The sequence below is a fragment of the Lepidochelys olivacea genome (genome assembly GCF_965140295.1).
Source record: "Lepidochelys olivacea isolate rLepOli2 genome assembly, chromosome: 9".
Classification (NCBI taxonomy): domain Eukaryota; kingdom Metazoa; phylum Chordata; order Testudines; family Cheloniidae; genus Lepidochelys; species Lepidochelys olivacea.
The window spans coordinates 82,304,965-82,449,143 of record NC_140419.1 but is presented as its reverse complement, the minus strand read 5'-3'; the positions used below and the strand labels follow the sequence as shown (position 1 = coordinate 82,449,143).

At 44.5% G+C, this 144,179-nt stretch overlaps 1 protein-coding gene and 1 long non-coding RNA gene across 2 annotated transcripts; one reads left to right on the top strand and one right to left on the bottom strand.

Annotated features, from left to right (window-relative positions):
- Positions 1-23,485: 23,485 nt before the first annotated feature.
- On the bottom strand, positions 23,486-110,014 carry SLC16A2 (solute carrier family 16 member 2). Its single transcript, XM_084639068.1, has 6 exons — positions 109,359-110,014; positions 43,460-43,604; positions 32,749-33,211; positions 31,183-31,326; positions 27,898-28,126; positions 23,486-26,414 (listed from the first exon to the last, which is right to left on the bottom strand). The coding sequence occupies exons 1-6, from the start codon at positions 109,843-109,845 to the stop codon at positions 26,194-26,196; spliced, it is 1,689 nt and encodes a 562-aa protein (XP_084495194.1). The 5' UTR covers positions 109,846-110,014; the 3' UTR covers positions 23,486-26,193.
- LOC311526533 lies at positions 86,242-99,660 on the top strand. Its single transcript, XR_014713042.1, has 3 exons — positions 86,242-86,330; positions 95,984-96,085; positions 98,791-99,660. It is a non-coding gene; the product is annotated as an uncharacterized lncRNA (long non-coding RNA).
- Positions 110,015-144,179: the final 34,165 nt, after the last annotated feature.

Below are 144,179 nucleotides of genomic sequence, written 5' to 3'. Positions count from 1 at the left end.
GATAGGCTGTTGGCTGGGAAGCCCTGTATTAAACTGAGAATGTAACAATTTTCCTTTTTGTACAGTGCTTTACATTGTTTATATTGGACTTTAGTACAAAATGGTACTCTAAAAGGTCATAAAACAGTTTGATCATATTTGATAGCTAACATTTAGGAAGAGTTTGTTTCCTATGTAAGATGTCATAATGCAAATTTAAATAGACTCAATAAAATGCATGAAGTGATAATTTTGTTCTTGATCATCGCTCCTTGGGGACTGGGGGGTGGTGTTCATTCTGTAGTGGGAATGAAATTGGGACTACCAGGGTTAATAGCTCATGATAAATGTGATGGGAATCCCTTTTTTTTTTTTTCAGGTTTTAGAGTAGCAGCTGTGTTAGTCTGTTATTTGAAGTGGGAGAGCAGGAAAGGAATAGGAACAACCTATGGCTTTTTGTCAAAAGAATTTGTCTGCTTCTTTGTATACTAAACTGAAGGGATAAATCTCATCACATACAAGAGTTCACTAAATCAGTTGCATAGAATACAAGGACATAGTTTTAATTCATCTTCCAAAATAGTAGCTGTGATTTATGGGTGCTATTCAGTAACTGAAATCAATGACCTGGCCTCAACGGTGAAAGTCAATCTAGAAACATGCAGAGGGCCATAGAAACACCGTCAAGATTGCATAAATTCATCTATGGCCAGAGGCTTCCTTTTAAAATTAATCTCTGACCTGTGTGCGGTGCTCCACATGAATGAGAAGGAAACTAAATACCTTTCGGAGGATGTGGAAAACTATATGCTTCTCCATGCATGCTCTATGAGTAGGAAGCAAAGACCAATCCTGGACACGTGGGATGATGTCTGAAACAAAGGGTGGGAGGGTCTAATTGTATTTATTAAGACAGCATTCAACAAGATGTAACAAAAAATGGAAGGCAGGAGTAGGAGAATAGTGATGGGATTGCGTGGGATAATATAAAGGCTTACATAGACATAGTTATAAGAGCCATGTCTGTGCTTTGTGCAATTTCTCTAACTTTGTGCAGATATTTATTGATAAAAGTGGTGTCTTGCATCAGAAACTAACAGTATTGAGTTCGGTTTGGACTGAAAGTGGCACCCTTAAGTGTACTGCAACGCAAAATAGTAGTGTCCTCTGTGTGAAGATGCTTTCAATGCCCTTCAAGGATGATTTATCTGTTTAATTAGGGGCATAATCTAATCTTTCTGAAGGCAAAGGCTTGTGAATTGGGAAGTCTTGAGTTCTAATTCTGGCTCTGATACAGACTTTGTAGTCTTGGGCAAGTCACTTTGCTTTTCTCCCTCTGTGTCCCTGTTTCACAGATGGGGATCATAATCTCCACCTCCTTTTATTTCTAGATGACTGGTTCAAGTGTGCCTCCGGTAGGTACTGATATTCATTATATGAAGTGAGTTGGTCTCTGTTGGGAAGTGGCAACAGCCACATTATTAAAAACCACCACCATAATTAGCATCGTTTGTTCTTGTTGGAATTCTTATATAAAATGGCCATTGAAACTGATCTCTCATGGCCCTGCCCACTCAGTGTTGATGTGATTGCAAGGAGAAGCTTGCGTTACTCCTGCTGTCTGTACTGTATAGTACCTACTCTGTAGAGGGCAGACTTCATTTTCTAAGGTGCCTTTTTACCAGTGCCAATTTCTTAAAGAAAAATATTCTCTATATTCTAACTTCTGTCTGTTTTAGGGTTTTATACTAGCACCCTTCACTATAGGATCCAAGCATTTTCCATGTAAAATCAATAGCAATAGTGATATCCTGGAATCTTTGGCTCTCCTCACTTTTGGGGGTAAAAACTCTGCTTAGCCTATTTATTATTTGGCTTGTTGGTTGTTTGGTTTGTTAAAAGTTCTTTGTTTTTATTATTGGACGGGTGTGCTTTGGTAGGATGGAATAGTCAGTGTTGTGCAAACTGACTACCACTGACTTCCACCACTGACTTGTATGGTGGAAGGACTTGCAGTGTTTCCTAAAGGATAGTTTAGTTTTGGATCTGTCTAATCTCTGGAATTTTATTTCTAGTCAGATCTCCTTGCCCGAGGGTGCTTTATCCACAACTCTTATATGCTTCATCCTGAGTTTTGTGATTTGTATTGTCCCAGAGGGACACAACTGTTTCAGTGGTTCATAGATTGAAATTTGATCTTTAATATTGTTGGGCCTTGATCTATTAAGTTGTGTGATTTTAGTCTAGTCCATTGAGCTCCTTGTCAATCTTTTTCTATAGCGGGACCTCCCTCCCATCTAGCTGCTACCACAACCCTCAGGCTAGGGTGGATGTGACCTCCCCACTTTGAGAAATCCTGATCTATTCCTTATGAATCCCCTTCTGTCTCAAAAACTCCCTCAAAAAACCTTACCCACCTCACTTATTTTCCAGTTCCTTCATTGCATCAAATTTTGAGCTCTGTTTCTCTAGCCTTCAAACCCTTATATAATTTAGCTCCTCCCTGTCTGTTCAGGCCCATGACCTTCAACTTTGCATTGTCCTTCTAGAATCACCTTCAGGCTTGCTTCCACGTAGTCCTGCATACCTTGCAGTCTATTACTGCAGTGAAGAAATCAACATAAATATCTAGAGACAACTAACTGTCTCCCTGCTCCTCTGTACCAGATATGATCAGGATCAGATCAGAAAGGGTGCAACTCTCTTGCTACTCCTCTCTTGTGGCTCGAGCCACAGTTCAGTGTCTATCTCTACCATGAACTCAAGCATCTTTGCAAAAGTGGCATGAAAACGTACCTCCCGGGTATGTATGTTGGTTATCTTATTGTCAGTGGAGCTGGGAGAGCTGCAATCTTGCAAGCAGAAGTTGTGAATGCCGAGAAGGTGCTGTTGTGGCTCCGTGACTTGCTTTCACATGGGTATAGAACATAAGGAAGGAAGTTGCTCATAGGTTTGATAGGTGCTTTAAGTGGAGAACACTTGTGTGAACTGGGAAGATGATTTAGGTTCTTGAGGCTGTTAGCCCCTGCAGCAGGACTGTAGCTTAATCCAAAATGAAGGTCTGTGAGCAATGTTTTCCTGTAACTTCACTGATGCAGGGCTCTGTTGAAGTGCTCATCTTCTAAAAGGGGTTTCAACTTGCCATGAAGGACTGTGAAAGACATTCCATCATGCCCTCTGTACGTCAGGGAGCAGTGGACTCTCTATGCAGTCAGTGGCCTTATGCATCAGGCTCACAGTGCAGATAGATGAGAACAAAAACTCTTCTAATAGCAAAATGACTTTTGCACTTATGCATTAGGAGCAGAACAAGACTTCCTTGTGGGATGGGGATAGGCACAGGGGAAAGTATGAATGCTATTTTTCTCTGCCTGTCTCCCCTTGCAAATCATGTAAAATGCCTTTGACAAGTCCACAAGCACATAGAAAGGTCATAGGAGGAAAATATTTAATATACTTTTGGCTTTTAATGCCATTTATTATTTGGAAACAGACACTCTGTCACTAGCAAGCTCTCACTCAACTAGTTTACAAGGACTCTGGACCGCAGGTAGGAACCTCTAAACTCAGGGTGGACTTGCCATGGGGTAGGTGGGCACTCAGTATAGCAGAGCAGTCCTTGGAAAAAGGACAGACATGGCTTTTAATTACAACAGCTTCCTACCACTTTGCTTTCCAATCTATCTTGAGGGAGAATCCATACTTTACCACCTCCAGGAGAAGACACTAAACGTACCATCACGCACAATCATACATAGGGGGTTAGATAAGTTACCCGAGCAGCTCTCTTCCATCTAACTTATAGGAATCTAATTTAGAAGCAAAACTGCTACCTTCCATACATGAAATTCTAGAGTGAAAACACTTCAGACTCCTACAAGACTTAAAGCGGAGGAAGCATTGTTTCAAGGTTAATGGCATTCCAACATTAAAAACATTGTTGCATTAAATATGTGCAATATTGACACCTTTGGCATGCAAAAAATCATGAGTCATGCTGTAGAAAAACCATGAGACTTGCTTAAAAATCATAAAATTGGGGCATTTTTGTTTTGTTTCTTTTAGGTGCAGTTGGATTATGGTTTCAAACTTTTCTCAAGAGCCAGGAGGACTAGGAACTTAGCTTTGATGATTTTTAAAAGGTTTGAATGTCTCACATAAGCACATGCATCAAGGAGCTGGGGTTTAAGAAAAATATCAAATACGAGATTCATGATAAGATTTTAAGAGTTGGCAACGCAGTAGTGTGTGAAGCAATTTTACAATGATATTGAAGTAATAATTGTTAATCGTATAACAAGCGTTATTGCAAATGTCAGCCATTAGGGGGATGTCTTGTGCAACTGTAAAAGAGAGGTCACCATAGTTTATTACCGATGTTGAAAACCCACCGATTTTGACATGAAGATTTTTGCTTCACTACCTTAGGACAAGTTTTCAGAAACTCTTTTTCAGGGCAGCATTTTCAGATCTCAAATAGCCAAACTTGGATCCTTCTAATGTCCCATAGCAGCATAAGCACTTTATAAATGCTTACCTGAATTTTAAAAATGATTCCAGATTGTCAAATATGAACTAAATGGAGCAAAGAGGCTATAGTGTGGAACCTTTAAACAAGCAAGCGTTTCCAGCACAAACATCCTGCTTTTAGTTAGTTTAATGAGTAGATGCATGGTCTTTGTGTTGTTTGGCAATCTGCACCCAAATATTTTGGCTTCGGTAGTGTGCTACATGAAATGTTGAAAAGAAAAAAGTGCTCTTGTTTGAGTTGATATTTGGACCCCAGAGCAGGATTAATTCTTGTGGTTTATTGTCTGCTTATGGAAGCCTTCTGTTTCTCATTCTGTCCTTAAAGCAACAAAATCTGGACCTTAACAAAACCAACACCATCTCAGATGCAGAGTTCTGGATAGACAGCAAGATGCACTGTAGTATTCACGTGAAAAAATTCATATTTGATCTGTCTACAAACCAAAACATCTCCTATGAGACTGAGTGGCATTCTCAGAGGCACCTAACCCAGTTGTGTCAAAGTCCTGTTGAAACTCAAGCAATTGAAGGTGTACAAGTTTCTACCTCCTGACCCCAAGCAAGGATGTAAGCCAAGACCCTCTTAGTGCCAATGGGAGATCTGAGTGTTTTAGGAACACTGTAGTGACTCTGTACTCCTGCTACTGAAAATAATTGCCACCTAACAAAGCTGGATGAATGGCAACACAATGGCAAATGAAATTGTGTTGACAAATGTAAGGGAATGAATGTCCATTGGAATAATTTGACCTTTTTGTGTAGATGTGGTTGGGTTTTAAATAAACTTGGTCTGTATGGCTGACAGCTCCCTGGTGATCTCTGCTCAATTTGCAATGCCAGTGGAAGATATAAACAAAACACTAAGCATGGAATAGAAAATACTACTGAAAATATATTAAGAGTTGATTGTACCCCCTCAACTGACATGTTTCGTTTAGGTGTGTTCACCCCACCTTCCTAAAAATAGAGCAAAAAGAGAAAGGGGGCTGGAGATAAATGATGAAAATAAAAGGAGGCATACGGCAACTTCCATGGGAACAGCGAGGCTGAAAAGAGTAGGACTGTTTATTTTAAGGAGGAGATGAATAAGAAGGGAGATGAGAATAAAGGTGTGCCCAATAGTGCAGAATGCAGCTGCGGTAAACATCAGTTTCCACACTCATAACCCAAGAGCAAGGGAACAGCCAATGCAATGAAAAGTTAGAACATTTAAAACTGGTCAACATACTTAACTCTTTTATATAGCACTTTACAAAAGAGGTCAGTATCATTATCTGCATTTTTCAGATGGGGAAGGGTCAGAGAAGTGACTTGCTCAATCTCGCCCAATAGGCCCACGGAAGGGCAGGGAATAGACTGAGTCTCCTGAGCTGCAACCTAGTGCTCCATTTTGGCCACACGGAAATACTTTTTGACATAAACCACAATTAGTCTATGTTGCAGAGGCCAAGAGTTTAACATGGCTCCAGCAAGAATTGGGCATTTACATGGAGAATGACAGGAGCTACAGTTACAATAGTAAAGATTATGAGTAACAAGAGTTTTAGAAGGGACGGAAATCCTTGTGTTTCAGGGTTCTATAACAGCCTTTTGCAAAGTTTTTGTTCTGTCTTCTGAAGCAGCTGCTCCTGGATTAGAAGGCTGACTGGTTTAATCCAGAATGGCTATTCCGATTTGACCTAAAGGACAAGAATCTGTTCCAAGCACAGTGGGTGGCGAGAAGAGATAAAAGTAGAGGACAGGAGCAAAGACGGGAGATGACGTAGAGGGCATAAATCCTAAGGTAAGGATGCACATTTTGTGTCTGAAGCATTTGGCAATGGCCGCTGTAAAAAACAAGATACTGGACTAGATGGACCAAGGGTCTTAGATGACATGGCAGTTCCTTTGTAGGATGATGAGCAGTGTAGAGGGGGAGAGGTACTTCCTTGAGGCTTTGACTGGGATATAGTGAGAGTTTGAGGGAAAGCAGAATAACACCTATTTCAATCTTTTAAACTATATTTATTTGACTGAAACCCTTACACAAGAACCACATGCAGCCAGAATGCTGACAGCAATGAAGATATGCTAAGCTTTGCAATTTTTTGAGAGCTTGCAGGGGAAGTGTGCCAGGTCCAGAGGCAAATTGACTCTCAGGCACAACAGACTCCACAGTGGTTGGAAGCAAGGTTGGGATTCTGCAGGGCTGGTGATGTCTGTGACAGCTGAGAAGAGACAGCCCATAGCAACATGTCTAGCCAAGGTGGTGATAAAGCCAAGGCACTAAACTAAGAAACCTCTGTTCACTCCAGAACAATGAATTAAGATAGTATATGCTGCTATGGCAACCTTTGCTACTCCTGCAGCAGCTAATCTTTACGTAGGGATTTGTTTATATCAGCTTAGTGGCTAGGAGAGCTGGCACATCTGATGCTCCCATGTGGATGATGTAAAAGAAGCATGTTAGAACAGCATTTTAAGCTTACAGTGACTAAATGAATGGTGAGTATGAATGTGATGGCAGAGAATACCCTTTGTATCGGGAGGAGGGGAAGATTATGAGGCAAAAATGAGTGTGTCACTACGAATGTGGGCGCAAACAGGACTGTGACTGATTAGATGGACTCAATGTTGTCTTTTGAATGAAAAGCTAATGTCCTGAGGCCTAATTCACTACAAAACACACAAATGTAAATTAAAACTAACTAGATCCAAAATCAATCAAAATTTCAGCACTCTCCAAACTAAAAATTTTGAGGGAGCCCTCTCCCCCTCAACAAACTTCTCCTATCACCCCTACTTTTCAGACAGGTTCTTTATACTATCCTCGCCCCCAGTCTGGGCTCTTCCTCAAAGCTTCCTGTCCCATGTGAAATGCTTGTCTTCTTCCCAAAGACTCCTGAATGATCAGCCTTCCCAACTCTCACTGCATTGCCCAGGGTCACTCTCCATGACCGAGTTCTTGATTTTCTTGCTAAGAGAGGCAGTCTAGCCAGAATGGTCGTTGTTCTCTGGAGCAGTCTGAGGCTGGTCCTCAACTTTCTTTTCTCTGACTGAGTGGGGCCAGCATCTGTCCAAAGTGTGCATCTATTCCTCTTGTCTGTGCCTCATTGTCTGCACCAATGCTAGGTGACCAACCAACCCATCACCTGTTTGAAGCAGCATCTTTGAAGTCAAAACACATCCTACTTGCCTCTGACCATGAAGGCAGCAGCTGAGACCCTGTTATCCTGCTATCGCTGCATTTTCAGTGGACTTCTTTGAACTCCAGGGGCCTAATCCTTCACTGCATTGCACATGTGTTGTCATTTTTAACCTGTGCAAAGTGGTGGAGAGTTGTTTTAAAAGTACATCAGAAAGGCAACCCCCTACCCCAAAGAGCCAACAATCAAGGTATAAGCTGAGAGCCAACACCTGGATACAATAAATCAGTGTGGGGCAGGGAGCACAAGGTAACATTGAGATTACTATGATGGCTACAGTGGATAGCAGTGCACAGCTTTCTGTTCTAATGCAAGGTGTAGTTTGTTGACTTTGCCTGCATTAAAGCAACAGAATGCAGCAGACAAATATAAATAAAAACCTCCTGTTGTTTCCCCTTGAGGCAAGATGGGCTAAAGCGAGCATCTGATGTATCAAATGCTAGCCACATCACTTAACTCATATCTGGAAGGGATTTGGATGCTATTGTAACTCTCCTTCCAAGCAAGGCACCATCAGACCGGATCAGTGTATAGTAGGATGACCAGACAGCAAGTGTGAAAAATCGGGGTGGGGGGGTAATAGGACCCTATATAAGATAAGGCCCCAAATATTGGGACTGTCCCTATAAAATTGGGACAGCTGGTCACCCTAGTGTATAGATGGCAGACCTCAAAGAGCCTGGCATTGCAGGGGTGTGTGTTGGGGAGCAAATAGGTGGCGCAGTAGATACCCCAGCACATGGCAGGGGGAGGCTGGTGGAGGTCCATCCTTTAGATGAGACATCAAAGGACATTAAAACTGTATGATGCTATGTCTGCAAGAGCTCACTATGCTCACCAAAGGGTGAGAGTCAAGTTCGGTGGGTAATAATTAGTCACCAGTTGTATTTCACTTGCAGGCTGCAGCTGGTATGAACGTGCAAAGAAGTACTGTGGTCTGTAGCTGGCATGACTGTGTCGAGTTGTAATATACTCAGGGGGCCTTGCCCGTGCCAGTGCTGTGCCCATCTGCTTATACTCCAGCGAGCTGGTACTTTGGGGAGAAGGGTTCTTACACAATCCAGCTCAATCCCCTCGTGACTCTCAAGACCCGAAGCAGAGTGGCAGTACAGAAGGACACCGATGCTGAAGGAATTCCTTGCCTTCTGGGCTAGCCAATCACCGGCCCTGATGGCATCCGCTTAGTCCTTGCTTCGAGGTGGGCCATAATACATCTTTCACTTTCAGGAGAGCATTTAACAGTACAAGGCATTTTTTGGGTTAACCAACTCACTGTACAAGCGGCTTTTTGGAAGCTGTGTGCCTCTATGTAGAGGTGTGCATCATGGGAAGGAAAAGAGAGGTTAAACGTGGAGCCTGGTCCTTGACTGAGTCCCATTAAAGGGTGTCTTTCTTTAAATATTTAATGTTACATATGGGTTTACTGAAAGCTAAAATACCAGGGCAACTTTGCAGAGAGCTTTAATGTGTTCAGTGCCACTTAAAAGGTTTGTTAGCACACATGTTCTTTGCATTAGCAGGAGCAGTTCTGAAAAGGATGCATATAACAAGGAGGGATGGACTCCTGGCTTCAATATCTGCATGTTTTACCTGCAAATAACCTCCCTGGGGTGTGGAGTAATGACAGCCATGCCTCTATTCATGGGGGGGGGGGAGGAGAGCCAAGGCATGGACTGGTTGGGTCACAGGCCAAGATGACATGCTGCCAAACACAGGCTTTTGTGGACATGCAGCTTACCAGTATAGACCTTCCACTCAATCGCCCTCCTCCCCAGGAAATCTGTTTTTCCCCTTACTCCCCAGAATGCACCTCTCCAACACATTGTATTTTGTATAAAAATGGCCTGTATTTTTGCCTGTGTCCACATTTTAGACAAACTAGGATGCTTTTAGCTTCTCATGGGGATGATTGGGAGCATGTAACACTGAGAGGGAGGAAGGCTACCTCCTGAAGGTCAGAAAGTGTGGGAATAAAGTGAGAACTGCCAAAGCCAACCAGCGTTGGACCTTGCAAAGGGAATTAAAACCACTAGTAAAAGATTCTATTGCCATATAAATAAGAAAACAAGGAAAGAAGTGGGACTGCTAACCAATGAGGATGGGGTGGAGATTAAAGATAAACGAGGCATGGCTCAACATCTAAACAAATACTTCGCCTCAGTGTTTAATGAGGCTAATGAAGAGTAAGGAGTTATGTAAATTAAGCACCAATATGGCCACAAGAGCAAATGGATATAAACTGGCCATCAACCAGTTTAGGCTTGAAATTAGGTCAATGTTTCTAATAATTAGAGGAGTGAAGTTGTGGAACAGCCTTCCCAGAGGAGCAGTGGAAGGCAAAAAACCATAACTGGTTTCAAGACTGAGCTTGATAAGTTTATGGGGGCAATGGTATGATGAGACTGCCTACAATGGCAGGTAGCCAATCTGCAACTGCTAACAGCAAAAATCTCTAAAGGCCAGTGATGGAGCTGTAGATGGGGAAGGGCTCTGTGTTACTACAGATTTTTTATTTCCCAAGGGGTCTGGCTGGTGGGTCTTGCCCACATGCTCAGGATCTAATTGATTGCTATAATTGTGGTCAGGCAGGAATTTTCCTCCAGGTCAGATTGCAGAGATGCTGGGTCTTTTTCGCCTTCCTCTGCAGCATGGAGCTTGCATCTCTTTTGGGTTTAAACTAGTGTAAATGGTGGATTCTCTGTAATTTGAAGTCTTTAAACCATGATTTGAGGACTTCAGTAATGCAGCCAGACGTTAGGGGGTCTATTACAGGAGTGGGTGGGTGCGGTTCTGTGGCCTGTAATGTGCAGATGATCAGACGAGATGATCATGCGGGTCCCTGCTCACCTTAAAATCTATGAGTCAAACACCTGGAGCTAGTCCAATCTTAGCAATAGCCCAAAGTCAGTGATTTAAGTGCACCCTTTGCTCCCCTTCCAAGAACAGTGCATGAAGAACCATGAGTTTACCAGGAAGGGATTATCTAGCTCCAACTACCATGAAATTCCTGAACAAATGCTATCATGCACTGTGGTTCTGGCTTCCTCATACCAACCAGATGCACTGGGAATATGCTGAAAGTGAGTCATTTGTGTACAATAATACAAGTGTTCACTGTTACTAAATGTGTCATCGCCCTGTGCCTGTACAATGCCTGTACAATGCCTATTGGCCAATATGCCTTGAGGGCAGAATAAGCTCCTGACTGGCCAAAACAAATGATACTCAGTGACATGCCTAAATGAATAATGTGCAGCACAGTCATAATCTGGAAGACAGCAATGGGCTTTTTGGCTAGCTTGACCTACCTGGCAATTTACTAGGTAAGGTTGAATTCTGGCCTTTCCTCAAAGATGAAAATGTTTTTTGGCTCATGAATAAGGATATGATTTAGGTACACTTAGGGATTCTGTGACTTTATCAGACCTCCATGACTTCTTTGGCCTCAGTTGTCAGCGGCTGTAGCTGGGGTTGGGGCTGTGTGCCCCCCGCCCGGCTAGGACCAGGACAGGTTGGGGATGTGCCCCGTCCCTCATTACAGTGGGGCTCGAGCTGTCAGTCCCACCATGGTGGGGCTCCAGCTGTCAGTCCTGACCCTACGTGAGTTAAAGTCACAGGTCAGAGGCAATAAACAAAAATTAACCAGACTCTGTGACCTGTCTGTAACTTTTACTAAAAGTAACCATGACAAAACTCTTTACCTTACTCATGAGAAAACCCTGTTGTAGTTTAGGGGCAGGGGAGACACAAGACTGTACCCAGTTCCATGCATTACAAAACCAACCCCCATAGCAGGTACTAACTGGCCTCCTTATTGGTGACCTCAGCCAAGAGGCTCGAAGTGGGACCACCTTTCCCCTCAGCCATAGAGGTGGCCTGGCCAGGTCAGAGCACAGCTTGTCACTGGAAAGCAGCACGGCTGCTGCCCCTGCGGCTAGAGCCCTGGACTTTCCAGCATATCGAGCAGGGGAGATTAGAACCACCAGCTCGAAGTCCCCGGTCGAGGTGTTGGCCTATGAACTGGCTCTTGGCAGTTCTCTTTAGCATCTTATACTGTGATAACCGAAGCCCTAACGGTGCATGAGGGCCTTGGCACTACTTTTGTGTGCTGCTAGGCCATTACGGGTTGTGGGCCCTCCTTCTCTACACCCACCACCTTTACACACTAGGGCCTTGGGCTTTCTCTGGCTTTGGTAGTAGCAGCAAACTTGCCTGTTGCCAGCGCCATTGTCCAGCAGTTGCGCGCGCTCTCTCATGAACGCAGTTCTGCATTGTCCTAAGTGGAAGCACAGGCCACTGGCTGGGGGGCTCAGCCCTGATGTGGATGGGCTGTTAGCTCAGCCTGCTGCGTCCCCTGGCACTGAAGCAGCTGCACAACAGCAGCAGCAAAAAGCAGAGTCCTGTCCTGTGGGACAAGCGCCTCTAAGGCACCTGGACCAAGCAGGCCCATTGGTTCAGCAAAGGCTGCCAATCATTAAAGCATCACAAATAAAAGCAACGGGGCATTATACAAAGATTCTGTTCAGGCATTAAATAACCCATAATTCAAAGGCCATACTGCTAAGGACCCCAAACTGTGGTGCGCGCCCCAGCGGGGTGGGGCGGGGGCACAGCGAGGCCTAGGCCAGCCCCCACGGGGTGGAGTAGGGGGAGGGGTAGAGAGTGCCACCCAGCCCTGTTTTGCTCTCAGCTCTACCCTATTTGGGATTAGCCGACCTGCAGCCATAGGTTCACCGTGGCCCATCCCCCTTGTCAAGGAGCCCAGCCGACCCGTGTCGTTCACCTGGCGATACCTTAGAGACCAGGGTCTTGTCTGAGCGCCCAGCGATGGAGGCTGGCCCCCCTGGGACAACGCCCTGAGCCCCTGCACTGGGGTGCAAGTAGGGTGACCAGACGTCCCACTATTATTGGGACAGTCCCGATTTTAGGGGCCTTGTCCCGCGTCCTGACCTTACATCGGTCGGGACACGCTTTCTCCAGCTATTGGGACTGTCTGGTGGAGAAGGACCGCCGGCGCTGCTCTCCGTGTCTTCCTGGGGCAGCTCCCGGCGCCTGCCCGCCCGCCGGCCAGCAGGAGCCTGCAGTGCAGCCCTAGGCACAGAGGTGGCGAGGCGGTCTCTGCCGCATGCTGCGGGGGTGGGGCTTGCAGGTGCTGGCAGCGGGCAGAGAGCCGCGCCCCGACCCAAGGAGCCAGAGGGACCTGCCTGCCGGATACCACCCCAGGTAAGCACCACCAGGACTCCCCACCTCGCCCCGTGGCAGGGCCCCTCGGGCTCCGTGGCTCCGGCAGCTCCCACTGGCGCTTTTCCCGGCCAATGAGAGCCACGGAGCTCGCGCTTGTGGCGGGCGCAGCATGTGGTGGGTCTGGAGACTCCGCTCGCCACTCTCACCCTAGGAGCCAGAGACTTCCCAGCAGGGCTGATGCGTGCGGCCAGGGAAGGGGGCAGGGTGTGATGGTGAGTGGCTGGGAGGTTGTGGGGGTGCTGGGCAGTAGGGGAGGTTTGTGTGTTTGTGGGGGGTGCTGGGAAGTGGGGGAGATCTGTGTGTGTCAGGGGATGGGGGGGTCTGTATGGGGCATTGTGCAGTTGTGGTGGTGGGGCTGTGGGGAAGGGCACTGGGAGGGAGGAAGGGGAAATGGGTGTGTATTGGGAAACTAGCAAGTGGGGAGTTGTGTGTGGGGTGCTGGGCAGCTGTGGTGGGGCTGTGGGCTGGGGTGTGTGCACAGCTCTGTGCATTTGTGGTGGAAGGGTTGTAGGGGGACTCCGGACAGGAGAGCTGTGTGGCGCAGCACGGGCCCACCCCCAACAGGAAGGGGCATGTTGGTAGCACAGGGCCAGGTGGACCAGTGTGCCTCTGGCTCTGGTCAGGGCTGTGCACCTGTGTCTGTTTCTCTTCCCCCCCCCGCCCCCCAACCGCTCGCCCAATGTGTCCTGATATTTCACTCTTGCGATCTGGTCACCCTAGCTCTACTCCAGCCTTGTCCCCAGCTGCAGCCCTGGCTCCTGGTCCCTGTCTGCAGCGCCATTCTTGGCCCCACCCCGCCAGCTGCAGCCCCAGGCCCCCCCAGCCCCTTACCCTTGCCTCACTCCTCCTTGGAGCCACGGACCCGCTCCCGACCCCTGGGGAGGAATGCGGGAAGGCATGACCCTGAAAAGTTTGGGGATCAGTGCCATACAGACTAAATGGTGGCACAAACTCAAAATGCTTAATTAATACGATCTGCATTGTGCAGGGACTGTGATCCAGGTTATGTTCAGAGCTGAGCTGAAAGGATTGTAAACTAAATCACTGGCACTATGCCCTGCGGCTAACACCTCTCCAGGTGCTAGCTTTGATGATCGAAATCATTACACTTCCACAGAATTCTCACCTGGCCTTTATTTCTTCAGTGCCCTATGCCTGCTCACTGCTGGGCATTAACGGGGCAAACTGTTGCCTAATGGTGAGATGTGTAATCCCTTCAAGGGGTATGAGCAGCCATTTCTCTATGTATATATCTGTAAAAGAGGACCCAGTAGATCAATGGATGTATGGGGATACCAAAAAAAAAGTCACCAAAGCAACTCTGTAGATGTATGCAGGGGGATAAATTTTCAGGACAAGATAGAAGTTACATCCACAAAAATGCGTGTGCACATACTGCACCCAGAAAAAAAACCGTCATAGTTGTCTCCTCCAGAGCTGTTAACTGTGTGCAAAAAACAGGGAGTAAAACATACAAGTGCCCAACTTGTGGCTAACTCTTCTTTCCCTGCAGCCTCGTGATAGCCAAAATAAGAGGACTGTGCTTATTAAATGAAATGACAGTGCATTCACAGTGTTTCCATTCATAAAAATTGAAAACAAAATGAACCAGTTAGGGCATCTTGTTTCCCCCCCAGAACCTGCCCAACATAAAGTCCTAGGTAAAGACTAGTTTTGATTGTCTTATCTATGAGATTCCCTTTGAAACGACATTTACCACTCCCTCCTCCTGCAACTTCTTTTGATCTATGGATATGCAAAAACTAATTCCACATTAGTGGGTTTTCCTGGGAGCAAGATTAAAAAATGACCGGTCTGATCTCTCTGCTGAAGATTTCTGTTAGTACCAGCTCTCACCTGCTGCCAATTAAAACACAAGACAGCAGAATAATTGCCATGTTACTATATTTCTTTTCAAGATTAACTTCGGGCATCATACAAATTTAATGTTCTGCTGTTGCTCTAACAGTCCACTACAGCTTCTCCTAGGTTTAATCACCCAATCTCTAGGAACAATTCTATAATCTGGTTTGTGGCAAGAGGTAATTCAGACACACTCTCTGACCCCACCCAACACAATGATGCTTGCCCTTGGGAGGCATTACCATATGTCAAGTTAATGCCAACAGGAAAGAAAAAAAGCACTACCCCACATATAGCGAGATGGGACACGTTGACTACGTGGTGTTCTTAAATGACAGGAATGGCTTTTGGACATAGGCCGCTTGTATTACCTTAATTCTTCAACCCACTCCAGAAACACAGTAGGTATGTTGTTACAGCATTTCCACGCAGCTCTAACTGGTAATAAGAAAAAGAGGACTAGTGGCACTCTAGAGACTAACTAATTTATTTGAGCATAAGCTTTCGTGAGCTACAGCTCACTTCATCCGGTGAGCTGTAGCTCACGAAAGCTCATGCTCAAATAAATTGGTTTTTCTCCAAGGTGCCACTAGTCCTCCTTTTCTTTTTGCGAATACAGACTAACACGGCTGTTACTCTGAAACCTAACTGGTAATATCTTTCTTACTTATAATTTTGGCTTCTACAAGGATTCCTCCCCCACTCTGGTCAGACTTGCTCTACTCTGGGTCATTCTGTTGACAAATGTTTAGTTGTCACAAAATTAAAGTTGTGGAAAGAGGAAACGCTAGTGTGGACACAATATTATGTACATTGCTCTATTACCTTGGCCTGGTGTCTCCACCACATTGGAATTTTCCACAGGGGTCATGCAAGCAGACTTGCAGTTGTGCCAGCAGGGGGAGCTGGAGGTATGGCATAGGTAGAGTTGGGGGAGGGAATTCTCATATCTTACCCACCTGATCATCAGTAGAAGTGACAGGGTACATAGAAGTAATGGCCAGAATAGTGGCTCCTACTCAGCTTGACTTTTGCAACCATTCTCGCTCCTCTTCCCACTGTCTCTCACTAAAAGGTTCTCTCTCCATTTTTCATCAATGATTTAGCAGGTAAATCATGAAGCAGAATTTTTAGCCATTAGTGCAGGATGCCTGGAGCCTGTCAGCTCTGCCATGGACTTGGTGTGTCGCATAGTTATGGGCCTACGTTTTTAAAAGAATCCATTCATAGTAGGCATCTGAGTATATATGTGCTCAAGTTGAGTATTCAGGAATGTTAGCTCTGACAGTGAGGGGACCCTTTTCAACATGTACACTTCAATCTCTCTGCAGCTGAATTATTTACTAAACAGGGCTATTGCAAGGCTTAAATCAGCAAATGCTTTGTAAAGGGTTTGGAGAACCTGCAACAAAAATCACTCAGCCTGTGCAAAAGGGAGTGGAAGCAGCCCACACCTTCCCTGGATAGGGAGCTTTCAGGGTACGGCAATCGGTATGCTGAGAGAGGTAGTGTAGGAGCAAAGCTTCAGTTCTGTGCTCTACGGCAGTGCTAATCAAAGTGGTGGTCCACGGACTGAGACATTGGCTGCCGGTCTGTGTGCACACTGGAAAAAGAATTTGCCGGTCCCCCACATCAGATAGCTTGAGAAGCACTGCTCTACAGGACTGGACGGATACAGATCAAGGAAATAATATGTGCCATCAAGGAAACACTGGCAACTGACAGAGGAAAACAGATCACAATTGTTGGATGCTTTAGCCAGAAATTCAGAAAGGCCAGTAGCCAGAACCCATGAATTGCTGTTCCCCCAACCCCCACCCTCTTTTTGGTGTGGGTGGTTGAGTCAGTATTTGACAGCTGCAGTGTGAAATCTGCCAAAAGCAGAACCCAGTAACTGGCTAGGTTAAAAACAACCTCCAAAAACATGCTGTTAATGAGTCTGCCCCTCCAGAAAACTTCTACAGAATTTAATACAGATGAAACCACTGTGGAGTTCCATAGACATTCTAAAAGCCTAGAAAATTTAATGGGGGATTGAAAAGTTTCCCGCAGGATTTTTTTTTAAATTACCTCTGCAAAGTGTCTTGGGTTGTTTCAGTTTATATGAAAGAGTCTAGAAAATAAATGCTGTCTTATATTGTTATCTCTGAAGTTCCTTATCTTTGAAAATTCCACAACTGAACGTAGGCGTGTTTTGATATCAGTTTATCTGTCTCAGGGAGAGAAGCTCACTTGATTCAGAGTTTACATACTGGATCTATGGAAAGGCAGAAAAAGGCTGTGCGCGCAAATCAGGAGGGAAAGGGAAATACAGCAAAGAGAAAAAAAGCAAAAGCCCAGTCCGTTTTTTCTCTTTTAATTCTATACTTCCTTAAAACATTAACAAACATTTACAAAAATGTGTTTTTTTTATATCAACAATCAGAAGTTCTCATCTGAAAAGGACAGTTGTATTTTAAACACATCCAAATACTTCACTTCCAAGTACAAAACTTTAGGGAATATAAAACATTTATCTGGAGGAGACATCAAACTCTGGCCTTTAGCTTTTATAAATTAGATTTCTTTATCTGAATCTTATGATCTCATAAGGGCCTGATTCTGTCAAGTACGAATCACCCACTATATGGCTCTGATTCAACAAAGCACTTAAGTACTTGCTTTATGTTAAGCACATGGTTAAAATACAGCTCCATTCAGCAGAAGTTCTTAGCACTAATTCAGGAACACATCTATACTGGACAGAATTGACTTCAATGTTAAGTTAAGAACATACATAAGAACTCTGCTAAATAGGGATGGACTTAAGTACTTTGCCAAATTGGGGTCTAAGTGCTGAAATGCCCTCTGCTTCCATTGACCTGAAGCAATTTCAATGGGTGCTGAGGGTGCTCAGCACCTGGCAGGCTGCACCCTTCAGGTGATGAGCTGGATCTCCAAGCAGAGGACAAATGGGAGGATTTGTAAAGCCTACCTAGGAAAAATAAGCATTTTATCCACTCTCTTTCTGCTGGGGACTGCTGGTCATCACCCTCAAAGCAATGAATCTCAGCCTCCAAAATGCCTTACAGGGATGCTGAAGGGGTCATCTTCCACCACCTCATTGGGGCTTGAAAGACATCCTGTGCACATAACCCAAATCCTCCTTTAAACAAACAGACACCCCTACAGAGAGGGCACAGGGGACCATTTGTTATAGGATTATGAAGATCTTCACAATGGGTTCAGAAACTCAGCTTTAAAAATTACCAGTCCCATCTGTTACCCAACAGCATACATTCAAACCTCAGCCTCTGGTGTTCACGCACAGAGTTGCTTTTAGGTGGCTGGATTTCAAGAGGGGAAAATGGATTGCCCAACATCTCCCAAGCAAAGTCCCTCCTCCAGCTTTGATGAATTCCATTACATGAAATTCCTGGGTCTGGTGAAATAGGATATGCTGGGAAAGTACAGGGAAATTTGATTTGATGTGCTCAAGAGGCAACAAAACAACAAACCCAAATGCATTTAAACTCTAGAAAGACCATTCTGGAAAGCACAAAGCCATTTCAGGATCAAAAGTTCATGCACAGATTGAGGGAAGGCTGGAAATCCTACCAAAAAGGACAGTTTGAAGTCTGTCTGTGATCAATGAAAAGCAGAGTATGTCAAATCCAAGCAGAAATCTGACTCGAGTAAACAATCAACCTGCACTTCTATTATAAAAACAACCCCTCTCCCCCCAAAAAACTGTATACAAAGTTTCATTCCTTACTAAACAGAATGGCTAATTCTAGAGACTAACAATACGCTTAATGCTTTACATTTACGATTGTCTTGGCAGTTGGAATTGAAAGTAGCTAAGAGAATGAACTTTGGAAAGTACATTATAAAATGAAAAAAATCTTTAGATATAGAAAACATAATTCAAAGGCAAATTTTTCGCATACTACAACCATGTTTTTTTTTTTGTTTGATATGCACCTCTTGCATTTGACAAGGACTAGAGTGCATACACTGAACATGCTCTCTGTTCATTAGGTCCTGCATTTGCAATCAGTAATGCAGATGTTTTGTCGACAGATGTGTACCCTTGAAGGGAAAAGCACTTTGAATCGGAAAACTGTGTGTGTAAGAGGTAAATGGAGCTGGCAGGCTACTATTAGGTTACTGAACGGTAAACAAACAGCACAGAGTTTAGTTTTTAAAACATTTATTTCAGAAATGATTCAGTTTCATAAGCCTGACTAGAAGCCTGCAAAATCTGCAACACAACAGGACAGAGTGTGGTTAGCGTCCCTGGTATTCCAGCTGTTTGGAGACTAAGAGTACATGATGGCAACGGTAAAGAGATTTCAACATTATTTACAACAATGAGATGGTCATGTGGGATCATTCTGCTAAAGTAAGTGCAGAGGCGATCTCAATGTCACTAGAACAAAAGTCACCGGGGCCACTGTTTTGCGACTCATGATGCCATTTGCACAAATGCCACACAGTGAAAACAGCAGCATCGGACACCAACTTGGCACAGATGTGACCCCACAAGATGCAACACACTGGAGAATGACACCTGCTGTCTGAAATGCACTAATGCCATCAGGAAGTCATGCCAGTGATGATGATTAATGGGAGGCAAATCTAGGAATTCAATAAATATGGAACTATGTTCTGCTCTCAAAGATGAGCTGGGATGTCCATGTATGAAGTAACTTCCGAGCCAGAATGCAAACCATGTTATAGGCTCTGGCTGACGAGAGTGGAACCTTCGGATACTCAAATCATTTCACCACTGCATAAAAACGTCACTATAGAGGGAGGTTTGCACTGTTACGCACTGGAACAATTTGGGATTGCCATTTTTCTCCTTTATGAATGAAGTTTCCCTGTAAGCAAGTTCTGAGAGGGTTGCCCTGGAAATAATGTGTGAAACTGCCTCATATGGTTTAATTGTTATGAACCAGTTCTGTCTGATCTGTTGGCTTAGGGACTCAATAAGCAATTTTACCAAATCAATGGATCAAAAACAAGGAACTATGTAAAAAAATTAAAAAAGGAACCAAGCAGGCATTAGTGCCACAGTTTAACTTTAGAATGTTGGTATTACCCAGACTTGTCAGCCAGATGAGTGTTTAAGGATGACTTGTATAGTGCATATTTCTAAATCCTCCAGCAGGTTAAAGGACAGCTGGAAATTAGAAGGGTTTTCCCTAAAATTACAGAATTTGACATTTCTGAAAGCTTGTTTTTCTCTAGGGAGATATATTGGCCATCAGCTCTAGTGAATGAATGCTGAGGGGATGGGGCAAAAGACATGAGGCACTGCTTTGTTTGGGGAATGTCCTCAGCTCTTTTAAGCTCATTCATATTTTCCATTTCCAGTTAGATGAGGAAAGGTTATTCTGCCCCACTGAAAACTAGTGCAGCGTAGAATCAAGCAATGCAATACAAATAATTAGTTTGTTAATAACTCTGCCGAAATTAGCATTATGGTTTCGCCCAAGAGAAATTATAAACCAGAATTGAAGTTCCGATCTCCTAGTTCAGAGGTTTTGGCTCAGCACATGGTTATTCTGAGGGACTTTTGGCAACGCCCATTCTGACCAAGTCAGGCATAATGCAGAGCAGCAACAACCCAGGCAGCTTGACAGGTTTGTATAAGCTACTGATGCCCAAATCAGACAGCCCTCCACACAACTATGTGCTAGGTGCTCACCTAGATAGACAGATCAGGTCCTTTTCTGCTCTGTTATTATGATGCAACCCCAGTGACTCACTTTTACATTGGTAACACAACAATAGTAATTGAGAGCAGAATTTGACTCCTTCATTGAGTCTGTGTTCATGCCACCTCTGAAATACGGATGGGTCTAAAAACTTCTTGAAGAAATGGGCCATCACTGGTTAGTGACATTCTAGCCCACCAGTGTGTATTGAAGATGAAATTCATCCCAGCACAGAAGGCTTCTGAAAGACTCCATATGCTCTGAAGCTCTTATATGGGATGTAAATGGCCTGAAGGGTTTTTTCACAGCTCCTGTAATGGGTAGATTTCACGGACAGGCAGTTTTAAGAATGTAGATTATTGAATTTTATTTCTTAATATGTATTTAGGGTAAACAAAGCTGAACATAAAACCTCAATGTCATTGATGCTGAAACGGTTTCTTTTATATAGAAAGTCTCAATCTTATTTTTAGAATTGATGTATCTCGAATAATTAATTTTGAATGATGGAATGCAGCAAATATCCAGACCACCGACAAATGGTAACCCCTCAGTTTCCCCACTTTCATATAAACTTAAACAGATTTTTAAAAGAAAACATGATCCTTTGATCCCTGCTAGCATGTTCCATCTTCTCCCAGAGTGGCAGGAGTTAAATCTCATATACCAAGTTTTAGCAGCAACCACTGAGCATCTTGCAGGTAAGGGTTTAGAATGGAAACTCCAATATATCCTTAACTGGTGTGTCCATACAACATTTCCTATTCTGATATACTGTAATACAGGATTATGCATTTGTCTTCAGCTCTCTGTATCCACTGCTAACTCTACTGTGACACACAGTTCAGCCTACCCCTCCCTGCTTGATTTTCCCATGGTCTTATCGCTGAAAGAGAAGATAATTTCATTAACTGCAGCCTGTGCACTATCACTTAATACTCCAAGGTCAATACTGCTTAGGTGCTAGAGGGGCTTCAACTAGCAAACTCCTCACCCCAAACAAAACAGAACAGGAAACAGACATTTCAAGCTGTCATGGCGATGGCCTCTGCTGTCACACCGACATGACATGATTCCTAGACTTGATTTGATTCAGAAAGATGATAATTTAATAAAAGTATCTACTGATGAGAAAAAAAAAAAACCAAACAGGGCTGCCACACTTTGCAGAGCAACGGGCAGGCAAGGATCAAGTCTTCGCTGTCAGCTGGAGTACGACTTCACCCTGAACGAGAGGATCTAGTGATGCTGCACTCCAGGGGATGATCCTATAGTTTTTACTCTGGCAAGTTTGACTTCAAACAGGAATTCTGTCCTAGTAGGAATTTCAGAACCTAGTCCTTAGCAGGAACCATAAGCATATTAGCTCCCCAGACAATGCACTGGGAAGAGTAGCCCATGCATCTCACTTCATTTTGGCTACACTGGAGAAGCTGCTTGCAGTCATAGTTTGGCTTTGCAACAGTGGACTCCAATGGGCACAAAGCAAGGGCAGGGAATTTCTGGGAATTTAGTGCAATTGCTACAAGGTTAACAACACTCAGACGTTCAGCCTCATCTCTACTGCATACCAATAGTGTGCAATAATTTATAGAGGCTTCCTGACATTCCTTATTACTTACATAAGCAATTTACTGAACTATAAGCGAGGAGCTTATTTTACAGTTAAAGGCAAAATTCTCTTCCTGCATCTATCTGGCTTAAGACTGCTCCAATGTTTGGCTTTCCTTACTCTCATCTGTTTTTGTTCAGAGCACCAAATATCAGAGTCTAACTTCAATGTATGGATCATGAGAGAGGAGAATTTTGCCCTAATTCTTCAAATAAACATCTCTCCTGTAGAAGAATGTGGTCCCTTAATTGTTGATTAAGGGTACGCCTACAATCAGAAAAGCAGTTGAGGTTAGACTACTGTTTGCTAGCCCCCACCCTTTCCTCCCAAATCTAGATAAACTAAGTTTGTTTATCTTTACTATGGCACTCCCCATGTACCCTGCAGAGAATGCTAGCTTTGATACAGAAAGCTAAAATGATGATACAGAAAGCTAAAATCTTCTTAAATAAGTGGATCATAATTTCATGGTGCTGTTACATTCTAGCCCATAAGAATCCACGTGCTTTGAGAGTTTTCAGAAAGGAGATTATTGCTCAATGGGAGATCTTCACAGGTAAGGAGAGTATTGGGGCATGCAACGCTGAGACAATTCTGGACTTATCTGTAATTGGTCTCCTAGGAGTTAGAAAAGTATTACTATTTAGAATTAATCTGTAGACAACACAGAGTGCCCTGTTGTTTGATAGGAACCCTGACATGCATCTGTTTACTGTTTCAGAGCACTGCTTGTGCTATCACAAGTCACTTATACCCTCTTTTTTACATTAACCCCCCTTCTACCTCTCCATAGCAAAGCCTCAAAATTGAGAATAAGCTAAAAAACCCTCGGCTAACGCAGACATCACACACGCGCGCACCCCCCCTCCATAACACCCCCCCACAGGGCATACACACACACACACACACCCCCGCCCCGCAGGACATGAAGGGCTTGAAATGCAAAGTCATCTTCGCCTCTTCTCCTAAACACAGAGATTTATGGTCAGACTGTGATGCTCTTATTCTGCCAATGGTCCCCTTGACTCCAGCGTAATAAAGAAATCCCCAGTGTGAAATCCCACTTAAGTCGATAGACTATTAGTAGAACAAAGGCATCACAGCCTGGCCCATATCAAGGCACTGATATGAAGTACAAGCCTGTTCAACAAGCATCTATCCAGGTGACGCAATCTCCCCAGGCTCTGATATGTGCCCAGTCTTGCTGGGTCGCCTGCTTCCTGGCATAGATGCCACAAAATAAGAAACCGGTTTAGCAAATTTGCTTCATATGTTAGACTGCGCCCATTGAATAACAGTAAATAAGGTCACAGAAAAGCATGCATATCCTTTGAGGACAGGGGAAAAAAAGACACATCTTGTTTGGGTTAAGTTATAAGTGCTACAAAATACCATTTAGTTCTCCAGATATTACAGGGCCTGAAATTTACAAAAGATCAGAACACAAGACCTTAGCTTATACAGGCAATGCTGGTAAAAGCAAAAGGGGCATATTGAGCCCTCAATCCATATGCCAAACTCCCACCAATGCAAACGTCAACAGGACTTGTAGGCATGGACTGGGGATAAGTCTATGGCTCAGTGTTTTGTCTTTAAGCTTACAGACTTCTTCACTCACAATGAGAACAAAGAAAGGCTACCATAGTACGTCCATCTGTTAATTTTTGCTCTAACATTTTTAATGGTAGCAATTTTTTTTTTTAAAGTTCATGGCTTGTAAAAAAATGTTTGTAGATGTATGATCACTTCACACGTAGAACACAATTTCTCCATTTTTGGCCAACAATATCCCCACCCCCCCCACTGACTTATCTACAATACAGAAACCTAGAAAAACCATCTGTGACTCAGATTTCCTATGATATTCAGGGCTCCCACTGGAGGTAGATCCGCAGGGAACCTCATTTCTCTTGGTTAACAAGCAGCTTACTAGTTTCATAACCGTGGAGTTAGGGAAGCTCCCTTTCTCTTCAGCCCTATATTGTATTTGCCACCCCTGCCCTGGTGATAACTAGCTTCTGTGCAGTGCTGAGTTTTGCCTTCATTCCATGCTGTGAATTTGCTTCTGCTGAATTTATTTTTATTGCGCGTTCTCTCCACGATCAAGATGTACTGAAGTCTTTGATTCTATGAACTAGATGCAGTGCAACCCCAGAGTTAGCAAGTTCTACAGAACTGGCTTTCTCTCTGCTAGCTCATAGGAGGGCAGAGAGCACCAAGGCCTTACGGGCGATTTTGATTTGCAACGATCCCGCTGGATAGCTGACACTACTCTTCCTACATCAAGCACAGAGCCGTTCACAGCACACAAATGCACAGTCAGAGATTAAAAGCCACATATTGCATCAGTGGCACTAAGAGAAAACACTCCTCTCTCACAATGCAAATCACTTAGAAGGACACCCAGCCAGCTCATCTATCAGCCTCTGCACAATCCCCGCCCCTCCCAAACTGACCTCTCACTCTGGCCCACTGCAGGGCTCCTGCATGGGCACAGAGTTGAATACTGCAGCAGACCAATTTTTGTTTTTAAAAAATGTTTGGTCTTTTCCCACAGCTCCTGTAACACTGACATGTTGATTATTGTTGAGTAACACAGAACAGACACATGTGAGTTCATCTGCACGGCTGTGCATTACCCCTCTGCTCACACAGCACACGTTTTGACAGCCCTGCAGGTACGTTAGGGGATTCAGAATTCTGAGTGAAAACTAACCCACACACTGCAACGTAGTTACAAAAATAATACTAAATGAGGAGTTAACCAACTGGAATGGCTCAGGCCAATGCTGTCTTGTGTCAACATGAGGACTCAGCTCCAAATAACTGTTCCTCTTGGAGGATTCAATGCTAGTAATTTCGTTGCCTTGCAAATTTAGTATTTTAATGATTACAGCATCCTAAGTTAGCCACTGTTAATTCCCCTTGCAATGGATGGCTTGGAAGCCTACTAATTTAGTTACTGGTCAAGAAAACGGAGACGAATGACTGAGCCACTGGGAAATGGTACAGATTCCTGGCTTTCAGAGCAGTAAATTTGAATGGATGGAACTAGCCATCCATAGTAGCTGCACAAAGCCAATCATGCTTTTTTTACTTCCTTTTCTTCCCTTCTGTTTTGTCAGCACCCTCTCTTTTTCGTGCAGTGACCCAAAGCCCTAAATCTTTGGTGGGGACCAGTAACACACTGTGAGTCACAGCAAGTGGTCATAAGCATTCTTCCACTGTAATGCAGCATACTCCAAGAACAGATGGAAAGACAGGAGTGTTGAGACCAGTGAAACTCACAACTGAAGTAGCCAATGTGTTAACTTACCTTCACTGTCTACAGCCAATTAGGATAAGATTAGATAGTAAGCGGCTGTTCCCTTCTTGGTGTACATTAATATGGGACATCAAGGAGCGAATGGCAGGAATTTGAGTCTGCTGACAGACCATACTACCGAGGTTCACTGATGGTCCATAAAAGCATGCTGACAGCTTCAAAGATAGATTCTTTGAAGGACAGGGAGAGACAGAGCACTCTCATAAAAGATACAAAGATTACCCCCACTGGAATTCTTTTGCCTTCACATGGGATCAAAAAACAGTCAGAATTTGTTAACTGCAGATTGAACTGAGGTGGCATGGAATGGAATCCCACTCCAAGTCATCATCTAAGCAGCACTGACACTGCTGTGTGATGGGATAGATCTGAAACTAAAATCAAAAGGGTTAACAAGCTCCACGTGCAGCCTGTTTTAAAGGCGTTTAACTGTAAACCATTGCTGTGACAAACAGAAAATTGGGGGCGTGGAGGGGAAATGGAGTTAGAGCTCTAGTGAGAATTCTCTTTAGAAAAGTGCTGGTGAAAGACACAACTTTCAAATCAAAACATCCTGAAAAATGGCTCCGCTAGCTAATGCTTGAACGAGGAGAACTCTTTTCTTTATGTATTTGGTGCCGCTCATCTGCAATCTGGGAATGTCCTGCTCCTTTTAGGAAAGGGCCTGTGCTCAGTCAAGCGAGAAGATGCTGGTGGTGATAACGCGTGTGTGTGTGTGTCTGGGTGTGGATGGCTGCATGAGGAAAGGCTTTATCCGTGTGCCTCAGTAGCAGGACAGCCTGGAAGAAGCTCACCGTTCATGACAGTCTCTGAAACCAACATCTTGTCTTTGCCAGAATCCATCTGCTGCTTCTTGAGCATTCTTTGATGGATCAGAGGAACAACAGACAGGACCAAGCCCCCAATAATTGGGGGAACTCCAGCTAAGTAAAAGGCTAAGTAGTAATTCCCAAAATAATCATGGAGGTATCCTGAAAAACAGAAGGACAATGGTTGTTGCTTCCGTCTGATGGCTAATCTAAGCTTCCTAAATCAAAAGAGGAGACAACTTAGTCTCTCTCCAACTCCATCATAAATTAGACTTGGAGGGATTTGATATTTAAAGCATGGAATAATATTGAAGTTTAGTTCCACAGAGTGGAATCTTCTGGTATTTAAAAAATTGTATCAGAACGGCATTTTCACACTTAGAAATTTAAGAATCAGATTCTCAAATGCTAATTGTTATTTAAATCAGAGCTGAAAGTAGAATCTCAGATTCACCACAAAAATAAAATCAAGGTATTTAATAATCAGACATTTCAGATAAATTTCTTAAATATTTGATTGCCAAACAAATATGACAAGTAAAGAGGGTAAGGACAATCTATAAGTGCAATTGGTTCGTTCTTAATTTCCTTCCTTTGTAATATTTGGTTTGCTGATGCATATTTTAGTTAATTTTTTGGTTGGGGAAGAAATGAACAGCTACTGACATGTACCAATTATAAATGAATCCCTCCAAACCCAATCATGACTCTGCACTTCTACTAGTTCAGTGAGTTCAGAGATGGCCAGGCTTCTGAGATTGATGCATTTACTGCCATCATAATTCTAGGGCTGTTGTAAACTCACTAGGAAGGGGCTGCTGGGAATTTTCCTACATAGGAATTGTATAAATGAAAGACACCTTATCCTGTGTTTGATAACCCACTTCTGATGAATAGTGCTATAAAGCTTATAATTCTGCAACAGCCAGAGTTTCTTGCTGAAAACAGCTGGTTATCAGTTTATGCCCAGTTATCTATGGATTGACAACCTTAATTAATTTTTTAGCTTAGCTAGTGCAACTGCAGATGCTCTTCTTGTTCAAGGGCCTGTCCTGCAGAGGGTTTACACACACATTCAATTTAAAAAACTTTGAGACAACTCCCATGCTTAAATATGTATCCGGTCTTTCTAGGATCAGGGCCTAAGCATATAATCTTTAGATTTGACTCAATTTAGGGCCTTATCCTTTGCCGATCAGGCAAAACTCCAATCCTAAATTTCATATGAGAGCAGAGCATAAGTGGCACCTACATAACTTTAAGTCCAGATCTCTGCCAGGTTACTGGAATATTCACTAACTCTGGGCAATTTTGGTATTAATTGTGCTAAAAAAATCTGTTGATTAAATTGCCTTGAAAATGAATCATCCTCTGCTCATTTTTTCAATTACTCAGCTGCCAGAAGGGAAAACTGCTGGCAATTAAATAACAGAAAAAAGGGCTAACTGTAGACGTATTTCAGCCAACGTCAAAGTGGATACAGGATCAAATAAACGTAAGGAACTGCATCACATAATATGAGAACAGGTGAAGGTCACAATCCTACTCCTCTAACAACACATCATCCCTCCAATAATTTAATGCAAAAAAATCAAGACAGAATTCTAACTAAATATTGGGGCCCTATGTTCTGATGGTTACTGACCTGCTATTGGTGGGCCAGCTGTCATTGGAATGGCCATAAGTCCCAGGAGATAGCCAATGGCTTGAGAAGCTTGCATGGGTCCAACCAGTTCAAAGGCTATGGGGGCCATGATGGTTATAAAGAATCCATCACAAAGTCCCAGAAAGAGGCAGACGACAATGACCCCCTCAAATGCTTGGCACTGAGGGATCATCATGCACATGAGGCCCAGAAGCATGAAAGAGGCAACCTGAAGAGGCAAAGTATAGACATCACTAAGGTAACTGTGACAGAAGACAAAATCATGACTTCCTAATACAAATCCAAGGGCAGCAGGGGCATTAGAGACAGATTATTATTCCCCATAGTCCCAGTCTGTAGTTTTCTTCTGGTGACTTGAGAGCATTTCATTTTAAGAGAAGAGAGCTTTCTGGAGAAGTTATGCAAATAATTTAGGAACCCACTGCCAGCTCCCTAGCCTTCTGGCTACAAGTGTCTGGACCGACCTTGCCAAGTACGACATCCATTAAGCAACCAGTCTCTTTTCCAGACCCCACATACTCTCCAGAATGGCCACACCTTGTTCACTGCCCCCAATATTTGCTTCCAACTGAACTGCTTAATTGCCTGGCACTCTCCTAACCTTGACACGTTGCTTCCGGGCATCCCACCTGCCCTCTGCCTTGGAACACTCACTACTTATCCAACAGAGCCAGATTTCCAAAGGCATTTAGGCACTTAAAAATGCAGGAAGGCACCTCACAGCATTTGCAAAAGCACCTGAGCAGATTCAGCACCTAACTTCATTGAAATCTATGTAAGTTGCCTGACTCACTTAGGCTCTTTTGAAAATGCCAGTAGGAGTCTGCCCCTAAGTAAAAAGTGCTCCATGCTGTAAGGGTTAGCCCAGCCATTCTAAACAGCAGCAATGCAAAACTCTGCTTATCAAGCTCTGACTTTGCCTCCCCTATGCCACATGCTTGAGGTAACATGGCCCAGAACCCTAAAGAGAACACTTAACTACAGAGAATGAAGAGTTTGTAGAAATAACGAAGAGGAAAAACTTGCAGGGGAAGAAAAGCCCAGCATATTAGCAAACCTATTAAGTGTTTCACATCACGCAATACAAAGGCCCTCATTAAGGTGATTTTAAAAGGGTGCAATTACTGCCCATTGTATTTGGTTACCTTTTTACAGCCTGTAGGATCTTTGCCAGAGCTGCAAGAATAAATATTTAGATCTCCTGGTTCTTGGAACTGCATGCAAGCCTCTAGTCTTGGTAAAGCTATCTAGTTTGAAAGATAACACTAGTATTTCCTTTCCTGCCTAAACTATAGAAAGAAAAGGCAGGAATGCTACTCAGATTTTCTTTCTCCAGAAGCTACAACCCTAATAGAAATGAGGCAACACACCTATACAAGGGCAATAAAGACCGTAAGTGTTTTAGCCCCACATTGCAGATCTACCTGACATTACACGTGAGGCTAGATTCACAAAGGAGTGTATGCAGTTTTACGCTCAGCATCGACCTGCCTAACTTTCAGGTGCCTAGAAAATCACTCAGATTCACAAAGCCTGAGTTAGGCTCCTAGGAATGGGATTCTCAAAAGCCAGTCAGCTAGGTGGCTCTCCACCTAAGCGAGCCAATGAGAGGTGCCAAGGCAAAGGATGGGTCTTAAACCCCGCCCCCCTCAGGGAGTTAGTTCCGAAATTCAGACTACAGGGAGGCACCTCCCTCTACTTGGGATTCTCAGCTGCAAACCATTTTTTTTTTTGGCCTACTCTGTTTTTGCAAGAAACTGCACCCGGGGGGGGTGGGGGGGTGTTAGGGTACTCACCTGAGAGATGGAAGATCCCTGTTTGAAGTCCTTCCTCCGTTTACACAGAGGGGTGACTTGAACCAGGATTTCCCATGTCCCAGGTGAGTACTTTAACCACTGGGCACAGAAGTTAAGAGGGAGGTCCCTCTCCTCTTCCCCCATCTTTCCAGCTGTTTTGTGCAAACTTGCCTATATGGGCCCGATCTGGTAGGTGGGCTCTGCAGGTGAAGTAGGTGGAGGAATGCCTATCTCCCCCCAGTCTTGCATTGCTCTGGGACTTAGGGCTGCAACACGCATATATAGAGGCAGAAATATAAGCGCTCAGGGCACTTTTACTGCAAAATTTGAGATGCCAAGCAAGTTTAGGTGCCTACAGGGTTCAGCAGCACCTGAGCGGGGGTTTTGTGATTCCCATTTGGGCCTGTTTCTGGGATTTAGGCACCTAACTCCTTTTGTGACTCTAGCCCATGCTGCTTAGAAGGGCTCAATTCTGTCCTAGTATAAGTGGGAGCAATTCCTTTGAAGCAAGGGAAGTTGCTCCTCTTATAGCAGGACTGAATTTGACACTGAAAGAGAGACGAGAATATAGTTCTGTAGAAGACCTCTCGTACTCTAGTTATCCCAAAGGAACAGGTACCATGAAGGCAAACGTAGCAACAGCTCACAGTCAGTCACGGGGCTTGCCTACACGGTGTGGTAATGCACTCTATGGGGTGTGATTTCTAAAGCACATGAATGTGTTGTGCACTAATTGGATCTATGGAGACCCTGCTGACAGTACCACTTTAAAGAGCAGGAAGGACCTTGAGTGAGCACCAGCAGGGGCTACACAGACCAATTAGTGCTCAACACGTTAGTGTGCTTTAGAAATCACACCCCCTAGTGCACATTGCCACATGGCGTAGACAAGCTCTTTGCGATCAGAACCAGGGTTTTTTTTTGTTTTTGTTTTTTTTTTTTAATTATGATAAGGAATACAGAGCAGGACACCAGTGTTACCCCCTACTGTCAACCCAATGGTGCCCTGGGATCCTCTGTTTTTCCTTGGAGAGCCACTACACCCAAAACCTTGAGAAGGACCTTCTAAGAAGCCTTGAGAAGGGCTATCTGATGGATCAGCCACTTGATTTCAACGGTCTGCTCACAAAATCCAGAGAGGAAGGCAGTGTGTCTAGTGGTCAGGGAAAGATGCTAGGAGTCAGGACTCCCTGAGTTCTAGTCCTAGCTCTGTCAGAGAGGTGCTGCAAGATCCTGGGTAAATCACTTAACTTCTCTATGCCTCAACTGACCCTTCTGTAAAATGGATTTAATAATATTTCTCTACCTCTCGAGGGGTTGGGAGGGTTAATTGTTTGTAAATCACTCCGAGATCCCCGGATGAAAGGTGCTAAGTGCAGAGTACTGATATTTGTATGGACAAATCATCCCATGGTAGTAAAACAATCATTCTTAGCATGCACTTTTGTGAGGATTAGGCATAGCATACCTGCAAGAAAATCTTTTTCAGTCCAGGAATACAGTCACCAATCCGGCCAGAAACCAAGCGCCCAAGCCCTGACGTGGCTCCAAGGCAAACCAAGAGAATCCATTCTTTTTTGTTTTCCTTAAACTCCTCCTCCACATACTTTATCTAGGGGGCAGGGAGGAAAATAAGGACATTAATCCTCAACAAACCTATTAATTGCACACACCAAAAACGGACTTGCTGGGACTGTCAAACATTAAAACAGGAATCTCTAAGAGGAAGGTCTATTTCTGTGTACTAATTATAACCATGTATAGAATTCCCCTCAAGGGATTAATTGGTATTAGAGAATGGCTGCATAATGCTAGATCCACTGTAGGGCACCAAACATAATGGCAGCCCTTACGTAACAGGCTACCAGCATCGCCCACCTTATCAGCGATGTCCAGTAACTGCACAGACCTATTTCCCTCACGGCTTCTTATGGCTTCAATTCCACAAAGGTAACAGCACGGCCCTAAGTTATGTATTACGTGGTGGCTCTTACATTTCCTAGGTGGTTCTCTGCTTGAGCCAAATGGGTCAGTTTGGTAACCTATTCTCATAAACTGCAGCAAGTGCTCTAACCTCAGCACTCAAGGGCTTAAAGTCCCTCAGCCTCACGCCTCCAAAGTCCACTTCAGTGGCATGCGGTAATTGTCCTACCTGCCATGACTTACTACACAGATGAAGTCCATGGGGAGGCTCAGCCAATCAGAATGCTCTATTAGTGAAACACTCCAAAGCTAGCTCCTGCCTCTCACTATTTCTGTTCAAAGAGAAGCTTCTGCATCGCACTCCACCCTCTTATCGTCAAGACTATCCGCAGCTCCATCCATTCCTGTTTTCCTCTCATCCTGTGTCCTCCTTCACCTCTCACTTCCCTGCTCTCTTTGCTCCTCAGTTGTCAGCGTGGCCCATCCCTCTCATGTTTTTCAAAAATCATCCCACTTCACATGTGCCAAGCGTCCTCCCACTCCTCCGCAAAACCCATTTCTTACCTGAAGCCTCCCTGTCCTGACCTTCTCACCCATAATGCCTCCCCATAGCTCCCTCCATTTTGAGCCTCTATTGGACTTCCCTGTGGTGGAGTGGAAGCTCTTTGGAGCAAGGGCCATGTACTGTCAGAGGCTTTGTGAAGCACTACATGCAATTACAGCACTTTAATCAATGGGACTTTTTAGCTGGAAACATGCTTGGGTGTGATTGTTCATAGCTCAGGGGGCTATCGAGCCACCTGTCTGAGCTGTGGAAAGGTCCTTCAGCATGGCACCCACCACCTTAGAATCTCTAGGAAGGAGCAATATTCTTAGTCTCTCCCCTCATCCCCTTGCATCTCCCACACATTGTGGTGATGCTCCCTCCTGCTGAGTACTGGAGATGAGGCTCCTACTGGAGCCTATCAACAGCACTCAGAGCACAGCCAAGATGTGGGGTGGGGCAAGGGCCTACACTTGAGGAGGAGACCTGCTAGAAAAAGATAGAGATACAAATAATTCTCCCCTCCCACACATGCGGTCACCTCTATCACCCCTAGAATGTTCTCACCAGATGCACGTAAGGTACAAAGTATCCCAGGACAGCTGTCGCAATCCCAAAAGCCCAAATTCGGTACGTCTGTCTCCGGAAAACCCTCATGTTGAAATACTTCCGCATCTGAGACCCGCACTGCTGTTTCATGTTCCGGCTGGCCAGTTTATCTTGTCTATCATGGTAAGAGTCACAAGATGGTGGCAAGATGGGCCGGAAAGTCAGAGACAAGAGAATCTGGATGAACATAAAGGCGCTGAGGACTTGGAAAGTGTGAGCTAGCCCGATGGTGCTCCCGATTGTTTTCAAAAAGAAGGGAAGGGACATTGAGAAGAGGCAGCTCCCTCCAGCCACGACGCCGTTTGCCAAGCCTAGACGGCGTTTGAAGTAGTGGCCGAGGATGACCAGGGAGGGCTGGAAAGCAAAGGAACTGCCGCATCCAAAGAGGATTCCATAGGTGAAATAGCGGACTTCAAGGGACCTATTGGTAAAAAAAAACCAAAAAACACCTTGGTTAAAATTGCAAAGAGTAACAGATATTACTGTGTATTATTTATCTTCCAGTAGAGCCTAGAGTCTCTAGTCAAGATCAGGTCCTATTTTGTCCTGGGCACTGTACAGATACATAGGAACAGACAGTTGCTGCCCTGAAGAGTTCATAATCTAGACAGACAAAGCAAGGTTTATCCCCATTTTACAGATGGCCCATTACATCTCATGGGAGATGAAGTCTGGCTTTGGAGGAGAATGGTCCCATGTACCAACTGAACTACAAGTCTCATAAAAACAATGAGGAGTCTGGTGGCATCTTAAGGACTAACAGATTTATTTGGGCATAAGCTTTTGTGGGTAAAAAACTCACTTCTTCAGAATCAACATGATACTTGATACAACCCTCTGATATTTGGTGCAACTCCCATGAGGCACCGTGGCAGCATATCTGAATTGGAATATTGTAATTTCCAGACATCTGTGTTTTTTAAAAAAACAAATAATTTTCCATGGAAAGAAGAAACTTTTTGCAAAAAATTTCATTGAGACAAAGATTCGGTTTTCCATAAAAAGACCCAGTTCCAGCTGAAAATTTTCAACCAGCTCCAATTTAAAAACAGGAGGCCCTGACCTCTAATGGTTAAAGAGCCTCTGGCACTTGCTTCAAGAACAGAACATGAGCATTGCTGCCCAAATTCCAGTTCTGCACTCTAAAATCCTCTGGTAATTTCAACTGGATATTGTTTTCTTCAATTCTGCCCTGAAGTTTTATTGTGAGCTATTACGCAGCTGCTGTAACCCACTCCAGAGGTGGCTGCAGGTTAGTAGGGAGTGAAATGATTGCCCTACAGACCATGTGTCAAGTCCTTGGGGATCCCTTAGGATGAAAGTTTATTAAATTTTTAAAAACTCCAATTGCTAGTAATAAAGCAGGTGAGGAGATTCCAGCTCAGAAGAAACAGAGCAACAGGAAGTCAGAAAATATTTACAAGTATATCATTAATTCTATTACAAGTCTGTCTCCTCATCTAGTGCAGCAGACCGTGATTGCTACACTAACTTACTCAAAGACAAACCACCGTTCACGAAAGCCAAATTTCAAGCTCCTCCAAAGCCAAACCACATCAGAGAAACCTCAGAAGTAGGGTGCACTGATGAGTAATAATTTCATAGCCATTCCCTTACCCTTCACACAACTGCTTCAGGGACAAAGCTCTGACAAAACACACAAATGCCGCTGCAGTCTGGGATTGAGCCATTTAAAGTGGAATACAGACATTAGAAGGACATCTGGTTTCCCTACCACTCTCATAATCCAAAATTATCCACTGCTGGCAGTCTTAGCTGAGATAAAATGGTTTCTAGCTCTGGAGCAAGTTTCATGTTTGGAAGGAGTGGAGATGTTAAAACCACAGATCCTGTCTGCCCTGCAAAGGTGTTAAAATATCCTCTAGAATGATTTGTCGGAACAGGGGCTTGCCTCTGGATCCTTGTCCAGGACTTTTCTTTCCAACTCCTTGCTGTGAGCTGGCTGCTGTCCTCCTCAGACGGGCTGCATTTTAGAAGTGGGGTATATTTCACCAGCTTAGTATTTACAATAATTTCTCTCTCTAGTGGCTGCCCCAGACTTACAACTCCCAACTGAAAGAGCTCTCCTTTAGCCCATGTGGTAGAGGCCTGGGATTTTGGTACCAAAGACTGTGTTTCTATTCCTACAGAGAAGTGTCTGGCTCTGCAGGTAGTTCTTGGCAGGTACAGACAGTCTGTGCTTCTGGGGTCCTTTGGGATGGAAGGCACTCAAGGCAAAATGACATTACAAGGAGAATCCGCTCAATGACAACATGTGACACTTGCATTCACCCTGTATCAGAAACCTGCCTAACTGCTCAACAAGAAAACATTTTAGAAGGAAAAGCAGCAGCCTCAGAAAGCAAGAGAGAAGAAGATTTCTTGACAAAAAAATTGGAAGCACTAAAGAAAATGCTCTGGAGTTACCATAGCAACAGTAAAACAACAACAACAACAACAACAAAAAACCCACCAAAAAGCCATCCTCTGAAATAAAAACTGTCAACCATGATTTAATCCCTCACTGGATTATCAATATTTATGATGAAAGGAAACAGTAACAGCACAGGGCAAAAATTCCATTTCTAAAACACACTATTGGAGAAACCATTTGACATGAAAGACTTTGCTGCAGACATCGCATGATTATTTCACCATGCACATACTGGGCAGCGGAGGGAGAGGATGAGAAGGGAGAGATTGGTGACCCTGGTGGGAATAAAGTGCTCCCACGCTAACCCACCCCGGTCTGATTCAAAGGTTGATCTCTCATTCCCTGGGCTCACAGCAATGCAGTGGTATTGCATAGGCTGCTCAACTGTGGGGAAAGAGCTGGTCACCTGGCCCAGCAGCAGAGATCCTGCTGGCTGAGATAGGAGCAATGTTGATAACCCACCCTCTGTTCAGAGGAGATCACTGAAATGTAGAGGCCTAAGGGGAAGAGAAGGGGTACAAGCTGGGTAGAAAAAGAGTGTCTCTCTCTCTCTAGGGAAATCTGTCCCTTCCAGAACACCTCCAAACCAAACAGCCCACAGAAGGGCAGAAATTAAGGAGAGAAGGGCTCTGGATGAGGCCTGATCTATGGAAGGGGAAAGCCCACTGAAATATTAAATGTTTCTGATTCTATTGTTTCCTGCCTTTGCTTAACAAAATCCAGCTAAGATTGAATAAAAAGAAGATTAAACACAGCCGATGTTTATCTCGTCTTGAGAGCCCATTAGAGCCGCAGCAGCCTCCCGCTAATTAATAGTGTAACAATGCTGGTTGAAAGACATAATTGAAAGTCTCCACTACTATTACTGCCACGATGTATGCCAGCTACTGGGATGGAACAGGGAAGAAAACCCTGACAATTAAAGCAACCTCCCAAAGCTTTTCTTTGAAATCACGGTTTATTTAACAGTTTTCATGTAGAACTCCCAAGTATGTGGCCCCAGACAGAAATAGACTCAAACTGCAAAATTAGGGACTAGGATTTCAAACACTTTAAAATTCAGGGATGTTTGGATCTGGCATTTTAGATTAGCCCAGGTAGGGGCACAAGAAAAATTTGGATCCAGATGCTGAACCACCACCCATGTTCATAGGTGTTCAGAATTGGCATGCTAGTTCAGGCCCATCCCTAATGTTGAAACTCTTATCCCAGCACTGATTTTTCATTAGAGGGAACCAGGAAATGCAGAGGCCCATGGAAATGGGGGAGGGGGGGGAGGGAACACGATGTTCCCTAAATGTTAATAAGTTCTGGCTTGAGGGATGAACCAAGGTTTGAGTCAATTCCTTTTTGATCCTATCCCTCTGCCTGTCCCTCTTTACCATCTGATTGTGAGGACTGTCCTCCCTCCTTCCCTCTTGTACAGCCGGAGAAACAGATCACAGAATTAAAACTCATCCCAGTAACATTTCGGCTTGCTCAGCAAGGAGGTGTGATAGCAAGTGACTGGTACATTCATTCCCTAGGGCTGCTAAGGGGAAGAGGAGTGGGTCTCTTTCCATGCAGAAAACTAAGATCTGCAAAAAGGGGAGGTTTGGGTCTGATTTATGAAATCAGCTCAATCCTGATTCTCCTCTCTGCTTTGAGTACCAAAACAAAGTGAAAACCACCCTAGTATTGCACAGTTTTATGCATTACAGAGTTTTTAAACACCTTCCTCTGAACTAACATAGGACACTGCCCACAGTCAAAGACATTGCCATAGTGATGGAAGCCCCCTGCCGCCCCCATTATTTGGGGCATTTAAAACCAGCCTGAATGAAGCACTATAGGGAACAATTCTGCATTGAAAGGCAGATGGTCTAGCAGCTCTTCACTGCTTCCAGTTTCTGTGATTCTACAGCAGACTGACCATTGGTCTGTTTCAGTGTAGTAACTGCAGTATGTGCCTATAATCTACAACATGTGTCACCTGAAACTGTACGGTGTGGCTATATTAAAAAATCCCTTGTTAGGGGAGAGTGGAAGCTGGTAGTTCCAAATTTCAGAACTGGACTTTACAATCCTGATGGAGCACATGGAAACTGCTAAACTGCACCACTCTTCCCCTGACTTCTGTTCGACATTGCCTAAGGCAGTCCAATAAAAAGGGCCCCCTCCCTGCGACACAGCTATAGAAGGCTTTAATTTTATCCTTACAAGATATCTGAAGGAATTTAAACCACCAGTGAGAAAGCAGGAAATATGCATTTCACCTTTGAAGTGCTCCTAATGGAAAGAACCTTTTTGTTTTTCTTTTAAAACCCCCCAACTAAAAGCAGCCTCCTCTGAAGAGTTGCTTTGCTTTGTACGAACATTTTATCGGCGAAGGGAAAAAAGTCAAACTTTTGTAGAAGTACTTGGGAGGAAAAGAGATGATGGGGTAAAATGCTGTATCTCTCTGAAGCTATCCACAACTGCACTTCAGTTCTATTTATTCCACTGCCATGAATTTATATACAGCATTCCCCATAGGATTTATCAGGCTCTTGTAATGTGTGTGTGTGTACACGTACGTATACATACGCACACCAGAATATAAATAAATAAATAAAACACACACACAATGTTTCCAGTAGACTGGTCTTTCGGTGTTTTCCATATCAAGAGGCAGCAGCTCATCCTTTTAGAGCAGGCAGATCCAAGTTCTAGCCTTAGTGTCACAAGGTAGTTTTGGGTAGCAAAGGTGCTTATGCTCCCAGAGAGAATTTCTGGGTAGGTCTACACTGGCGGAGTTACATTGCTGCTCAGAGAGCGCTGAAGGGAAACCGCTGTTGTGTGTTCACACTGTCAGCTGCCTGCGCAATAGTGTGTTCACATTTGCAGCACTTGCATTCAGAGCGGTGCACTCTGGGCAGCTATCCCACAGAGCATTTCTTCCTCTTCTGCCGCTAAGAGTTGTGGGAAGGCAGAGGGGGTCGCAGGACATCCTGGGTCCTGTCCCAATGCCCCGTGGTGCATTGCTTCGCATCCCAGTAATCCCCTTCCATCCGCATTTGGCGCCATCTTTCAATGGTTTGTGTACTGCGTGCTTGTCCTCTTTGGTCTGCAGGAATAGATCCTGCACTGCTGACCAATATGCTGCATGTCATGTCATGAGTGGTAGTGGAATTATTTCTTAAACTACAAAGACAAGAGGAGTTTGACATTGATATTGCTACATGTAGTCGGTGCAACACGAGATTGCTTGTGGCATTCATGGAGGTGCTGACTACAGTGGCATGCCGCTTTTGGGCTTGGGAAACGTACTTAGTGGTGGGATCACACTGTCATGTACGTCTGGGATGACAAGTCGTGGCTGCAGAACTTTTGGATGAGGAAAACCACATTTATGGGACTGTGTGATGAGCTTGCCCCAGCCCTGCAGTGCAAGGACACGAGAACGAGAGCTGCTCTGTCACTGGAGAAGCACATGGCGATTGCACTGTGGAAGCTGGTTAGCATCGGTTGCTAACCAGTTCAGAGTGGGAAAGTGGACCATTGGACTCGTGTTGACAGAAGCATACAGGGCCATTAAATCGCATGCTGCTCCGAAAGACTGTGACTCTGGGAAAGGTGTGTGACATTGTGGATGGCTTTGCACAGTTGGGCTTCCCTAACTGTGGAGGGGTGATAGATGGCATGCACATTCCAATTCTGGCACCAGACCACCTAGCCACTGAGTAAATTAATCGGAAGGGGTATTTCTCAATGATTCTCCAAGAGCTTGTGGATCACTGTAGGCGTTTCACGGACATTAACTCCAGAAAGGTGCACGACGCACTCATCTTTCGGAACACTGGCCTGTTCAGGAAGCTGGAAGCAGGAACTTCCTTCCCGGACCAGAAGATCACTGTAGGGGAAGTCAAAATGCCCATTGTGATCCTGGGAGACCCTGCCTACCCCTGAAAGCCATGGCTTATGAAGCCGTACACCGGGCACCTTGACAGCAGCAAAGAGCGGTTCAACAACAGACTGAGCAGGTGCAGAATGACTGTTGACTGTGCTTCTGGCCATTTAGAGGCCTGCTGGCGCTGCCTATATGGGAGGCTGGACTTGGCCAATGACAATATTCCTATGCTTATAGCCTATATAGCTTATATGTGCTGTACGCTCCATAATGTTTGTGAAGGAAAGGGTGAAAGCTTCACGTAGGGCTGGACTGCTGAGGCTCAGTGCCTGGAGGCTGAATTTGAACAGCCAGAGACCAGGGCTATTAGAGGGTCGCAACATGGGGCCATACTGATTAGGGATGCCTTGAGGCAGCAATTTGAAGCTGAAAACCACTAACTGTTGCTATGCTCGGGAGTGAGGTGCTTGTAATGCTAGGAGGTGACTGTGATTGGTGCAGACAAGGCACTGTGAAGGTTTAAGAAAATTGCCTGTTGCTTTGCAGGGTTCTGTTTGCTTTCAGTTAATGGAATAAAGATTGTTTTCAAACCAAAACCATTATTTTATTAAAAAACAACCACCACAGGAGAGACACAAACAGAAAAAACACATCAGCACTGTGGGGGAAGAGAAGGTCCTAGGAGGAGGTGGGATCCCAGGATGGTTAAAGATTTGTGTATGTCCAGGGATCATACGCAATCTTGTCCTCTGGAGTACAGTGAAATGGGTACTGTTCTTCAGCAAGGCTAAACTGCAGAGGGACGGGTGCTGAGTGCAGTGGGTGCTGGGAGTCCCCAGGGCTGGACTGCGACGGGGCAGGAGTGGAATGCAGGGGGTACAGACTGGAGCCAGGAGGTTGATAAGTGTGTTGGCGGTGTCTGGGGGGCGCATGGGAAAGAGTTTTGCAACAGCAGCTGCAGGGGAGGGCTGATGCAGAACTGCTCGGTTTGCAGTGCTAGTAGCACCTGGAGTGTGTCCGTTTGGCAATCCATAATGTTTAAGAGCCGCTCTGTGGCTTCGTTCTGGCGCGCCGTGTTCTCCTTTCGGTCCCTCTTCTCGCTGTCCCGCCACTCCTTCAATTCTTGTTTTTAAGCTGCAGAGTCATCATGTTTTTCGTGGCCGCTTTCTAACTCTGTGCAGCCATTCAGCCGGCGATAACAAAGAGGGAGCTGGGCTCCCTAGGTCATATCTCTGAAGCCAAAATGCAACATTTTACAGAAGCAGTATTGTTTGCAACACAGACCACTGATTCAGTGATTTAAAACACAGCCGCTATTCACATACCTGTCAAAGGGGAAACCAGTATTCTAGGACCGTACTGTACACTGGGCACATGGCTCTTGGGGAGAGCCAGCACTTTACGGGGGGGGCCTTATAATCATTCCTGTTCCCACATTTTCCACAGGCTGTGTTCGTTATGGAAGATCTCTCGTTGTGGAGGGTGAGCAGGGAATCAAGGGAAGGTCTTCTCCAAGACTGCGACTTCCGACCTGGCCCTTATGTGGCTCGCCTGCATGCAACAATGGTCCCCCCCAGTGACGGCAAAGTATTGTGGGAAAGATACCCTTGATGGGGTAAGAAACAAGGCAGCTCTGCCAAAGAACGTGCAGCAGCGGATTGCCCAGTATTTCCATGAGAGTTTCGTGGAGATCTCCAAGGCAGATTGCCATGAAGTGAGGGAGTCAATCAACACCCTGTTCTGCCGCTGAGACTAGGCATGTGGTGGTACACGCATCATACAGACACAAGCCTGCTTTCTGCAACCCTCCTGCCCCCAACAATTCCCAAAATCAAAGCTTCAGCAATTCCTAAAATCAAAGCCACTTACCAGGGGCCTCCTCTTTTGTTTGCGCTTTGCCAAGCTCCAACCGCTGTGACGGGCTAGCCTCCTCCAGGGTAGGGAAGAGCTCCTGGCTGCATGCCTCTCTGACCTCCAAGTCGTTATCTGCCTCTGGGTCCCCCTCCACATCCTCGTCCAAGATTTCCTCCTCCTGGGTTGGTCCACTCTTGACTGGCATGTGAGCCACTGAAGTATCCACAGGGGCCTTCACAGTGGAGATGGGGTTGCCACCGAGTATTGTGTCCAGCTCTTGGTAGAGCTGGCAGCTTGTGGGCGCAGCACCGGACGGGTGGTTTGCTTCCCGTGCCTTGTGGTGGGTGTTCCGCAGCTCCTTCACTTTGACGCTGCACTGCAGTGTGTCCCGGTCATGGCCCCTTTCTGTCATGCATCATGAAATCTGTCCGTAGGTGGTATCATTCCTACGGCTGGAGCGCAGCTGGGACTGGACAGCCTCCTCTCCCCAAATGCCGATGAGGTCCAGCAGCTCAGCACTGCTCCAAGCGGGGGATCGCCTGGTGCGTGGAGCAGGCCTGGCCACCTGGAAAGATGCGCTGAGACCACTGCACCCATCACCGAGCAAACAGGAAGGGGACTTTCAAAATTCCCAAAAAATTTAAGGGGTGGGGCTCATGATTGGTCACCTGGGGGCAGAGCAGTAGAGTTCAAACCGATGACCAGAGAGGCAAGAACAGGCATTGTGGGACCCTTCCCAGAGGCCAGTTGCAGCGCTATAATTGACGAAGGGGTCTACACTGGCTCCGCGGTGCTGTAGCCCCAGCGCAGAAAGCTGTGTGCCTCTTGTCGAGGTGTTGGGTTTTTTTATAGCACTGAAACCGTGCAGTTTCTGCACACTAAGTGGCTTGGCAGTGTGTACACCTCCAGAGTTACACCGCAGAAAGCTGCTTTACTGCACAGAAACTTGCCAGTGTAGACAAGGCCTCTATTATTCAGTGATTAACAGGCTCTATGACACACTATGAAGCAGTTCCGATTCCACACAGTAAAACGTACATGCACATAACAGGAGCATGCTAGTAGAAAACCAAGTTATGGGCAGGATTTGGGGAATATCAACAAATGGGTAAAATTCAGGCCCAAATTCCTCCATGCACTGATCTAGGACCAAACAGCCACTGAACTTTTGGCAACATGTGCTGCCTGGACTCCACTGTCTGGTGCTGTTTAGGAAGCCAGCAGTGTATGCCTCCACTTGTACATTCAATGCCGGAACTGCACATGGCCCCCTGATGTACTTAGATTGCGTGACATAATTTCCCATTGAGATCTCTCTCCTCTTATTAAAATGTCTGTTTCAAGGGTCTCCTTGGGGAGACCACTGGGGTCCTTTCCCATGCCAAAACAGAAAGGAGATTGAAGAGTTGGGCACAAAAGCAGCTGCTCTGAGCCTCAACTATCTTCATTGCCCCCTCCTGTCAAGGGTTCCCTCTAAGGGAGTGGTGAAGTGGAATGCTGCAGACAAGTCACCTCCTTTCACATCAGTATGGTTTTAAACAGTTACAGGGAGTGTTTTAATTAAAACTGAAAACAAACCCATGCGAAAATTGTTAATATATAATCAATCACCCTCTCACACACAAACAAACTGAAAATCTGTGATGCTGAAGCAGTATAATGTACCATCAAAGCTTGTTAACATTTTTATGTTAATGAAATCAAGCCCTAACAGAAATCCACAGAAGTTTACAAGCACTGAAAAAATGAATAATACTGTGTTTTTTAAAGCAGCATGTTGCAGACACAAAGACATTCCAATGGACTAATATGTTCTGCTTCAGAACACATTTACATTCCTGATTTTCCTTCTACTGCATATAGCCAAAACCCCAGGCAAATTCAGTTTGTGAGTCCATTGTGACTGGTGATAAAAAGACAGGCTTCAGTCTCTGGACATCTCCATTTTTTTATGCTCCAGTGGAAGCCAGTCACTTTCAGCCATACTTGGGGTCAGGTTTGATTTTAAACATTAATTCACTTTTAGTATCCAAGGTCAATTTTTTTAAAATACGATTTTGAATCTGACAGTGCCCCCCTTTAAACTGATTGTGACAGTACCTCAGGTTCTAGCACCATGCGTGGAGGTGCAAAGCTGTTCTGCTGACATTCTGCAAGTCAGACCAGAAGGTCTCACATTCCAATTCAGGAGCATAAAAGGCTGAGAACCTGTGATAGAGGAGAGACGTAGGAGCAGACCTGCAGGGAGAAATCCTGGGCACAGCCAAGTTCCAAAGACATTCAGGCTAAGGTTTGTGTCTCATTAAGACAAAGAAAGAAAAACTTCAGGAAGGGGGATTAAATTTGGACAGTAACTCCCTGTGTGCAGGCAGGCTGTGGCAAGCACAGGGAGAGCACCCTCTTCCACTACACCTGATCCTTGCCAAAAGGCAGCAATAAACTAGCACCGGATTTGTCAACAACAAAAGCTTGCCAGAAAGTTACATGCCACCTAAAGCAAGTTTCAGCCTTACTTCGTAAAAGAGCTGGAAAGGAGTCCAATAAAAGCAATGGCTGCCCCCGAGGCTGCTGTCGTCCTGCAGCCAATCCGGTCGGTGAAGATACTCACAATAGGCGAGCAGAAGAAAATCATCCCCATGGCCAGAGCTCCAACCAGCGCTAGGAAGAGAAACAAAGGGAGGTGAAGATCAGCAACTGCTTTGGAAATAATATGCCAATGAAAGAGAGACCAATGCAGATGGCAGTGGAGGGGGATTTTGTTGATAGTCTCAGTAGAGTGGCCTATCTCCATTGCACAGCCAGCCAATCCTTGCACTACTCTTTCAAGAGACATGGTCTCTTTTGGCCATAGCTGAGGCATGCTAGCCTGGCATGTACAGAGCTTTGCACTGTCATTGACCTCATTGTACCTGTTGTGTGGATAGAACAAGTAGGTGTTTGTGAGAGGGAGGTGTGCCTAGGTTTACGCTGTATCCACCTCTGCTGGGTTTATGTATTCTAGTAAGGCAACCCAGATTCCTCTCCATTTATCTAGCCTGTCTTATAGTCACTATACTGATGTCTCCACTGCTATGATTTCTGTCCGTAAAATATTCTGGACTGGTAAGAAAAACCACGTAGACCCAGGAGAGAACATCAGATCTTCCTAGTCTCTGACACTTACAGGCTTGGTATCCTGAGGTACTAAGCACCCTCAACTCCTAGGAACCTTCTTGAAGGCAGAGGGCTTTCAGCCCTATATTTTAGCTACAGTTACTATCCATCAATACTCATTTTCCTAAAGGGCCAGAGATTTCTAAACTTCCCTCCTGGACATAAGGGTTTTCTGAAGTCACTGCAGATGGCTTTTAATTGCAATGTTCTTTCCTACTCCAGCAACAATATGTACCCTACATAGAACAACTAAGAGATATTAATTACAGCAAACATCAATTTTCTAAACAACATAAGCTAGTAAATAATTAATGATACTCAAATGACACATCAACCAGATACAAAAAAACAGAAAAATGGCAAAACTTAAGAGAAAAAGGTCTGAGCCCCACCAAGAGATGTTGGCTTGGTCCAAGAGTAATAAACAGACCACACATACATATGGTCTGGGGCTGTGCTCACTGACAAATCTTTTGCCAGTGTTTTCTTCCAAGGAATGCACCTTGTTTTAGACAAGGCGATGTACAGTACCTGCACAAAGCCATATAAGATGTGTGAACAAGACTATTATCACAAAACAAATCCAACACCCCTGATTTCATTGGAAAGACTTTAGTCAGGGGTATGATCCAAAGCCCACTGGCATCAATGGGCATTTTTCCAGTGACTTCAGTACACTTTGGACCAGGACCATGATGACCTAGGATTTAACACTGCCTCACATGCCCTGTTGGAAGGCCTTTTATTTTCCATCTTTCTTTACACAAATCTGGAGGAAATTACAATTTTTTTTAAAAATAGGTTTTGCTGCTGAAAAAGATTTTGGGCCTGTCAGGTTTGATGTCTTTAAAGGTCTCTTTAAACCCATCCTTTCTTTAAAAGAGGAGATATAGAAAGGCTACCTATTAAAAAAAACCTCCATCCATAAATGGTGAGGAGAACCAAACAAGAAATGCACTGCAGAATACATTAACCCTTGTATGAGGAGGTCTCCTGTCTGGAGCACAGAGTTCTTTCTGAGGATAGAAGGAAGAGAATATAGAAACTGCCACTCTGGCACAGATCAGTGGCCACTGGAAAATGCAGGATGATGTAGCGGGAGATGCAAGTCCCCTCCATAATGCACATAACTGTATAATATTTGCACTCCTTGGTCGGGAGAGGGGAGTTTCTTTTGGACCTCAGCTGATGACTAGCTTATGCATAAGGATTGAAAACCGTTGGTATTTTATTCTAGGTAGTGTAAACGCAGATGGCTGCTCTTATTTATAGAATTACCTATCAAAAGAAGTATTATGGGATACAAAATTAGTCAGAAATCAGGTTGATATTATATGCCTTATTCCATAAAACAACAACAAGGCTGTGAAATAAAGCACTCAAAAGAGCAAATTAGTTTTAATTTAGGACACCTTATGGCTGTGAATTATGATAGTCTTTATTTACATAATCACATGCCACTCTTTCTGCAGCACCTCTGCCTCCTTCAATGTTCAGGTCAGATGGTGTGCAATGAGCTAAACAGCTGTTCAAAACAGACATAAGAAATTACATTTTTAATTGCTGACCGTGTGGTCTCCTTTCCAGTAGTCTCTGCACCGACCCCTGCCTCATTCATTGGCCAACCTGTATAATGAATGAGGCAGGGGTCCTGCCAAAAAAGAGAGACAATACAATGTGCAATTATGTAATTAGAGACAACAGGCCAGATCTTCAGCTGGTATAAATTGGTGTAGCTCAATTTCCTTCAATGTACTGACACCAGTTGACACCAGCTAAGGAGATCTAGTAGCTGCACAAAGGGGCAAACTTAAGGTTGTGCGCACAACACTGCCATTTTCGGACTTCTGAGTGCTTAACTTTGTATTGTTAATATTTTTAAATGGAATTTCTTAAGTGTTTTTAAGAGAAAATAAAGAATTTCCACAATGCTGAACTGTAGTATTTGATCAACAGCCGTAGAATGATCTTTCCTGAGTACCACAGAAACTCAGTAAGTGCACAGTTTTGAGTACCTTCCATATATCCATATCTGAATGTAGGGTAGTGTCCATAATCATGATAGCATGCAGCAATATAGGTCTTAAAACTACTGAAAGATCTCTCTTATAAATCACCGTGGTTTGCACTGGTGGAAATAAGCTTCTTTATGGCAGCTTCCAGAGTCATGTACTTCTGGGCACCAGACTCCACAGTGCAACTTTTAAGACTGTGACACTAAACAAGAAACTTCCCCTACACAAGTGGTCCCAGTTACACTCCAAGCCAAACTTCAGCAAGTATTCAGCAGGTAAGGATTTGCTTGCACGTGCAGTGAGGGCTCTGCAAATCTTTTCATCCCGGCATACAACTGAACCCAAAGAAGTACAATACAACTGGTCCTTCTATAGCTGAGAGAGCTTCCGAAAATAACCAGGTCCCTACAAAAAGAAAGTTAAAGATAGCGCCGCCCCTCCCAGCCCCCCCTCCCCCCAACAATCCTCTTCCTCTTTCCTAAAAAGCTCGACACAAAGAGGCACTCTCGGGACCTGAGAACAGCTGGCCTTTTCAAATGATAAGTTTTTAACAACCATTTTATTCAAAAAAGTGTTCTGACAATAAATTGAGATAGAGGAAAAATCCTTTAAGGAAAGAATAACTGAGGCACAGCAGGAGTTCTCTAGGACTCACTTCAGCCTGAAAATACTCCCATCTGGCACTGGAACAAAACAAAATTAAAGAGAGAGAGAGAGAGAGAGAGAGAGAAGGAGAGATCTCCCTCTATAGCCAATACTCTTGGCTATAAACAAGGTGCACAGTGTAACGAATGTACTTCTAATAGGATTAGACGGCATCATTCCAAAGAGCTATCCAAAACAACCATGAAAAGGGTGGGAGGGCCAGAGGGGAAGAGCCAGAATGAAAAAGACTCATTAAATTGGAGAATATATTTCAGGAAATGTTCCCTCTATTTAAGCCAAGCCAGTAAAACATTTGACAGCCCCATCATGTTTGAAGTTTGCTGAGAGATGTGGTTATTATGGGAAATTAATCTGAGAAACATGGAAATGCAAGCAGAAAACCAGGTATTACATTTAAATAGGCCAGATTCTGATCTCAATTACTCCAGATTTATACATGCGTAACTGGTATAAAAATCCTGCTAAAAATTCAGACTCACGTGGCCAGCTCAAAACAAACCTCAACCAGGAGAATCAGCAGCTTCAGCTTTGAACTTCTAAAAATTGTAACTTGTGAAGGGAGGCATTGTTTAACTAAAATTTATACTAGATTTGTAACAAAAAATTCCCCTACTCTATTACTCCACCTTAGAGAAACTGCTTACCATATGCAGTGGAAAAAAATAGTGTTCTGACATAACAGTGAGATAAAATAGGTAATAATAATAATTAACACGTCCAGGGTGCTTTTTGTTTTCGAAGTGCTTTACAAATATTAACTAGGTAATGCTTACGACGTCCCTGTGAAGCAGGGAAGTGTTGTTGCTATCTCAGTTCCACAGACATGGAATGTGAGGGAGAGACTGGTTAAGTGCCTTGTCCAAGATCATAAAGACACCGCTGGGAGTAGAACACGAGAAGTTGCTGGCTCCCAATCCTGAGGCCTATTTAATGCTGGTTTGTGTTTAACACCAAATGAGGATAGGGACAAGTGGATGAATAGTTAACTCTTGTATTTTACAAAAAGAAAAGGAGTACCTGTGGCACCTTAGAGACTAACAAATTTATTTGAGCATAAGCTTTTGTGAGCTACAGCTCACTTAGCTTATGCTCAAATAAATTTGTTAGTCTCTAAGGTGCCACAAGTACTCCTTTTCTTTTTGCGAATACAGACTAACATGGCTGCTACTCTGAAACCAGTCTTATATTTTAGAGTCACAGGACTGGTATGCACAGGAGCGGAGAAGTAGAGCTGAGCCCTTCATTGTGATAGGCAACAACTGAATTGAAGATGGCTATTGGGTCCAACAACTGAGGCGGTTTTGCCTTATTAATTTCAGCAAGAGGTCAGAGGATAGTCACAGTAAAAGGTCAAAGATGATGAAAAAAATTAGTTAAAAAAAAAGTGTCCAGCACATTGTTTAGTAACACAACTGTTAGAATGTCACTAAACCAGCTCTTGTGCTGTGTTTATATCTGTCCATTATCATTACTGTACGGGCTAAAGCAGAACTGACTGTTGTAAATCTATCTTAAACTCTCCACAATGGAATTAAGCTTCTCACGGAGTCTTAGCTGTTCTGGTCCTCTGGGTCATCACAGCCTAGAAATGCTGATCTCTGTGGGACCCATGTAGCACCATTAACAGGAAATTCATCCTGCACTTCAGTGGGCACTAGACTGGGATCTATTAGTCCGCTGCATGGGCCAGGATTTCACTTGGCAGCTCTCAAGAATCTTAGTGAATTTAGAACTTGATCCAGACCCCCGCCGCCCCCCCCCCAAGTCAATAGGAGTCTTGCTTTTGACTTCAGTGGGTTTTGGATTAGGCCTCTAGTTCCTACTCCACCCCCAAAATCCATCAGGTAATATATGTAAAATAAACACAATCCTCAGGACCCTAATGGAATCTTATCAACATAGCATGTTCCAGTGGAGCACAAAGTATGTTGTACAAAAATTGGACAAAACCCAATTTAAAGCTAGATTGGAATTTATTTAAGTATTGTGCAAAATCTGGACAGGAATTGGGTTAAGACTGGATCAGTCTCAAGGCCTTTCAGGCTCAAACATTTACTGGAATAAATGGTAAATGGTTTATTTTGGAGTCAGCCTTTGGAGAGAAGAAAGGCCTGACTGGTGGGCATTCAGAATCTTCCAAGTCCAACAGAGACCCTGTGCGATTCTGAAAACAAGACTAATATTACCAAAGTGTGCTCATGAAGGCAGTGGAGAGAACAATGCTCTACTGACAGGCAGAACCTTGTAAGCTGTCGTGTCCTTGCAAAGCCCCATGTGTGACACGGGACACGCTTTATGAGAATACAAAGGTAATTTCAATATATTAAGACGTTTTCATTTGTGTCCCTTGGCCTTTCAGATGCAATGGAATAGATACAAACGGAGTGTTCATTGCACGTGGATGCAAGTTCATTAAACAAAGTATCCTGATGGTTTCTAGTCTGATCCCCAACACTGATTGAGAACGAGGCCTAGCATGTGTTTTCCTGATGAAGATTTTCGGTCAAAATCTGCCTCTTCCCCAGACAAAAAGATGCCTTTGCAACCAATACAAAAATTCTCACACAAAAAAATTAAGCCAATCAAATGATCTTTTGGGGACCAACTCACATTTTTAACATGTGGGCTTGGCAACACTGCAGCTGGTAGAGTCAGCAACCAACATATTGTCACGTTCTAATTGCTGGCTATGTGTTGATGCCTCTGGTATCAAATTACATGCAAAGCAAATTGCGGCTGTACGTTCTTACTCAACAGCCACAATAGTTTCCACTGGAGGATAATAAACCAGCAGCCATGTGGGGGGTGACTTTCATTAAAAAAGAGTACCAAAGTCTGAATTCTTTGAAAAGTTACCTTGCTAAAGATGCCTGCTGCTTTGTCCAGGTTAATGATTGGCAAAAATCACCTACAGGGGGAAAGCGAACAGCAGCAAGAGAATGTGGATAGCTGGTTGGGGCTGCCCATGAGGGCAAATCACAGCACAAAACTTTCTCCACAGCAGGTGGGATGGTCTTAGATTGATGCTCAGGGTGTTTGGTGGGTGAATCACAGCGCGCCCAGATGAGATCTCTCCCAAATATGGAGCTGGAGAAGGAACACGTGGGGATATCCTCCAACAATCCGGAAAGAGGGCAGCATAATACAGAACACTGCAATGGAAACAGTCCCACCAGTGGCCCTCTTGCATGTCAAACCACAGAATGGCAATGCAGCAGCCAACAGGGCATCAACAGCTTCCAAAAAGCTCCTCCCCACGTCGACGCTAATAGGAATGAAGTGGGAAATGGACCCAGTGCAGGGTGCAAACAACAGAGCATCATCATCAGAGCCCAGGGGAACGCAGAAAATCTGCAGTGAGCAATTGAATGGGGTGCACGGCAGCAGGCAAGGTACAGGACAAGCAGTGCACATGAAAGCTTCCCCCCCACCCCACATGCCAACATGACTCAATCCTGACCTGAGGTAAACACCCCTCAACGTGAGAGGTGAACTCAGTCTCCAGGGTCCAACCATTCCTGGGACTGATGATCAAGAAGGTGGTTTCCAACAGGATCTGAATGTTTGTGTTTGAAATGTTTGCTAACAGGAATCACAAAATCCATTCTTCTCCAGGAGACAGGGAGCTAACGGTCAAGAGAAATCTGCTACAGCAAAAGGCAAAGCTTGCTCCGCAGGTTAAATCTGCAGGGGATTTCTAAATCACATGATAGGGAGGGCACGTAGTTTCTTCTCCATTTCTTTCTAACTATCTATTCCAAAAGGGAAAACCACTTTTTAAAAAGGTGCACATCCCCCCATTTTCTGACTTAATTGAATCAGGCTTTCAATAATGTAACAGCTCTTGCTTCCAGGAATGGAACTGCAACAGGCACAGGCAAGACTAGTAAGTTGCACAATAGAAAATTAGTCTTAAATGATTTTTCCAGGACAGGAAACAAAGGAAAAATATTGTAGTCATTTACAGACAAGGATCCAAATTCCCTCTGGTATTGAGCTCATTGTTCGCAAAGCTTTCAGAAAAACATCATTAATACTAACCATGGGGTACACTAAATCTAGTCTTTTTATTCATTATAAATGAATCTCCAGAGAAACAAAGGGAAGAGACCTCCTTTTCTGACCATAGCATGGGAGACTGCTCAAGAATTGGTAGGTGACTTCAGCTTGAAAGCTTGTCCTAAGCTTGAAAAGCTTGTCCCAAGCTTGAAAGCTTGTCCTAAAATTTCCCACTTTTACCTCCATCAGTGCAGAACCACCATGGGTAGACAGGGTGGGAAGGCTAGCGTTCAGAAGATGCTGGCAGCTGTCAATGTTTTAGGTGCTGTGTCATGTAGACCTGCTCTCTGCAGAGTAAGAGGAGGACACGGTGCTGAAGGCCAACAATCACTTGGAATTATGCCTACACTGGTGCTCTCATCATTGCTGCTCCTGATGTAATCAAACTGGTGACAGCAACAGCAACAAATATCAGGGAAAAGAAACTCTTGTAGACTCAGGTTTCAATATATGAGTTTATCTGTACTTTAATTTATAAAGGAAAGCTGGCAGTTTAAGGCACTGGTAATGAGATCTGACAGACCTTTTCACCTGTAGCCAGCCCCAAGAAGTCATAACCCAAAGTAGCAGCACTCTGCTGGCTGCTTGGTGGCCTCTATGAAATGAAATAGAGCCGCGGTTCTCAACCTATTTACCATTGTGGGCCACATATGCAGCACTGTGTGTGTTATGCGGGCTGCATCCACATGATATACATACTACTTGAATTGCCCTGAGGATGTCACATGTGCTGCAGCTGTGTGCTGATTGGGCCGCAAGCAGCCTGTGGGTTGTGAACCACTGAACTGGAGGAACTCAGTCCAGTTTCTAGCAGACATCGTCAAACCCAACCCCACCCTTTGGCACTAACTGGCCATATGGGTTGGCAGTCTCATTAGGTGGGTGAAGGACCAAATGGGCAATGAAGAGTGAACTCTCAGTCCTAGAGGCCTCCCTCCTGCCCCTGCTGCCTATGCAGTACATGGTATGTGGCTTCCATCTCTAGAGCTGTCAATCTGGTTCTAGCACTAGAAATCACTAAAACCATTCACCAGGGCTCCAAACACAGCCCTAATCAGAAGCTGCAGTTTGAAACAGCAGCACCGTGTCTTGACTAGAGTGGGCTTTTCCTTTCAGGACATTCTCAATGCAGAGATGGACCTGACGTACAAAGCCTGGGTCCGAAAGGATCCTGAAAGCTTAGACTAATCTCTTTGCACCCCATGGTAACAAGGCCCAGCATGTATGAGATAACAAGACAAAGACTATCATAATGCCACTATGTAACTCCCTGTTACACCCACACCTTGAATATTGCATGCAGTTCTGATTGCCCCACCTTAACAGTGATATATTAAACTGGAAAAAATACCAAGAAGGGCAACAAAAATGATTAAGGGCATGGAATAGCTTCGGTACGAGGCGAGATTAAAAAGACTGGGAACGTTCATCTAAGAAAAGAGACAACTATAGGGGGATGTGATAGAGGTCTATAAAATCCTGAATCCTGTCGAGAAAGTGAATACGGAAGTATTATTCAGCCCTTCACATAACACATGAACCCGGGGGTCACTCACTGAAATTAATAGCCAGCAGGGTTAAAACAAATATAAGGAAGTACTTCATCACACAATGGACAGTCAACCTGCGGAACTCATTGCCAGAGAATGTTGTGAAGACCAGAAACATAACTGGGTTTGAAAAGAATCAGATAAGTTCATGGTGGATAGGTCCATCAATGGCTATTAGCCAAGATGGTCAGAGATGCAACCCTATGCTCTGAGTGTCCCTCAATCTCCAACTGCCAGAAGCTGGGACTGGACGGCAGGGAACCAATCATTTGATAACTGCCTGTTCTGCTCATTCCCTCTGAAGCATCTGGCACTAGCCACTGTCGAAAGACAGGATACTGGGCTAGATGGACCACTGACCCAGTATTGCTGTTCTTGTGTGTTTTCTATTTGGACCTGATGTGCAAAGCTTGGGTCTGCATTCAAACTTCTTCCAAGTTCAGGAGTGCATCCATTTTTTAACTCAGTGTGACTAACTACATCTGTTTCTCTCCTCATAGTGGGTGGGGGCGAGGGGAGGGGAGGAGAGAGAGAGAGAGAGAGACAGACACACACACTGAGACTCTGCTGGAGAATTACCAGAATCCTTGCTGGTACCTTAATGCTACCACTGTATGGTAGCTCGCGGCCTTGCTGGAACAGATGGATACAATCAAATCTGAAGGACCAGTAGGAAAAGGGAGGAAATGAAGGACTGCTGGTATTCTACACCTGAAAGCCTTACCTATGGCACAAATTGCAAGTGCAATAAAGAAACAAACTTGGACAATATGGTCAGGGGAAAAAATGTGCAAGCTACAAAAACTCAAGATGATGTTATACTGGCCATGTGCACATGACCACTGAACCAGTGATCAGCACTGCAACTACACATATATCTGGCAAACAATGAGGATGGCTACACGATTTCCTGGGTGCAATGCCCATCTGGTCATCCTATGCTATCATAGGAGACTGCATTGTATCATCACCTCCCAGCTAGTAATGATGGTCATCTACTGAGCTCAACACCTGTGTGCCCATCACACATTTTTATTCAGTTGACCTCTGCATTTCAGCAGTGGGCGTTGTGATACTTCTGCAGCTGTTAAAATCCCCTTCTTTGTACAACAGTGGATCATCCCCTCCCTTGTTGCATATTGAAGGGCTTCTGTATTTACTGGGCATGGGTGGTGGAACAGCTGTATACCATTTGCAATTCTAATTTCTAATGCATTTCCCCCGCTTCCTACCAAATATTCCCTGTGCACTTTTAAGGGTTAAAGGTGGATAAATAGGCCTCCCATACTTGGGCCCTTTTAAAATTACTTCTCCATGGAAGTCAAGAAGGCGGCACACACAGAGACTATTTTAATCCTGGATCAGCAAACACAGTGTGACACAACAAGCGGCACCATTATAACTAGAGTCTGAATGTATCCCCTCAATAGAGGGTCTCACCTATCTAAAGTGGCCCCATTACTAGAGTATCTAAGCACAGTCTTTAATGTATTCATCCTCATGTGAGGTAGGGCAGTGCTATTATCTGAGGCACAGAGAAACCAAGTGACCTGCCCCAAGTTACACAGTGCGGGCAAGTCTACACTATGGCAGGGATCCACACTCTGAGATCGATCCACCGGTGGTTGACTTAGCGGGTCTTGTAAAGACCTGCCAAATCGACGGCAGATCGCTCTCCAGTCGACCTCTGTACTCTACCCACGACGAGAAGAGTAAGGTAAGTCGATGGGAGATTTTCTCCCGTCGACCCCCCGTGGTAATTCAACCTAAGGTACGTCCACTCCAGCTATGTTATTTATGTATCTGGAGTTGCGTAGCGTGGGTTGACTTACCGCAGTAGGGTAGACATAGCCAAAGTCTGTAGCAGAGCTTGGAACTGAACTTCAGTCTCTGAAGTCCCAGCCTAGAACCCCAACCATAAGCCCATCCCTCCTCTCCTACTTGCGTATTCCTGTCCCATCCCAGTGTTCTGGGAGGAAAGAGCAGCCTTCATCAACGCCAGCTCAGCAGCTACACATATGGCTGAAAAGTGGATCTTTAAAAGAACCCATTGCATTTCTAATCACATTCCAGCCAAACTTGCTTAGCTTTCAAAACTGATGTTTTTGCCTGGCTCTCCCATGACCCTCCCCCACAGCTCTGCTTGAATACCATTAAAAACTGTATCTCCCAGCAATTGCACAGTGCACATGATGAAGTCTAACCACTAGTTCGTTCCTGCACTTACCTAAGCCATGTACTTTTCCTCCGGAGATATTAGCCAGCTCTTATGCTGGTGTTTAAACACAGAGAACTCTAAGGAAGAAAGATGGAACTACAACAACTTATTAATTATATTGTTATAGAGATCAGGGCACAAAGTGGGCCTGGGATCTCATATAACTTGGAACTTCTGGACTGGAGAATGAGGCATCAAAATTCACCAACCATAAAATACCTTTGTTTAGCTAACAACTGTCAAACTAAACATAAGAACATGAGAATGGCCCTACTGGATCAGACCAAAGGTCCATCTAGCCCAGTATTCTGTCTTCCGACAGTGGCCAGTGCCAGGTGCCCCAGAGGGAATGAACAGAACAGGTAATCACCAAGTGATCCATCCTTTGTCTCCCGTTCCCAGCTTCTGGCAAACAGAGGCTAGGGACATCATTCCTTCCCAACCTGGCTAATAGCCATTGATGGACCTATCCTCCATGAATTTATCTAGTTCTTTTTTGAACCCTGTTATGGTCTTGACTTTCACAACACCCTCTGGCAAGGAGTTCCACAGGTTGACTGTGCGTTGTGTGAAGAAATACTTCCTTTTGTTTGTTTTAAACCTGCTGCCTATTAATTTCATTTGGTGGTCCCTAGTTCTTGTGTTATGAGAAGTAGTAAACAACACTTCCTTATTTACTTTCTCTACACCAGTCATGATTTTATAGACCTCAAATCACATCTCCCCTTAGCCGTCTCTTCTGCAAGCTGAAAAGTCCCAGTCTTATTAATCTCTCCTCAGATGGAAGCCATTCCATACCCCTAATAATTTTTGTTGCCCTTTTCTGAACTTTGCCAATTCCAATATATCTTTTTTTGAGATGGGGCGACCACATCTGCACACAGTATTCAAGATGTGGGTGTACCATGGATTTATATACAGGCAACATGATATTTTCTGTCCTATTATCTATCCCTTTCTTAATTATTCCCTGCATTCCGTTCACTTTTTTGACTGCTGCTGCACATTGAGTGGATGATTTCAGAGAACTATCCAGTGACTCCAAAATCTCTTTCTTGAGTGGTAACAGCTAATTTAGATGCCATCATTTTATATGCATAGTTGGGATTATGCTTTCATCATCAGCATTAGACTTTAATAGTTATTTCATCTTGTTCCCCTTTAAAAAAATAGCAAGGTTATTGCAATCGCACAGTGCACATGATGAAGTCTGTGCTGTGATGTTCTTCAGCACATCATCTGCCTTCCCAGGAAGCAAAACATGAAGAGCATTCAGGGCTCAATGCAAAGTCTGCTGCAGTGGGAGCTGATCCAGGCTCTTTAGGGGGAGCATTCATATTGGTAAGGGAAGCCCAAAGTCCCACCCTGGGGGAAGTTCCCATCGTTATTTAATGCCCAAAGGGGATGTTAATTTGCTTAGCTCTCAACTGAAGCTAGAGACCTGGCTTCCCCAAGCATAGTAAGCAGAGAAGGTCCCATTGCATGGTCTTCCTCGAAGAGAGGCATACTGATACTCTCGGACATGAGAAGGGGATGGCAAACCCGCAAGAGGCGACACACAGTCCATCTGGTTCTGACAACGTGCCACAGGTGGCTGCTTAAAGGCAGCCACTGATTCATTGCTTAGTGTGTGTCACTGGACAAAGAGGAAGGCACAGTCTCTGTCTCCAAGGGAAACTGACAAGATAAATAATCCTATTTAACAAACAGAAATGCCCTTGCATGTGTCATTGGTAATACCTGCCATTTAAAACTGAGACATTGGAATGAACATTTACTCTGTGTTCTTGCTGCTGGCCGATTACTTTTTACACAGCACTCCACTTGGCCAGTGAAAATGATCTGGTCAGCTTCACTTTTTGATTCCCATGTACAATACTGTCGTGTTTGGAGTTCAGCAGACAGGCATGCACACAGAGCTTATAAACACCCCACATTTTGGGTCTAAGTAATTCATCAACATCTCTTTTATTCATTAGATCTAATCCACTCATGTCCCATAAAAAAGATACCAGCCCACCATATGCTGGGGCATCTCAGCATGTCACTGTCACACACTGATGAGGCCTCATAAGTACAGGAAGGAAACTGTTTCAACATAGTTTCAACAACAGCAAAGTTCAGGTGCCCTGAAATCATGACTCCCCTACCTTAAAACCAGAGGTCTCAATGAAAAAATATGGATCAAAATTGGGGTGACCAGTTTTCAGAAACTCCTGGAAGCCATTGATAGTGCCTCTAAGCACTACGGTAGTACAGACAATTAATATTACGGCCAGTTTACTAATCATGGATTCGACTGGATTTTTTCTTGCAGCTTTGACTCAAATCTACAAACATCCATGTTAGTTTGTAGCTTGTTAGTTTGTTCCTTAGCAAAAAACAAACAAACAAACAAACCCACCCTGCTGAAAGTCAGCATGAGACCAAGAAGGACTAAAGAACTATTTTCAACCTCCCATTCTTGGAGGAATTACAGCAGATTAAGGAAGAATGTGAAAGCCATAGAAGGGGTGTTACCGCACTAAAGACTTTAGCCATCACCACCACTACATGGTCCTATGACAAATAAGAATTATTAAACTGCTTCCCAGAAACTGAAATATCAAGTGTGCATCACATATCCTCCAAGTACAGGATTGTTTGTCTATATTTAACTGCTGCAAAAGCCTATGGATTTGGAACCGAGAAGCCTATATTAGTTTCAGTTATATTTCTAGAAATCAAATTGCCTCCTCCCTTGATCTCTGCCACCCCAAGGATTCAGGAAATAATTAGAGTTAACCCAAAATCAACCCTACAGATGTGAAAATCCCTGCACTTCCAGGCATTTGAACAGCCCAGATCTGGAATTTGAGGTGAAGCCCAGCTACCAAAGAGATTAAAATAAGGGGGCGCTCCCTCCTTTTTCTTGGCTTGGACAAGCAATGTTCCCTCTCGACTCCCTCTTTCCTTGGCTCTAGTACGAGCTCCCCCTCCTGTTTCAGCCTACGTTAACCACTAAGTAAGGGATATCAGTGTATGTGAGAAATAAGCCCCAATATTAGCAAGGCTGTGGTCTCTTTAACTAGAGATGTAGACAACTCAGCTGTTTCATTTGGCCAGAGGCTGGTGCAGAGGTCTTTTCACATGAGGTTCACACACACTGAATTTTTCTCTGAGTTTTAGGTTTGACCAAAGCCCCAAAGAGAAATTCAGCCCAAACCACAGTTCATATGGTTTTCACCCAAAACTATAAATCATCCCAAATTAGTTCAAAATACTGTTCAGGCTCAAGCCTGAGCTGAATTATGGCTTTGTGGGGAAACCCGAGGTATTGTAATCTTGCACCAAGCTAGGTTTGGTAGCTTTGGGTGATGGGATTCTCTCTGAGCTTTAGTAGACTCAAAAAGACCCTGAAGACATGCAGAGACTGAATCCCCCTGAAATTGACCAAAATCAGTGAAGAGCAACATGATTCGTCTACAGAGCAAAGCCTCCTTGTTCACATGTTATTTCCCACTGTTCCCAAAATTCCTTTTCAAAATATACCCCCAGAGACAATAAAGTACAAGAACCACTGCCCAAGTCAAGAACAGTGACAGGAATATTGTCTTTTGCAAGACACCGAGTGAAGAGTTATATACTATGTATTATAATATGGGGAATTTCTGATGTCCCTGCTAACCTGAGATCCCAAAGAGCTTTACCAGCCTTTCTGTACCTGTGTGAAGCAGATGGGGACCAGAGACACACAAGTTTGGGCAGCGGAGTTTCTCTCATGTCAGTGGCAGAACCAGGAACAGAACTCGACAGTCCAGGTTCCTGGTCCTGTGCTTTAATCACATGCTCTTTACCACTATTTCCTTTTTCCATTATATCTGATCACCCAGTCAGTAGACATCTCCAGTCTAAGCAGACTGCTCCCCCAAGGAGATTCACTCACTCAGTTACTTCCTCTCTCTGCACTTTGGCATCATCATCATTCACTTGCACAGTGATGGACTGACAATATCAGGAGCACTGAACTGAACTGAAACACTGCAGAATGAATCAAGCAAGAGAATGAGGCAGATGAAAAGGGAGGAACTTCTGAAGCCAGATTTTCCAAGAGCAGCCCCTAAATTCTCCATTGCAATTTTATGGGCCCAAGTTTCTGTGAACATGAAAAATTCTCCACCGTTATAGGATGGTGTTGAAAACTGAAAAAATATTTATTGCTGTCAGTTATCGGAGCCCCTAGGTCCGTCATCTACTCTGGCTCTGCCTTGTATACTGTAACATTTTGGGGGCAGGACAGGACCTGATCTCATTTGTGTCCTGAGTGGTGCTAAGCACATTTCTACAGCACAGTAAAACATAACTGCCCTATTTCACAAATCATCAGTGTTCTCACCAACTCCAGTTCTCAAAGTCATCAGCAGGGTTTCATGTTTTCCCCAAAATGTTTCCAACCTCTTCCTTTTGGAAACACACATTTCCAGTAGGAATGCCCCAAGGATGGAATGGAGCCAACGATGAACAATGAATTAGAATGACTGCTTCCACTGTGGAAGAATGATTTTTGTAGCAACTGCGATCAAAGTACCCAGATTCACCAGGGTCCTAGTAACATAGCCTCTCTGAAGGTCTGTCTGTGGAATGGAGCTGGCATCCAACACCAGGAGAACTAGATGAGAAGAGTTTAAAGAAGAAGCTAAAGAGCAGCACATGCTCCTAGACAGATACAACCCATGTGTGTTGTGACTGCAAAACCCACCTGCTTAAAAAGGTTTGACCCCACCTGACAAGCTCATTCTAGAATCCTACGGGGGCAGCTGTGCATACTGGCAGGGTGAGAGTCAGACACTGACTCATCACACAGCAGGACTGCCAAATCTAGCATATCCAACCATGGTACCTGTAGGCATGGAGCCTTGTGGCTGATGCCAACCTGTCCTGCAGGAAGGGAATGGTATTTTACAGGAATTCAATGGAATGTGCCTTGAGAGCAGGCAGGGTCCTGGAGTTCAGCTAGAATTTTAGGATATGTGGACAGCAAAAAAAGGCCAGCAACAGTGAGTCTCAGAGCCTGGGTCAGCTGATTCAGTCTGAAGGGGCTTGTGCTATGGGGCTAAAAAGAGCCGTGTAGACATTCAGGCTCCTGCTGGAGCCCAGGGTCTGAAATGTGGCGAGGGGGGAGGGCCTCAGAGGCCAGGGTTCAGCCCAAGCCCGAACAGCTACACTGTTATTTTTAGCCCCATACCGCAGGCCCAAGTCAGCTGACCCACACTCGGAGACTCGCTGCCGTGGGGTCTTTCTGCTGTGCAGACGTCCCCTTTGAAGCTTTAGGATTGTACCTGTCTCCCTCAGGGGCCAGTGTGCTTGCTCAGCAGCAGCATGTGCCCTTTGGAGTAGCTGCCCCCACTGACAAAGTCAGACAGGACTTAGAGCCAACCATGCCTCAGTAATAATTAACTCTGCTGTCTGACCCTATCCTTACACAACTGTCTAAGGCAGCAATAACCCCTGGTGATGGCAGACTGCTTATGTAAAGGTACAGCCTTTAAAAAGTGATGACCTGCACAGACTTCATCGCCCTTTGACTAAGCACGGGGATAACAGGTTAACTGTAATCTAAAAGCTCTGTATAAACTTTGTTCAGCTGGACATGGTTTAGCTTGGCACTTATGTCTGAGTATTGCCATTCACCCTCCTCTCCATGGGAGTCCTCCATCTCCCAATTTGAGCTCGGAGATGCTCCTATGGTTGCTTTTTGTTTGCATGCCAAATGGATGGCAGGATTGCCCTTCTTTGCTGCAATTAATTGTTCCCGGGCAACTCCATGGGTTAATGCATTACACTCTAGTTAATCCCAGTGTTACATTCTAGGTTCACCACCAGCCTTGGAGAACGACCCCTCCCCCGCCCCCCACTGCTACCGAAGAGGCAAGAGGGGGCAGTGTTGAGCTACATGAGTACCCTCTCTGCAGCAGCTGAATCCGCTGTCTCTCAGCAGTCCCAGCCCAGGCTAGCCTATATAGATCGAGCACTAGCCGTGGAAACTGAATAGCAAAGCCATCAGCTGGCTTGAAAAGATCGAGTTCTGACTGCATGTGAGCAAGGACAGCTGTGAGACAAACAAGCAGGAAGCACTGAACAACTGGGGAATTCTGGAACAAGTTCCACTATTTTACTGCTCCTTCCTTAGCACCATTTAGCTCTTAAAAAAGCAGGTGTTATTGAGCAACGAAATAGCAAGACCCCTCAGATTGCCTCTTCAATACAGGGAGGAGAGGTGACCCGGAAAAACAGGAATGATGCTGCGTAGAAACAACAGGGCAACACCCGATCTGTCTTCAGTCCTGGCCACATCTTTTAACTGTTCTCCAGCATCTGATATTTTGTTGTTTCTTTAAACAAAAGTAAACAGCCATGTCCAAAGTGCAATTGTGTAGAACTGATTGCCCACATATTCCTGTCTACCTACATTGTTTAGCAATTTCAAGCTGGATGTACTATCCTATCCCTCTTCAGTAGTTGTCCTGAAGTGTGGTGTAGTGTTGCTGTGCACTGTTTAAGCGGTTAGCGTTCCTCCCCAAAGGTGGCTGCATTTCAATGAAATGACGCTGCAAAGCTTAGTTAAGGTTTGCAAGACATTTTGAAATCCTCAGATGAAATATGCTAATAAAATAAATAAATAAATAATACTGCTTAATTCCCCCCTTCCATAACCCACTTACTAAGAAAGTACCATTGGGCCCCAGAAGCTATTGCAGTGGGGCAGAGCTACATATTTGCAAAAACAAAGGGAAGATGGTAGGAAGGGCAGGACAGGGATAGTGGGACAAGAGACAGAGAGATAGAAAGAGCGAGGTGGAGGGGGAATTAATCTTTAAAAAGCAGCTTGATATCTTTATTGGTTTTGGAACTGAATCTCCCAGCCTTGGTGGTTTCTGGCTGACCCCACCTAGAACACATGACAAACCCTGCAAGAAGACAGTCTGGTGTAGTAGTTAAAGCCTAGGACCAGGCCATAATCTCAGCTCAGCCACTGATTCACAGTGTGAACTTGGATAAGACCTTTAACCTCCCAATGGCTCAGTTTTCCCATCTGTAAAATGGGACAAAATTATAGCTACTCCCGTTGTGAAGCACTTTGATACCTTCAGATGTAAAGCACAGGGAATAATCCTTCCTAGTGATTTTTACATTGTGCCTTTCCTCCCATTCTAGGACCTGCATTTACACACAGTAGATGTAAACCCGGAAAACAGCAGAACTTACTTTCCCCCTTCCATTTACTGAATGAGGGCTCACCTCAATCAGCCACTTCGCATTTCTCTGGATGCATAATAATCTCTTTTCCTTTGTGACAGTCTGCCAGAAAAGCAAAGTCATGGCTTCCTTCCAGAAGCACGTCAGGGAAAATCAAAGATGTGTTTCTCAGGCCAATGAGAAAAATGGAGCCTTGTTACTTCTAGGTCAATGGTTCAAATCCAGTGCAGGTCAGTAGTGACACTACAGATGTCTGGTGGCCAATGTGAAATGAACCAACAGCCTCTGCGTAATTCTTAACAGACAACTGTCCCCATCACAGAATCCAGCAGCACAACAGACACTTGGCCTTAGCTGGTGGTGCTAACTAGGCCAGATAGAGGCCAGAGTGCAAACTGATACACTTTTCCAAATTGGAAGAGACAGGAGAGTTCACTCCCTGCCAAACTATTGCTATTAAGAGAGAGAACAGACCCTTCATCTAGGTCCCACATTCTTTTGCACCACAGCTATTGTAGCTCTCGTCAACTCAAATTAATCTAAGAGGGACACAAAACCCAAACAACCTGCCTCTCTATCGCACAGTGGAATGCATGCTGAACAGGATAGGGAAAGGTGGCTCTTCTGGTCTAGGGCACTGAAGAGCGAGCCCTTGGTTTTCATTAAACTCTCCTCACACTCATAAATTATGCCTGTCATATGCCAACAATAAATTTTGAGGTGGGAGAGGGAGAGAAAAACCCTTCTCCCACAGGGAGGGGAGAAAAATCAGACAGAACAGAAGAAAGGAATCACATCTAGGTCAGAGTCTTCTGAAGACAATTCTTCCAAGGCTCAGATACTGGCCAATCCTCCCTTTCACAGAGACATATAATGGGACCCTTGGAAGGTGAAAGCCTTCCTTCAGATCATGGCCTTATCTAATCTAGGAAGGTTTTGCTGGTATTGCTACACCAGCAAATCCCCTTAGGAAAGCAGAGTCACATAGGTATAAAAGTGCTTATGCTGGTATAGATTATTCTGGTTCCCCTGACTGACAAGTGCTATACTGGAATAAGCACAGTTAATTATAGATCATTACTTCTACAACAAGGTGTTTATCAACATAGCTCTTTCAATTAAAAACAAATCACCTCTCCTAACCGACACAGCTATGCCAGTGAAATGTTTAAGTGTAGACTAGGAACATGTAGTTCCCCTAGTTGATTGTCAACCTGGCAGCTTGCTGGCCCAGACCAGACCCATATATTTTTATTGTGTTTCCAAAGTCATGAATGCAGCAATGCCCTGAGAAGATCTTCTCCTAGTTTCTAACCAGGGCTCTGGAGTAGCTAAAGCAGAGATCCCCCCTAATAATCCATTGAAAAATTTTCCACGAGATCCATAATGCAATGGGACAGGAGTTTTAGTTAGAGGTCAGTACCGAGTGGATGGGTGTGAAACCAGAATTAAAGTGACCTGGACCATAAATGCCTTGAATAGGACTGGTCAGAAAATGAGATATTTGCTTTCAGTCTGCATCAGAATGAGAACTAGGCCTCTGGAAGTTTTTTGCATAAAAACAGTCACTCCCGAATAGCCAATAGCTCAGGGTTTAGGGTGTTCACTTGGCATGTGGGAGACCCTGGTTCAAGTCTCTTTTCAGCCTGATTCAGAAACAAGGGCTTGAACCTGGATCTTCCAAATCCCAGGTGAAGAGGGGCTATTGGCTATTCTGGACTGGATCTCTTATTTGGATGAGGAATTCCATCCTGGTCCCGAGAAACCTTCCTGTCAAACTAATCATTATTGGGGAAAGTTTGGGTTTCAACAAATCAACATTTTCTGTTAAAAATGTTTAGTCAAAAAATTCCTGACCAGCTCTAGCTTGAGGCCACTGAGAATGGACAATCACAAAGAGAAAACAGGATTATCAAACTCTGCAGGGCAGACTCCGGATTGATGCACAAACACTCCTTGTTTCAAGAGTTGCCTATTTCAGAGGAATAGGACCATGCAGGATGTGTCTTGGTAACTGGTAATTACACACTAGCCTTTTCAAGTTAATATAGCCTCATGCATGCTGATCGTCCACCCTAGTCTTGAACAAAAGCTCTTTGGAAACTTGGCATCCACGGCAACCCCAACTGCATCCAAGTGCATCCACTCTCCTAACATCAGCCAACCCGTCACCAAACATGTGCAATGATGCATCAAGCAGACCAACCATTCTGATGGTGGTAGAACAAAGAGTGCACTGGTTCATCTCAAGAGAGGTCAGGACAACAACAACAAAAAAAAAATGCAGAATTTTCCTCTCTTAATGTAACTCAGGTTTATTTCAAATCATTCCAGGGATTATTTCTCTCTCTTTCGAATAACTAATATTTTAAGAAATATTAAAAAAAAAAAGTTACCCAAAACAGAACGAATAAACTAATACGAATACTACAGTAATGTGCTACTGAAGTATTTGGCTAAGGAGACAAATGCTGTGTGACGAGGGTAAAAAATGTCACACTTCTGTAATAATCTACCTGGTCTGGCTTTTCAAAAAAATTATTATAGCATGCAATCCAAAACAATGGGATTCTCAACTTTTCTATTTTCCTCTCACTAGAGCACTCTTCTCAGCAGCACTGAAGGCAAGAAAAAGAAATAGAGGGATATGTTTATTTTGTGCTCATCTCCAATACATGCACTGTTGAAAAAAGCACTTCAAAAAGCCTCTGATGAATGACGTGCAGGTAGGAGGTGCCTCACTGGCTTCAGGAGAAGCTGCCTTCCAGCTCGTCTAACAGAGCAGCAACCTGTAGACCCAGCCCCGGTAATGTGCACATTAGGATGCCGATAAAGTGGGGTCGTTTTTGTGCTCATGAGTTAGATCTGCTCTAGTAGCTAGCTCCTAATAGCAACTTGACCCTTCCCAAAATGAGAAAACCAAGGAATTAATGTATAATGTTGAGATGGCTTAAAAATAAACCACCTTCCATCTCCAAATTGTATTATTGTTGGGTAGAGAGTAAAAGAAGAACAGGTCTCTTAGGTCTATTAAGCATACTGGCCAAATACTGCATGACCTAACTTGACATTCCATCACCAACAAGTTGCGATTCCTCTCCAAGGGGAGGAGCACGTGGAAGGATCAGGTATAGGAAGAGGAGAGAAACCATTAATGGAAACAGCAAAAGAGATCCTGTGCCAACCCATACTTGCATACAGAAGAGCTGCAGCTCTGGACAGTTGGACTGCACAGAGAGAAATGCCTCTCCTCCATCTCAAGAGGCTCTCTTAAGGCAGTTAAGTCAGAGCCTAAGAAAACAGCAAGTGTCCATAGGACAGTAGGAAGAGATTAGAGACGTGATTTCAATGGAAAGCACAATTAAAACAAAATATCACTCCTTCCTGCCACCATTGAAACAAGCCCTTCCCTGCACCCTCCCATGACTGCTTCTTTCTTACACAATGTGAAGGTCTCTGAATTTCTGTGGTAACCAACCCCTTTACTGGCATTCAGCATTTCCTGGAACTGCCAGGAGGATGTATCAATATTCCACTGACAAACTTGGAGAGTGTGGGGTGAGAAGGGTTGTTCAGAGGCAGTTCTTTCTAGGACATGGTGCAGCCAAACTGATGGAGCTGCATGGGGAAGCTGGAATTGTCTGTACTGCGTGGATTCTGTAGAAGGAGATGCGGAGACTGTCAATCTAAATTCGGTTTGACAACAGTGCAGCTTCACTGGCCCTGAAACAAGAAAAGCCCTTATGCATTTTTTTCCTTAATGATGTCAAACAGATTTTGTTCGGGAGTTGATCTGCCTGCTTAGATACACACCCCATGACAAGCACTTCATCAGCATAATTTTGACCAATCAGTTTTGCACTTCGAGAACGGTCTGGGAAGCTAAAGAGTCCAGCAGATTCGTAGCAGTTTCCAGCAGTTCTCTGAAGCTGAACAGGTACACTGGTGTATGACTGAGTGGGCAAAGAAACCAAAATCTAACTTTTTCCATGCAGAGTAAGCAGATCACTAAGCAAGAGTCTGTACCTGGTTGCAAAGGGCATAGCATCAAGCAGTGGGAAGGGGACATCAGTACTGCAGAAGACAGATGGGGGACAACATTAGCAGGCTAGCTGGCAAACAACGTTCTTCTGCACTGCCAGAAAACACTTTACCCTCCTGGTGTCCTGTAGCTCTGCAAGAAGGGAACATTTTTTTAAAGTTACTTGTACTTCAAGCCTCAAATAGTAAATGTGAGCTTCACTAATCCTCTCCAAACCTAATTTTCTCTCTTTCCTAGAGGACCAGCAGATTAGCTCCTGTTGCTGAACTATTAATATTCACCTAGCTAACAACCCAGTATCTGCCAGGCTGGAGCCCAGATTGCTCAGCTGAGCAAATGTGCCAGAGCATCACTCGCTTGGGGAGGAGGAGGAGCTGGGAGACTCTCTAGATCCAGTTGAAAACATCTGTATTCTTCCAGCGACAGAGAAGCTTTTGTTTCTGAGATGGGAGGAAGAGGACAGAAGCATCTCTGTTGCAAATTATTGTATTTATTATACTCATCATCATCCTTTCACTGTTCCCTTGTTCTCACCAGCTCCTGCCCATTTGTTTGTTGTATCCACTTATTATCTTGTGCAAAGACCGTAAAATCCTTGGGGCAGAAAATGTCTTTACTTTTATCATGCATGTATAGCACCCAGCTCAACAGTCTTGATCCCCAATAAGGGCCTGTATGCTGCCACATACAGAAAAACAACATTTAGTGCTTATTTCTCTGTTATAAGGCAGTGAGTCTAGTGGTTACAGCTTGGGACTGTTATAGGGCAGCTAGATTACTACCATCAATACCACTGACTGCCCTTGGCTAAGTCACTTAACTTCTGTTTCTCAACACCCTTTCTTCAAAATGGGCACAGAATTACTTCCCCTTTGCAAGGTGCTCTGGGATCCTTGGATTAAAAGCTATATAAATGTTAGTGTGTATATGCACCATGACCACCTACTACAGGGAACTAGGACTGTCACTGTATGACATACACCCTATGCTGTTAACTGCTTAAAAAAAAATCCTCCTTTGGCTCAAATAACCTCTCCTTCTGGATCCAGTGGATCTAAATTCCACCACTGCTGTCACTATGGCCGTGGTGTGACCTATGGAAAATTGTTCCAAGATTATTTCTCTCTGTAACTCTGATAGTAGCTCCCCTGAAACCATCTGGGTCTACAGAAAATACCTTTAAGGATTTATGAATTCTGTCTCAGCTGAACTGACATGCTTTGCCCTTGTCAGCGGGGGCTGCCCCCAAAACAACATCCGTTCTCCATCCAAACATCCGCCCCTCCGAATGGTCACATTTGAATCGAAAATATCATTTCCTGTTTTGGAGCTCTGGGTCACCGGCTCCCAGGAGATTAGGGCCACGTATTGTTCTGAGCAGGACCTTAGTGCTTCCTTCGTTCGATAGAACATTAAGTACCAAAAGTTCTGTGACATACCACCAAATGCTGGAGATGCTGGGTGTACTACGACATAGTGCTGGAAAGGATCATTAGAGGAATCCAGGGTAATAACCCCGAGCACTAAGAAGCAATAGGAGACCGACTGCTTGTGCCAGATAAGAACCAACAGGAAACTCTCCATTAAACTGAACAGCAAGACAGGACTGGGAGCCCCAGCAGTAAGACTACTGGGGTGGACAGGTGGGGGAGGGGTATTTCTGGCAGTTAGACTGAAGTAGTATCTGCTGAAGACGTAAAAGGCGGCGAGGTGGAGGCAGACAGTATGGTGAAGCAGGGACAGCCCAACAGCGGCCGAAGTTGGAAAAACCTACTGAAAGCAAAGCTAAGGTACACAACAGCTTGAGGATTCTCCTTCTAACGACCGTTCCCTTTGATTGAAAAACAAAAATGAAGCAACAGGACATATTTATAAATAATGATCTCCACAGCAGTCACTGCTGGGCACTTTAGGCATTTCTGTCTTTCTCCATCCCCTCACTTTCGCTCTTTTTTTTTTTTTTTTTTTTTAAAAGACAGGAGTTAAATTACCTTTGACATACTTAACACTTCTAGCACCTTTTGCCTGAAGATCTTAAAAAGTGTGTTACAAACATTAAATTAAGCCTTGCAACAGTCTTGTCAATTAGGAAATTGTTATTACCACCCTCATTTTACAGATGGGAAACTGAGGTACTGAGGGATTGAATGGCGGAATTAGGTACAGAATAGAAGAATGGCCATATAGGGTCAGACCAATAGTCCATCTAGCTCAGTATCCTGGCTGCTGACAGTTGCCAGTGGCAGACGCTTCAGAGGGAATGAACAGAACAGGGCATTTAACAAGTGATCCATCCTGTCGTCTAAGTCCCAGGTTCTGGCAGTCAGAGGTCCAGCGCTAAGGGGTTAGACACACAGTGGTCTCGGTTTCCTTCCCTCCCCTCCTAATAAACTCTGAAGCAGATACAACTCCTCCCCCCAACATAACTTAATTAAAAGATTTTGATGGAAATTATTTGCTTAAGACTAATGAGCCCCCAATTCTCAAGATACAATCCATTACATAGAAAATATAATGAAAGGAAAAATCTACATAGCAATAGCAAAAAGAAAAGGAGTACTTGTGGCACCTTAGAGACTAACCAATTTATTTGAGCATAAGCTTTCGTGAGCTACAGCTCACTTCATCGGATGCATCCTTTTCTTTTTGCGAATACAGACTAACACGGCTGTTACTCTGAAACATAGCAATAGCAGCTGCCTTAGCCTGCTTTCAAAGGAGACCTTTCTCAAACTTTGCCAGTTATCTTTAAAGTTCCTTTGCCTCTGAGCAAACAAGACAGCTTCACAAACAAGACAGCCATCCATTAACTTGCACGCATCCATACGTTGAGTGCAGGCTCTTGGCTCTGTCTGCAACACCAGCAGCGCATGAATTGCGGCTGGCTGAGGAATGCTCCCTAGGCCTGGGCAAAGGCTTTTGAGTTCACTTGGAGAGGAGGCTGCTCTGTCTTCGTGCAAGAACTAGGTTCATGGAGCCTTAGGCTTGAAAAGGAAGAGATTCAAACAAGGTGTGTCTACACTGGAGCTAGAAGGTGTAATTTCCAGTTTGAGTAGACATCTGCTAAATCTGATTGAGCTAGGGCACTAAAATAGAAGGGGGAGGAGCTAGCCACCCAAGCACATACCTAACATTTGGGAAGGGATTATCTTTAGAACAGCTATCCCCTCCCACTGCTTGCACTGCTATGACAACACTTCTATTTTTAGCACAGTAGCTTGATCAGAGCTAGCATGGGTGTACTGGAAATTACACCTTCCAAATGCAGTGTAGACAAACCCTTGGAGATGAATCTGGTTGCAACTGTAGGGAAGCCTGGGGGGCTGATGGGCTTGTGTTGATTCCCTGGAACAGGAAGTGGTATTCTACCTCAGCTCTGCTACAATGATACAACTGAACTCTGATCATAGGCAACCAAAACCATTTTAGAAAGGGGGGCAGATAAGGGGGAAAGGTTTTTAAAATGCTCCAAGTTGCTACAGTCAACACATAATGGTGACCAAACTCTGGGAATTCAAGCTGCACAAGTCCACTCAAAGTCTGACATCTGTTGGCATTAAGAAGTGGAGCATACACCAAACAAATCTGATTGCTGCTGTATGTATGGAGCAATATATAATCAAATATTTAAAGAGACCTGGTTTTTATTCTTGGCTCTGTTCATTGGCCTGCTGGGTAACCTTGGATAAATCACTTCACCTCCATGCATCTATAAATTAGAGATAATGATATTCCTTTGTAAAGCACATTGAGATTTACTAATGAAAATCATTATACAAGACCTAGGTGTTATTCATAAAGTTTGTATCCAGAGGGAAAAACACAGGGATATCAAAATAATCCTTTGATTTTTAATCTCCTGTTGTTCCATTAGTTAAGATGCAGATCTTAAAACAGGTTCTCAAACTTCATTGCACCACGACCCCCTTCTGACAATAAAAATTACTACACAACCCCAGGATAGCGGACTGAAGGTCTGAGCCCACCTGAGCCCCACTGACCCGGTAGGGGGACAGTGTACAAAGCTGAAACCCCCTGCCTGGGGGCCATAACATGAGTCCCAACATGCAGGGCTGAAACCTTCAGGCTTTGGCTTTGGCCCTGGGCCCCACCAAGTCTAAGCCAGCCCTGGTGACCCCATTAAAATGGGGTTGCGACCCACTTTGGGGTCCTGACCCACAGTTTGAGAACCACTGTCTTAGAACGTGGTTCCTGGGAAAGTGACCCATTCTGTTAAGCAAAGCCCAGTAACTAAAGAATATACTGAAACTAAAGAAGATATTTCCTGAAACAAGAAAACAGGTTATGCCCCTTTGATGCCATGTGTTCATGACAGAAGAACTGTAAATGAATTAGAATGGGGAAGCTGAATTCTGAAGTAATTGACCTTATTCCTCTGTGTGTTAGAAACCACCCACCTTTCATTTTAAAACCTGATACAAGATGAGAAATTTCATTTGAGAGGATTCTGTTTTTCTAGCCTGATGAAATCTAAAGTTTAATTTTTCAGCAGTGGATCCTGCATTTTGGCTGGTGGTTAAAGCATCACTGAAGGCTTTATGGCACACTCTGTCATCAGACATCTAAGTTGCTGCAGATGGACCTTGGATGCTGGTCATCCATAGAACAATTGAAAATGGTTGATTATTTCCACTGACAGCCATCTATAAAACCATTGATTTAGCTGGGCCCTGTATGTATCATCAATGTAACAGAACATTTCCACAGTATGTAGTTTATAGCATATTCTTTCTACATAATGACCTCTAGAGTTGTTCTGGGAGATTATAGTGACAATGCATGAGAGGAATAAAATGGACATGGTACTGGATCAGAAGAAAGTTCTCCATGCCTTTCCAATAAAATCAAATATATCAAAATCAAGGTTCTTGGCCGACACCTACAATGCCCAAGGATTGCAGCCTCCGGAGTAAATGTAGGGCTCACACAAAGTTACTTTCTCAGACCCATGCAATATCTAAACCCAGTGAGGTGAGTTAAGGGCAGATTGAAAGTCATTACACTCTGAAGTGTTTTGTTTTGTGTCAAATGTTAATGTGCTTCCCCCGAAGAAACTTATTTGCCTCCCACTGTACAAAACAGCTTTTTTTTCTTCTTCTTCTTCTTCTTCCCAAATTGCAAGGAGTAAAACACCAAGAAGAAAGTTTTCTTTAGGCCAATAAAGACCAGACATTCTGTCTGGGTAACTGGAGGGCCCAATAAACATATTGCATTGTTGTACCAGAGGTAAAAAATAAAAGCTAACAACTAATTGAAATAAAAATACCAGATATGCTCTTTGGTTTGCAGGCTCCCCTCAACTTCCTCATGTGGAAGGGAACCTGTGTCCCTGCATCTAGGCTGCAAGGGAAGGAGAGAGGCAATGCCACTTCAGCTGAATGCTTCCACTTTTCCCCAGCAAAGCCATAGAAACCTCTCTGCATGGTTCCATCTCCACAGATGAGGTGAGGCCAGGGCAGGTGGCCCAGTCAAGCTCAACTACATTTGTCTCCCATCCCTCAACCTGGATGCAGAGGAAGCTAGTCTAAATTGCAATGGAGTCTACAATGACTTTTTCCACTTTCTTTTCTGGGACACAGAAAAACCTCTGGGGAGTGAGTGGTGAATGAGTAGCTGTGGTAGGGGGAGTTCCTGGCAGCATAGCTCCTGCAAAACCAGCAGGGTCATTTGAAGTCAGTGCAGAGGCAGGAGGTCTCCACATAGATGAGGCTCATCTCCAGAGATTAAGGGGGTTTATTCAACCATTGGCTTGTGTGCGCGCATGCGTGCCAACTCCCTCATCCTTCTGGAAGAAGCAAGGAACAACTATGGCAACAATCCATGCAGCAGAGCATTTTGGTTGCTAAGAAGCCGAAGTGTCTTTCGAATAATTTCCTTGTGTTAGACCTAGCCCCTTGCTTCGGTAGAACGTACCTAGGATGACCAGCCAAACACAAAATGACTTTTTAGCGTGCATTTTGGGTGGGGTTAAGACCGGCAATAGATATAGAACTGGGGAAGAGGACAGAGGGAGACACTACTGCTGGCTGAAGCTGAAGTCATGGCCTGGCTGATTAGCTGGAGTTCTGAACATGGAATTATTGCTGTTGCATTTCCTATTGCTCTTGCTATCTATGCTCAAGTTCAGACATACTTGTGAATAAAAAGAAAGACTAGAGACACAGTCTTATGGGACTCCCAGGAAGGACTCAATCCACTCTGGAATTCCAACTTCTCCTTTGGTAGTTCAGAAGCTCGCATAGTGTCAGCAGAACTCTGAATTAGCATAAGCAACGTGGAGTGATTGATTCAATTTTGCTGAACATCATCCTCGGAACAAGGCTGCATTTACCAGTGTTCAAGACCACCATCTAACCCTGGCTCACCATATGCATGTGATTTCTACAGTCACTGTCTGGTGTGTGCAACACATGAATGTGTTTCATAACGGTGCTGCTTTGGGAGAGACAAGGGGATGAGAGGGGAGCTAGGCCCGAGGATCAACCTACCTCTGGGCCTGGTTTTAGTGGCTCTGCTGTCTGGCCTAGCTGAGACGGTATAGCTGCAGGCTAGGCTTGCACAGAAGAGCAGTGATGTGCCAGAGGAAGGACCAGCAGTGAATCTGAGGAGAGGAAGCTGGCTGTCTCTGTGAAAAGGGCTGCCATGTACAATGGGCCTGATCCAAAGCCCACGGAAGTCAGTGGGAGTCTTTCCATTGACTCCAGAGCACAACAACCCTTTGATCCCCATGGCGCACACACTGAACAGGCTACAGATATAGGAGAGGAAGCAGAGAACATTTTAGGGCCCAGAGATGCTCAGCCAACTGACTCAGCCTTGCTAGTCCTGGGCCTTGAAATCCATGACTTTTACAATGGAGCCCTCACTCCAAGTTACCGCCAGAACCCCAGTCGGAAGTAGCAAGCTGATCATTTTAAACAACAAAATCAAAATAGAAGAGGCACCAGCAAATCGTACCAAACAATGATACTCCGAAGCCCATCTGCAGGATGTTTACACCTCCATGAGCAGTGCGCTCCCAGGCGGAGCAGAAATCTAAACAGCAGCGACAGCACAAGAGCTCAGAAATATCCTCCTTCCAAAGTGGGTCAGCGGGTTTGTTGCCTAGCACTGCTCATGGAGCAGGAGAAAAATTCAGAGAACAAGCTTCCACTCCACTGACCCTGCACACACCGTCTCCAGTTCTAACTCCCCAGCCTTTTGTGCATTGGGATCACACCATCAGCAGGGCCATCACCAAATTTTCCAAAGTGCTCAATTGACGGCGCCATTATTAATTACTCGTATTTCTAAGATCACTCTTACGGGTGCTCTTACGTACCTTTCCTCTGACACTCCTCAACACACATGTACCAGGAATACCCCACACGGGTGCGTTCCAAGGCCTGGTGCTTATTTTGATTCTCACTGCAGCACAGAGTATTTATCCAAACTCCTGGTTGTCGGGTTTTTATTTAAAATGCTAGGTAGCTCAGGAGAGCAATGCAAGGGCCAGGGGCCAATCACAGAGTTCCCTAGGGTCTATACTATAGTGGGCTGGCACAAGATTTCCCTGTCTCTGACTCCAAGAAAGATAAAGAGGTAGGCAAAATGTGGTCTATCAGCCACACATGATCCTAACTGAGGTCCCAGTTTTTAAGGCAGACCCAAAGCCAAGTATTCTTAATGCAGCAGACCCCTTAGATCACTGTAATAAAGGTAGCCCCTTGCATAGCAGCTAACCCATGGACAGAAGCCCAGGGCTCAGAAATCAGTTTTCAGCTGCATCTCTCACTGCTGCAGGAAAACAGGAATGACGGCAGGAGATGGGCCAAGTCCTAAGCAAAACTATTGGAAGTGCTGTGCTGCAAAAGGGCTAGAAGGACTAGAACAGGTGGGATGGAGGAGAGTCAGTGACCTTCAGACAGATGTGGCCCAAACCCTTCATTTGTAACGTTCCTGCAGCCTCACATGCAGAATGTGACTGAGATAAACACAGGCCACAAGACTGAAGTGCCTCTGGGGACGAAGACGGACACCAAAACATGAAGGAATCAGTTAACAGGAAGCCTGAAAGCGAATGGCTAAAGTATCATGGCGCTGGAGCAGCACAGGTGCGTGGATGTAGATTACTCTGCCAGTACCCCTGCTTGAGCTGACTCAGTTCTGCAGCTGGAGAGAGGATTTCATCTCCAGGGCTGTCAGACAGGCTAGCTCCTTTCTTCTGTACCAAATTGCCCTGGAATTATCTTGCCTCAAAATGGAGCTTATTTCAAAAGAAAAAATGATCAACCGTGAAATAAGCCCAGCCACAGAGGAACTACCAACAAGCTACACAGCCTTTCCTTCCTTTGAATTCAGTGTTCACAAGGGTGCCCAGGGCATTCAGAACAGAAAAACAGGGCTGGATGAAAGGTTTCTGAGAGCACGTCTATCACAGAACAATTGTAAAATACAATCCTAAGTGCACAGACTTGGGATTCAAAACCCAACACATGCTCAGATCTGGGTCCCATTTTATCAGTCCCCAGTGTTCAGGCGGGGTGGGAGGGACAGCAGGGAAGAGAAGGAAGTGGGATAAATAGTTCTGATTTTGGCTTTTCTTTCATTTCCTTGATGGATGCTGAGAGAGTTCCTCATGGGCTGGATCTTACAAGCCCATTAAACACAATTACAGCCAGAGAGTCTATGGCCATTCCAGCTCCCTCTTTCCATTGCAGACACAAAAGAGTTGCATTTAGGAAGCAGAGACCATAAACATGCTTCAGTCATGATAAAAACAATGCCCAGCAGGATCACAGTGGATTCTGCTGTGAAGTGAGATTCTCCCTTGCTCCCCAATGCCCACCCCACAATGTATTGCACCACAATAGATCAATGACCCATTTTGCCCCACCTCCCTTCTCCAGTCATACCAGAGGAGATCATCAGTCCACCCAATATACCATCCAACCTCCCTGCCCTACTGGAGCTGATAAAAGTTCCACCTAATCCAAGAAATGTGTCCAGTGCTGGTTACTTTAGAGGAAGGCAAGAAACCCACCAAATCCACTTAATCTCCAACTCAGCAAAGCTGAATTCTTTAAGTGCTTTGCAGAACTGGGACCCTAATTGTTAAAATGTTAACTCAGAGGATAAACCTCATTCTGAGATTTTCAGAGCTACCCTGATGATGTCATTTCAGTTGGCAGCAATGCAATAAGTGATGGATTTTTAAAAAGTTTAAAGGAAACACTGAAAATGCTTACAACATTTCATTATTTTCTGTCCTATTTTCCTGACTTTAACATCTTTTCAGAGAGGTTCTCCTTCTCCACCAGCCCCCTCAACCTCCCTCCCACAGGTCTGGAAAAACCTAATAAATACTTCTCATAAAAGTCACCCCTTTCCACATTTTTATGGAGCACTTTTCATTTAAAAGGGTTTGTATGGGCGACACTGCTGACTGTATTTTGGGCAGCACTGTGTAAAATCAAGAGAAGACACGCACACACACACTAGCAGAGTTATTTACCAACTACATTCTTGGGAGCTGAGCAATGTGCGATGGAAATGAGGGAACTACAATATCGAGGAAAGAGACGGTTAGGAAACCAAAACCCATCCAGAAGAGAGCAAATCGGCTGCCCCCCTCACCGCAGAGGAAGCGGGGGCGAGCAACAGACACACATGAGGGTCCAACAAGGGGCGGGGGGCAGGAGAGCAGGGAACAATATTGAGTCACCAAAATCAAGAGATGCAGCTCCGTTTGCACGGGGCTCCAGATGGCCAGTTTGTGCAGCTGCAGCAGCGATGCGCACACACTCCACAAAGCCAGAGAAAGGAAACGGTTACCTTGTAACACTCACTCCGGAGCCTGGTCACGACAGCCCCAACTGCACTGCTCAGAATTAGGCGGGAGAAATTGCATTTGTGTACACGAGGTTAGCCAGAAAGAGAGGTTGGGGAACTTTCTAACATTTTACATGGCTGGCTGCTGGTCTATGCACGTAGTGAATGGGCTGGCAGGGGAGGGTGTCTCTCAGGGATTCCCCTATGCTGGGATTTTTATACATTGATAGAGCTGCACTCATGCAAACCCCAAGCATAGATATGCTGCACTGGCATAAGTGGCAACTTGCACTGGTGCAATTCGTCTACACTTGGGGTGCATGGGTGAAGCTGCAGTTGTGGCTAAAAACCTCAGTATAGCCCAAGCCTCAGTCCAGTTCCTAGGGGGATGGGTAGGTGGCCACATGATGAAAGAAAAATGCCTTCACAATTGCTACAAAGCAGCCAGTTTGTTGGCAGTCTCAGCACATGGGCCATAGACTCAGCACTGGCCACAGACAGAGCAATCAAACCCTTGCTTGACCCTAGGTGTTGTCCTGTAATCAATCCAAGTCAGCAGATACATGGAATTACGCAGACACGGGGGGAAGAGGTCCAGAATTCCGGCCTTCTAGTTCCAAAAATGCACGCCTCTCACACTTGAGCTAATGGAGCATCCCCAGGGTTGACAATGCTGTCAATCCAACACAAAGGTCACAACCCTCCTGAGGAATGTCCTATGGCAGTGCATGGAGAGAAGAATCAGATTGACTTCTACAGGGCCTGCATGGGAGAGTAGGAGATTGAGAAAACGAGTGTCTGCCGCTTGCCAGAAAGTTGCTCTGTAGTTCCCAAGGTAGTCCCCTCCTCCTAGGCATGCCTGCCTGGACATAGGTTCATTGGATGCTTCAGAGTCTCTCAAGAAAGAAAACGCCAATTCTGGATCCATCAGCTGTACCAATGGTTCTACTGGAGGGAAACCATGGCTGGACAATGGAATGGGAGGAAGAATCCTCCCATAAACGGCATCACCTGATGGAATCAGGACCCCCCCTCATGAGGGAAGGACCTGATGATGCTGGAGATCTGGGAAAACAAAATCTTGTCAGGTGGGACATAAAACTCTGCTCTCCCTGGAGTTCAAGAAGTCCTGCCCACGCAATCTGACAGAGCCAGAGTAGTTACAGTTTGTGCCACAGCTGGACAATGTGGAGCTGGTACCGTTGGCAATTGTGGCTCTTGATGGTTGCCTTTTATCAATGACATCAGTTCCCGGAGTTTAGGCTTAGTTGGTACCAGAGGCACCTTTGCTGCTGGAGTGCAGTCTTGTACTGATGTGGGCTTTCTTGTCATGATCCTGACACTTAGAACATCCTAGGTACTCATAGGCTGAGTAGGAAGACTTGCTCAACTCAGGCAGGGTTGTATCAGACTTCTCTGAAGTGGCTTTAGAGGAGGGTTTGCGCTCATGTTTATGAGAATGCTCCCTGCCCTCCTGACAAGGCCCCGACGGGGGATCTGTGGGAGTAGATTCCTTCACTTGTAAGTCAGACATCGTGGCAGGAGGTGCACTCCTTGCTGAGTCAGGCCAATATATGGGCGGGGGGGGGGCGTCCCTCAGCCTGGGTCTGACTGTGGTCTCATGGCCTTCTCCATTAAGTGCTTCTTCAGGTGAAGCTCCCACCCCTCATGGGTCTGACTAGGGAAAGAGCAGCAGACACTGCAGTTGCCGAGATGTGAGCTTCCAAGGCAGTACAGGCAATGTTGATGGTCGTCACTGACTGAGAAGGAGCTTGGACAAGAGGCACAGATTTTGAAGCCCGGATTCCTGTGCACAGTCCAGTACCCGTGACAGTACGTACCTCGCTATCAAACTTAGCTAAAAACTAACAGATACAATTCTAAAATAATTCACAAAATAGATGTATAGATCAAAGAATAAAGGAAGACAAAGCTCCAGACACTGGCGGTTCTGACCCAGGCCAAGTGGCAGTAAGAAGGAACTGGAGAGGCAGTTCATTCGTTCTACCCTTTATCTCCTTGTCTACTGTCATCAGGGAGCAAGGGCGCATGTGTGGACCAATGGACACTGCTATCAAGAATTCTCCAACCAGGGGTGCCTGGAGCACATCTGTACCCACAGTGGAATACATATAGTGAACAGCACTCTAAGTACTGTATTTCCATATTTAACTGCTGAGCTACCCAAGGGAGTCAGAGAGAGAGGCTGTGCTTTGAGTGCAATTTGGAATTAGACTGTGTCTACATTGAGGAATAGCTCTATGGGTCCTCAGTATAGCTACACCAGCACTGATCCTGACTGGACTAATTGAGGTTTACCCCTTCTTGTAATTGGGGTAAAGCCTAATCCATTCAACAGCTGCAAACCCTGGGTTGACTGGTCTACACTTAGTGCTTTTTCATCTTCCTTCTACAGCTGTCCAGATTGATTTTACAAACACAAAACCATTTTTTTTGGCTAATGGTCAGTGGTAGATCAAATCTGGCCCCCAAAATTTCTTTTTACAAAACCTAAATTTACCAAATCTGAGTTCAGTACAAGTATTTCCTTAATGTGTGTTCTTTAAGACAAACCTTCTCCAAAATTTCACTATGCCAGTACATGAGAACCTGAAAGTGAATTTGGTTAGTCTATTTGACTCCAAGTTGAGAGAAATGCAAGAAATGAGACAGCATAAATGGCAAAGAGTAAACTGGAATTTTGGAATGCAGTGAGTTTTCAGCCCCAAGAACTCCTCCATTTCTGTTACAGCTAGCATCCCCAGCAGGGGGAGAAAGAGTCATTGGGTAAATCCTGGCTCCAGTGAAGTTGATGGGAATTTTGCCACTGACTTCAATGGGGACAGGATTTCATGCCTTCTGAAAGAAAGAAAAAGATCCAAAATGTACATATCAGCAGCACTGGAACCTGAAAAGGCTCTCAGGAACCAGGATCTGGCTCCAAAGAGAAGAGAGATTCCAAACAGAACTCCCTCCTCGGGCACTGCCTTGAAAATTCTACCTCAGCAGCTTTCAACTTCTCATGCTAAAGGGACATTTTCATTGTAGTTAGTCCTAAAAAAACCAAATGAGGTATCATAGAATATCAGGGTTGGAAGGGACCTCAGGAGGTCATCTAGTCCAACCCCCTGCTCAAAGCAGGGACAATCCCCAGCTAAATCATCCCAGCCAGGGCTTTGTCAAGCCTGACCTTAAAAACTTTTAAGGAAGGAGATTCCACCACCTCCCTAGGTAACGCATTCCAGTGTTTCACCACTCTCCTAATGAAAAAGTTTTTCCTAATATCCAACCTAAACCTCCCCCACTGCAATTTGAGACCATTACTCCTTGTTCTGTCATCTTCTACCACTGAGAACAGTCTAGATCCATCCTCTTTGGAACCCCCTTTCAGGTAGCTGAAAGCAGCTATCGAATCCCCCCTCATTCTTCTCTTCCACAGACTAAACAATCCCAGTTCCCTGAGCCTCTCCTCATAAGTCATGTGTTCCAGTCCCCTAATCATTTTTGTTGCCCTCCGCTGGACATTTTCCAATTTTTCCACATCCTTCTTGTAGCATGGGGCCCAAAACTGGACACAGTACTCCAGATGAGGCCTCACCAATATTGAATAGAAGGGAATGATCACGTCCCTCGATCTGCTGGCAATGCCCCTATTTATACATCCCAAAATGCCATTGGCCTTCTTGGCAACAACGCTACACTGTTGACTCATATCCAGCTTCTTGTCCACTGTAACCCCTAGGTCCTTTTCTGCACAACTGCTGCCTAGCCATTCGGTCCCTAGTCTGTAGCGGATTCTTCTGTCCTAAGTCCAGGACTCTGCACTTGTCCTTGTTGAACCTCATCAGATTTCTTTTGGCCCAATCCTCTAATTTGTCTAGGTCCCTCTGTATCCTATCCCTACCCTCCAGCGTATCTACCTCTCCTCCCAGTTTAGTGTCATCTGCAAACTTGCTGAGGGTGCAATCCACACCATCCTCCAGATCATTTATGAAAATATTGAACAAAACCAGCCCGAGGACCGACCCTTGGGGCACTCCACTTGATACCGGCTGCCAACTAGACATGGAGCCATTGATCACTACCCGTTGAGCCCGACAATCTAGCCAACTTTCTATCCACCTTATAGTCCATTCATCCAGCCCATACTTCTTTAACTTGCTGGCAAGAATACTGTGGGAAAACATGTCAAAAACTTTGCTAAAGTTAAGGAACAACACGTCCACTGCTTTCCCCTCATCCACAGAGCCAGTTATCTCGTCATAGAAGGCAATTAGATTAGTCAGGCATGACTTGCCCTTGGTGAATCCATGCTGACTGTTCCTGATCACTTTCCTCTCCTCTACGTGCTTCAGAATTGATTCCTTGAGGACCTGCTCCATGATTTTTCCAGGGACTGAGGTGAGGCTGACTGGCCTGTAGTTCCCAGGATCCTCCTTCTTCCCTTTTTTAAAGATGGGCACTACATTAACCTTTTTCCAGCCGTCCGGGACTTCCCCCGATTGCCATGAGTTTTCAAAGATAATGGCCAATGGCTCTGCAATAACATCCGTCAACTCCTTTAGCGTCAACTCTCGGATGCAGTGCATCCGGCCCCATAGACTTGTGCACGTCCAGCTTTTCTAAATAGCCCCGAACCACTTCTTTCTCCACAGAGGGCTGGTCACCTCCTCCCCATGCTGTGCTGCCCAGCACAGTAGTCTGGGAGCTGATCTTGTTTGTGAAGACAGAGGCAAGAAAGCATTGCGTACATTAGCTTTTTCCACATCCTCTGTCACTAGGTTGGCCTCTCTCATTCAGTAAGGGGCCCACACTTCCCTTGACTTTCTTTTTGTTGCTAACATACCTGAAGAAACCCTTCTTGTTACTCTTAACATCTCTTGCTAGCTGCAACTCCAGGTGTGATTTGGCCTTCCTGATTTCACTCCTGCATGCCCGAGCAATATTTTTATACTCTTCCCTGGTCATTTGTCCAATCTTCCACTTCTTGTAAGCTTCTTTTTTGTGTTTAAGATCAGCAAGGATTTCACTGTGAAGCCAAGTTGGTCGCCTGCCATATTTACTATTCTTTCTAAACATTGGGATGGTTTGTCCCTGCAACCTCAATAAGGTAGAGTACTTTGAAACAAAGCTGACAACTAGAAGTAGTAGGCAGCTTTCAACCATATTTTATTTTAAATGGTTCTTTGCAGAAGTATGAAATCTGAGAGCACCAACACCTGTGCACCAACTATTTATGATGCAGAAGTCATTTGAGGCAGTGGAATTGCATCTCTGGTGCATCTCTTGGCAATAGAGAGGGATGAAAATATGAAAACCTGGGCTGTGTAAAGACTGCAGAGACACCAAGCTATGAAAAGCCAAAGGAGGGAGAAAACAAGGGAGACATATGGGCAAGTAAAGAGAACAGCTCCTGTCCTCTGCCTAGAGCAGAGGAGATCTTCCCCTCCTTGGTAAACAGCTGGCATGGCTGGAAGCTGAAACTAGACAAATTTTGGACTAGAAATAAAGACAGACACCTTTTTAACCGTCTGTGTATTAACCCTTGCAACAACATATCCAGGGAGATGGCAGATTCTCCATCAACTGAATCCTTTAGAATGGATGTTTAGAAATACACTCAAGCTCAACCGCAAGTTAAGGGCTTGATGCAGAAATTATTGGGTGAAATTCCAAGGCGTCTGTTACACAGGAGGTCAGACTAGGTGATCATAGTGGCCCCTTCTGACCTTAAAACTTATGAAAAAAAAACCCCAAACAAACGAGTGCTTCCCTTCTCCTTGACTGGTGTATTATGAGCTTCCCCCACCCATTTCAATCTTCATTAATCACTGCACGGGGAAATCAGGAACTTAATGAAATGGAGTTTGTTTTAAACAAACACCTGGAAACACTCAATTTACTGGGACATGGCTATTTCCAATAGATAATCACATATGCAAGAGCCAGAGCATTTTAAATCTGTCACAGGGTTACCTTGTGTGCCCTCCCATCTATTTATTGTAACCACCTGTTGTCCATCTTCTTATACTTAGGCAATAAGCTCCTTGGGGCAGGAATCATTTTTTTTGTGTGTTTGTACAATGCAAAGCACTATGGGGCTGGGGAATTTAGGTGCTATTGCAATGCAAAATAATAAAAAAGAATCAGCTGTTAAAGTGGAGGAGAGAAGCAGATAGAGCAATGTAATCCAAAGCAGAGATAAACCAAAGCCATAAAATTCAGTTCTGGACTTAAATCAAAATTTATGGATGTTCAGATCCAAGAGCTTGTCTTGTTTTTAACTTTACATACTGGGCCTAGCAACAAAGCTGAGATCAGGATCTCGGCTCTCCCAAATGTAGGGCTGTTTGAATTGGAATCAAGTTTTGGACAGATTGCTGGTCCGAAGCAGGGCAGAGTTTAATAGCCCTTAAAAAAATTGAGACTCACCATCTTCTTCACAATCCATAAGATCGAAGTGACCATTTAATTTCATTTCTAGAACAAATACCAATCGTGTGCCACAGAATAAAGCAATATTGGTTTGATTTATTTTAATTAAATAAACCCTAAACAAACTTATGGCTTCTGCAAAGATTGTTTTTGGAAAGGGTATAACAATAGCTAGAAACAAAAAAAGAGCTGGATCTGGAATATTAAAGGGCTTTCACGGAGAATGCCCTTACAATGTCAAAGGCTTTGGACTCTCTTTAATGAACAATGTGTTTATAATGCAAGAATCACACTTAGCCCTGGGGCTTGGGAATCTTTATCAATGGAACATTAATGGTCCAATGTCAAAACAAATGACTTAACCCTCAAAAATCAAGCCTCCAGACAAAGGCCTGAGTAAATAGAAGATGCCTTGAAGGTCAAAAGATTCTGGCTTTGCCATCAGACCAGGCAGGGAAGTGAGCTTTAGAGCCGAGGGCCCTCCAATGAAGACATCCTGCCAGCAACCCTCAGATGTTCAAGTCTGGAGAATGCCAATAAGTATACAAATCAGCGGATTCTGATGGTCACAAGGGGATCTGGGGATGGAGACTGTTACTAAAGTAGCGAGGGTCAGAATTGTGCAAGATGAATTGTACCCTGAAATTTAAGGCCAATGTTCTTTCTACCTCAACCCATCTTTCGGAAACAAACACCAGCTGGCTACATAGCCTGGAAAAACAAATTGCAAAACAGATTATTTTCTTCTTTCTGAGCGGGAAGCAGGAGCCCCAGAAGCGGATGATTGACCAGATGGGTGCATTAGGTCCCCGAGCCATTAAATGGGATTATTAACAATATCAATGTTCAGCCAGCTTGGTAACGGAACACCACCATATGTGAACAGGCACCCGCATGCTGATCTTTCCAGACACTGGCTCATACCTCTAACGTTCTAGGCTGGCTGGCAGTCCCTGGGATGCTTCAAAGTGCAAGATGTCAGATGCCCAACCCTGAGTGATCTGTATGGCAAGATTGCCATCCACTATTCACCTGCTTCCAAATCTGCTGACTGCTTTCTGTTCTCACAGGGAATAGATTGGGAGGTGGACACCTAGGAGACACCAGGCCACAGAGGAATCAAGGTCAGTGCTAAGAACTTGGAGATCCTGGCTTCCAGACCAGCACACAGCCCAGTAGATCAGGCTACCTTTCTGTGAATAAACCAGAAACTGGAGTTGTGGTAAAATGTTAACAGGGCATCCTCTTTCACTGCAAGTTGCTGAACTGTGGCAAGAGGAATATGCAGACACCTACCAACAGCCAGAGAATGAAGGAATGCACTGTATGCTAGTTGAGTGCCTCTGACTCTGGTGTTTTCTAGCGCCTGGTGGGTGGGGAAGAGCTATACACAAATGCAGAGTCTGTGTGTATGTGAGAGAATGAACATGCATTGGTTTAAAAAAAAAAAAAAAAAAAAAGACACGAGCAGCTGATATTTTGCCACCTGGATCTTCTCTTAGTCTCAATTCCTATTGCACTGCAGGTACTTGACAGGAGATATTTCATTTGTGAGGGACATTTACTGCTCCAAGGCATAGGCTGGTATTCGCAGATCCCCTGCTGACTGCGCAAAGGTTTCTGGTGGAAAGCAAGCACACAGGTGACTGTTCGCAGGAGGGTTTAGGAGAGACCTCTCCTCCTGCATACACACGTGGGTTCCTGGTAACAGCCATGTGCACAGGTAGGGGAGAATGGAGTCCTTTGTCTGAGGGAGTATTTGCTTAGGCAAAGAGGTTTATATGCAGCTCGGGAAACGTCTCTGCACAGACTCTTGCAATTGCCAGCTGTCTGCACACCCCCTATGGAGGGTTTAGCAACACATCCACGTGGAGAACACACACAGCTCACAAACCCTGGTTATAGCTGAAATTCCTGTGTGCCATAGCATGGTATGTACCTAATCTGCTTGTACGAAGAAAGCTGATTGTGTCTGATGCTAATGATTAGAGAGAGACAACAACCAAAACATCCCGTAGGTTTAAACTTAATTTAGGAGTGAATTAAGTCTTAAGAGTGCAAGGGGCTAACAGTACCAGCGATTAGCTTGAGCCAGACACAGCACAGACAGGTGCTGCGTAAGTTTCCCTAAGTACAGCTCAGCCAGTGCACCACAGTCCTGATCTGCTCTTCCAGTCCTCAGCTCCCCACCCGGGCTTTGCAGATGAATCTCAATGCTGTCCCAACAGGCACCCCTGTTGTTCTAATCCCCCAACCACCAATGTCAAATGCACCACACTCCTGACTGGCAGCACCTCTGCTCATCTATTCCCCCACTGCCCCTATTCGCTTCCTTTACAACTTCAGTAGCCATTCGATATTATCATCATCCAGGCCAGTGGTCATCCATCCTAGAGGATCTCCCAGCTGATTGTGATCTCCCTGCCTACCTTGGCTCACACTGCTCCCGGAGGCAGCCAGCACAGCCCAACGGCGGGGGGGGGGGGGGGAATGGGGCGCAGGGAGAGGGAGGAGGCAGGGGTCTCCCTCTGTGTGCTACTCCTGCCTGCAAGCAGTGTCCCCGCAGCTCCCATTGAACGGGAGAGCTGAGGGGGCAGTGCTTGCAGAGACGGGCGGCGCGTGGAGCCATATGCCCCCCCCACTCCCAAGGGGCCACAGGGGTGTGTTGGCCCCTTCTAGGAGTAGTGTGGGGCCAGGGTAGAGAGGGAGCTTGCCTTAGTCTCACTGCACCCGCAGTCGACGGGGAGCCACCGGAGGTAAGTGCTGCCTGACAAGAGGCCGCAATTCAACCCTCATCCCTGAGCCCCTCCTGGAGCCGGCACCCCATACCTCCTCTTGCACTCCAAACCCCCTCCTGTACCTGAAGCCCACCCTGAGCCCCCACTCAGAGCCAGCACCCCAACCCCTCTCCTGCACCCCAACCCACAGCCCCCTCCCAGACAGCACCCCATATTGCCTTCTGCACCCTGAACCCCTTCCTGCACCCCAAAACTCTGCCCCAGCCCTGATCCCCCTCCCAGAGCCAGCACCCTGTACCCCCTCCTGCACCCCAACACTCTGCCCCAGCCTGGAGCCCCCTCCTGCACCCAAACAACTCCCTCCTAGAGCTTGCACCCCTCACCCCCTCCTACACCCCAACCCTGGGCTCAGCCCAGAGCCCCCTCCCACACTGCAAACCCCTGGGCCCCAGTCCAGAGCCTGCACACACACACCCTGAATGCCAACCCTCAGCCCCAGCTGGCAAAAGTGAGTGAGGGTGCGGGACAGTGAGTGACAGAGAGAAGTGTGGAGGGGGGGGGGGAGAAGAAGAGATGGAGTGAGCAGGGCAGGACAGATCCTGGGTTGCCCTTAGATTGAAAACGTGATCTTGGGTGTAAAAAAGGTTGGAGACCACTGACCTAGGCTCAGTGGAGTGCCCTGTGCATGCTTTGAGAGCAGGGAAGTGGATGACTCGTAGTCATTTACCAGTAAGCAGAAGTATATTGACAGACATTTGGGGGTGGTTTCACCTCCATTTCACTCCACAAAGTTGACCACAACTCTTTTACATGAAAAGCTGGGAAGAGAGAGATAGCAGACTGTTCACCTCTTGTTAAACTCACAAAAATGCATCCTTGCATAAGCGGGTGTTTTTTCTCCCCTCCAGCACTTTCTCACCATGGCAGTCACGCTGCTTCAGTGTGGTCTCTGCTGCCGGCCAATTTTGTTATTCTTTAAAATGATACCTTGAACCTTAAACACAGAGGGCTGCGTTTGCAAACAACCACACTGGCCATGCCACAGGCTTCTCTACCAGCCACACAGCCAGAATACTCAGGGAAAAAAAATTCTCAACTTTCAAGGAAATAAGGATGCTATTTTAAAATAATAGATTTTAAATTTGAATTGAATAATGTGTGTATGTGTCAATTCAGTGTGAGGTCTCCTCATGCTTAGGAATGTTCAGACTCAGGGTTTCGGGTCAGGTCTTAAACAAGACCTAGTTCAAGAATAACTTTTCCTTTACCTATCTGCCATGACCAGAGTTCTGAGTTTTGTCTTTCCCCCCTACAGCCTCCACAGAATCTATATCAGCTGAAGCAGTCCGAGGAAAGCAGCAGCCCCCTGCTCGGCAGTAAGATAGTAGTGGGATCAACCATGGCAGGAGACACCCAGAATCCTAAACTTTGGTGCTGGCAGGTAAAATACCTTTCAGTTTGTGCTGTTTTATTTGAACTGTCCCAGGGACCAGGGTTGAATGGGCACTGGAGACTCCGCAGGTCAGGAAGGAGGTGCGCTCTCAGGGTAATGTGAGGATTGGGAAACCTCGTACTGTGGACAAATTCTCCAGAGTTGTACCAGCACTAACTTCACATGCACACACACAAACGGGAGAGGGAGAAACCCAACAATGCATGCCAAGTGGAACAGGAAAAACTGGAGGGGAAGGAAACTGTATTTTCAAGCTACTCAGATGGTATTATAGACAATGGAGAGCCAAGTAAACAAATTAAAAAGCAATAAAGAAAGGGGTCAGCAGTCCCTTTGACTCCTAGCTCCTCTCATTTCAGCAGGTTTCTGATCAACTTTGTTTGACCGCAAGGAGAAGTTTCCTGTTTTGTTGATGGTGCTTCTGAAAAATCTATCCGGTCCAAGAGCAGGTTGCACGTGTCTCGTTTTTCTGTGAGCTACTCGGCTGCAATGATAAGGACAGAGAGGCCTTAAGAGAGAGCGAGCACTCATTGCATGCCTGAGCCTGAATGCAATGGGAAGAACACTGCCATGGGATAACAGACTCGGAAAAGTGAAGGCCCAGCCAAGTTTATTTTTAAAAGGCTGGATGGATTTATCCCCTGGCAATGTTCTATCCCAATTACTTTATTTTTTTATTCTACTCAAGGATTAAATGATAACGATGTAATTATCTTATGCAGTTTGAGGCAGCAGAAGCAGCATGAAGGGTGCTCGCTAGACAGTTAATACAAACATCCTGATTGCCCTTTAGTGCAGATTTGTTTTATTGGGGGGGGAACACAACTTATTCACCCCTCTCTATAGAAAGTTACTAATATAGGGGGAAATTTTGCCTGAATTACATCCTGTGCAACCCGAGTGATCAGAAGGGGAGCAAATGAAGGCAGAACTTGGCCACTATATTTGTCTAGTAAGTAAGTTTTTTTTTGTTGTTGGTTGTGGGATTTTGTTTTTAAAATGAAAGGAGGGGACTGCCCCATTCCATTCTTCCCGCCACCCCAAAAAATTCCTTTTCACTGAATTTTTGGAATTTACCACAAGGACAAGTAGACAGAAAAAAATTAATGATGCAGCTTTGTTTCCATATATCATGGCACAAGTGAAATCATCTCGCAATTAAATAATCCACCCACATTCACCTTGGGCGGCAGCTGTGACGCAAGGGGGAATTCACCCCTAGGCATGCGTAAGTAGTGGAACTGTCATAGCTGTTTCTTATGGGTTCCAGTACAGGCGAGCAGCTTTAAAATCCGGTCAGCGTTCCACAGGAGACCACCTTGGAAACACTGTGACTCAGCCCATAACCCGGCTGGGTTGGCTTTATCCACTTTCAAGGCTGGGCTGGTTAGCTCTGATCCTCCTTTAGTGGCACTGGCAGCTCTGAACCTTCTTTCTGCATCATGAGTGCTTCCTTAACTTTCACTGAGCCGTTGTCAAAATAAAAATCAATACACTTCAGTTTATGCTGACTCCCTTCTGCCTCATTTACACCATGGGACTGGAGGATCTCAGGCCAATCAAATGTGGGAGACCTATATAAGATTCTCAAATGAACACAAAGTCTTATGTTTTGTTTTCTTGGAGGGATCTTTTCCAAACAGGTATTCGGGCATTAGTTCTGATTGCCAAGAGAGAAGTGGGAAACTAAACAGTCTTCTGCCATTGATGTGGAAAACTACTACTACTTGGATTCATTGTACATAGATTCACAATATAAAACATTCCCACCAATAGACTTGGCCCATTACTTGCCAACAGCAAAGTTCTCACACACGTGAAGGCTGTGGAACACAAATACAAAAGGGATTTGGACACTGGGGACTTTTTGCAGAATTCTACTAACCTCAGACCAAGAGAAGGTCAGCTTCAATTAAGAACACACTATACCAAGCAAGGAACCACTTTCAGATTTACACCTAGAATAATGCATTGGAGAAGTCTTTGGTGGACATTAAGTATCTCTTATGTAATATATTCAAGCTTAGTCCATGCTCAGACTACTTAGCTATATGATGAATTTTTACAACCTCTAGTCGTCTGTTCATTCTCCGAAGTTATGTTTACACTCCAAGCTTTCCCTCTTATTGCATGACTACCTACTTTGCTTAAGATCCTTTGGTGAGGGACCTTGTCAAAGGCTTTCTGAAAATCCAAGAACATTATATGCATGGGATCATTCATGTCCGCACATTTGTTGACCCCTCAAAGAATTCTAATAGATTGGTGAGGTATGATTGCCAGTGCTCATCTTGCAGCTGAAACATTCGGGCAGCAGATTGTTTTGTTACAGAGCTATCTGAAAGCACAGCTGTTATAGGCCACCTTTGCTCATTGAGTCTTTCGAACATATCATATACCGAATTCAAGCAAGTTTTACAAAACTGGATCAGACGGTGTCACTTAACCTGAAGCTGTGTTTGTTTTCTTTCAAGTGCTTTTGCAGCCACGGTGCTGGGGTGGAAGTGTGCAACTAGCCTACTTGCAGCTGCAACAGCACGATCCACACTACTTGAAGAAAACCCATCATTTATGGCTAGCTGCAAAGTATGGGCAAAACAATTGACAGATTCCCATGTAACATACCTCGGTGTGTTTGCGAGCACAATGTTGCTTGCATTATTGTGTACTCACGCCAAGCCACTGCCTGCCACACCCCATCTTTCCACTGTAGTGTTTAATTTTTCAGCAAGGTTTTCCACTGTATGTCAGTTTGTAGAACTGCGGATCTAAGCTCCCGATTTTCAATAGAATGGCAAGTGACAGTCATGTAGTTCTCTGTAGTTAATACTGTCCAGCAGTTAGTGGTGAAAGCTACTTTAACGGTGTTTTCCAATTTTTCCCAGAGAGATTTCAGTCTTCATAGCACTTCTCTTGTCATGGGGTTACAGTCTGTCTCACAGGCACACCTATTCAGGGTCTACAAAACTCATCAATGCACAAAAACCTGTACCTTCAACCACACTTACAGGCAACATATCTGTAGTGATCATGGTGCACAACAACTCCGCTAGTTTTTTGGCACATTGTGTGTTGCATTTTTTTGAACTGCCAGAAACAAAAACAGTCAGTGTTGTTTGATTTTTGCATTCTTTTTCACATGAAACAGGGATGTTTCAGCTTCAAATGGTTCAGCATTGCTCCGGAACTGTTTGCATACCTCAGCTCTGTATTACACAGGTTACATTTAACGGTGTCTTCTGTTATCTTTGTGAAATGATTCCAAGCATTACTTCTTTTCAATCGCTCCATCTTCAAACTATGGGTGTGCTTACTGCTCTGGAAAAGTAGTTACCAAAAATCGCAATAAACCTTCAAACAACATCAAGTAGGTTAATGCTATCAAAGTGTGACATCAGTTCCACAGAAATGGTTCTAACAATGCGGAACATAGTTTCACTTACACTATGAAATGTAGAAAAAATACACAGGCAAGAAAATACGGCCCACATAAAATAAGGACACTTAAAACCCAATTCTCACAGCACAATTGCTACATATTTCTGGTATTGCTGTGGTGTTTTTAACAGGCACATTAGGTATTACAATGTCATGGAACTATTTTACCAATCTGTTTTAAACGCTAACTGCAATGTATTAACAGTAAGACTAATACTTATCATTTAACCACTTAATATTTTACATCTCTACTGCAGACAATGACAGACAGCATAGCTCTGCCCTGGCTACAATAGATCCTGCTGTAACTTGCCTCTGTTCACAGCCTGAACCTGCAAGCGCGCTGCGCACGAGAACTGCAGAACTATTAAAAAAAAAAAAACCACCCTCCAAAATCCTATAAACATCTCCCTGAGGAATGGAAAAATTAACTTCAGAAAGTAAATCAGGAACAGAGTAGAACGTAGAAACCTGTTCAGTGCCAGGAGACTTCAAAAGAAAAAATCACCAGCCATCTAAAAGTCAATTAAAAAAGTCATTTTACTGGGGTGATTGAATGAGCCAGAACTACATTGAGGTGGGAACTAATATGCAATTAAGTCTTCTCACCAAAATCAAAACTGGCACTGTGGGATAGGAAAGGTCCTAGAATCACTGCAAACTCCCATAAACTATACTCTGAGTGGGGTGTGTATCCAGTACAGGATGTAGCAGGCAAGTGGGCTCGCTAGCAAGTCATTTATCTCGTTGGCTTATTCTATTTTTAAATATAAGTACTATCAGGGCTCCAAATTACCTTTGTGTACAACGTATGCATACTTGCATTTCTATGACTGTCACCTTGGTCTTCTCTCTCTTGTCTACACCCATCTGTCACGTATTGCCTATATTTAGGTTCTGATTCGGGAAAGCACTTATGCACATGCTTAAAGTTAAGTATGTGTTTAAGTTGCACTGACTTCAGTGAGACTTAAGCACTCTGCTGCAGAGGGATGTTTTCCTGAATCAAAGCCTTGGATTGTAAGCTCTCCAGGAGAGGGACTGACTCTGAGCACGTCCTTGCGCTGCCCAGCATAACAGGGTCCCAAATTGAACCTCTGAGCACAACTGTTGATACAAACAAATTTAAAATTTGTATTAAAACTAATGTTAAAATTATATAATATACAGGCTGAGAAAAGAGTGTTTGTACATCTGGGTATAGTGCTTAGATTATCCACAAATACCAAGTTTGTTTTTAAACTCATAAGATACATATAGTGCATAATCAGCAGTAACCTAAATTTAAGTGAATGAATTCAAGAATACACTTTAGATATTTAGCATCCAAGTATTCAGGTACATTACTCATGAAAAAAGTTATACAGAGAGTTTGTGGCAGAAAGCAAAATATAGCAATGAGTGCAGATCGTCCCTCAGTAATTGAGAATTTAGGATTGGTTGTCGAGCGTAGCGTTGACTGACTCCACATTCTCTCAGCACTTGCTTGTTACTGGGGTCTCAGCTGCCCAGGGCTCCGACGATCAGCACGTGAGTTTGAACCTCGTAGCCCCTAGCTCTCAGGGTGTCGGCCAGAGGGGCATATTTCTCCAGCTTTTGAGATCGGGAGTCATGGAAAGTCGGGGATCCTGTTTTCAAAGAGCACTGTGACGTCCACAATGACGATCTTCTTCCGGTCCTCATTGGTGATGACGATGTCCGGTTGCAGTTGGTTGTTGGTTCCAGGGATGGTGGAGTTCACAGCAACCTTCCCTATGGGTGGTGGGATGGCTCTGACCAGGCGATCTTCTAATACCCAACTTTACCCATAATCCAGTAACTGTACAATCTCCCTCCCACCAAGATAAATTATATCTCCTTGCTGCAATGGAAATCTGGGCCATCCATACCTCTTAAAGGAGAAGAATCTCCTAAGGAAAATCTATATATACACAAAGTATATTTTTTTAAAATAAGATATTCATTCCATTGTACATTCCAAGTGACTGCCTGGATTAACTGAGCTCTCACATAAATTACATTAAGAGGAGATGGCTCTGGTAGAGCATAGTCATTTCCCCCATTCACATGCTGTAATGAGCATAGTTAATGAGCCCCTGAGACAAGTACACTGAATCCAATTGCAACCCTCATCTCACCCCCAACAACGCTTCCTGGCAATTTTCCCAAACAAAGCACTGCAAACCTTAACCCTGAAGTCCCATTTCAAAGATCACAGAATTAGCTGGGATATAAAAATCTAGCTAGATTTGATAATCCTACCTGAGACACTGGGGACCCCCTTCTGTAGCTCCAAAAAACCCCTGCAACTCCCCATCTGCACAGATGGTACCAGGGCATTGTGGTAAGTAGCCTGGCAATTTACACACACTAATTAAGACAAATCAGTGATGACTAGTTAAAACATTAAGACCCACTGGAGCCCAGAAATTAAGTCATCCGTAGCTAAAGTACGCACCTTAACACACAGAAGAGGCAAACAGGCCTATAAAGGGCTGCCATCATGACAGCCTTCTATGCAGGCTGTAGGAAGTGTGCTCCAGAGAAACCACAGCTCCAACTATAAGGAGGAGAAATAAGGCTCTTTTCTTTACTTGTACATGGACAGTGTTATTTTTTGATGGCATCCAATTAGTTTAAGAGCATCTTCAAATTGAATTTCAACATAAAAATGATTTTGTGGCTGATTTCCACTCAAAGGTAGGCTGGAAACAAAGTATTTCGGGGTGTAGGATTTTATGGGATCCCTTCTCCGCCTTTTGTTTTTTTAAAAGCCTCCCAAATTCTTTCCTTGGATATTTCAAAGGTAGCGAACACATTAAACAGTTACTACCACTATAGTCCAGATCAAAATGAAAGGTTTTTTTGGTGTGTGTTAAATTTACACTACCTAATAGAAATGCTTTCATTAGTTATATTTAAATAATCACTAAAAATCACTTGCAGAACAAAAGACCATTGAACATTTTCCAACATTGAAGGAAACCCAAATCCAAGAATGTTGGGCTAGTGTAAGAGAACCAGGAAGTGAAATTCTTCAAGTTTGGTGTTACTTAACTGTCCAAGGCCCCAATCCTGCAATGAGAGGTATGCAGGTGAACCCTACCCCCATGTGGAGACCCACTGAAATCTATGCGGATTGGTACAGGGCTCTTAGCTGTGTGCCACTTATTGCAAGGTCAAGGTCCAAGCAAAGAAACAGCGTGAAAGGATGAACATAAATTAGAGTGTTAAAATTCTGTTTCAATAATAATAGCGTTACAATTTTTCATCTGGAAAGTGCCTCTTTAAGAGTTCCAATGTGCTTTTCTTGGAGATTATTTGGTTTTATTAAAGCCGATACCAACAGAAACAAGAAACATTCTGAACCCAGAACAAAAATGTCCCATTTAAGTACCTACTATTTTTTTGGAAGTTTTTCTCCTTCAATTTTAATTAAGCTCTCCCCAGGCTCAGCAGCTTGGCGTGTTTCACTTTAAAGTAAGCTTAGTCCCTAGACCAGTTTCTCCCCACCCCCTATTGCTCACAGCTTCCATTGTTTACATAAAGCTTAAGAAATAAACGTGCTTTTACTAAAATACATGGATTACTAGTTGGTCAGTGATCAGAAACATTGTGACTGCTGATGTTCCCTCTTCATCTGGAGCCAAACAAATAGTAAGAGTTTGTATTGCTCCTTATGCAACAACTCACGGTCACTTTATAATTCACAAATGATGTTATACTGGGGGGTGCATAAGAGAATTCTCCTCTACACAACCAATCTATTGCTCCATTCACTCAGCTCAACAACCCAAGAGATAGGACGAGGTCTTGGGGGTGTAACAGACTGAAAAAAAAAAAACACACACAGGCTTGTTAGACTAGGTGTCCCTTATAAGAAACAATTGGTGTGTAGCTATCAACAATAGCAAATTAACATTTTAGTTAACTAATGCTGTGCTTTATTAGTATCTTGCAGTTAAGGCTCTGGACTGGGAATCAGAAGATCTAAGCCCGGTTCCTAGCTCTGCTATAGTCTTTTTCCTTGACCTTGGCCAAATCATTCAATCTCTCTGTTCCACAATTCTCCATCTATAAAAGGGATACTATTACTTTCTCAGTCTGTCTTGTCTATTTAGATTGTAACTTTGGGGAGCATGGAATGTCTTTTGTGTAATTTGCAGGTTTAGCACATTACAGTTCAATTTCAGGTCCGACCGTAGGTGTTACTGTAATATAAATAATTACACACCAAAAAAAAAAAACAAAAAACCCTATGTTAAAAGAGCATTACTTACGTTGCAAAGTCAAGCACTCAATAGTAAGGAAATGCCAGAGTTAAGGTTGCCTGTGCAACCAATTTTATGGGGAGCTGGGACAAGGGGAAATGGCTTCCCCAAAAGAGGGTTCTGATTCCATTGCATATATCACCACCAGAGTATGATTTATATAGCACACAACAAGCATTGGGCTGGGTATTATACAGGCATTTGGAAAAGTTAATTTCATTGCAGGTACTGTGTGGGTGTTATTGTTTCTTTTTCTCAGTTTGAGGCACTGTCCCAGATGCAGGAAATGTCAAATAAGCACCAGCGAGCTATGCCATGTGGAGAACACCCAGTACATACTATTTGAACACCAAACTACCTGACACTAAAGAATGGACTGGCCAAGCATTCCTGGAAGCAGGGCCTTGCGGGCCCAGAGCAAGGTGCTCAGAGTCGGGATGTCAGTTTCTTAAAGGTTAAAAAAAAATAATAGTTCCCTGTTACTCTTAGGATACCGACTTGAGTTACTGACAGAATGTGTTGGTAACATGGCTACGTGATAGCTGTTATTCGGCGGAAGATGTATAATTCCTTTCCTAGAAGGTTTCCCCTCCTTTGTTTCCCCAAGAACCATTGCCTGCTGCAGTGACCCTCCTTTCGGCCAACTACGCTTGGAAGCATTGAACTTTGGCAAGGTAGGAAGGGAGGCTGCTCAACAGCAACACATGTTCTTCCTTGCTCCACCATCTGAAAGCTCCCAGCCCCAAGAGCGAGGTACCTGACCCTCTGACAAGCACTTTAGGCTGGCCCAGCAGCCACCCCCACCTCACACCCAGCAGTCTCACACCCGCTGGAACTGAGCCTTGGGTTAAGACATTCATAACCCTCAGGCAACCTAGGTGGAAGCATTCCCCACATCCAGAGCCTGGTGAGCCTCCTTTCCTATCAGGATCTACAACAAGCCACGGGACCCACCTAAAATAGGAGGGAATTCCATGGCATGATGGCTTGTAGGGGACATATGGCAGAGGTTGCCCTTGTAGACTTGAGTGCACCAAATCTGATCCTTCACCGCTTTATGGAACAGTCCAGTTGAATCCAGTGGCGAACAAGTTCCTTGTTCTTGGCTTCCACTGGGTGACTGTAAGAGACAAAAATCCCTTCCACAGTAAGGCTTTCACTCCAGATTTCATTGCATGGGATTTTACAGGGATTTCTATAGAAACCTGTTTGTTTCAGTCATGTTAAAATTCCATAGAACTTTACCATAAGGGAGCGAGGCAGCTGAATGCAAACACAATCCAGGTGCTCACTCAGTTGCATAAGCCTAGCTAACAGCTATAGGGGTTATATGCCACATTCCTCCTTTCCCCGTGCCCTGCAGTGCAGGCAGCTTTTTGCAACACTGTGTCATGTTTAATAAATTACCACCTGGAACCGGCTTCTCAGCAAAATGCTCCTTCCTTCCCCTTTCCCCAAGGAAAGGGCTTTGATCCAGTACACCAGTTCATTTAAACGCAATGAAATAGCTTGGCCTAGAGGTACCAGTGCTGTGCACTGCCACATAAGCAGCACACACAAGTTTGATTCATGGACCTGGCTCTTTCTCCCATGCTGAGCACACTGTGGTAGCAACATGGTCTACCACCAGCCTGTCAGGATGGGGAGATCACTGCTGAGTGACATGAGTTGGATAACCACTACTGAAAGATGAGTAAGCTGATCAGGGCAGGGATTGCAGCATCCTATACACATTTGAACAGCAAATAAAATGGGAAAGACACAGACAGGTTCTGAAAGGGGCTGCTGGAGACTGGGCCTTGAGGGGGAGGATTGTAAAAGGGGAAGGGATTTTTACCAATCCCAGGACAGCACCTCTGCTGCAGGGGACCTTACAAGAAGGAAGAATAAATAAGTGAAATGAGATCCACTGCTCTGTTCATATCTACACAGGTTTCATGCAGGAAGACTCCCTGCTACATCGCTGGAAAATAGTGCTGCTATCTCTTTAATGAGCTGCTTGTTTACGGCACCTGGCAAGACCTGTTATACCAGGTAACTGTCTGATATTTGAAACGCTTACAGTTGAAAGCGTGTTACAGCAATTCAGAACATACTTAATGTGGGGTTTGCAACATCCCCAACCGACTCAGGGTGGATGAACAGAAATGAACCCCCAGCAAAGCAAGTCACCCCTCAAGTCTACTAACAAACTACTTCTATTGACTGTACACACTGTAGTTTGTCTGAGATTGCTCTAAGAAAAACCTGGGATGAGGGAAAATGTGCACAACATTTACACACACGTGCTATGTATACACACACACTCTATATGGCGCATGCACAGCCTAATTTTCAGAAGTACTGAGCACCTAGAGATTCCATGTACTTCAACTGGAATTTTGGGTGCTGAACCCTTCCATAAAATCGTAGCGTGTGTCTGCATATATAGTATATCCACATACACACCCAAAATGCAGCTATACTTTTATAAACACAGGTAGATAACTTCAAGTTCACGAAGGTTTCCAAGGGACATAACTATAACTGCAAACTCCTTGGGTCAGAGAGACTCTTTTTTGGTATGTTTTGTACAGCACCCAGCACAATGGAGCTGCAGCCCCGAGGTGCTACCACAATACAAGAGTAATGAAATCAGGCATTCACCAAAGAAAAAACAAACAAACAACAAAATAAGCGATAACTCACTTAGATTGAAGGAAACAACGGTATCTGCAATTAATTAAGATGAGTTTTCCAACTTTGAGGTTCATAAGCATCAGATTTGTTCTGTATAAACGATATAGATTTTATTATAACATACGTACTATGTTATAAAACACACATGGGTCCTATGAAAAAAGTGCACTGTTGTTGGTCCAGTAAAAGACAGCACCTCACCTTGTCATTCTAGCCATTGACATTTGGATCTTTACCGAGCAACAATATATAAGACAGTCACTAGGATTAAAAAAAAAAAAAGTTCCCAGGTGACTAAATTTAGAGTCTGCTGATAAAAAGGGTACTGGTGCAATGCTACATTCAAAATTCTCCAGGATATACCAGCTAGCAGCAAGAATCACCTATTGGGATTAGTTCCCCATTAGCTCTGTAACATCGTAGTTTGTTTACTGCCATTCACGTCACAAGCAATGATTTCCCTCTGCCTACAGCCCATCACATCCCCATAAGGCCAGGAAGCGGTTAAAAGTCCACTGAGTCCTTGCCCTCATCCACATAGCCACCGACTCTGTGGGCACTTCGGGCTGGAGCAACCACAGGGAAAAAAAAAATAAAATAAAATAGTGGGTGCTCAGCACCCACCCGCCACAGCTGTTTGGCAGCACCCCGATCAGCTGATTGGAGGCACTGCCAGACAGCTGATTGGCAGCTGGGGGAAGGGCTTTGGGGCGGGCGGAGAGGAGCAAGCAGGCGGGGGCCTCAGGGAGGGGAGCAGGAAGAGGTGGAGCAAGGGCAGGGCCCTGGGGCAGGGACAGGAAGAGGCGGGGAGAGGGCGGGGCTTCAGGACAGACCAGGGGTGGAGCACCCCCATGGAAAAGAAAAAACTCAGTGCTGATGCTCATCTACACTGAGTTTCTTAGGGTGGGGTTTTGGTGTTTTGTTGTTTTTTTTTTTTTTTTTTTAAAACACACACACAATGGATAAGGGGATCTTATTAAGTTGCCATGAAAATGTCAGTTTCTAGTGCAAGCCTGCCAGCCTGTTCACAACAAAATCATAGCCAAAGTTGGAGGACACATGGGGTAACGTGTACCATAAAAAGCAGCCCCAGCAGAATATGCACTTGGTGAACACTAGGAGCTCCTGGCACACCTTTGGACAGTACTGCTGCCCTGGGTTAATCAAGTCATTGATAACTACATGAAAAATTGGGGGTAGGTAAGAAAACACCTGCTGGGATGAGCATCACTCGGAGGCAAGGCCCTACACCCTACTTGATTATGCAACCAAATTCTAAGCAAGTTTCCTCTTTGTTCGGGTGCTGCATAATTCCAGGATTGTGCCACAGGATGGCTCCATTCTGCAGTCAATGCTTCTGTGCTGAAGAGTTTCCTGCTCCTTGCAGAGCACAACAGGACAGAAGGCAGTAGAGGAGGGAGGCAGGTTTGAGGGACTGAAGAATATGCAAGCACCTCTGGGTGACCTGCATTGTCTTTAACAGACAGGGAGGAAGAGACCCTGGGGATGGCCTGAACTGGTCTGTGTGAGAGAGATGCAGAACATGATCATCTAAATTGGCTTGGCTGTCAAAAGCCATTAAAATTAAACCAGATAATTTTTCCAAGATGGAAAAGACACACTAGAACGTGGTCCACTGCCCACATATTCACCCCCACTCTAGCCACTCACAGTCCACCCCACTTCTCGTATGCCCAACACCTATTGGAGAAGGCACCTGCCTAGTAAACATCAGAGCTCTGCTAGGTATAAGCCTCCAATTACAAGTCTCCCCCACCACCCCAGAACCAAGCACACAGATTTAGGATTCTTGGCACAACATTTAGGACTAATAAAGAGCATAGGGCACAGGCCTTGCTTAAAGGACACTACAGTAATTTATTATTCCATTGTAGGATTAGCTGAGCAGATATTTAAACACACTGTAGTACTGGACATTTTCACTGGTAAACCACGTTCATCATTTCCCTACTAGGCCTTTAACCTGAAACATGCTTTCAGGATAGAGTAGCAATGCTTGTAACCTCTGATTAGCAACGCACTTTTCTCTCTTCCCCCAGCTGCAGGCTCCCACTTCCAACTGATGACAACAGATGAGCCTCAGTGCTAAAAGACCTAAGCCGTAAGTGCTTGGATATGGAACATTTAACTACTCATCTGCAGGAAGCGTGGTCTCACACCGAGCACAAGAGTGGGAGTTGCAATTCCTATGGTTTACTCCTGGTTCTCCCACTGTTTGACCTTGGGCAAGTCACTTTGGTTTGTGCCTCAGTTTCCCAGTATGTAAAAGATGGATATTTCCCGATCCCCTACAGGCATGTTATGAGGCCTAGTGCCCAAGGATCTGATCCTGAAAACCTTTAGCTTCTCAAGAAGTCTCAGTTATTTCAGCAGGTCTATCCATGTAAGTAAGGGTCTGAAGTAGCAGCCCCCTAACTTGTGTACAAACTGGCTCATATTGTTCTCCTGCCCTCAGCATGGCAATAGTCTCCCAAAGAGGACATTGTATAACACACAAAGTGATTGCTAGCACAGGTGCAGTTACAAATCATGTATTAATCAAAAGCAAGAGGAAGAAACAAAAATACAATCTGCCAGTCGCCATTAGAAATGCTGCCCCCTAACAAACAAACAATTATGAATCACCATGAACATGACAACACCCTTGTGGTAATGTGAACATCTTCACTTGATTGGAATTAGCTCCACCCTTTTTCCTCTCAGGGGCCTGCAATAGGGATAAATAGGTTTTGCCTTCTCTTACAGGTAGAGAGGGACATCCGCACTTCAGCCCCAAACCAGTTGGCAAGGCTACATCAGGGCACTAACTCAACCTTCTTAGATCATTTGATGCTATAACAACATCATTTTGTCTTATCCTGCACCTTTCCTCCAAGGAAGGAACACTGCAGCTTTAACATCACAAGGCCTAATTTGCTTGGTGTTATCCTGCCCCTTTAGGAATTCATGTCAGGGCTTTAGAGAATTATTTATTCCCTACATAAATCAATTTTCCAATATCAAAATTTCAGATTCTATCAATATCCATGGTTACAGAGAACAGCTGGTACTATCCTGTTTGGGATACTAAGAAACTAACTTTCTCAGAACTAGAACACAAAGTTACAGGATTTTATGGGTAGGCCAGGGCTATCTGGGTCGGTAAAGCTTGAAGACAGACAACATTTTTTAGCAGATATTTTGAATTCTTCCAACATCCCTGGGCTTTTTAAACTAGATATACAGTTCAGAGCTTGTATTGAGCAAGAGATTAATCAGGCAAACCACACACCCTTTAGTAATTTATACCACCCGCACACAAGAGAATCAAGTAACAATTCTGTGCCAAGTGTTATTTCTTGAAGATTGGCTGACTTAGAATTCAAACCCTCTCTTTTTCCCTTTATGTAGCTCTAAGGTCATCTTAGGGCTGGAGTTTCTGGGATTTGCAACTCTCATTTTCCAATGATCACAGCCTTCTGCACAGGGCTCTCTAGTCGGTTTGCATCCATGCACCATCAGGTTAACAAGGCCCAGTACTTTGGTCTTGCACAGTCACCGTTATTACATGGAGAAAGCGTTGACTTACAAAATCCTCCTGGTCACTGAACAGGAAGATGCATCCAGAACAAAGCAATGGAACAAACCCATGGGCTGCAGGCAGACAAAATTACATCAATCACTCTCAGGAAGCCAACTCCAAAAGAAAAAAAGAGACAGGCGGTATTCTCAGTTACACCAGAGTGAATCCCATTTACTTCACTACAGTTACTCTGGATTCAAACCGGTATAAATGAGACCAGAATCAGGCCCACTGGTTTCTACCACCGAATCTAAAAGGAGAATATTCCGAGTTCGGGTTCCTTATCTTCTCTCTGCCCTCAGAAAGCAACATCATAAAAAAAGCCAGCTCACTACACCACTACACAGTTAACTAACTTCACTTGGCTCTTTGAGAGTAAGGTCTTTTAGACTCGTAGACTTTAAGGCCAGATAGGACCATCATGATGACCTAGTCTGACCTCCTGCACATGGCAGCCACAGAACCTCACCCACCCACTCCTGTAATAGAAACCTACCCTCCAGCTGAGTTACTGAAGTCCTTAAATCATGATTTAAAGACTTCATGTTACAGAGAATCCACCATTTACACTAGTTTAAACCTGCAAGTGATCTGTGCTCCATGCTGCAGAGGAAGACAAAAAAAAACAAAAAACACCAGGGTCTTTTGTGCATAGGGTTCTCTGTTCCTATCCATATTCCAGTCTCACCTCTGGAATGAAGAGTATTACAGCCAGAGGCAGGGTGCTCCCAGTGGTGGGCCATCACCGGTTTTGGAGTCTAATAATTTGATCAGGCTTTAAGTTGGTTTATATAAAAAGGGAAGGGTATGGGGGATGCAAGATTTACTAAAAAGCAGGAGGTGCTTATATTTTGTTGATTGGAATGAACACTGGTACTGCCAACCAGTAACACCAACACTGCCAAGTGTTCGACAATTGTGAGTCAGACATAAAAAACCCCATGAGATTTAAAATAAATAAATACCAAGGTCCTTTTTGTCCCCCTTATGATTTCAAGATTTTAGGGTGCACTCAGATCACATTCTCAAGCTTTTCTCCACAACCAGGATGGCTAAGAACTATTTTTTTAAATGACAGATAAGATTTTCACATAATCACTTGACTCCAAGGGCTGGGGCTTTAATAAGAACACCAAATATTCTGAGCCTCACAATAAGATCGGAAGAGTTGGCAGCATTGCAGTATGCATTTCTAAATAACACTTTGCCTGTTTCTCAGCAGCACTGAAGATTTTTTTTTTATATCTGAGGAAGGTAACTTGAGAGTAAACAGCTCTTTATTAGAATGGTTAATCTAGTAATTGAGAATTGTCTAGATGCAACCTACTCCTCCACTCTCTCATGCTGCAGTGCATTAAATTATTACATACAAGGTTGCTTGTTATCATTAAAGTCTTGTATTAATCCTGTTTCTTGTTCTTTTAGTTTTATATTTGCATTTTTAGCTATTGTGAAATAAAGAGGGAAGTTTTAAAGCTTTTCACTTTACTCCAATCGCTGCAATGAGGTTACACCTGAGACTGGTTACACTTCATTTGAAGTTCCTGTGAACTACAGGGCAATATCCTCCATTATGCTGATCAAATTCAAAAGACTTGTGCCTACTCATTCCATGTACACACCAAGAGGATGAGCATCAATCCAAGGCACAGCCAAAGGCTAAACCATGCCCCTCAAAAGAACTAAGAACTCACAGCTGTGGTTAAAAATAATTTTTAATGAGAACTCTTCATGCATTCCTAATAAACTCTGATTCTAAAAACTGAACTTTAAAAATCTAGTTTACTTAATTGTTTTTGCGGCAGGGGAACTAACAACCTGATCCAGAACCACTGACAGATCTCAGGAAAATTGAAATTAAAGAATGGGGGATAAAGAAGGGAGAGCGAAGAAGAGAAGGTTGTTTAAAAAAAATTCAGGGGGAGTGAAATGAAGAGGTTGGGAAAGATCAGTAAGATGGAGAAGACAAAAAACATATGGAAAATTGTGAAAGGCAATATGATTACTAGGGAGAATCATTAGGAGATGCTATGTAATCTGATGGTTAGAAGAAGATCCTGGGAATCAGAATACTTGGGTTCTATCCACTGACTCAGTGTGTGGACTTAAGGGTAGCGACTTTCCCTCTGTTTACACATCTGTAAAATGGGACTAATGCTACTTCCTTATAGCGTAGGATGTGGAAATGTAATCAGTTCAAGTCTGTACAGTGCTCCGAGGCCCTTGGGTGAAAAGCAGACAGAAGTCTAATAGTTATACAATTGCCTTAGAGCAATTAATATAAGATGTCAAGTCCATCTGAAATGAGCCTATCTGAAAAACTGTTCCACATCAACAGCTACGGTGCCACCTTCAGGAGAGGACAGATAAGACCTTTTCAAGAAACAACATGTAAAACCTGAAGCCCAAGTTCTATAATGTATAGGTCAACAACAAAAATAAGAAGTCCTAGATATTAAAATCATATTTAATTCCTTGTGTTAACAAATTTTCTAAAAGTCTGTTTACTTTTCATCATCTGTCACAGGGACACTTCAAATGTTTGAAATTTAAATGACTTTTTCATGTAAGAATTAAGTAGGAGTGAAAACAATGATGTCCTGCTTACAATGTTAGCAAATACCCTAAATGGATCTATTTTCTTTGTCACTCAATGTAAGTCATAGGTTTAGTAGTCTAATGGGTGACTAAGCTATAGGCAAAGAGAGGAAGACATTGAGAGAGAGAGAATGAAATACAAATAGGAAAAACTAAAGAACATTTTCATGGAGAAATACACACACACACACACACACCCCACTCCATGAAAATAGTCTTTAGCTTTTCCTATTTGGCTGAAGAGTCCACAAAACATTACCACAAAATCCACCCCCAAACAGATCCTGAATTTAAATCCTGGAGTCTAAATTTAGATTTACACAACAAATAAAGAGTGCTATAATGACAGATTTTTGACTCTGACACCGTCCCTGCAGTTTACACAGCCCTGTACAGTGAGGGATCTGAAAGAGGGTTTGAAGTCATCAGTGCAATGAAATATTGCTAAAATTTACTTGGGTGCATTTTCAAAAATGACCTCCCAGAATTCACCGTATCATTAGGGTTTTCCCTTTCTAGCCCACAGAGCCAGCAGGGCCCCACAATGAGGTATGCAAAGCTTTTCTGTATGTATTAAATGAGTCAGTTCCTCCTTTCTGCTCCTTGTTCTTTTATTCTCAGTAGAGAAACAGTTTGGCTGTTAGAACTACGTTTTCTCCTCTCACTAAAACTTTTCTCTGAACTAGGATCTTAGCTTGGTTTCTCTGTTCTGATGAAGCCCTGATCCATTTTTATCAGTAACATGAACCTGCTGTTTGTCCCTTCCACACACCAGTTTTGATAAAGCAGGACAGATTAAACAAACTAGTTTATCTATCCTAGGAATTAGAGGACATAACACAGCATCAATTTTTAAGCAGAAATTCCCATAGATCTCAATGGGGAATTCAGATTAAAAACAACAATAAAAATCTAAATGACAAGCCCTATAGCCTTCCAGACAAAAAAAGTCCATTGGGACACCTTGTCCATCTTGTTACCAAAGCAGGGTTGTTCATGGCTGGTTCATTTCCTATTCTGCCTTAAACATAAAAGATGAAGACAGGATGGACATTCCTCCAACATGATCACAGAAACTATACAGTGTAGAACGTGCACTCTTGATTTTAAGAGGCAATCCCTACTCAGTGATGTACCAGAAAAGCCCCCCAAAGTTGCCTGCTAGTGTATCCTAGGCGAAGCCAGCCACAAATGTAGGGATCAATTTAATTCTGAGCAAGAACCACTACGATTAAGTATTTAATCCCATTTTTACTCTGAGACACCATTTGGTCTCTATAGGACCAGGAAACCTGGAATCAGAAGCCTGACTCTGCACAGAGCTGTAACAGTGGATATTCTTTCACTGCTGGACAAAGCAGCAAAATAGTCCCATCTCTTGTGCAAAAAGGCAGTCAAAGGACTGCTGCACAACACACTGAGGAACTACTACCGTGAGGAATAGGCTACAGAGGCACTTATGGGAGAGCTATGGAGAAACCAGACAAACTTTACAGTCCATTTATCAAAGTGCTTGCAGTTCCTATGTCAAGGCAAATGAAACAAAACGTAAAGCAAATAAAGTTAATCTATATCTAGATGATTGTAATAAATAAAAAGGGAAGAGGAAAAATCAATGCAGTCCTTCTAGTTGCCTTGCCAGCTCTTGTTAAATCCCTGAAACTGCAACACCTACTGTGGATTTATAGAAACAAGACACACTTTCAGAATGGCAGACAGGCAGGTTCCCTGCCATTTCACGGCAGATCCTCAGTGGATGTTTGAACTGAAGTTAACCACAAGCAACGCGCACGACTGACATTCTGTGTTCACTAAACCCAACGGAAACAGGTGCCTCTCCTGCCCAATGCACCCTGCTGCCCCATGTATCAGGGACACTGCTTGTGCTTGGGCGACACCAGCTGGGAACTCTTGGCTGCCTCAACTGTGCCCATGCTGGTGGGGCATCCCTGTCTGACCTGCAGAATCCAGAACTGGCCTGGGTTTCTAGCCTAATTTTCCTTAGCGGTCACATTTTAAAGTGGGTCACAGATTTAAATAAAACAGCACCTCCCTACTTGTTTAAGGGCCTCCAATCTAAAATGGATCAGTCAGGGGTCCTGAAGACCCAGTGCACACTGACCCTTTAGAAGAACTGCTATTCTGGTTAGGTTTGCTTCCCCAGAGGGGAAAAGCTAGTGCATTAAGACACTGCCCCAACATTCATTTCCATGGGAAAGGAATCCCCATTTCACCCACTCACTAATCCTTCTCACAAATACCCGTATGAGACATGGGAATACTGTTCCCTTTTTACAGGATAAGAAACTGAGGCAATGAGAGGAGACTCACCCAAGGCCACAATGGGAGTCAGTCGCTCCCATGATGCATGCTAGGGAGTCTAACAAACCCAATAAGGACCAGGGCTCTTTTTACTAGATTATCTAATCACCGTTATCATTTTTCAAGTATCCCAAAGGTACGCTATTGCTCCATGCTTCCTTATAGGCCACAGCTGCTAGAAGTGACTGATTTTTGCTCTTCCCTTGGGTAAAGATTTTACTCTAGCTTCAATTTTTCTCTACAATACTCCTCCCCCTCCACAAAATGAAACCTCCAAATGTGTCTCACTATAAAGTCATCTCTTGCTACACATAGCCAAGGGGTGTGCTGGATATCCACAGCGGTACATGCTGATCATCACTGGATTGCTTGTTTAGATATGCTCAACAGTATATTTCTTTAAACAAAGGAGCTATGCATTCAGTGTGTTGTTGAAAGAAGGTTGTTTTTACAGCCTGACCCTACATTTGAGCTCCAAGGATTCTACATTTTATGAGATCAGAAACAAGAGAATGCAATGCAAACAAGAAATAAACCTCGATAATTACAGCCATGTGTCTGTGCTGCTATTGCTTAGTTTGAGTTAGCACCTTTTTAATATAAATATAAGCCCTATTTTTCAGGAGTATAACTTGGCTAGAATCCTACTCTGCCTTTACATCTTAAAAGCTCTCTCCAAATATTACATCATTCTCATAAAAACCTACAAGATAGGCATGTATTAACCCCCATTTTTACAGATGGGGAAACTGAGGAAGAGAGGTTAAATGACTTGCTCATGGCCACAAAGTGACTCAGTGTCAGAGCTGGATTAGAGAGCAGGAGTTACTCTTAGTCCAATACTTAATCTATTGGGGGTTCTCACACTGTGGTCTGTGGAGTACTTGCTGATGGTCTATGGAAAGCTGTCAAGTCGCACACTTTTGGCTCAGTTTACAGCTCAGAGCACCATGCCAACTGAGAAGGGAGATGAAATGCAGAGCATAAATAGACAGTGTGATTCTTTTCAGGAAGGCCATAACACTTAGCAATCTGAAAGCAGCTACAAATTCTTTCCTGATTATGTTTCCACAGGGATAGTATGTAATTGAAAGTGGGGAGGGGCGGAGGTGGTCTGTGAAACTAAGAATTGGGGAGAAGGGGTGGCATGCAGGTAGTCCCATACAGCTCCCTTGTCAGAAGGGATGGGGAGTGAAGCTATGGGCCAGACTCAGTGCTGCTTCTAGCAGCATTAGATAGCAGGGGGAATTCATCGAAGCAATCCAAGCATGGAGTAGAACATGTCAAGAAGAGTAGCAGTTGTCCATCTCCACTCCTATCCAGATGCGCCTCCCCATGACCCATGGAGTCCCAGCTTCAGGTCTTAGCACAGAGGGACCTCAGCAGGCTGCTGGAATTGCAGGTGTATGGACTCTCTGAGCCTATACGTTTAAATGCCAAAATACCAAGATTTACTTAAACAGAGGATTAAATAAATAAATAAATAATCCTCCATTGCACATGGGCAGTCATTCCCTTCTCCCTGAACGTTAGAATTTTGTACACGTTTAGTACGTAGCGAACCACGTACCCGTCCAGTGATCGGAAAGCAAGTGAGAACTGACATACAAACATATAAAGGCAACATTAGGCTAGCAGGTCAAAGCATATGCATTATAAACGGTCTCTTCGCTAAGCACACAGACCAAAATTCACATTTGTCATATAGGCAATTTAATTACAAAGCACTGGATTGACTCACACACACACACGTTAGAAGAAACAGGGGCCTACTCCTGCATGCCCATGGCAGAGTTTTTAATCACTTTGACCCCAAAACTTCAGTTTTCAATATTTTTAGCTAGATCTTTTTTAAAACTGTGCCTCGGGTTTTGTTGGTAGGATCACAAGAAGGAAAGAGATAACCAAGTGTTGATTTCCTGAAGAATACAAACACGGAGATGCATTTGTGTATTCCACCACTTACAATTTAAAAGACAACCCATGTTAACATTGTTCTGTTAATAGCTTAGAAGTGACAATGCGAAGATTGTCCATACATCTTTAACTCTGCCGCCATGTGGATATGTACTATGTTACGATCTTTAATTACATGATTATATTATTTCTCAACAATATCATGCTGTTAATTCTAGAATCTAAGAGGTGTAGCATCTTGTAGTTTCTTTAATTCCTGTACATTCATTGTCAATCATCTAGCACATCAGTGCAATGTGGTCTAGAGAAGTGTTTCTCAACGACCAGTCCATGGACAAGTGCCGGTCCCTCAGATCTCCTTGACACAGTTTAGGACGGCAACAAGCGGGTCCCTGGTATCAAAAAGGTTGAGAAACACTGGTTCTAGAGGCTAGGCCACTGGATTGAGAGTCAGGAGATCTGGCTTCTATTCCCAGCTATGCTATTGACCTGCTGGGAGACTTCACGCAAGTCATTTCACTTCTCTAAGTCTCTGTTTCCTCTCCCACGCTTTGTATGTATTGTCTATTTGAGTATAAGCTTTGGGACAGGGACTGTCCCTAGCACAATACAACCACAATCTCAGCTGGGGCCTGTAGCTGCTACCATAATACAAACAAATAAATAATTAAGGTACAGGCTCTTTTCTATCTTTAGACAACACAATCCTGAAAACACTTCATCCTGCTACTAACTTTTCTTAGGTCAATATCCCTATTGAAATTAGGTGACTAAAGTTACTAGCAGGCATTTTTACAGGACTAAGGCAGTTTGTCAGCAGCCTTCCTGGGGTGCAATTCAAAGGAGGTAGTTAAAAAGCTTGTTTAGCTGGCGGGGAAAAAAAATCAGATGGCCTATATGTGTCAGCTAAGTTTCCCTTTTATTCTGTAGTATGTTGTGTAAGAACAGTTAATGGTACACTCTTCATATAAATTGCTTTAATGGTCTGTGTAGACCATTGCTTTAATGTGCAGAACAGTGGCATGCACATTGTTCTACACATAAGATTGTAAAATACTGTTATATTTGAGAAATCTTTAATTACAGTCACATAGTGGATATGCACAAGGCATGTTACATGTGCAACCTTAACTTTATCATTTTGATCTTTTTGTGCTTCAGCGCAATCCTATAGTCTCAACAGGGTTTTTTTTAATAAAACTTCCTAGGCAGGGTTTTTAGTTTTGGCTTTTCTTTTTAAGAAAGAAGAAAGCTAGTAACAATTCCTGTGTTCCTGAGGAAACACAGAACTATTTGACTGCACAGTGTCAGAATATTTTTTAATATAAATGCAGACGATATACATTTCTGCTACCCCACAAACCCCCCCCCCAAAAAACAACTAAACTGTTTTTGGGATTTTTGTTTTGCTTTTGTGGGTGGGAGAGGAGAACTGAAACTTTCCAAAAAGATTCACCTTTGGGCACAGAACAAGCCTGGTAATTCAGTCCAAAGGTGGAAGTTCTAAACTAGTGAAAAAACAAAGGGTCAGAATGAAAATACTTATGCAACCGTAATATGTTGCCTATGCCCGGTAGTAAAATATTTCCAAGGATTTCCTCTTTCTGGAAATGTTTGTTTCACTGTGGACAGCAATGGAGCTTTCCTATTTGATTTGGTTTTCCTGATTCTTTCCCTGGGGATATCTTTGCAGGAATGGAAGACATTTAATATATAGATTATAACCCAAGCTCCCTCCCTCTCCCCCAAGTTACAGCTGCTGCAAGGAGACACCTAGATTTAAACAGCATGCAGGTTCTGATATAAACCAACCAAAGCCAAGCAGCAGAAAGGGGAGTTCCCAATGCACCGATGCTGGCAGGAGCACTGCAGGAGTGACAGCCTGGATTGGAACTTGCTCCTACAGCAGACAGTCTGATGTTTCCTATTTAAACAAGACACTTTTACAGTGGCGTTTCTAGGGCACCCCTGCCCCCGCCGGGGTCTGTGTGGCTCACGGACACCAGACGAAGTTACATACAGTTCCCTTTGCTGGTGCCAGGCCCGGGAAGATCTTAGATCTGGTTACGGGGTGATTTTTGTGCAAGCCACTTATCCCTCAGTCTGCCACCTCGCCCTCCCCGGCTCTGCCACCCCGGACGCCGCCCGCAGCCCCGCGGGGCCGGGGAGAGGCCGGTCTCAGGGAGGGGGGCCCCGCCGCCCTCTCACCTGTTTTGAACTCCAGCGTGGGGTCCTTCTCGCCGCCGCCCAGGTCGCCCTGCAGCATCACGTAGAGGATCCCGAAGGAGTTCTGGATGCCGAAGATGGACCCGTTGCACCAGGTGGCGGCGAAGACCACGATCCAGCCGAAGCCGCCTTCGGGAGGCTGGAAGCCCGGCCCGGCCCCCTGCAGCCCCCTGGCCCCGGCTGCCTCGCCATCCTCCTCCGCCGCCTTGGGCCCCTTCGCCTCGGACACCGCCTGCTCCTGCTTGTGCAGCGCCATCTCGGCCGGGCTGGGGCAGGGGCTGCTGCCGCCGCCGCTGCCTGTCGGATCCCGGCTGCGGAGCCCGTCCAGCAGCTGGTCCCACATGCCCTCTCCTCCTCCCGCTCCGCTCCCCCTGTCATCCCTCGGCTCGCCCGCTCCTCCTCCGCCCGCCGCCGCCGGCGGCGGCTGCCTCCTCCCCGCCTCTCCGCCCCCCGCTGTATCCTCCTCCATCTCCCGGGCGCCGCCGCGCAGCGCCCTTCAGCGGCGGCGGCTGCCGCAGGCCGGGGAGACGGGGCCGGTCAGCGCGTGAGGGGCCCGGGGCCGGTCAGCGCGTGAGGGGCCCGGGCCCGGCCTGGAGAGGGGCGGGGGAAGCCGCGGGACACAAACCCTCCGCCCCCGCAGCGCGGAGAGAGGGGTCGGGCTCAGCCGGCAACCGAGGCCAGCCCCCCCCCGCTCAGCCCCGCCGGGCGGATCCGAGTCTGTGCCTGGACCTTGATATTCACGTGGCGGGGGTCTCCTAGCCCAGCTTCCCCCGCCCCTGATTTCCTGCCTCCCCTCGCACGGTAAACAACGCAGGAATCGGCGGGCGGCGTCCGACCCAGGCGCGCCGAGCCCCGGGATCCGCTCGCTCCCGCTCCCCAGCGCGCCCGGTGAATCCCCACGTAGAGAGCAAAGGGGCCAGCGCCCCCTCCCCCGGGCTGCAGAGAGCAGCGCTGTGCCTGTCCGCCCAGCCCACCCCCTTCGCTGCTGCTGGGGGCGGGGGAAGAGACGGGCTTTAAAAACAAACCCCCCCCCCTTCCTCCCCACGGGTGTAATTCGGCTGCCCCGGCCCTCAAACGCCTCCGACCGTGCGCCCTGCCTAGGGCAGTTCATTGGCAGCGGCTCCCCCTTTGGAGTCAATCAGGGCATTGTTGGTGGAGCGCAGAGCTGCAGGGCGTAGGGCCCCGAGCCACCGCAGGGGCTGCCAAGACTCCCCTCCCCCAGGGCAGCCAGCTGGTAGGGCGGCACGTTTGTATAATGTTTGGTGGTGCCCAAAAGGGGTCCAAGTCCCACCCCTGCCTAAGGGTCTGGGAGGGAGTTTGGGTGTGGGAGGGGTGAGGGGTCAGGCTCTGGGAGGGAGTTTGGGTGCAGGCTCTGGGCTGAGGCAAGGGGTTGGGGTGTGAGGGAGGGTGAGGGGCGTGGCGCTTACCTCGGGCGGCTCCCAAAAGCGACCCGCACACTCCTCTGGCAGCAGCTCCTAGGTGGCGGGGCCTGGGGGGTCTCCGTGTGCCGCTGACCGCAGGCACTGCCCTGCTGCTCCCATTGGCCACAGTTCCTGGCCAATGGGAGCTGGGGAGTCGGTGCTGAAGGTGGAGGCAGCATGCGGAGACACCCCTGCCCCGGGGCTGCAGGGACATGCTGGCTGCTTTAGGGAGTGGCACAGAGCGAGGGCGGGCTGGAAGCCACCTTAGCCCCACTGCGCTGCTGGTGGTGGTGGTGGCTGGGGGCCCCCGGTCCCTTTTAAATTGTGTGGGGGCAGCAGGCGGGGCTGGGGGAGAGACCCGGCCCCAAACATTGGTGGAGTCGAGGCCTGAGTATTCCTGGAGCACGGGCACCACGGGCCCATATAAGTCACCGCCCCTGCCAGCTGGGTAAACCCTCACCTCACCACAGGAGGCCTATGCCTTGCCAGGGCAGGGCACTGTGCCTTCGCCACTATCTGCAGCTGAATCCTCCCTGAGAGCCCCAGTTCCTACCCCCCGTGCATGGGGGCGGTGGAGAGGCTGCAGCACGGAGGGGCAAGTGAGTTGTGTTAGGGGCCAGCCCAGCAGATGGGTTTGAGGCACAAGTTACTGGCTGCTGGACTTACAGCAAGTGATTGTTATTATTTTGCCACTTTCCATATGGTGCCACATGGGTGTTCATGGCCTATAGAGGCAACCATAGATGCTGTAGGCCTCATACAGCAAACAGCTACACACATGATGTCCATTAGCACTACTCACATCAGGAAAGTTACTTTTCAGCATAAGGATTCACGGATCAGGCCCTATCTTCGTTCTCATGCCTAGATAGTAGGGCAAATGTAGACATAGAAATCCCTAAAACTGACAGGCCGCTGAGCCAGTGAGCTTACCAACCTAAGCCCCCCACTCCTGCAAGTGATTATGTGCTCCGTGAACCAGCACAGAGCCCCTTGACTTCGTTGGACTCGGAGCACGTGTGTGGGTCTCTGGTGTTCAGCACTCTGGGGCCAAAGTGCTTGGGTGAGAGCCTTTTCCTTATACAGTGACAGACACAGTTCCAGCTGCCTTTCATCACAGACATGGCCCTCTGCAGTGCTCCTCCCCTGGACTTCCTGTCTAAGAAGCTAAACCTCTTAAAGATACAGTCCCCAATACATTACAGTTTCCTTTCCCAGCCAAAACTTGATAATAGTAACACTTAACCTTTGTGTAACACACAATTTCAAATACTTATATGTGACCTACTAACTAAGTTTACTAACGATGTTCAGTTGATCTCTGAAGTGCTTTGCACTGTTGCTTCGACATGTGGATCTCCTTTGAAATTCCAGTCCATTTGTTCAGGCAGTTTTATGTCCTGGAGCTTTGTTGTCCTGATCTGATTGTTGCCTAACTGAGCCCTTCAGGCAAAAACAGAAAACTCAGGGCCCCTCTCTCCCTCCCTTCCGGAAGCAGGGGAAGGTGTAACCCATTCCCCCTCAGCATATGGCTGTCTGGGGTGACAATCATAAGACTTCAGGGCAACCTCATGTAACATCATGGATATTGTCTTGTTCATGAAGTGGTGGCAAGAGCCCAGGATCTCAAAACATGCTGCTTTTTTTGTTTGGTTTTATCAGTGTCTGTCATTACAGATAGCTGGTGGGTGAGATAATATCTGTTATTGGACCAGCTTCTGCTGGTGAGAGAGACAAGCTTACACAGAGCTCTTCTCTGGAACTTGAATGCTTCTCTTTCACCAACAGAAGTTGGTCCAATAAAAGATATTACCTCACCCACCTTGTCTCTGTAATATCCTGAACCAACATGGCTACAACTACACTGCATCTATCATTACAGGTATTCCCATTCTCAGTTTTCTGTTAAAAGTCTGCAGGTGACAAACCATGTTTCATTTCACAATGCTACGTACAGCTCACATTCTAACTCTGCAGTCATTTTCAGTAGTTGCTTTATTATTTTAACACCACTTTCCACCAAACCAATAGATGCGGGACAGTGTGCTAGCACTTACATGTCTAAACCCAAACCTCATTGCAAACTACTTAAGCCAGTGGTTCTCAAACCTTTGTACGGTGACCCCTTTCACATAGCAGGCCTCTGAGTGCGATCCCCCCTTATAAATTAAAAACACTTTTTTATATATTTAACACCATTATAAATGCTGGATGCAAAGCGGGGCTTGGGGTGGAGCCTGACAGCTCACAACCCCCCATGTAATAACCTTGCAACCCCTTGAGGGGTCCTGACCCCCCAGTTTGAGGACCCCTTATTTAAACTCATGCTCGCTGAATTGCAGCCCATTGTCAGATGTTACTATGTCAGGTATACCATGTCTAACAAAAATAGACTTGACATGCACAATCACCTATTTAGCTATAGTGTCTTTGAGTAAAGCTATCTCAGAGAAGTGAAAATAATAATCTAGAATAAGTACATAGTTTTTTCCAATCAGTGTAAACAAATCTACATCTGCTTTTCCCCAGAGGGCCAGTTTTTCCTGAGCTACCACAATGAGCTCTTTTGGTTGACTTGGCCTTATTTTTGGCATATGCAAGAAGCCTTGACAGGTTTCTCAGTGTCACTGTTTATTTGAGGGCAATATAAAATGTTTCTAGCCTTTTTCCTAGATTTGTCAATCCCTAAATGACATCCATGTATCCTTTTTATTGTACTTTTCTGTAACACTGTAGGGATCGCCATCTTTAAACAAAGATGGTGTCAACAAAATCCCAGGTAGGCCTGAGAGTTCCCCCCCTTAATTGGTGATAGGGGCTGCCCTATGATAAGAGCCTTAATCACTTGATGCAGGGTCTTAGCCTGAGCTGTTGCTTTGGCAATCACAGACCACATTTTGTTTGAGACTGGACAGGTTTTTTAATCAGATTGACACGTACAAATTCTAGCTCTGGACTTTGCACCCTTGCACTTTTGTCAAATGCTCTAGAGAGTATATCTGCAGCCCCGATCTCTCCCAGATATGAATTTGATTTGGAAAACATACATTTATAGCTGAAAAAATAACCTCTGTGTTCTTTTGACAATGGCAATAAGTAACTGATGGTCAGTTTCAGCGAACAGGTCTCATTCATCACCCATTGGTCTCCTGTTTTGACCATGCTGTTTGTAAGAGGGCCGTGCTAATACCTCCTTGGTGGCATCTGTGGACAACTGAGTTTTGCACTTCCTATTATAGTACCTCAGGACTGGGACCTCTTTAATTAAGTCCTTCAGTTTCTCGAATCCTTTATTAAAATTTGTAGTCCATGTTCATTGGACGTCTTTGCATCGTAGTGCTCTCAGGTTGCTGGTTTGAGCAGCTAGATTAGGCACAAATTTCCCTACACAGTTCACCATGCCAAGGAATCTTTGTACCCCTTCCTTGTCTGTTGGGGCAGGCATGTTGGTGGTGGCTCAGCCTTACCGCTCTCCACCTTTATACCGTGCCGTGTTAGGTTCTCGCCCATGTATGTTATTTTTGTGGAGTGGAATTTACATTTTTGTTTGTTTAGCTTTAACCCAGCAGCAATTGCTCTTTCCAGAGCTGCCTGGACCTTCTGGTAAGGCACTTCGTATTTTTTTTCCTCCAGAACAAGACAGCAGCTGTGTAGACTTTAGTATCCTCTCTACTATCAGAAATTTGTTGTGTTTTCTGGTGAAGCAACCGAAATGGAAGTCTGTGGAAACAGGGAGTGCTGACGTGAGTGCTGTGCATGGACGTGGCCGCTGTTTTTCTAAGGGTGCCAGCCAGAACCATGCTTAAACAGCCAGTATAGAAAAATACTTGGCAGAAGCCATCTCCTCCTAAATTTCTCCCCTTGTAGGGAGTGGAAATGTTCCATTTTTACATAATTAGTTAATTCTTTTGGGGCCATTTTTTTTTTACCATGACCCAACAAGTATACCCACTCTATCAGTTCGATGATTCCCAGCGTAATGAGATGACCTGGCATCTCTTTTTCATCCTCTTTTTTAGGGATGGCTGGCTCAGCTGGGGCCTCCCTTAGGAAAGTGTGGAAAACTGAAACATCTCAAAATGCATGAAAGTGCACCTGGTGAAAAACCGAATTTTTTCCATAGCAATTTATGGATGTGAATTGTGGGACGTTATTGCTGCTGACAAGAAGAAAACTGAAGCTTTTGAAATACGGTGCTGGCAAAGACTCTTGCATATTTTCTGGACAGAAAAAAAAGATGAATGTCTATATTAGAAATATTATTGGAGAGAAGCAGACTCTAATGTCGGAAATCAGCAGCTGCAAACTTATGTACTTTAATGACGTTAGCCATAGAGATGGAAATAATCTTGATAAAGTTATTATGGAAGGAATGGAGAGTCTTCGTAGTAGGAGATGACCAGCAAGGAGATGAATGGATGGTGTGCTGCAGATCACTGCTGAATGCTCAGAGTTAGCGATGGATCATGAAGGCTTCCAAAAATTCAGCTACAGTGACACTAATATTCAGACATGAATAAATGGATTAAGATGAAAGGAACTTTCTCACAAGCATGAAGGGTGAGGCGGTTGGGCTCTTTCAGCTCTGTTCTGTATCCCCTTGAAGATGTCCTCAAACTCTTCCTCTATTGCTTTGGTCCCCTGCCCTACCGGTGAGTACACTCTCTTGATGAGAGCAAGGACTTGGCATACTTTTAACCTAATACTGGATGTTCTTTTCACTTATACTATTACAGATTGTATCTGTTCCAGTTCGTTATTTACCCTTCCATCAAATTCGCATATTCCTTTAGTGGGAATCAACTCACCACTATAAGCCCTGAGTTTTATCCATTTATCTTTCACTACCTGTGACTTTTCTTTCAGTGTCAATATCACTGTTTCTGGCACCACGTAATTTCTTTTTGTACCTTTTTGTCAAAAACATAGCTCTGAATAGGTTTCATTTTTGCTTGGAGTGCAGTACTGCACAAGTTTTCGTGGTTAGCCTCTTGTTCCTGAGTTAACTGAGTTAAACACATCAAGTGCCTCAGAACCTGCTGTGTCAGAAATAAGGCTGCCTTCTGATTTGCTTCCTTTCATGGGCACCCATTGCTTGCAGATATAGAGTGAAGCCCTATTTAACTGTCTTCCAGTTGTCTGCCCTATTTCCAGAGTTTCAGCTCTGATGTAGCCATTAGCAGTTCCATTCTTCCACTCCAGTTATTTTCTTTAATTTCTGTTTATTCCTGGTACCATGTAGTGTCCAGCAATCACTCTGGGCCCAAGGAGCCTGAAAGAGATCATCTGGATTCCATAATGCAGTTCCAGTTGCCTCTGTATCACTGAAGATGGGGTTCTGCAGCACTGATCCCACGCACTTCCTATCTGAGAAGCTAAACCACTTAAAGGTGCAGATCCCAGTACCACATGGTCCACTCTCATGGAGCCATTTGCAAGATTGGGGCCTACAGTCCCAGTATTTTAAAGGGATCCCCAAACATGGACGTTTACTGAGTCCCATTGGCTTCAATGGGATTGGATATCCCTTTGCAGGATCAGGGCCTAACTAGCCCCACCCTAAGTGAAAAGTAGCCATGTGGTGCTAAGTTTTCCAAGTGAAGAGGTACTTGCATTCACGATCAATACAGATAGTTCTGGGTATCCTTAGGATATAACATTATTTTCCGTATCTTTGTGAGACACCATAAGACACAGGCAAACACTCATGTTTTGTTAAGCAAAAGTTTTAGGATACATAATATTACCAGAAACATTTTCCAGGAAATGAATACAAACAAATAAAAATCAGTGAAAACAGATTTATGTTTGGATTCAAGCATTCCCCTGCTGTGTTTGCAGCCAAAACATTTCAGCTTTGGACTATGGATGAGAGCCATAAAGCAAAACTGACTGTAAACAAAAGTGGCAGTTCTGCATCTATTTTCACTGTCCAAGATGAGTGAAGAACAGAAAGTAAAGAAATAGAACAGAGGGCAAAATGTAACACAGGATGTTGATTTAGTTGTCTGTTGTTTTTTAAAATATAATTTTTAACTTGCCAGCGTCTTTTAAAATGGAAAAGTTTTGTGAACTTGTGTAATAAATGAGCTGAGTGCATGTGTTCATGTATCCCTCTAGTGGCTGGCCCCTTGCAAGGTTAAGAGCCTGATGCTTAAGCAGAGCTAAAGGAGTTATGTATTGGTCTTAAGGGCTTGGACTTTGGGGATCCTATAGTCCTGAGTTATTAACATTATTAACTTGTTATTTGTTAAGCGCAAACAATGTGCTGTGTTCCCATGGCCATATGCATGTGTCATGGATACACAGGGTCTCACCACCTCTGAGACTGGGCCTCTGGGCTCCAGCATTCCTATTTCATGAGCATTCCTACTCCATGAGCTCTGCCCAGCAAGCCCAACTGTGGGAGACTCTTGGTCAGAGACTTTTACACTCTTCAGGGACCAATGCACCTCAGCAAGTATTTGCAGTGACACCTGGCAGCCTTTCAATACAGAGTAGGATTTATTGTTCAGCTGGGACACAGCAGCGGGAAGTCCTTAGGTTAGCATAGAGACATACAGGTTGCGATATAGTCCATTCCAGCCAAGCCAGTGCTTCACCTAGCCAAACTACCATGGAATCCATTTCTTGCTCTGTCTCTCCATCTCTCTGTCAGTCCCAGGTGAGAGCTGCTGAGTCTCTTTGAAAAGCTACCGCTTATCCTGGCCAACTGAAACCTTTCCATCCCATGTCCAACTCCTGCAGTCCCTTGCTGAGTTCACAGATTCCACCTGCTGGAGATATTCATGGGTTAAGTATCAGTAGCTTCCACTGGGGCTTCTATTGACTTTGTAGACCCTCCATTGATACAGGTCGGCTTCTGCCGGTCTTTTAACAACCCATTCAGTCCACCCCAGACACAACACCTATCATGTTTCTTGCTCTGTGTCAAGAGCAGGTTTTTCACCCTTTTGCACCCACTGCATAGCAATGCAAAGTATGGCGAGAAATTGAGGCATGCCTAGGAATAATAAAAATATTTCAGAGAATTCCCACTTTGTCACAGCATGCAACCACATGTTCATACAGCTGATTAAAACCTGCTGGGGATGTGCTTGGCATTACATTTATTTAATTTTTAAAAGTACCTCCCATTTCTATCCTTTATTAAATAATTACACACAAAGGTGTCAATATTAAAGTAGGTCTTCAAGCCCGCTTGCCTCAAGTTATTTATATTTCAGTGTATGCCAAGCCTTATGCTTTCTTTGCCTTTCCATTTGTGTCAGTATCAGACTGCTATCAGATTGAAAGGATATCTGTTCAAGCCCCATAATGATCTCTCTTTACCTCCAGGATCTCTCTTTACCTCTCTCTCTCTCTTTACCTCTCTTTACCTACTAAGTAAAGATGTCTGGAAAAGTAATTGGGAGAGAGTGCAGTGGAATTATCTGTTCCACAGCAGTGCACACAGAGTCAGTTCCTGCTTCCCTGTTTCTTCCCCTGGCAGAGGCATAGTCAAAGGCAGGGCCACAGAAGAGAGAGAAGACTAGGGGCACTAACTGGGTTCTAAGGAGTGGGATGATCCCCCAGCTGAGGAAATGTTTGTTTTGCTTGTGTGACCTTGCCTTGATTTGGGTTTTTAAAGAGCCTTTCTTTCTGGCTGTTGCTGTGTTTTGTTTTTTTTGTTTGTTTGTTTGTTTGTTTGCTTGCTGAGCTGTCATTCCACCAGCCTGCAAATCAGTGACTATTGGATCTTATAAACTTTCCATTACAGACTGCTTTCTCCCACACGTCAGAGATGGATTCCTGACTGTTCCTGCATTGCTCTTGAACCATGCTTGTGTGAGAGACAGACTGAGTTTGAACAGAGCACACCAAGGCATTGTCGCTGACACACAGGACAGGAGTACAGCCCCTCTGCAGACTCCCATTTTGCTCCACAGTTTACATTTAAATGTATTTAAAAGCAAAAATAATCTTCTCCCTTCCCTGAATTCCTTCTCCCTGTAGAACCCTCATGATGAACCCCATCTTTTGTCAGCCTCCCAGCTTTCGGTTCTTCAGTTTTATCCCCTTCCCACTTGTAGATTGCTCTTCCTTAACTCCATGTTTGCGCTGTAACATGTCTGTGCATGGAAGGTTTGTGCATCCTCCACTGGATGGAATGGGACCTGCTCAGAATTGACTGTAAGTGGCTGGCCTGGAAAGAATTTATGATAAAAATAGGCTCTCTGTTTAGAGTTCAAGTTGCAAACAATCCCATTGTTTCTGTGCCACATTTCAAAAGTAGGTTCAACCTGCGTTTGAATAATTTCTCCTGAGGCCAGCCACAGTGGTACCGGGGCTGTTTGCCAAGGTTATTGCACCAGTAGGCTTCTAAATAACCAGTGAGCTTCTACAGCCAATATCACATCAAAGGATTACTGCTGTGCCTGGAACCCCTCCCATCATGTTGTATATATAAATACTGTTGCTTTAAAATTAGGGTAGACCCTGAAAGAGGCAACATCCTAAAGCAAGGGCTGATGATGCTGGAGACAACAGGTGTCAACTCATTTGAATTAGGAATACATTTTAATTATTTTTTATTGTAGTACCAGCCAGGGCTCCCTGGTGCTAGGTTCTGTACAGACACTTAGTAGCTCCATGAAGAAATGATTATATTCTCCCTGGATATTAAAATTGTCATTGCATTCTCTCACTACATTTTTAGAATAATGCTACAAACTTTCTAGCTCTATAGTGCGTGTCATGAAAAGCAAGAATAAATATGTGTGACGTTGATTTCCCTGAAGACCAATACTAGAGTATCCACCATGCTGTTGCCCCGGGTGATTCCAAAGCAAAAGGTGGATACTTGCTTAATTGCTTATAATTGAAGTTACCAAAAAAAAAATGCCCTGCAAATTAAGAGCTGCTCCTACAAATAGATGCTCTCCTTCATTACTGTATTATGTCCAGTAACATCATGCTCTTCTCATCCACTGACCTTGAGGGCAGGCTAATTTAGGCCCAAATTGTATGTTTGGTAAAAAGTCAGTGTGGAAGAAGGTCCAGGGGAAGGTAAATTTCATGAGGAGAACCTCCAAATTCTTTATTTTGTGAGGGAAGGGGCATGGAGGTTGCAGTGGGATCTGCTGAAGATCAGGGCATCTATGAAGTGCCCTTGGTTGTCATCTAACTTCCACAGGTCCCTGCAGCTTCCCCCAGATCTGAATCAGGAATTCTTCCACTGGTGGCTGTGTTTCAAATCCCACCCCCTCACTCACCCACCCATAACCTATTGGTTTTCTATAGCACCCATCAGCTGCTCAGTCAAATGAGTTTGGCATAAAGGGTTCCCAAGTTGGCTTCATGGAGCCTTCTCTGGTTATAAAAGGCTCTGATTCATCCTCGGGGGTTTTGTGTGTTTTATATTTTGTTTATCTAAATCATTCTGGCTTTATCAAAAGGAAGGTCTTGCTGCATGCCCTATGGGTGGCCAGACACTGGATTAATCTCATCTTCTCTGGAAGCTCATTTCACAGCCAAACCGTTTCAATGGAGTATTTTTTATCTCCAGCTTTCATGGCATGAGCTGCATTGTCCCAGAGACAGCTGTCTTAGTGGATGGTGGAGAGTAATGCAGTCATTTATGTAGCTGGGTCCCACTGAGGGCTTCGAAGATCAGAATGAATGTCAACCTGACGGTGAGGTGATGGGCTGTTTCTGGCATGAAGGAGCCTACAGAGCAGGTCATAGAGCTAGGACTCTGATATTTTCAGCAAAGTTCGATGTCTCCACGATTTTTTTAAAAATTAAAAACGGTTTTTATTGGATTTAAACACCCTCCCCCCACAGTATTTGGCCTCGAGCTAATGTGCTAGAGCCACAAAATGAAACTGACTAGAACAAAAGGGAAACCAATTAGTTCATTTTCCTTGACCAAGCTAAGTGAAATACATAAAGGATAGGAGACTTTGAAAGCTCTCTGCTTCTAATAATCTAATATGTCATGAATAACACAATTCAAGAACACTGTTTAAACACATGGGGTGAAATCCTGGCCTCATTGCCACGGACTTCAATGAGGGTAGGATTTTACCCATGTTTTTAGCCTGACAGTGTCCCTTTAAGAACTGTATCATTAAATGCTACATGTAACTAAAAGTGTTGGTGGAGGCTCTGTCTATCCAGGTTTTTGTACTGGCACCCATCAGCCAAGTGGATATTCATCTTGAGGCAAATCAGCCATTGTCTCACTAGGATTTCCCAGTGACAGCAGCTTCCAGAACTCAGGCTTTACCAAGTGAGCACAGCAGCTACAAAAAGGTGGCACATTGGCTCTCACCAGCTTCCCTTGTTTTATCACGTGAGAAAGGGTGGTGCTGAAAAAGAACCCCTCTGCTCCAGAGCCAGCCTCCTGCAGGGTAGTGTCAATGGAAAGACTCCCATTGCATTCAGTGAGAATTGGATCAGACTCAGGAAAAGTCCCTGAAGAATAGTGGCAAATTGTGGCTACCAGAGGCAGGCAGAAGGCAAGCAGTTCTCCAGCCATTCTACAGTCATTAGGGTGGAACAATGCTGTGCATCAACTGTGGTTGGTTTCAGAAATTTCATCTTTCCTTGTATTACTAGAACTTTCTTACACCAAGTTACTGGCAGCCACAAAAATATGTTGTTTTGTTTTGTTTTTCAGAAATGAAAAAGTGACTGCATAGAAACATCTTATGCAAACCTCTTAGGAAGCCTAACAGCACGATGTGTCTGACTAAGAGGAATACACAATTCATTTTCACTGAAGCAGCAGAGACCTGTGATCTAGTACTCGGACTTTATCCCAGCAACAGAGTTGCATTGACCAGACATCAAAAGCAACATGTTGTATTTGGTCAAGCAGCACAAGTTGTCAGTATTTGGAAACTGATTATGTTAACAAGTGGCTACCAGCAGAGAAATTTCCATGCTTGCACGTGGTTACTTTTTTTCCCTCTGTGACTGTCATTAGCAATGCTTTTCTCTTTAGATTTCAACTGTTCTTAAAACAGCCACTTCATCTGGCCTGACAAAGACAACAAATACATGATCTCAGTAGAGTAAATGATTTCAGGGGCAGAGGGGGAAGAAACAGTGACAGAGCATTCCTTGGCAGGAGCATTGGAACACTCAGTTCAGAGAGCAAGAGCTGCAGGAATAAAAATACCAGTAAGAACACTAGATCTCTGAATGCCTGAACATATCGAGAGATCGCCTTTACTTTTAAAGGAAAGGTAATGTGTTGCTGTATTGCCCTATCCATATACCATAAATAAAATGTGTACTAATGACACTCTAATACATTTACATTTCTTGACAAATTCTAAATGGCACTGATTTTATTCAGGTTTCACAAGATTATACAGTAATATTTTGATGCAACTGTCTTCACTATGAGATAAACAGACAGCTTTAAAGGGAATCTACCAAGTAATCTGGCCAAAACAAACTGACAACTTAAAAGCATTTGATTCTGATAAACAATGTCCTATGGATTCTAAAGGTGTGACATTTCAAAGCACTCCGCTGATGGATTTTGATAGGAGCTGAGCTAGGCCAATGCTGAACACTTTGGAAAATGGCACCCTATAAAGTCTTGGGTCCATTCAGTCTTTCCCACATTAATTAAAGGCAATGAAGTTACCCCAAGGATGAATTTAGCTCATATATATTTAACCCACAGCTATTACTTAGTAATCAAAATAGAAAAAGCAATCACTGTTCAGCAGGAATTATAGGGCCAACATTTCCAAACCAGAACTTTTAATTTTGCTATAATTTTAAATTGGCTTTAATCAAATGAGGTTGAGGCCCCTTTAAAAGACAGGCCACCATATTATCTGCCCTCTTATGTATAGCCAGGAGGTGGAGCTATGCTAATATCCTCAGTGATGGGTATTGATACACAATCAGAGCCCTGGTCTACACTAGGACGTTAGGTCGAATTTAGCAGCGTTAAATCGATGTAAACCTGCACCCGTCCACACAATGAAGCCCTTTATTTCGACTTAAAGGGCTCTTAAAATTGATTTCCTTACTCCACCCCTGACAAGTGGATTAGCGCTTAAATCGACGTTGCTGGCTCGAATTTGGGGTACTGTGGACACAATTCGATGGTATTGGCCTCCGGGAGCTATCCCAGAGTGCTCCATTATGACCGCTCTGGACAGCACTCTCAACTCAGATGCACTGGCCAGGTAGACAGGAAAAGAACCGCGAACTTTTGAATCTCATTTCCTGTTTGGCCAGCGTGGCAAGCTGCAGGTGACCATGCAGAGCTCATCAGCACAGGTGACCATGATGGAGTCCCAGAATCGCAAAAGAGCTCCAGCATGGACCGAACGGGAGGTACGGGATCTGATCGCTGTTTGGGGAGAGGAATCCATGCTATCAGAACTCTGTTCCAGTTTTCGAAATGCCAAAACCTTTGTGAAAATCTCCCAGGGCATGAAGGACAGAGGCCATAACAGGGACCCGAAGCAGTGCCACGTGAAACTGAAAGAGCTGAGGCAAGCCTACCAGAAAACCAGAGAGGCGAACAGCCGCTCTAGGTCAGAGCCCCAAACATGCCGATTCTATGATGAGCTGCATGCCATTTTAGGGGGTTCAGCCACCACTACCCCAGCCATGTTGTTTGACTCCTTCAATGGAGATGGAGGCAATACGGAAGCAGGTTTTGGGGACGAAGAAGATGATGATGAGGAGGAGGTTGTAGATAGCTCACAGCAAGCAAGCAGAGAAACCGGTTTTCCCGACAGCCAGGAACTGTTTCTCACCCTAGACCTGGAGCCAGTACCCCCCGAACCCACCCAAGGCTGCCTCCTGGACCCAGCAGGCAGAGAAGGGACCTCTGGTGAGTGTACCTTTTAAAATACTATACATGGTTTAAAAGCAAGCATGTGAAAGGATTACTTTGCCCTGGCATTTGCGGTTCTCCTAGATGTAGTCCTAAAGCCTTTGCAAAAGGTTTCTGGGGAGGGCAGCCTTATTGCGTCCTTCATGGTAGGACACTTTACCACTCCAGGCCAGTAACACGTACTCGGGAATCATTGTAGAACAAAGCATTGCAGTGTATGTTTGCTAGCATTCAAACAACATCCGTTCTTTATCTCTCTGTGTTATCCTCAGGAGAGTGAGATATAATTCATGGTCACCTGGTTGAAATAGAGTGCTTTTCTTCAGGGGACACTCAGAGGAGCCCATTCCTGCTGGGCTGTTTGCCTGTGGCTAAACAGAAATGTTCCCTGCTGTTAGCCACAGGGAGGGGGGAAGGTTGAGGGAGTAGTCACGCGGTGGGAGGAGGCAAAATGCGACCTTGTAATGAAAGCACATGTGCTATGTATGTAATGTTAACAGCAAGGTTTACCCTGAAAGAGTGTAGCCACTATTTTATAAAATGTGTCTTTTAAATACCGCTGTCCCTTTTTTTTTCTCCACCAGCTGCATGTGTTTCAATGATCACAGGATCTTCTCCTTCCCAGAGGCTAGTGAAGCTTAGAAAGAAAAAAAAACGCACTCGCGATGAAATGTTCTCTGAGCTCATGCTGTCCTCCCACACTGACAGAGCACAGACGAATGCGTGGAGGCAAATAATGTCAGAGTGCAGGAAAGCACAAAATGACCGGGAGGAGAGGTGGCGGGCTGAAGACAGGGCTGAAGCTCAAATGTGGCGGCAGCGTGATGAGAGGAGGCAGGATTCAATGCTGAGGCTGCTGCAGGACCAAACCAGTATGCTCCAGTGTATGGTTGAGCTGCAGCAAAGGCAGCTGGAGCACAGACTGCCACTGCTGCCCCTCTGTAACCAACCACCCTCCTCCCCAAGTTCCATAGCCTCCACACCCAGACACCCAAGAATGCGATGGGGGGGCCTCCGGCCAACCAGCCACTCCACCACAGAGGATTGCCCAAAAAAAAGAAGGCTGTCATTCAATAAATTTTAAAGTTGTAAACTTTTAAAGTGCTGTGCTTAAAGTGCTGTGTGGCATTTTCCTTCCCTCCTCCACCACCCCTCCTGGGCTACCTTGGTAGTCATCCCCCTATTTGTGTGATGAATGAATAAAGAATGCATGAATGTGAAGCAACAATGACTTTATTGCCTCTGCAAGCGGTGATTGAAGGGAGGAGGGGCGGGTGGTTAGCTTACAGGGAAGTAGAGTGAACCAAGGGGCGGGGGGTTTCATCAAGGAGAAACAAACAGAACTTTCACACCGTAGCCTGGCCAGTCATGAAACTGGTTTTCAAAGCTTCTCTGATGCGTACCACGCCCTCCTGTGCTCTTCTAACCACCCTGGTGTCTGGCTGCGCGTAACCAGCAGCCAGGCGATTTGCCTCAACCTCCCACCCCGCCATAAACGTCTCCCCCTTACTCTCACAGATATTGTGGAGCACACAGCAAGCAGTAATAACAGTGGGAATATTGGTTTCGCTGAGGTCTAAGCGAGTCAGTAAACTGCGCCAGCGCTCCTTTAAACGTCCAAATGCACATTCTACCACCATTCTGCACTTGCTCAGCCTGTAGTTGAACAGCTCCTGACTACTGTCCAGGCTGCCTGTGTACGGCTTCATGAGCCATGGCATTAAGGGGTAGGCTGGGTCCCCAAGGATACATATAGGCATTTCAACATCCCCAACAGTTATTTTCTGGTCTGGGAATAAAGTCCCTTCCTGCAGCTTTTGAAACAGACCAGAGTTCCTGAAGATGCGAGCATCATGTACCTTTCCCGGCCATCCCACGTTGATGTTGGTGAAACGTCCCTTGTGATCCACCAGAGCTTGCAGCACTATCGAAAAGTACCCCTTGCGGTTTATGTACTCGGCGGCTTGGTGCTCCGGTGCCAAGATAGGGATATGGGTTCTGTCTATGGCCCCACCACAGTTAGGGAATCCCATTGCAGCAAAGCCATCCACTATGACCTGCACATTTCCCAGGGTCACTACCCTTGATATCAGCAGATCTTTGATTGCGTGGGCTACTTGCATCACAGCAGCCCCCACTGTAGATTTGCCCACTCCAAATTGATTCCCAACTGACCGGTAGCTGTCTGGCGTTGCAAGCTTCCACAGGGCTATCGCCACTCGCTTCTCAACTGTGAGGGCTGCTCTCATCTTGGTATTCATGCGCCTCAGGGCAGGGGAAAGCAAGTCACAAAGTTCCATGAAAGTGCCCTTACGCATGCGAAAGTTTCGCAGCCACTGGGAATCGTCCCAGACCTGCAACACTATGCGGTCCCACCAGTCTGTGCTTGTTTCCCGAGCCCAGAATCGGCGTTCCACAGCATGAACCTGCCCCATTAGCACCATGATGCATGCATTGGCAGGGCCCATGCTTTCAGAGAAATCTGTGTCCATGTCCTGATCACTCATGTGACCGCGCTGACGTCGCCTCCTCGCCCGGTATCGCTTTGTCAGGTTCTGGTGCTGCATATACTGCTGGATAATGCGTGTGGTGTTTAATGTGCTCCTAATTGCCAAAGTGAGCTGAGCGGCCTCCATGCCTGCCTTGGTATGGCGTCCGCACAGAAAAAAGGCGCGGAACGATTGTCTGCCGTTGCTCTGACGGAGGGAGGGGCGACTGACGACACGGCTTACAGGGTTGGCTTCAGGGAGCTAAAATCAACAAAGGGGGTGCCTGTACATCAAGGAGTATTTCAGGCAGGACTGCACGGAGGGTTCCAATAAGAAATGGTGCACCTAAGTTATCGTTCTTATTGGAACAAGGAGGTTAGCCTGGCCTCTGATTGATACATGGCTAGATTTACCTCGCTGCACCTTCTCTGTGAGTGACTGCAGTGTGATCTAGAGGAATGAGTCCCCTAGACAGGGGAGGAGGCAAATGAGTACAAAACAAATCTGGTCTATTTCTTGTTCTGACCCACTCCATCTATCTTTTACATCTTTGGCTGGCAGCAGACGGTGCAGAAGGACTGCATGCCATCCACATCTCATGGCTGCTCGGCAGAAGATGGTACAGTACGACTGCTAGCCATCTTCATCTCTTGCCTGCCTGGCAGAAGATGGTACAATACGACTGCTAGCAATCCTCATCTCTTGCCTGCCTGGCAGAAGATGGTACAGTACGACTGCTAGCAGTCAGTATCGCCTGCCCGCTCACCATAAGACGGTTCAATAGGACTGACTGCAGGACTAAAGAGAATGACCTGGTCAGGTCACTCCAAATTTAGTCCCTGCGCCCATGTCTGCCCAGGCGCTCCCAGCCGACGTGGCCAGGAGCACCTCGGACACGACGAGGACGACTACCAGTCGTATTGCACCGTCTGCTGCCAGAAGGCAATGGGTTGCTGCTACTGTGCAGCAAAGCCATACCGCGTCTGCCAGCACCCAGGAGACATAGGGTGACGGTTACCTGAGCGGGCTCCATGCTTGCAGTGGTATGGCATCTGCACAGGTAACTCAGGAAAAAAGGCGCGAAACGATTGTCTGCCCTTGCTTTCACGGAGGGAGGGAGGGAACGGGGGCCTGACGATATGTACCCAGAACCACCCGCGACAATGTTTTAGCCCCATCAGGCATTGGGATCTCAACCCAGAATTCCAATGGGCAGCGGAGACTGCGGGAACTGTGGGATAGCTACCCACAGTGCAACTCTCCGGAAGTCGACTCTAGCCTCCGTACTGTGGAAGCACTCCGCCGAGTTAATGCACTTAATGCACTTAGAGCATTTTCTGTGGGGACACACACACTCGAATATATAAAACCGATTTCTAAAAAACCGACTTCTATAAATTCGACCTTATTCCGTAGTGTAGACATACCCAGAGAAGTTTCAGAGTAGCAGCCGTGTTAGTCTGTGTCTGCAAAAAGAAAAGTAGGACTTGTGGCACCTTGGAGACTAGCAAATTTATTTGAGCATAAGCTTTTGTGAGCTACAGCTCGAAAGCTTATGCTCAAATAAATTTGTTAGTCTCTAAGGTGCCACAATCAGAGAAGTAAATGCAGCGGAGCCAGGCTGTCTGTGCTCCATTAAAAGAAACATACAGGGGAAAACATCACTGTTCAAAAATCAAGGGGCCAAAGCTCGGGAGGGACAGAACTGTTACTTTTCCAATGTCTGAGCAATGGGAAGTAGTAAGTTAAAACAAATAAATATTAAAGCAAATTAAAAGTAACTTGGCTGTGTTTCTTGAATAAATGTGTCATCTGCATATTAACACACTGTGTGTGTAGTGGAGTTATATAATCTTAATCAGCCAGCGGCAGTCCTTCTCTAGCAAGTGCTGCAAATTTTCAATGCCATCCATTATGAAGGGCAATTTCCGATAGTATTTCAGAAATTTGATTTTTTTAAAAACAACAATGCATGAGTGCAAAGTTTTTTTTAGCGCAGGAGCAGTCTGGTCAGTTTCATTCCACCCCATAGACCTACACTTTTTCATCATTGCAACCATTCAAAGTGTCTACATTTTATTTCTCTAATAATAAGATAGTGTCTCCATGAGATCTAGGTGCCACAGCTATTCCAGAGGTAGAAGGACCTCTGATAACAGAGCATAGGAGACATGGGAATAAAAATACAAATTAATATTTTATATAACAATAACAATAAAAATCAGAGAGGCTAATTATAGAGATGATGATGATAATCTCAAGGCATTTCAATGGAAATCATTTATTACTTGGGATTGCATTTACTCTTTTAGTCACTCTGTAAAGGAATTATTAGTAAAAATTTTAAATAGCATAGGGCCGAGAGCCAATCCCTGTGGGGTCCCACTAGTAATACACCTGTTTGATGTTGAGTCCCCATTTACAATTACATTTTGAGACCTATCAGTTAGCCAGTTTTTAATCCATTTCATATATGCCATGTTCATTTTACACCTTTTTAGTTTTTTAATCAAAATGGCATGTGGTACCGAGTCAAATGCTTTGTAAAGTTTAAATCAATCAATATTAAATCAACACTATTACCATTATTAACCAAACTTGTAATCTCATCAAAACAGATATAAAGTTAGTTTGACAGGATCTATTTTCCATAAACCCATGTTGATTTGCATTACCCTCTTTTGATTCTTTATTAATTGAGTCCCATATCAGCCACTCCATTATCATGCCCAGAATCGATGTCAGACTGACAGACTATAATTACCCAGGTTAAACCATTTACACTTTCAAAATATTAACAGAACATTAGATTCCTTCAAGTCTTCTATAATTTCCCTGGTGTTCCAAGACTTATTGCAAAACCAACATTAATGGTTTAGTGAGCTCCTCAGCCAGCTCTTTTAAAACTCGAATATACAAGTTATTTGGACCTGCTGCTTTAAAAATATCTAATTTTAATAGCTGCTGATATACTAGTGGAATGGAAAGACTGTTATCATATAATATGACTACATCATCTATTTTTCTCAAATACAGAACAGAAATATTTTATTGAACACTTTTACCTTTTCTGTATTATTATTGAAAATTCTATGATTTCCATCTAGTAATGGACCAATACCCTAGTTAGGATTCCTTTGTTCCTAATATACTTTAAAAATTCCTTCTAATTGTCCTTAACTCTGCTGGCCATAGATTTCCTCTTGTGTCCCTTTGCTTCCCTTATCAATTCTCTGTAATTCCTAGCTTCTCATTTATATTCGTTACTTTCAATTTCCCCTTTCTTCAATTTGTTTTATATATATATAAAAAAATTATACCTGCCTTCACTTCACTTCTAAATCAGCCTTCTTCAATTGTGGGATTGTGGATTTTGGGACATCTAATAAAGTGTTCTTAAACAATTCCCAACTACCAGTCATATTTTTCTTATTAAGTTCTTCCTCCCAGCTGATCTGACTCATAATTGTTTCAGCTTTGTGAAACTGGTCCTTTTAAAGCACCAAGTATATATATAAACTGGTTTGGGTTTTATTTTGTTTGCACATTATACATGTGATCAAGCCATGATCACTTGTACCTAAGTTGCCATTAATTTTTATTTCTGTGATCAATTCCTCTTTGTCTGTCAGGAAGTAGTTTAATATAGAATCTCCTCATGTTAGACGAAAAACTTTTTGAGTTAGGAGATTGTCATCTATAACATTTAGAAATTCCAAGGATGTTTTAGTACTGGCAGTATGAGACCTCCAGCGTATGTCACACAAATTGAACTCCCCTGTGAGTATGCAGCTTTTTCCCCTACACATTATAGATCGGTATTTAACCCCTGGAACAACTTACCTCCAAATGTGTGGATTTCCCATCATTTGAAGTCTTTAAATCAAGGCTGGCTAGCTTACTAAAAGGTATGCTGTAGCTCAAAAAGGTGTTATGGGTTTGATGCAAGAATTACCGGATGAGGTTCTGTGGCTTGGGTTATGCAGGAGGTCAGAGTAGATGATCACAATGTTCCTTCCCTTCTGGACCTAAATCCATTTCCCTTCCAACGTGTGGGGAAGTCCAGGTTCAACTCCTACGTTGGTGAATAGAGTGCCAGGCTGGGCATCAGGAGAACTGGCTTCTGTAGCTGGTTCTGCCACTAACCTGCTGCATGACCTTGGATGAGTCACATCTGCTCACCCATCTTTGGTAGGTGTATTCTATATCTACACACACATATGGCTCCTTCATCAATCAGAGTAATAATACACAGTACTGACGTTATTCAATTCCCTTTCTTAAACAATGGGTGGCAGACAGGGCTATATAATAAGTCATGGACACAGACCTGTCAATCCAGTTCTTCTCACCCACACTTTATGGTTAATGTAAAACTAAATACATTGGGAAAGAATAATTGACCTGTTATCTTGTGAAGAAGAGATCCAGAAGTAATGCCTTGGGTGCAATTAACATCTGTAAATCTCCTCGACAGTAACAGAAAGTGTATCTTGAGGATCTGGGCTGAGCTGTGTGTGTGCACTTGTTCTGGAACTCCAAAGGGACTCCTGAGCATCTGCTCCTGTGGCCTGGGGATTAGGCAGAGGGGAAAAGCAAATCACCATAATTTATATCTGTAAAGAGCACATGATTCTGCCAAAGAAAACATATACCAGACTTGATACAGTCAGCGCCAGCTCTGGACTTTCTGCCATGCTAAGAACCTAGGAAATGTCTGTCCCTTGCATAAGAACATACTAACGGCCATACTGTGTCAGACCAATGGTGGATCGAGCCTCTGTCTTCTGACAGTGGTTGGTGCCAGATGATTCAGAAGGAATGAACAGAACAGGGCAATATATCGAGTAACCCATCCCCTGTCATCCCGTCCCAGCTTGTAGTTAGAATGTGTGACATAGGGTCTATACATTCACATGAGTTTTCTGGAAAAGCCAAAGAGATCAGAAATGACCCCGCAGCCAAAGCTAGATCAGGGCCCAGTGTCACAAGGGGCTGAATTCTCCAGCTCCCAGGGAAGTAATTGAATGAGAGATGAGTGCACCCATCACCATACAGGAGGTGCTCAGTAGCTCACAGTACCAGCCCCTTAGACAGCAGTCCATCTTTAACAGGACATGAAGCCCGTCTGATCTGGCTATAGGTTCAAGTCCAGTGAACTGAGTCAGGAGACTTTGGATTTGTCAATAATAATATTCTTGGCTTTTCTACAGTTCTTTCCACCTGAGAATCTCAGGGAGCTTCCCCAGGTTAGCTTATCTTCCCAGCACCCCTTGGAGGTTAGGTGGTATGATTAGTACCCCCGTTTTAAATGGAGGGATTAGGTGACTTCCTCCAGCTCCTGCAGGAAGTCTGCAGCAGCACGAGAGCTCCTGACTTCATAGCCCATGCCTTGAATCCCTGGACTTCCCAGGAGACTAGAACATTGCTAGAACAGAACTAGAACAACACGGTGAGGTCAGCTAGGGAAGAGCTAGTAATCAAGGAGCCCATCCTTGAGAGTATGTTGGTAAGAGAGGATGATATTTCTCCTAGAGTGCAGGACTGTTCTTGGCAAGTGCTTCCCTCTGTATCTGGCTCTCCTGGGCTGCCCTTGGTCCAGGGTTGGGGGTCCCAGAATGTGGATGCTTTCCAACATGATGACATTTGTGACATCAGGGCACTGGCTGGGATCTGTGAGCTTTGTGGCTAGAACATGGCCACAAACATGAACTTCATCTGGGATTGGCTTCCCAGTGATGTAGGATTAAGGTGACAAGATGTCTGGATATTAGGGGCTTTGTTTTACTTAGGCAACTATCTCCTCTTCCCTCCCCTTCTCCCCCAATAAAGTGTCCTGCTTTTTCACGCTTGCTATCTGGTAACCCTATGTAGGATCAACATGTTTATGCAGTAGATCTTTTGTGGAAGAATTATACATCAAATGGTGCTTTCAGGTTTAAAAACTGACCTCAGTGCACCAAGGTCCTTACTACACCTAAACTAGTAAACTATTTACTAACTAATGACAGGTTTCAGAGTAACAGCCGTGTTAGTCTGTCTTTGCAAAAAGAAAAGGAGTACTTGTGGCACCTTAGAGACTAACCAATTTATTTGAGCATGAGCTTTTGTGAGCTACAGCTCACTTCATCGGATGCATACCGTGGAAACTGCAGTAGACATTATATACACACAAAGACCATGAAACAATACCCCCTCCCACCCCACTGTCCTGCTGGTAATAGCTTATCTAAAGTGATCATTAAGTTGGGCCATTTCCAGCACAAATCCAGAAACTGGATTTGTGCTGGAAATGGCCCAACTTAATGATCACTTTAGATAAGCTATTACCAGCAGGAGAGTGAGTTTGTGTGTGTATGGGGGTGGGGGGTGGGTGAGAAAACCTGGATTTGTGCTGGAAATGGCCCACCTTGATTATCATGCACATTGTAGGGAGAGTGGTCACTTTTGATAAGCTATTACCAGCAGGATAGTGAGTTTGTGTGTGTGGTTTTTTGGAGGGGGGTGAGGGAGTGAGAGAACCTGGATTTGTGCTGGAAATGGCCCACCTTGATTATCATGCACATTGTGAAGAGAGTGGTCACTTTGGATGGGCTATTACCAGCAGGAGAGTGAGTTTGTGTGTGGGGAGGCGGAGGGTGAGAAAACCTAGATTTGTGCTGGAAATGGCCCAACTTGATGATCACTTCAGATAAGCTATTACCAGCAGGACAGTGGGGTGGGAGGAGGTATTGTTTCATGGTCTCTGTGTGTATATAATGTCTACTGCAGTTTCCACAGTATGCATCCGATGAAGTGAGCTGTAGCTCACGAAAGCTTATGCTCAAATAAACTGGTTAGTCTCTAAGGTGCCACAAGTCCTCCTTTTCTATTTACTAACTAAAACTCACATCTTTGCTGCAGGAGTAGCTGCACTTCGCTATACAAAATGCATGATCACAGAAAACAAAACACAGAGCCTGATTCTCACTTACATTGGTGCAGCTCTACTGACATCAGTGAAGTTCCTTCTCGTTTAAACCCGTGTAAATGAAATTAGAATCAGGCCCGCCAGTATAGGTTTTGGATTCCAACGGCTGCAGTGCAAGGCCTGCTTTTATTCTATTGCAGCAGTGCCACCTAGTGACGCTGTGTAAGGATTGACTCCACTGACAGTTAAGTGCCAATCCCATTCTTCAGGGATGTGCAGTTTAGCAATAGAAAGACAGTTTGGGGTGAAACTTTTAAACACACTGTCAGCCCTGGAGCACTTTTTACACAATAACATTTCCTTGCAATATTTTTATTTGTACCAATGCTGGGGCAAAGACAACTGATTGGCATTAGATAACAACCAAAAAAAGCTTTTGATCAAAACATAGGAAGACATTTAGCCTAATTGATATGATCATACAATCAGGCCATAAGTATGCAAAAATCACATCATTCGTGGAGGCGAACATCAGTCTGGGAATCAGGTCCTCTGCTCTATTCCCAACCCATTGATTTACCGTAAGACTTTGGGCAAATCAGGTATCCTCTCTGTGCCTCAGTTTTCTCAACTTATAACAAAGGAAATTAAACTTGCTATCTGATTACACTCACTTTCTAACGAGATCTACAGATTTAAAGGGGTAGGTATTATTGTTGATTTTATTTTCATAAGACCTTTACAGAGCCCTCTTAGCCCAGTGCAGCAAGCTACAACCTTTGTCACTGGCAAATCCCTTTTCAAAACAGATGTCCACAACCCAGCCCAGCCACCCTTCTAAACTGTGCCCTTACTCAGTCAAAAAAGTGCAGCAAAAAAGGAGACCCTCTCTCTCTTTCTCACGCTTTCTCTCTGTAAACAACATCTCCATGTGGCTCTATCATTGCATTCTTTATATGTACGTGTTTATATGTATTATAAAATTGTTTATATGTCTCAATTTTTATCAAGACCACATTCCTTTTTTCGTCTCACATTGACTATGTATAATGGGTTAGATTGTCAAAGCTACTTGCACTCAATGTTTATTCATACGGCCTAATTTGTGCATGCAACAGCCGTGAGTGCAGGTGTGAACAGCATTTGCCTGAAAGAGTGGTGAGTTAGGTGTCCTAGAAGCCACCTGCATGAACTAACACCTGAACTGTGTGTGCCTATATCAGGAATGTATCTGTGACAACCTGGCCCTCTCTATATATCTGATAACGAACCATTATTTTGCTTCCAGAATAAGACATGTTGGAAAAATGAAGCTAAATAATATCACATAATACCGTATGAAATGGTGCACAGTGTAATTCATTCGTTATTCTTGTTATTTGCATATATGAGGCTCTGCTCACTGTGGCATCTGGCTGCACATAAGTGTCAGAGAGGACTTCACAGCTAATGAAGCTGGACTTGCAAATTCAAGTAAACTCTGTGGTTATAACGTATACTTCAGGAGGCAATTTGTAAATGCTGTGGGCAGAGGCAGTGAGCAAAATAAGAGTTAATAGCCTAGTTTTAGAGAGAATTAATAAAACAGATGCTCCTGGAGTGGAAACAGGCCTGGTCTAGTTACGAACATGGTGTTATGTAGACTGGACTTTGTATTTTCTAACTAGCCTGTTGATCACTGTAGCAAAACAAGAAGCCTGGCATTTGAGTGCAGGGAAGAGGTTGGAAACTAGAACCAGGTAAGGTTAGCACAAGAGGTTTGCAGATCTTCACCACTCATGCCGAGGCTCCCAGACTTGGGTATTCAAGATGGCAGCACCGTTTCTTTTAAGACCAAGATTTCACAGAAGGTGTGGTATGGACACTTCTCTTCTGAAGCATCTGATATAGACCCATCAGAGACAGGATTTTGGACAGGATGCCCAGTGGGATTGTTCCCACGCAGGGATTTCCTATGTTCCTGAGAGCACATTTTATCTTGTCTCTTTGAATGGCTGCTAGAGAGTGACTCACTTCACTGCGGTCTGAGTGTTCCCAAACAGTTACTGGAGTGAAATGTCTCCCCTGAGGAAGGTAGAGAGTTCAGTGTGTACTTCACTGAGGGCCTTTTTCTCAAGAGCGCTTCCTCAAGCAAACAAATAATGAAATGGATTGTTCCAGTCCAAAATCAGGAAATTCCCTGCTCAGGCGGACAAGGTCTTCATGGAAGCGCTTTTCAAATGCATAAACAGGACATTAGGCCTTTGGACAAGGGGTCAGAGTTTGCTATTTTTGCTGATTCAAACAGAAAAGTACGACTGTGCTATGGGCAGACCCTGATCTCACTCTAACAAAGAAGCATAGGTTCGGTAAGAGAACAGATTAATGTTGATCTATGCCTTTGAGACACTGCTTTGTGAAATGTGCAACATGTAGGGTTTATGTTCATAAAGTAAGGTGGGTGCTACAATAGATGGTTTTCACTACTGTGAGCGAAGGTGATCACCAAACCTGAGGCTTTTTGCCCAGCCTGCAGGGGGCTTTCTCAGGCTCCAAGCCCAGCCTCAATAGTCTCATGGTCTTTCAGCAGTTCCACTGTGAAAGCAGAACTGCACAGAATTGGAGGGAAGGAGAGATGATGGGTCCTTTGTGGGCCAGCTGCAAAGAAGACACTACTGTAGTTAGGAGCCCCTATTAAAATAATGAACATGTGGGCAAAATTCGCAAACTTGGTTGGATAAAATTAGGCACCTATATTTATATTTAGACACCCAAAGTGATGGCTTGATTTTCAGGGGTGCTGAATCCCATGGATTTCAGTGAGAGTTGTGGGTGCTCTGCAGCTCTGAAAGTCAAGCCTTTTTTGATTAAGTACCTAACTATGGATTTAGGTGCCTAACTTTAAGCACCCAAATTTGAGCAGGATGGCCATATATATATATGGAGCTATGACAATTTATGTCAGCTGAGAATCTGTCTCCTAACATTGTTGTTGTTGGGTTGTGTGGTTGTGGGTTCCCCAAATGGCAAATAGGATGCACAGAGAAAAGGTATAGAGGCTTTTCAATTCCCCTTTGCAGGCACATTGGTGACCATGCAATTACTGACCTGGCTGGAACAGTACCGGCGGATTGTGACAGAGTGTGCTGTTCTGACACAACCATTTCCATCTATGCTGGGGTGCTTCCAGGATGTGCCAAGGTTCACAAGAAACTGCACTCCAGAAATTACCTGGTGAGGAACATCAGAGTCAATTGTTTTTCTGACAACATTCACTTGGATCAGAGGAGACTGCAAAGTTCTGATTTCAACTGTCTGAGAGGTATCTGTGATTCAGAATAACTGGCCAATCAAAGCCATCTCTGGCCCAAGCAGTTTTGTAACAAAAATCTTGAGCTCCCTTCACAACATTTCAGGCTGATTTATTCCCTGCTGAGTCTGCTGGTCACTCATGAGTTAGGAGCCGTAATTCACCAACGGCATTACTCCTCCGGTGGAGCATGGTGGAAATTGTAAAGCAGATGGAGCTCAGGTGTTTCTAAGGATGCCTCTTGGGGGCCTATCTTTAAACCAGAGTTACAGCATTCAACCACAGTCGGAGCTATACCAGTGGTAAATTACGAGTTGTAATTTCCCTAGTATCCAGATGGCCCCTTGTTGGCTATGTCAATTCTATTACGGGGGTGGGGGGGGGGAGACTTTAGTCTCTAGTACTGAATTCTGGCTACTTTTCACTCACTGGGTGAAATCCTGGGCCCACTGAAGCCGGTAGGAGCTTTGCCGCTGACTTCAATGGGGCCAGGATTTTACCCACTAACTTTATTGTTTTAAAGGAGAGAGATCTGTGATACTACAAGCTCAACTTCAATAGCTTCAAACGGATCAGAAATGTTTCCCGGGGAGAGGGCTCTAGCTGCACAAAGAGAGTTAGGGCTTGGTCAACGGCATCCAGCAGGACCGCGTGCAAAAGCAAAGCCAGGCCTTACAAATTTGATAGTCCTTTTAAAGGAAGTAAGTCAGAGTCAAAAGATGGTGGATGATGGGGACCTAACTGATTTCCATAAAAGCCTTATTTCAAGACCTGCCACAGATCTAATCTAACAGGTCAGCAAGGATGGCAGAGAAGCAGGAAGGAGCTAGCTATCTCAGTGGGGATGGCAGAGTGATCAGAGAAAGAGGAAACACAAAGAGGAGGAGGGGAATGGACATCATTCCGGAGGCAGAAAGGTAGCAGCTGACACACAATGTTATATATCAGTGACCTGGAGCTCAAAAGCTCTACTACACATCCCATAATCATCATAATTATTAACAATTTTACATGTGTATGTCACCTTTTCGCTTGAAGGATTCCAAAGGGCTTTTTGGTCGGTGGGCTTAATGTGAGATTGTTTGGGTACTGCACACATAAAATGAATGGACAATTCCCTACTCAGTTTGTATATGCAATTACCACTGTCAGAGCAATTAGCTAATGAGATGCAGTTGCATGTGTAATTACAGACTTGCATGCAGTGCCAGTAACTGTAAGAACAAATTAGGAGCACTGCATATGCCTTTGAGTGTTACTAAACTAAATATCAGGCCCTGCATATATAAAATCACTTGTCACTAAAATGAGTAACCTTGAGGGTGGAATACAACTGATTAATAGTGCACAGCTATACTGTACAACACTGTACTCTGATACAGTTTCAGTAGGAGATGGTGTCCTTCTTCTCCTGTCCTGTGCAACAGTATAGGGCAAGGGGAGAAGGACACCATGTCCTATGGAAACTACAAGCAGACTCTAAACGGTCAGGACTCCTGAGCCAACTCTTGCATTAACTGCCACAGGATCTTTGTGGTCAAGTGGTTGGGACCTCTGGATCTCATGGAGAAGTCATTGCACCACTACCATTGCACCTCCTAGCCCCTCACTGGGACATTGGTTCAACGGGGGAAGTACCCCTGTCTGGACCATCAGGGCTTGCCTTCTTTCTAACTACGTGTCAATCCTAGCCCTGCTCAGTTTGGTAGATCGAAGCTGAAGGTAGCAAGATCGGTGTCTTGTGAGGTTTAAATATAAAACCAATTTAGAAATATTTTTTTCCTCTGAGTGATGTGATTCAGCATTTGCCTCTCTAGACTTCACATCCATAAAGGAATCTTCCCCACTCCCATTCCTTTTGCATAGAGCAACAGAATAGTATAGCCCATACTTAAAGTGGAAGGGGGGTATGAAGTGGGCACAGGCTCAGAAACAATAATAATTAAAAGTCAAGCTGGGTTGCTGAGGGCTGTACTCTGAGCACTTACCAAAGCTGCTGCCCCCAGATTATGATCGATCCCCCTAAGCTTCTTTCCAGACCTCTTTAGCAGTGAGTACTGCTTTTGCCTAACAGAGAAGTGTGTCACTAGGTCACTCATTCTGTCCTCTAGCATCTGCTTGACTCCGCAGCAGCATGTGTATAACATTTCTGCTTGGCACATGTGAGCAGCTCCATAAATATGAGTCTCAGTCAAACATGTGCAGAGAACTATCCCTTACTCATCATCGAAGAAAGAAGTAGCAATTTCAGGTGCACAGATGAAATGTGGGTGGGAACATATTAGAACCTGCAGCCTGTTTCATTCATGCAGCACAAAGTCTGGGCCTGAGCCACAGACTTTCCACAGCCGTAATACAAGTAAGTAGATGAGCAATGGAATGAAGAATTTCATCACTATTTCTGGTCAAATGCCTCTGAGCAATTCCTCAGTATTACTCCTTCTCCAGCTCTGCAAGTAGTTGCCTGTAATCCAGGCAGCAGAGTGTGTATTAAGAGAGACAAGCTGAATGTTTGGCACTGAATGGGTATGCATGTGTGGGTGCAGAGGCTTTGGGGCAGGGAGGACAGAGATGGGGGTGGGGCAGAGCCCTAAGACTGCTTGAATTCTGGGCACCAGATTCTCCCATTGGTAGGACACCAATAACTCCCATTGAAGACCATGGGAATTACTGATATCTACACTGGGATGAATCAAATCTTAGGAGACAGACAATCCATTCAGTGCATCATGGTAGCAAAGGGCCAAATTCAGGCCTGGCACTAGTGGGCTCAGTTCCATTGTCCAAACAGCACAGAGACATCCATCCAAGGGGAAAGTATCACATCCTACATGGAGAATACAGTGCTGATATGCTCTGCACAGAGTGAAGTACATAAATGCGAGTGCATGGGCATTGCCTGCAATCAGAAAAAGGGGTGGGGGGTCTCACGAAAAAGGGCAGGGGCAGGCTAAAACTGGGTCACCTCTCCTCATCCCTGCAAACATGCATCTCCAGAGCTTTCCCAAGCAACTGTAATGCACACCCATTGTGCACGCAGGGGCAAGAGGTAGGAATTACAATGAGGAGACAGCATGGCAAAGGAAGAGACCAGCAGCTGGACATCACAGCACCCTGGAGATGAAGCCGCAGCCTCCACAGGCATCGCAGTCCAGGCCGTGCTAGGAAGGCAGCATGGGGACTGAAAAAGAGAGAGGAAGAGACCACATGGAATGAGTTCTGTTGCATGCACCCAGGCACAGTAGTTATCAATAGGGGTAGGATCTCGGACTTTCTAAACCACAGGCCCAGGTCTCTTCACTTGAACTAAAGGAGAGCTGTAAGAAAACAGTAGGCTGCTACAGACCCTGGGCTCAGCTACGAGCAGGAGACAGGACCACACACAGACAGCCTGGATATTATGCATGACATAACAATGATTCAGTGGTTAGGGTGAATTCTGTGACAGTGGGACACAAGTTGGAGCACAAAGAGGAGGGAGCGCAGGAGCGGGACATATGGTGACCTCTTTCAGTTAGCCACATTCAAGCAACAGACAGCAAAGGGGCAAAACAACCCATGATTGAATTAAGAAATTTGGCATACACCAGCCATCCTTATACTGTCTACTTTCTTATGCTTCCTGGGTAGACTGGGCTTAGACGTTAATCCTGTTACTTATCTGTGTATAAGCAAGCTGATATGTTGTCATTAGGGTTCCCAGTTTTCTGTACATCTTTCTGCTATGGCAACTGTGACATTCTCTACCTCGTGGGAAAACCCTACACCCCCATGTTCATCCTTATAATATGATTCTGTGGTATCTAATGCAAATTTTGTCATGTCGGGTGTCTTCGGAAGGATCATGATGCACTGAGCATTGTTCTTATAATGATGTTATAGTAATTGTTGTTACAGTAATGTTATAGGTTGTAATTTCATGTGTATAGTTATGAGGCTGAAAATGTGTCTTCATGTCTTAAAATAAGCTCAGGCTGAGAGCAGAGGGGCAGTTCACACCTCATCAGGGCAGGTATGGGACAAACCCAGCCCAGCCTCACAGGAACAAAGGAGGCTGGCCTAGGCAGCAACAAAAGGATCTGTTGGACTCTTGAGTGAGTCACCCCCCCTTCCTTTGGTCAGTTTGGGACTGCGATGAGGTAATGATCATCAGACTATGAACGGGGGGGGGGGCGGGGCGTGTGCGAAGCCAAGAGGGAAGAAAGAACATGATAAAAGGGAGAGACATTTGCCATGCTCTTCCTCTCTCTTTCACCTCCATCTACAGACATCACCACTGAAGTGCTGATCAAAGGGGAAAGCCTGGCTGAAGGGCAACCAGCCAGCCTGTGGTGAGAAGCATTTAAGTTTGTAGGTCATTGAAAGTGTTAAGATCAGTTTAGAATGCATTTTGCTTTTATTTCATTTGACCAAATCCGACTGGTTATGTTTTGACTTATAATCACTTAAAATCTATCTTTGTAGTTAATAAATCTGTTTGTTTATTCTACCTGAAGCAGTGCGTTTGGTTTGAAGCATGTCAGAGACTCCCCTTGGGATAACAAGCCTGGTGCATATCAATTTCCTTGTTAAATTGACGAACTCATATAAGCTTACAGCATCCAGCAGGTGTAACTGGACACTGCAAGACAGAGGTTCCTAGGGTTGTGTCTGGGACCGGAGATATTGGCTAGTGTCATTCGGTTGCACAATCCAAGGAGCAGCTTACATGCTAGAGAAACTGAGCGTGAACAGCCCAGGAGTGGGGGTTCTCACAGCAGAGCAGGGTAAGGCTGGCTTCCAGAGTCAAGGATTGGAGTGACCTAGCAGATCACCGGTCCGGATAATACCAGAGGGGAACATCACAGCGACATGTCCATTTTTATGTAACTAATGGCTCCATCGTAAGAAGCACTAACCTGTGTTTATCTGTAGTGTAATATATTTCCTCTCTCAAATGCACCAAAAAATCATTTGAGCTGGTTAGAATGTTTGTCCTACAAATAGAACACCACAGTAGCAAAGTTTGTAATTAACATAAAAAGGCATCTCACCTGGATCTCCCTCTATGAAACAGCATTTCTCTGAAGATCAAAATACTATTACAGTATAAATTAAGTATAATAAATCATCCCACACACTTTTCTACAGTTGTCAATTTGCTTCCTCATTGTTTTGCTATTTACAGTGTCCAATTGAGAAAAGCTATTTTTTAAAAAGCAACAAAATGAACACTTTTTCTTCTACCTCAGCAAGCTAGCAGTGGTCTACACCGGAGGCTAGGTTGGTATTCACCCCTGAGACACAGCTATACAGAAGAAAATTCCTAGTGTAAACCAGGTCTTAACTGAGTTACTCTGGATTTAAAATGTAGAACCCCAGTTCTTCAGATTTAAAGGGACCTGGTCAGACAGTTAAGCCTTCAAAATTAGCTTTGGTGTGAGAAAGTGGGGTTCTCCGTCACCGGCCATGGAGAGAATGTTTTCATAAAATTACAAATCAGCAAAAATATTTGGGTTCGTTTAAAAAACTCTCACCTGCAAGGTGGGCAGCCAAGGCACACAGCAGTACTGGGCCCAGGCTAGAGAATGTGACAGTGAAATTGAGTCCACAGAAGGACCTCGTTTATGCCGGCAAAATTCAAATTCCAAACTCACCAGCAATACAGCTTCCTGAGTGTTAGCAATGGGGGATGCTGTCATTCAGACAAGGCTCAGATGTTTTGGCCTTGATTCCAGAAATCATCCCTATTCAGGACAGCACCTGTCCTCCCCTCTGCAAGCCAATCTTTATCCCCTTTTATCAAGGTGCTAATTTAATCCTGGTTCCTGAATCCAGTGGCCACAGGTGATAGGAGCTTTCTCCTAACAAACATCTGTGGGTTTTGATTAAAATGGAGACTTTGGTGCTGGCCGATATAAAGGCTAAAGGCCACACTTTGCCTTTCACATTGATATGTCATTAACATGGGAGAGGTTGTGTTTTATTTTTGAAAAGCTGCCTTTTTTTGCATCCTCTCTTTGGATTCAGGAATGTGGTGAGATGGATTCTAAAAAGGGATGGCAGCATTGCACTTTCTTAGCTCTCCTCCCCTCTGTGTGCCAATGGGCATATGCCAGTCCTAATAATTCAAGGGAGAGAGGGTTATAACTAACGGATGCATTGTGCATTATTGCTTTATTTAGTAAGATATATTGAGCTGTAACATCTTTTTTATGTACAAAAGTCAGGCATTTGTCCTCGTCCACCATCCTGGCTCTGGCAGTGGCCAAATGCCTTATGCTTCAGAGGAAGGTGTAAAACACTGTCTAATATATCTAGCTAATTGTACAGTGCTGCACATTACAGAGATAAATTCCTTCCTGTGGCGATCAGCTCTTGATTACTCTTCCTTTGTCTTAGTTTGCATCACTATAAACATTATTAAAGCAGTGGTGCAAAATTTCACATGGTCAGGGTGAGAATTTATTTTATTATTGATGAGTGAGTAAAATACCGTAAGCATTTGTCAGCATGATCAAGCATAGCTTGATACAGCAAGGATGTGCATAGGTTGGTAAATGTTCACAAGCACTTCATAAAGCTAATGCTCTGAATAATATTATTGCTCATCATATTAGTCAACCCTTTTATAAAATCCAGCCCCAATTCTTGACTTGACCTCCTGTGGCTGCAAATTGCACAGGTTGAGCTCTCTTGGCATGAAACAGTGTTTCCTTTCATTGTTTCTACATTGACTGCCCCTTAATTTTATGGGATAACCTCTCCTTTGCATATGATGTGACAGGGTAAAAAAAAAAGGACCACCCTCCCAAAAAACCCAAACCCAACCAACCAAACAATAGCCACCTTCCCGGAAAGGTTCCAGCAGAAATTTCCCAGAGTTTGTTTATTGTGTAGCAGCAAATGAACATTCAGTAGAATGACTGTTCTGGAATATAAAGCACCTCTGAAAATCACTGTGCTTGCTTTTGATTGTAATCAAGGCTGCAAATGTTTGTATGCTCTTCACTTTTACTGCTATCATCGTCAGTCCATCAGAAAGCTGTACATCTAGAAAGCTAATACCTTTAGCTGTCTTCACATTATCAATTTTTTTAAATTAGAATCCTGTATCTAACCATTTTAAAATTGACTGAATTGAAGAGAAATCACACTGAATTTTACAAACCTTATGTAAGATACAGTTTCATGATAACTCAGCAGCTTTTAAAGCAGAGAACATGTTGCACATATCATAGATTTATAGCCCAAGATAATGAAAACTTATCGGGTTATCTGGTCTATTCCCCTGGCTGATACAATACATCTTGGTCAAGATGTCCCCATGAGACATTTATCTGTGGTGCAAAGATAAAAAGGGAATACAGAACAGGTCCGCTGTGTCAATTCAGCCTCAGGTCAGAGGTCATGTCATCTAATAGCTAGAGCAGGAAGCTGGGAGTCATGTCTCCTGGACTCCTTTTTGAGCTCTGTTGTGGTCAGTCATTTAACTGAACTGTGCCTGATTTCTCTGTCTTATCTACTTCACCGGGAGGGGGTGAAGTTTCACTAATTAAAATTTGCCAGCACTTTGAGATGAAAAGGGCTAGAGAAATGCAAAAGTCTTATTATTACTTATAATCTGTAGACAAATGTCTGTAAACAAATGTCTGTAATACAGACAAATGTCTGTATTATTACCTATAATCTGTAGACCTATAATCTGTAGGCAAATGTCATTCTGAGAAACTGGCTAGCAATGAGATTCTCCCCTGGTTTAGATGGCTGTGGTTTGCATGGTTTTAAGCACTCACAGTCAGGGAAGAGCTTAGGTGCAGGCTACTTTGTTACCATACATAAGGGGCTAGTGCTGGGTT

What these genes read in the sequence shown, in the direction of transcription:
- SLC16A2 (XM_084639068.1), bottom strand. Translation starts at nt 109,845, where the DNA reads ATGGAGGAGGATACAGCGGGGGGCGGAGAGGCGGGGAGGAGGCAGCCG. An exon ending in CACGCTGGAGTTCAAAACAG is followed by an intron (nt 43,605 to 109,358) that starts GTGAGAGGGCGG and finishes TTCTCTTCCTAG; the next exon opens with CGCTGGTTGGAGCTCTGGCC. An exon ending in TTGTACCTTACGTGCATCTG is followed by an intron (nt 31,327 to 32,748) that starts GTGAGAACATTC and finishes CCTGCCCCCTAG; the next exon opens with ATAAAGTATGTGGAGGAGGA.